This window comes from Bufo bufo, chromosome 10 (assembly GCF_905171765.1).
Source record: "Bufo bufo chromosome 10, aBufBuf1.1, whole genome shotgun sequence".
Lineage (NCBI taxonomy): Eukaryota > Metazoa > Chordata > Amphibia > Anura > Bufonidae > Bufo > Bufo bufo.
The window spans coordinates 85,061,900-85,206,078 of NC_053398.1; the positions used below are offsets into that span (position 1 = coordinate 85,061,900).

Genomic DNA, 144,179 nt, shown 5'->3' on the forward strand with positions numbered 1-144,179 from the left:
TTCATTTTGGTGTGCACTGTGCAGGGCCGGACTGGCGGATCCAGGGGGGGAGCAACGGGTCAATTTCCCCACCCTCCGAGCTGTTCAGAAGTGGGGGGTGGCGGCTGCAGGGCACAGGGAGATGAGCATTTCCATTGCGCTCATCTCTATAGTCATCTGTATTTCCGTCCTCAGGACAGCGATACAGATGCCTGTGCTAGTGCGGCGGGGCAGGGGAGGGAGAGGCGTGTCCCTTCCCTTTCCTCTGATAGGCTGCAGGCACTAGACCGGCAGTCTATGAGAGGCCGGCGCAGGCGCCGCTTGAGCCGTACAGGACGGGACACAGACTGGAAGAGGCCTGCATCGCATCGCTGACATGGAGGTAAGTATAGTTTTTTTTATTTTTTATATATGTACAATAGTTTTACAGGCACATTAGGGGGGCTCTTGTTACTGGCACATTGGGGGGGCTCTTGTTACTGGGCTGGCACATGATGGGGGCTTATTACTGGCACGTGATGGGGAGGCTCTTACTGGCACATGGGGGGACTCTTGTTACTCGCACATTGGGGGGGCTCTTGTTACTGGCACATAATGGGGGCTCTTATTACTGGCACGTGATGGGGGCTCTTATTACTGGCACGTGATGGGGGCTCTTATTACTGGCACGTGATGGGGGGCTCTTATTACTGGCACATGATGGGGGGGCTCTTATTACTGGCACATGATGGGGGGCTCTTACTGGCACATTGGGGGGGGCTCTTGTTACCGGGCTGGCACATGATGAGGGCTTATTACTGGCACGTGATTGGGGGGCTCTTACTGGCACATGGGGGGCTCTTGTTATTGGCACATTGGGGGGGGCTTTTTCTTACTGGCACATGATGGGGGGCTCATATTACTGGCACGTGATGGGGGATCTTATTACTGGCACATGATAGGGAGCTCTTACTGGCACATTGGGGGGGCTCTTGTTACCGTGCTGGCACATGATGAGGGCTTATTACTGGCACGTGATTGGGGGGCTCTTACTGGCACATGGGGGGGGCTCTTGTTACTGGCACATTGGGGGGGCTCTTGTTACTGGCACATGATGGGGGCTCATATTACTGGCACGTGATGGGGGGATCTTATTACTGGCACATGATGGGGGGGGCTCTTATTACCGGAACATGATGGGGGGCTCATATTACTGGCACGTGATGGGGGGCTCTTATTACTGGCACATGATGGGGGGGATCTTATTACTGGCTCATGATAGGGGGGCTCTTATTACTGGCACATGATGGGGGGGCTCTTATTACTGGCTCATGATGGGGGGGCTCTTATTATTGGCACATGATGGGGGGCTCTTATCTCTGGCACATGATGGGGGGCTCTTATCTCTGGCACATGATGGGGGCTGTTATTACTGGCACGTGATGGGGGGCTCTTATTACTGGCACGTGATGGGGGCTCTTATTACTGGCACATGATGGGGGGCTCTTATTACTGGCACATGATGGGGGCTCCTATTACTGGCACATGATGGGGGGGCTCTTATTACTGGCACGTGATGGGGGGCTCTTATTACTGGTATGTGATGGGGCTCTTATTACTGGCACGTGATGGGGGGCTCTTGTTACTGGCACATGATTGGGGTCACTTCTTACCGGCACATTATTGGTGGGCACTATAGGGGCATCTACTGAGGCCACAAAGAAGGGGTATTTTATATGGGGGGCTCTGTACAGTAGCATTTTATACTGGGACACATTATGGTGGGTACTATGGGGAAGGGGGGAGAAGAGTACTATGGGGTCATCTACGGGGGCACTAGGAAGAGGTATTTTATACTTGCAAATTATGGGGGATACTGAGGGCATCTACTGGGGGACTATATGGGGCATTTTATACTAGTACATTATGGGGGGCACTAGGAGGAAGGGGGGAGAGAAGCACTAGGGGGGCATTTACTGGGGGGCACTATATAGGGGTATTTTATACTGGCACATTATGGGGGCACTATGCGGACATTAGCTTAACTGGGGGCATTACGAGTTGCCCCCCAAAAAAACTGATTGAAGCAGGGGTGTTATATACCAATAATATACTTTATATATAGTGCATTTAGGTAGTGCAGCATTTGTTTGCGATTTTGCTGCGTTACCGCATCTACACAGAGTGACAAACACCATTGGAACAAATAATTTCTACTGGTGTTATTTACCAGTTGCCCCCCCAAAAATCTGATTGAAGCAGGGGTGTTATATACAGGGCTTTTTTTCTCAGAGAAAAGGTGGTGGAACTCACCCCCCCTCCCATGGCCACGCCCCTACCCACCCCTAGGACCGCCCCCTAAAACTGCCCCTTTAGAAAACAGGGATGCAAGTAAAATTTGGGGGGCTATAAAAGTCCAGCCCAGCAAAGAAACCCCCCAGATGGGGATGGCACTGTTAATGGGGGATCTGGGGATGGCACTGTTAATAGGGGATCTGGGGATGGCACTGTTATGGGGTGGAGGATCTGTGGATGGCACTGTTATGGGGGATCTGTGGATGGCATTCACAGATCCCCCATCCTATAACAGTGCCATCCACAGACCCTCCCCATCCTATAACAGTGCCATCCACAGACCCCCCTTAACAGTGCCATCCACAGACCCCCCACCCCATAACAGTGCCATCCACAGACCCCCCCACCCCATAACAGTGCCATCCACAGACCCCCCCACCCCATAACAGTGCCATCCACAGACCCCCCACCCCATAACAGTGCCATCCACAGACCCCCCCACACCATAACAGTGCCATCCACAGACCCCCCCCACCCCATAATAGTGCCATCCACAGACCCCCCCACCCCATAACAGTGCCATCCACAGACCCCCCCACCCCATAACAGTGCCATCCACAGACCCCCCCACCCCATAACAGTGCCATCCACAGACCCCCCACCCCATAACAGTGCCATCCACAGACCCCCCCACCCCATAACAGTGCCATCCACAGACCCCCCCACCCCATAACAGTGCCATCCACAGACCCCCCACCCCATAACAGTGCCATCCACAGACCCCCCATAACAGTGCCATCCACAGACCCCCCCACCCCTTAACAGTGTCATCCACAGACCCCCCATTGCCGCTCCAGTACAGTTATAAAATGTGTAATTCAATTAATAATGATTCATGCTGCCCCCTCTGTAGTATAACATTCAATATATCCTACTCACAGGGCTACTGTTATATCATAATGCAGGCCGGCCGGGCAGACGAGCGGCAGAGTGACTGACTGACGTCACGTGCCTGCGCCGCCTGCTTCATTCATAAAGTAGGCCGGGCAGGCACGTGACGTCAGTCAGTCACTCTGCCGCTCGTCTGCCCGGCCGGCCTGCATTACGATATAACAGTGGCCCTGTGAGTAGGATATATTGAATGTTATACTACAGAGGGGGCAGCATGAATCATTATTAATTGAATTACACATTTTATAACTGTACTGGAGCGGCGGGGCCGGAGCACAGTGAACGCACCGGCCCCCAGCTCCTCCTCCCAGTCCCTCCCCGCTGATACATCGCAGCCTGCGATGCTGGAGCATGGCAGGCTGCGATGTCAAAAGGTGGCGGAACGCCGTTCCGGTGCGTTCTGTCAGAAAAAAAGCCCTGGTGATATACCAATAATATACTTTCTATATAGTGCATTTAGGTACTGCAGCATTTGTTTGTGGTTTTGCTGCGTTTCAGCAACTACACAGAGTGACAAACGCTATTTGAACAAATCATTTCTACTGTTGTGATTTGCCAGTTGCCCCCCCCCCCCAAAAAACTGATTGTAGTAGGGGTGTTATATACCAATAATATACTTTCTGTATAGTGCATTTAGGTACTGCAGCATTTGTTTGCAGTTTTGCTGCGTTACTGCATCTACACAGAGTAACAAATGCTATTGGAACAAATAATTTCTACTGGTGTGATTTACCAGTTGCCCCCCAAAAAACTGATTGAAGCAGGGGTGTTATATACCAATAATATACTTTCTATATAGTGCATTTAGGTAATGCAGCATTTGTCTGCGGTTTTGCTGCGTTACCGCATTTACACAGAGTGACAAATGCTATTGGAACAAATAATTTCTACTGGTGTGATTTACCAGTCGCCCTCCCAAAAAAACTAATTGAAGCAGCGGTATTATATACCAATTATATCCTTTCTATTTAGTGCATTTGGGTATGCATTTGTTTGCGGCTTAGCTGCGTTACCTCAGCTACATAGAGTGACAAACGTCATTGGAACAAATAATTTCTGCTAGTGTAATATACCAGTTGCCCCCCAAAAAAATTGATTGAAGAAGGGGTGTCATTTACGCTAAAATCATTTGCAGTCATTTCTTGTGAAAGAGCATATTGCGGTATTTCAGCAATACAGAAAACATATAAACGCACTGCACGGTTGCATTCATTTCTGGTGAAAGAGTATAAGGGCTTATTTCATTAAAAAAATAATAATACATACGCACTGCTGGTGAAAGCGTAAAGTGGCCTATTTCAGTCCAACAAAAAAAAATACATTTTCAGTTCACTTCTGCAGTTATATCTGTTGAAAGCATATAGTGGCCTATTTGAGTCCAACAAGAAAAATATATTCTCAGGTCACTTCTGCAGTTATTTCTGGTAAAAGCTTATAGGGGCGTATTTCAGTACTACAAGAAAAATATATTCTCAGTTCACCGTTGCAGTTGTTCTGACCCTGGTTCTGATCCAATAGTCAGGCTAGGTTGATGTACTGCTCCGAATCGATATCAAATGGTAGGCATACGTACGCCGAGAGAAATCACACACAGACTGTCACAGAGAAGTCAATGCTAGATGTTCCGTTTATTAGTCTTGATACAAGGGTTTATATAGAGCAAAAGGGGAACTTTATGACTCAGCTAATTGATCTCATTGTCACATTATCTGACCAATGGTCACATATCACATGTATCATAATAGCAGAAGTCAGCAATATCAAGAAGTGTTTAGTAAGGGATTAATAAGGGAGTTGGCAGTGGCTTCAGGGGCCATTTTGTTAAGCAAACTGTTAGTTATAATACAAGCAAGTATACACTTAATATATATGATTCCACAACAGTCCCCCCTTGTAGACTTGATTGTAGACTTTCCCTAAACCTAACGAATCCACAGTGAATACCATTCGTATCCTCTTCACCGACAGTGGCGACAACCTATCCCTTGTGGATAAGCTCCCGGTTAAGCGGACTTCTGATAATACCCTGGGATTCATCTGTCCCTAATTCTCATGTCTTGGATCTTCAGTCTTGGGTGGAAGAGGTACATCAGCTGGAGAAGGCGGAGGTGTTGGAAATGGAGGAATCTTGTCTGTACCATCTACTACTGTGGTAGCCATATGTTCATAGAGGAGCAGTATGGGCTCTTCAGCGGTTTTCTTCTTCCGGGTGATGCGGTTAATACAAGAAACAACAACTTTGATCAGTATGTAGCTTACAAACAATATGAGGGCTATCTGCAATATCCCCTGAAATATTCCCATCAACCATCCACCAATTCCCTTGAACCAGTTACTGGAATTAAGGAATGAAAAAGTGTCAGACCACCATGTTGATTTATCTGTCACGTATCTCACTCATCTTTTCCAAACCTGCTTTCACTTGTAGATTACCTTTTGGATCGATATAATGGCAACATGCAGTGCCTACTATCTGACACATACCTCCATCCTTCGTAGTCAAATAGTCTAATACTAAAGTGTGTTGATTAGTGACTATGATAAGCTGATTCTGAACAATATTAGATGTGTTCAGCAGTTTCATTATCTCCCAAATCTGATCATCTAAGTAGTCAGTAGCCATTACTAGTTTGTCATACGTTTGCATAATCATAGGATAGATAAACAGGGTACTAAAGAATTTGTTGGCACCACTCATTTCCACAAGATGAGGTTTTCCATTTGGTCTAGGAATGTTGTCTGCAGCTCTTTTATATAAGGTGTGCTTGGGGATAACATTGACATTCAGGTTTCCATGGGGCAGTATAAAAGTGGCTGGCGTGAGTCTAGCAATTGTACACAAACCATTGAAATCCGGAGGAAGCCATTTATATGCCTTGTATCCACATACTATGTATATGTTTTCTGGAACAGAGACCACTGTACTATTGAACAAACGAGTGATTAGGTAGGCTAATACGACACCTTCTGCTAGTTTTTGACCTTCTTTTTGACCCTCTGTGGTGTTACTAGCTATCCCTGTTATCAGGTCACCTATACTGCGGCGGGCGCAGGCTAGGTCACCACTTGCTCCAGCATATATGCCAATGCACTGTACTGGACTGTCCGGGTTGGAATCTTTACAGCCTGATTTGTTATGGGAACTAAAAACCATACCTTGGGTCTTTATCTGTAGACAGTGACAGTGGGTCCAATTAGGAAAGCAGGATACATTGCTCCACATATAGTCATTCCAGGGCATATTGCTATACTCAGCTGAGGGTCCAGTTCTGTTTATCATTAGCCATGGGGACCCATCCCATGCTACCACCATTAGGGAGGCTTTCCTGTTGCTATCTTTAGATTTTACCTCATTTATACTAGAAAGGAAGATAGCTGATCCTGCCAAAGCTTTCAACTCTAGGAGCGTTAGGGGTACAGCTAAATAAGGCATAGCCCTAGCATTTACTGGGCCATGTGTACATATCCAACAATCTTTTAGTGAGGAGGTGGTGTCAGAGTCACCTTCCTTCAGGCTTTCATACAACACCTGATGATGTTTGACAAACTTATTGTCCCACCCGTCATCCTTTGGGGGAGGTGTGTATGCACTGATGAGTGTTAGTAGTGCTAACAGATAGAAGAAAATCATTTTATTAGCTCTGGATCTGGCGTGTTCTTTATCCTTTTGCAGTGGGAGGCGTGGATCCAGGTGGGTCTTCCTTCGAGTTTTACGGAAGTCGGAGTGGTCAGTAGTACTTGGTAGGGCCCCTCGAAGCGTGGTTCCAAAGTACCTCTGACGTGTTTCTTGACCACCACCCACTCTCCTGGTTTCAGAGTGTGGCTGCCCTCTAGAGAGTCAGGATCTGGAATGGAAGAAGAGACTTGTGCATGGATGTTAGACAACTGTTTGTTCAAAGCTATCACATACTTTGCAACAGATTCATAATGCATTTGCAATTGTTGTGGGAAGTACAGCCCCATCCGAGGTCCTGACCCAAACAATATCTCATGTGGTGTAAGTTTGTGGGGAGGTTTGGGAGTGTGCCTGACTGCAAAGAGTGCTATTGGTAAACACTGAACCCAGTTGAGCCCTGTTTCCCTAGTCATTTTCAGCATTTTTGACTTTAATACCGCGTTCAGTCTTTCGACCTTACCGCTACTTTGGGGTCTGTAGGGGGTGTGGAATGCCAGGTGTGACGCTGCCATCTTCCAGACTTCTTGGGTTAGGTTAGCAGTGAATGCTGGGCCCTGATCACTCTCAATGACCTCAGGTACCCCGTACCTACAGACAGTTTCCTGTATCAATTTCTTATCAGTAGTTGTTGCTGTCTGATTCCTGACGGGGTAGGCTTCTGGCCACCCAGAGAACATGTCTACCACTACTAACACGTATTGAAACCCTTGGCACATTGGCATCTGGATATGATCGATCTGAATCCTCTGGAAGGGGTATAAGGCTTTTGGGAGACATCTTTTGGGCGTAGGCTCAGTCCTACCGGGATTGCATTGGGCACAGATTAGACATGACTGGACATATTTCACCAGTACAGGGGTGATTCCTGGGGCTACCCATATTTTATCGATGAGCTCTTTCACTATTGTCTTAGATTGATGAGTGGGTCCATGGGCCACTGAGGCAATTATAGGATAGAGCGCTCTAGGCAAGCACACTTTCTTCCCTTGTGTCCAAAGTCTGGATTCTTCTTCAAGGGCTGACTCTTTTATCCAGGTTTCCTTTTCTGAGCGAGTGGCTTGCTTCTGCATCTGTTTCAGTAGATCCCATGATACTTCTTGTTGTTTGAGATCCTCTTGTGCCAGCATGATTTTATCTGGCTGTGCTCCTTCCTCTTCCATTACTGCCTGTTTGGCTGCTTGATCAGCCAAGGCATTTCCTTTGGCCTCTGGTGTGTCAGCACGGGTATGCGCCTTTACTTTGATTACTGCCACTTTGGTGGGCAGGAGTACTGCAGCCATTAAAGCCTCTACTGCTGAAGCATGTTTAATTGGAGTTCCTGCGGCTGTAATATAATCTCTAGCCTTCCATATTACTCCAAAATCATGAACTACTCCAAAGGCATATCTGGAGTCTGTGTAGATGTTGGCAGTGGAGTCTTTTGCTATGAGGCAGGCCTCAGTAAGGGCTATGAGTTCAGCCTCTTGCGCTGACTGGTCTGGGCGCAATTGCCTTGGACACAGCACTTCGTACTCACTAGTGACTGCCATACCTGTATGGAATTTCCCTTTGTCATCAGCATACCTTGACCCGTCCACAAACAGTGTCCAATGTGGGTTTTGCAAAGGAGTATCTTGTATTGATGGCGCTGTTCCCACTTCAGCTTTCATCATTGTAATGCAATCATGATCTGGTTCCTCATTAGGTGAGGCAGTAGATGTCCATAATTCCTCTTCCTGGAGATCCTCTTCTGCTTGTAAATCAATAAAATCCACAGAATCTCTTTCTGCAGTATACTCCTCCCTTGGGAGAGGAAGGAGTGCAGCCGGGTTGAGGATGTGGCATCTCTGAATGGTGACATTATCTGGCAGAAGCAGACTACACTGAAGCCTGAGGTGGCGTTGTGCCATGAGGTGTTTAGGTTGTGTCTGTTGAAGGATAGCCGAGATGTCATGAGGAGCCATGATGGTGAGGGGGTGTCCTAGGATAATATCAGCGGTGGCGTTCAGAAGGGAGCTAGCAGCATGAACCGCCCTGACACAGGAAGGGGTGGCTCTGGCTACAGGGTCTAGACGTTTTGAAAAGTAACCTAGAGGTCTATTACTACCCCCATGGCTTTGGGTGAGAACTCCTGTAGCATGACCCTGACGTTTCATGACATAAAGGCGGAAGGGAAGTTTATAGTTAGGAATGCCAAGAGCTGGGGCAGTGATAATGGCTTGTTTGAGAGATTTGAATGCTTCTATGGCCTCTGCAGTCATTTGAAAAGGAACAGTAGCAACACGGGGTATGCAGTTATACAGTGGGTGCATTAGAACGGATGCATCAGGGATCCATGGCCTACAGTACGAAATTAGTCCCAGAAAGGTCTGGAGTTGGTGAGGGGTATCTGGCAGTGGGATGTCTGAGACTGCTTTCTTTCTGGTATCCGTAAGATGCTTACTGCCTTGTGAGACGCAGTGGCCTAGGAAAACAACTTTGGGAAGACACAACTGTAATTTGGAGCGTGAGACTTTGCACCCAGCATCTGCCAGGAATTGATGAAGTGAGGTAGATGAGTCCAGGCAGAAAGGGTGTGAGTCAGCACAAAGGAGTAAATCATCCACATATTGTAAGAGTTCCACCTCTGGGTGATCTGCTTGCCATGGGTGTAAGATGGAAGCCATTGCTTTGCTAAAGCAGGAAGGACTATTCTGAGCTCCTTGAGGCAAAACCGTCCAGGTGTATTGTTTTTCATCATGGGTAAAAGCAAAGAGAAATTGGGAGTCATCATGCAATGGGACAGAGAAAAAGGCATTTGCCAGATCAATGACTGTGAAGATAGTGGCCGTAGGAGGAATGCTAGCAAGCAAGGTGTGGGGATTTGGAACAATTGGGGTTTCAAAGACTGTGGCCTCATTGATTGCTCTGAGGTCTTGGACCATGCGATACACAGGAGGCTGTCCTTTCTCCCTTTTCTTTTTGATTGGAGATAAGGGTGTGTTACACGGTGAAGTGGTAATTTTGATAGCCCCATTTGTAAGAAGAGCCTGTATCTGCAGGGTGATAGCATCTCTCTGGGAAATGGAGAGAGGGTATTGTGCTTTATATGGTAGTAAATTGGGATCCTTCAAGGTTACAGTGACTGGTGGGACCTTGAGACGTCCAATGTCCTGGGGACCTTTGGTCCAAAGGGTATCAGGGATGAGATGCTAAATGCTTTGCAACGTATCCCCTTGTTCGGGTAGTTCAGAGGCCTGGGCAGTTAATGCCATCATGAGGCAGGTTTCTTCAGGACACAATGCTGTACCTAGGACAACTGTACCATTTTCTTTGAATTAAATGTTGGCCCGGATTTTCTGAAGAAAATCTGAACCTAGTAAATTAAAAGGGCATGTCTGGCTTACAACAAATTGTGACATTACTCCAGTGGGTAGATGTAACTGTGGGGAACGGCCTTGGGACGTTGGAGTAATCAAGAGAGGCTTGGTAACAGGATTGTGCTGGGTGACCCCTTCTAGACCAGAGCAGGGTAAATGTATATCTGTGAGCCAAGAAGGGAGTATGGCAGTCTCGCATAACACACTGCGGGCTGCACCAGTGTCTACAAGGAATGAAAGTTCCTTCCCCGCCACATCGAGGGTGATTCGAGGGGCGTGGCCAGCAGGAGGGGCAGAGACTGCCATATATGAAGTGTCCCCTCCCAGCAACACTGGTTTGCCAATGTCCTATTGGGGTGGAGCTGGCCATGGAGGAGGAGTTCCTCTTTGACTCTGGGCTGCTGGCCACAGATGTCTGGAGCGGCAGTTCCTCTTTATGTGTCCTGGCTTGCCGCACCCATAACAGACACGAGGTGGGGGCCTTTCCTCTCTTGACTGTCATGACAGCCATAACTGCTGTGCGAGTTTTCTTGGTATTGCTCTCCAGCCCTTTTGCAACCTGTTCTAAGATTTCTAAGGTTAATGATTTCCATTCTGGGCGACAGGTAACAAGAGCTTTGTTCAGGTCTGGCTTAAGGCCATCTACAAATGATCGGGCCAGAAGTCTCAGGTGCACAGGTTCATTTAGGCCTCTTTCACACGGGCGAGTTTTCCGCGCGGGTGCAATGCGGGAGGTGAACGCATTGCACCCGCACTAAATCCGGACCCATTCATTTCTATGGGGCTGTTCAGATGAGCGGTGATTTTCACGCATCACTTATGCGTTGCATGAAAATCGCAGCATGTTCTATATTCTGCGTTTTTCACGCAACGCAGGCCCCATAGAAGTGAATGGGGTTGCGTGAAAATCGCAAGCATCCGCAAGCAAGTGCGGATGCGGTGCAATTTTCACGCACGGTTGCTAGGAGACGATCGGGATGGAGACCCGATCATTATTATTTTTCCTTATAACATGGTTATAAGGGAAAATAATAGCATTCTGAATACAGAATGCAAAGTAAAATAGCACTGGAGGGGTTAAAAAAAAATAAAAAATGATTTAACTCACCTTACTCCACTTGCTCGCGTAGCCCGGCATCTCCTTGTGTCTCCTTTGATGAAGGACCTGTGATGACGTCACTCCGGTCATCACATGGTACGTCACATGATCTTTTACCATGGTGATTCACCATGGTAAAAGATCATGTGACGTACCATGTGATGACCGGAGTGACGTCATCACAGGTCCTTCATCAAAGGAGACACAAGGAGATGCCGGGCTACGCGAGCAAGTGGAGTAAGGTGAGTTAAATAATTTTATTCATTTTTTTAACCCCTCCAGTGCTATTTTACTTTGCATTCTGTATTCAGAATGCTATTATTTTCCCTTATAACCATGTTATAAGGGAAAATAATACAATCCACAGAACACCGATCCCAAGCCCGAACTTCTGTGAAGAAGTTCGGGTTTGGGTACCAAACACGCACGATTTTTCTCACGCGAGTGCAAAACGCATTACAATGTTTTGCACTCGTGCGGAAAAATCGCGGGTGTTCCCGCAACGCACCCGAACATTTTTCCGCAACGCCCGTGTGAAACCAGCCTTAGACTGAATCCCATATCTTTATAATTCTGTCTAACTCTCTGAACAAACTTCTCTACTGACTCTGCTTTGTCCTGTACCATATCTTGCAGGGTTGTGGATTGTTCTGGTAATTTATCCTTTGCCCATTTATACAATTGTTGAATGAAAGGGTCGCCGGATTCTGGATCTCGTGTGTCAAAATTCGCTCCAGGAATCTCTGGCTGGCGTATATGATCCATTATAAGTGAAGAATATTCGCCAGTCTTATTTTCTACAATGCTTTGCAAGTCTGACCAAGTACACCCGTATGTCTGATATACTTGTGACAGTTTTCTGTAAAAAGGCATAGGGTGCGTGTCTGGGTCTGGCATGAGGTTCACTATGGTGAACAACTGCTGGGGGGTGAAGGACACATACTTAGGTGGCCCGACTGGGCGGGTGTTTAACAATGCCTCCTTTATAACTTCAAGATTACCTCGTTCTAAGGAGTGGAAATCTCTTTGCAACTGTGCAATTTGACTTTGGAAATAGTCATCCGCTCCCGGGCTAATTGGGGAAACATCAGAGAAGGACTGAAGATCCAACCTACGTACCGGAGTTGGTCCTACGTTAAGTGTATCTACATAGTCCACTGTCTGCTGTGACTCTTCCCCTGCGCCCTCTTTAGATTCCTCTTCATCCTTATCCTCCTGCTCTACGCCATCTCCTCCTACCATTATATGAGCGGGTACTATGGGTTTTCTGGGTGGTGGCATGTAGGAGCCGTCAGAATTTATAATGGGGTATATATTAGTGACTTGGGGCTTGACAGACGGGGCAGGTTTAGGGGAAATTACGAGTCCGGCTTTGGGCGTTGGCTGAGGACAAGATGGCGCCGTGGCCGGGACTGGTGGGACGTGCTGGGGAGTTAAAAGAGTGTGGTCATGTGGGCATGGAGCACCACAGGCTAAGCACGTATCACGGAAGGCAGGGAGCTGCTGACCACACTTTGTACAAAACCAACTTCCCCTTTCCTTCTCAGCGGTGCCATTATAGGGCGGTGGCTGTTCCCGCGCTAAGACTGGGCCAGGACGCTAGTAATAGCGTCCTGACTTTTCGTCAAACATTACATCTCCTTTTGTCTGTTCAAATTCTCTGCTACAGTCCAGCCACACCCTAACTGTATCTATCAACTTATCATCTTGCAATTTGCCTCTCTTTTCAGTCAACAATGTCTGCCATGTAGCAGAACACAATATACCCCCTTTTGCAATATCATAACTTTTCTCTAACTTGCTTAATCCTTTGACATGACATTTTCCTCTCCGGTCCACCACGTACTGTTCAGGTGAACAATAGCCCTTCGGGACACTTTTTTGGTTACCCATTTTGCAAAAACACGTTCTGGAGCCTTCACTTTTTGTCTCTGATAATTGGATAGCACAGACACTGACAAACGCCTTGAGCTTGAGATTTAACACACACTGGGTTATCAGCAAGCCGTCTCCTTCCCTTCTACTATTTCTTGGGGTCACACACCAGGGTTACCCCTCAATGTAGGCACTTCGGGAGACTTCTTTCTGCTGTTCTGTCAGTCTATGCCTCTCCTCATAGAGAAACCAACCATACACATAAAAATAATAAAACACAGTACATCAAGCTTTATCAATACAATGGGGTTCTTACTCTCATGCCCCTCAGGATGCCTCGCTGCCGGTGCACCCCTCCCTAGAACGAATATGGATAGACTAGGCCAAGGGACACAGATAGGTAAGATGAATATATTTTCTCACCTCTTATTACGGGCCGCGCGGTCCCGGTGTCCGTTGGCTCGTCCCTCCTGGTCCAGTCTCTGGGGGTACGCCAGCAGGAGGTCCAATCCTTCAGGCCCCACGTTGGGCGCCAAATGTTCTGACCCTGGTTCTGATCCAATACTCAGGCTAGGTTGATGTACTGCTCCGAATCGATATCAAATGGTAGGCATCATGGGCGTAGGAAGCGGGGGGGATGGGGGGGACGGATCCCCCCCAGGAAATAATGCAGGGGGACAGGTTTGGTTAAATCCCCCCCAGGCTCCAGGGTTGCCACCCGTCCGAGACTCCGATCGCATATTTAAAGCTGTCAGTCACTCACTTCTGCGGTGGCCGGGTGATCAGCTGAGCTGCGCTCCCGAGCCTCACCCCTCCCTCCTCCTCCTCCTCCCGCTCCCTCCTCCTCCAGTCTACACTACAGTCAGTGATGCGGCTGCCAGTGCCAGGCAGTGCAGCGGTTAACTCACTGTTCCTTCTCCGGACTGCTCGCTCCTCCTCTGCCTCCCAGTCCCTCCCTCCTTCTCTCTGATAAGGAAGTCAGGTCCAGACTCCACACAGGAAGTGACATCAGAGAGAGAGGCAGGGTGGGAGAATTTAAATCATTCTTCTTCTCCAGAGTAGACTCCAGTCCAGCTCCAGCAGCCTGCCCAAGTAGTGCCCAGCCCAGTGCCCACTGTGCCCTGCCTGCAGAGTGACCAAGACAGTCCTGACACCTGTCATAGTTAGACACTTCTAAAAAGGTATATAAAACATTTGAAGTGTGTAAATGTAACAGTGTTTAAACGGTTTCTACCACCAGAAATACTGTTATGTAGCTGACTGATATAGCGATGCGCTAATGTCATCACTACATAACAGTATGTTTCTAACATTAGTCCCTGCAGACATTTTTGCTAAAAAAGCACTTTTATTATATGCTAATAAGCCTCTAGGTGCTATGTGGGCGTAAAATCAGCACCTAGAGGCTCTGTCCACTCACCCATTATCCCGCCCAGGTCCCCTGTTCTGCCCGCCCCGCTCCTCTTGATTGATGTGACGGTTCGCAGCAGCGTTGACAAAATCCCGCGCCTGCGCCGTTCACTTCTGTCTTCGGCGCAGGCGCAGTGAGTGAAGGCCGCTCTCCTGATGCCGGCTTCCTCACTGTGATGTAGCCAGCGCAGGCGCAGTGAGGAATCCGGCACCAGGATCGCATCATTCACTCACTGCGCCGAAGACATAAGTGAACGGCGCAGGCGCGGGATTTTGGCAGCGATGCGGCGGACCGTGCCATCAATCAAGAGGAGCTGGGCGGGCAGACCACTGGACCTGGGCGGGATAAAGGGTGAGTAGACGGAGCCTCTAGGTGCTGATTTTACGCCCACATAGCACCTAGAGGCTCATTAGCATATAATAAAAGTGCTTTTTTAGCAAAAACCGCTGCAGGGACTAATGTTAGAAACATACTGTTATGTAGTGCTGACATTAGCGCATTACTATATCAGTCAGCTACATAACAGTATTTCTGGTGGTAGAAACCCTTTAAACAGGTTTCAGAATCTGTCAATCATCAGAAAAAACGTTACGTTATGTAGCTGACTGACATTAGCGATGGGCTGATGTCAGCAGTACATAACAGTTGTATAGTAAGGACCAGCACTCGCTCTAATAGTAATTTCAAGTAGATTTAATGGTCACATTGAGAACGATCTATCTCTTGAAGTGTCCCTGTGGACTTGTGTATGTCGGTGAGACCTCCATGAGGATGAAAGACCGTTTCTGTAAACATAAATTTACCATTAGAAAGAAAAATTTACTACTTCCCATCCCATATCATTTTGAGAAACACCGACATGCCATTTCCCAGTTGCGCTTCCAGATAATAGAGCAGATAATAGAGCACGTATCACTACCCAGGAGAGGAGGAGACAGGTGTAAAATGCTCAAAAAAAGAGAAGCCTTTTGGATTCATCGCCTCCAAACCCTAGGACCAAAGGGATTAAATCGTGATTATGATTTAAATAGTTTTCTGTAAGCCACAGTGTAAGCCTCTTTCTTTCTTTCACAGAGAACTTGACTCCAATCCATGTCATTTAGTGCTTGATCAGGGCGTAAGTTTACCACACAAAATTGTAGCACCTCTGCATTCAGTATTTTACATCATTATATAAGGTTTAGCAAAATGTGGCACTGTAAAGCATGGTGCACTGAGAATTAATTATGTTCTTTTTTTCCTTTTTTCTTCTGTATAAGTTTGCTACAGTTTCTAGCATCCAGTATGGAACATTATACTATAATAATATTATGATGATCAATAGAATGTAGCACTGCAAAGCATGGTGCCCTGTTAAACAATGATAGTTATCTGTTCATCCACTTGTTTAATCATTATCTCTGCATTGTTGTGTCCTCTGTTTACAACGTTGTCATGGTAACCTGATGTCATTTCCGGCTCCACCGCGGGCTATTTAAATTGTTTGCAACTTTTATCCATTATGTTTGACAAAGGCTCACATTAGCCGAAACGCGTCACTTATCACTTGTATGTGACCATTAAATCTACTTGAAATTACTATTAGAGCGAGTGCTGGTCCTTACTATACAACTATCTGTGGATCTTCTCCGGGACACGCGTGACGCGCACCGCATCACTGAGAGCAGAAGTGCCACTTGTATCTTCTTTTGGAGCAGTACATAACAGTGTGTTTTAGAACTCCTTGCCTGCCGCAGGCCGCCGTTCTCTTAAAATAAAGACTTATAATATGCTAATGAGCCTCTTCAGGGGCGTAACGATCGCGGTGTGACAGCGACCAGGGGTGGAGGCGGGACATGGGTGTGGCTGGAGGCGGGGGGGGGGGTCTGGACCGTCTGGTATTACTGGCACATGATTCGGGGGTCTGGTATTACTGGCACATGATTGGGGGGTCTGGTATTACTGGCACATGATTGGGGGGGTCTGGTATTAGTGGCACATGATTGGGGGGTCTGGTATTACTGGCACATGATTGGGGGGTCTGGTCTGGTATTACAATACTGCCACATGATTGGGTGGGTCTGGTATTACTGGCACATGATGGGGGGGTCTGGTATTACTGGCACATGATTGGGGGGTCTGGTATTACTGGCACATGATTGGGGGGGTCTGGTATTACTGGCACATGATTGGGGGGGGTCTGGTATTACTGGCACATGATTGGGGGGTCTGGTCTGGTCTGGTATTACAATACTGCCACATGATTGGGTGGGTCTGGTATTACTGGCACATGATGGGGGGGTCTGGTATTACTGGCACATGATTGGGGGGTCTGGTATTACTGGCACATGATTGGGGGGGTCTGGTATTACTGGCACATGATTGGGGGGGGTCTGGTATTACTGGCACATGATTGGGGGGTCTGGTCTGGTCTGGTATTATAATACTGCCACATGATTGGGTGGGTCTGGTATTACTGGCACATGATGGGGGGGTCTGGTATTACTGGCACATGATTGGGGGGGTCTGGTATTACTGGCACATGATTGGGGGGGTCTGGTATTACTGGCACATGATTGGGGGTCTGTCTGGTATTACTGGCACATGATTGGGGGGGGTCTGTTATTACTGGCACATGATGGGGGGTCTGTTATTACTGGCACATGATTGGGGGGGTTCTGTTATTACTGGCTGATGAGAGGCACTGGGGGCTGCTATGAGGCATGGCATGGGGCTCTTATTTGAGGTCTGATTGGGGGTCATTCATATTGGGGTCTGAGCTGAGGTGTGGTCTGAGGTATTATTAACATTGGGGATCTTATTGGGGCTGTTAGCTGAGGTCTGATTAACATTGGGGGTCTGATTGGTGGTCTAACCTGAGGTGTAATGAAACATATTTTTTTCTTATTGTGCCCACTTCCAGCCCGGAGCCCAGCTGCCCAGAGCACTGATCCGGAGCAGCTTGGAGAAAAAGGCCTCACAGTCCCACAGTCCTTCTGCCCGGCCAAGCCAGCCAGCACCCCTGAGTCTTCAGAACTGTAAGTGTGTGTGTGTGTGTGGGGGGGGCTTTCACACACACACACACACACTTAAAATTGCTGTCCCCCCCAGATTTTTGGGGGTTCCTACACCCATGGTAGGCATATGTACGTCGAGAGAAATCACACACAGACTGTCACAGAGAAGTCAATGCTAGATGTTCCGTTTATTAGTCTTGATACAAGGGTTTATATAGAGCAAAAGGGGAACTTTATGACTCAGCTAATTGATCTCATTGTCACATTATCTGACCAATGGTCACATATCACATGTATCATAATAGCAGAAGTCAGCAATATCAAGAAGTGTTTAGTAAGGGATTAATAAGGGAGTTGGCAGTGGCTTCAGGGGCCATTTTGTTAAGCAAACTGTTAGTTATAATACAAGCAAGTATACACTTAATATATATGATTCCACAACACGGTTATATCTGGTAAAGCCTTTACTGGCAGTAGAAAAAAATATATACATTCGCCATTCGCTGCTGCACTTATATCTTGAAAAACATTTATTGACGTATATCAGTAGAAAAATAAAAATGTATTCAGCTTTCACTGTTGCAATTATATGCGGTAAAGCCTTTAGTGGCGTATTTCTGTGCAAAAATCAAGATAAATTCAGTGGTTCAGCGGAGCCCGGAAGAGTTGCGAATTTAATCAAGATTCAAACCAACCAGGGCCCAGTCTCTTTGTCAGGGGTTCCCAGTCATCATGGAATGGAAAGGAGGGCATCCTTATTATATTTAATAAATGTAATAATAAAATGTTTAATACATTTTATAATAAAAATTGCATTTTTCCTAACACAGGAGGAGGACGACATCCTGTGGTGCACGGAGATGGTCTTCGGATTCCCACACAGACATCTCCCGAAATGAACCGCGGCTCCCAAAAGCAGCTCCTGGGAAGATCATCTGTCATCTATTCGCCCCACTTTATTTTGGAAGTGTGCAAAACCCGTGTGGGACCCCCACGCTGCAGATTGATCATGGAGACACCGAATTTTATAATATATTTGGAATACATTTCATAATAAAGTGTTTAAAAATTTTTATAATAACTTTTAATTTTTTTCTTAGGAGAGAATCGTCCAGTCTTCAGTTTATTCAACGACGTGGAGGTTGTTGCGATAGAGAAATCATTCCAAAAAATCAATTGCTCTACACCTGGAGCCGAATCCTGTGAAGATTGATGCAAGTGCGGTATTGGCTGCTCATCCAGCAAGATACTTCTGGGGGAACCTGCCTGCCAGGCTTAGGCCTCTACTAACGACAGACAATGAGAAGAAGACAAAGCTTGTTCTTTTCTGTACATTGAATGAATAATTTTTGGAGCCTGTACTCCACTGGCCTGCAGTAAAATTGATATCTAAAGACCGTCTAATATACCTTCCAGCCACATAATCACTTGATGTTTTCTGTCCGGTGAATGCCTAATGTTTGGGGCCTGTACTCCCATGGCCTAAAATAATTTTTTTCAAGGCTCTAGCATGGCACATTTTTGTGAGTTTCAATTTAAGACGCATAAAAATGGCCCCTGATTAAAATACATATTTTTGTGGGAATTTTTGCCATTGATCCCCATCTGGTATGTCACTGTCCATGTTGTGGGACGATTTGTGCACTTCTTGTAATTATTTGGTGGCTGCAAATATGAGCTGAAGGTTTTTCAGGTTCGCCTGCCATTAAAGTGAATGGGGCCCACAGCGAACTTGCGGTTCGCGAACATTTGATCGCGTTTGCGCGTTCGTGAACCGTCCCGGCCGATGTTCGTTCCATCACTAATTGTGACTGTCATGGTCTTACCTTCTTGCTGTTCTCCTTCGTTTGACATGTGCTGGCGGCCATCTTGGTTTCTGGGTTTCTTGTAGCCTTCCACCCTGCGGCTCCTCCTTCCCACTGGGAGGAGCTGGATGCCTAGCTCATATATATAGGAGGTCTGTGGCTTCAGTTCCTTGCTTGGTCCTCTTGTGTTCACATGCTTCTAAGACTGCTGCTGCTTCTGGTTCCTGATCCTGGCTTCGTCTGACTACCCTGCTGGTTCCTGATCCTGGCTTCGTCTGACTACCCTGCTGGTTCCTGATCCTGGCTTCGTCTGACTACCCTTCTGGTTCCTGACCTCTGGCTTCGCAAAGACTCTGCTCGGTTTCACCATCCGTTTGGACTTTTGCTTTACAGCTTTATTTTCAATAAAGCCTTCTTATTTTCACTTATCTCTTGTTGTACGTCTGGTTCATGGTTCCGTGACATTAGGACCAAGCCATGAATTCTGACGGTACAGGGCCATCCTCGCTACCCACGCTGGTTGCCAGACTTGATCAGCAGGATCACCTGTTGGGTCGGTTCGCTGTGGCGTTGCAAACCCTGCTTGAACGCACGGCTCATTTCGCTCCCGTTGCCGATGGGTCGGTTGTCGCTCCTGGGCTCGCTCCTACTGCCGCTCCGGTTGTTGCGCCAGAGTCTACCCCGACACCTGTTGTTGCGCCTGCGGTGTTTCGGGGTATGACCGGTTCTGCCCCTCTTCCACAGCGCTTTGGGGGAGAGCCAACTCAGTGCCGAGGTTTCCTTAACCAGGTGGGCATTTATTTCGAGTTGCTGCCACATGCCTTTCCTACTGAGAGATCAAAGGTGGGCTTCTTGATCTCGCTGCTCTCGGACAAGGCCTTGGCCTGGGCCAGCCCTTTATGGGAGAACAACAATCCGGTGGTTGCCGTGTTTTCCGGTTTTGTTGCTTCTCTTCGGAAGGTATTCGATGTGCCGGCTCGTGCTGCCTCTGCTGCGAAGCTCCTTATGTCCATCAGACAGGGTTCACGATCCGTAGCTGAATACGCCATTGAGTTTCGTACCCTGGCAGCAGAGGTGGGCTGGAATAATGAGGCTCTGGTCGCTGCTTTCTCTCATGGTCTCTCGGATGCCTTGAAGGATGAGGTTGCAGCTAAGGACCTACCAGTTGAGCTCGAGTCTCTTATTTCTTTCCTGATTTTGATTGACACCAGACTCAGGGAGAGACCTTCCTTTAAGGAGAACCTGCGGAGGTCTTCTAACAGATTGGTGCCTACGTTTGCTGTCCCACCCGTGCCTCCCTCTCCTCCCACGCCTCCTGGGGATGACTTGTCTGGGGGTGAACCCATGCAGCTGGGGTTTGCTCGCCTGTCCGAGGGGGAGAGGGCACTCCGGAGACGCGAGGGCCGATGCATGTACTGTGGTCTCGGTGGGCATTTTCGGTTGGCATGTCCGAACCGTCCGGGAAAACGCTCGTACCTGAGATCCTGTCGGGGGCAGATCTTGGGTGGAGTCTCCTCGTCCCCGGTTTCCCGTGTTGACAAACCACTGATCACTGTTGTCCTCTCCTGGGTCGGGGGCTCGGTGACGACCCAGGCGTTGGTGGACTCTGGTGCTGGTGGTTTGTTCATTGATAGTGTGTTCGCTGCCGCCAATTCCATTCCTCTGCAGGCTCGAGGTTCCCCACTGGCTCTTGAGGCGATAGACGGCAGACCCCTTCTGCCGCCACACGTGACTCATGAGACCCTTCCAGTGGGGATAGCCATTGGTGCCGTTCACAGAGAGTCGGTCTGCCTCCAGGTTATTTCGTCTCCACACTACTCGGTGGTCTTGGGGTACCCCTGGCTCCAGAAGCATAATCCGACTTTCGATTGGAGATCGGTCGAGATCCTCTCGTGGTCACCGCAGTGTGGGGCTAGTTGCATCCATGGGTCTGTCAAGTTGCTGTGTACTTCCTCGGACTCTCTGTTGCCTCCTGAATACGAGGAGTACCGGGATGTATTCGATAAGGTGCGCGCGGTTGCCCTACCTCCGCACCGCCCATACGATTGTGCCATAGAGTTACAATCTGGTGCCGTTCCTCCTCGTGGCAAAGTCTATCCACTGTCGGTAGCGGAGAATGAGGCCATGGAGGAGTACGTGAGGGAGGCGCTTTCACGCGGACACATTCGCAAATCTTCGTCCCCGGCAGGGGCTGGATTTTTCTTTGTGAAAAAGAAGGGCGGTGAGTTGAGGCCTTGCATCGATTACAGGGGTCTCAATCGCATCACGATCAAGAACGCTTACCCGATACCCTTGATTTCCGAGCTGTTCGATCGCCTTAAAGGGGCCACGGTCTTTACCAAACTCGACCTGAGGGCGGCATATAACCTGGTAAGGATCAAGGCGGGCGATGAGTGGAAGACCGCATTTAACACCAGGACCGGTCATTACGAATCCTTGGTTATGCCCTTTGGGTTGTGCAATGCGCCCGCAGTCTTTCAGGAATTCATCAATGATGTTTTCCGTGACCTGTTGCAGCAGTGTGTGGTGGTCTATTTGGATGACATCTTGGTATATTCTGAATCCATGGAGGCCCACATTCTGGATGTCAGACGAGTGTTGCAACGGTTACGAGAGAACAAGCTGTTCGGTAAGCTTGAGAAATGCGAATTTCACCGATCCCAGGTAACCTTCTTAGGTTACATCATTTCCGCTGAGGGGTTCTCCATGGATCCTGAGAAGGTTTCGGCTGTCTTACAGTGGCCCCAGCCCAGTGGTCTTCGTTCCCTGCAGCGCTTTTTGGGCTTCGCCAATTATTATCGGAAGTTCATCAGGGACTTTTCCATGCTGGCCAAGCCTCTCACGGATCTGACCAGGAAGGGCAGTAATTCCCAGGTCTGGCCGCTCGAGGCCATCCGAGCTTTTGAGGCCCTAAAGTCCGCCTTTGTGTCGGCTCCGATTCTGTCGCATCCCAACCCTGGGTTGCCCTTTGTCCTCGAGGTGGACGCGTCTGAGACGGGAGTAGGCGCCCTTCTGTCTCAGCGTAGAACACCAGAGGGTCCTCTGCTTCCTTGTGGGTTTTACTCCCGGAAACTGTCTTCCGCGGAGTGCAACTATCAGATTGGTGACAGGGAGTTATTGGCCATCGTGCAGGCCCTTAAAGAATGGAGGCACTTGCTCGAGGGTTCGGTGGTTCCGGTTCTCATCCTGACGGACCACAAGAATCTGACCTACCTTTCTGAGGCCAAGAGATTGACACCACGTCAGGCCAGATGGGCTCTGTTCTTGTCACGTTTTAATTACGTGGTCTCCTACCTACCCGGTTCCAAGAACATCAGGGCAGATGCCTTATCACGGCAGTACTCCGAGCTGTCCAGGGAGGAGTCGATTCCGACTTCGGTCATACCTCCGAATCAGATCCTGGCCGCCATTCGCACCAGCCTGACCTCTCCCCTGGGTGAGCAGATTTTGGCGGCTCAATCTGGTGCTCCCTCTGGGAGACCCAACGGCAGATGCTTTGTGCCTGAGGAGTTGCGCACTCGGTTGTTGCGAACCTACCATAACTCCAAGACCGCGGGGCATCCTGGAAAGAATCAGCTGTCCTGGGCTGTTTCACGTCTGTTCTGGTGGCCTTCCCTACGTTCCGACATCGCCGCATATGTAGCGGCATGCTCCGTTTGTGCCCAGAGTAAGTCCCCTCGGCACCTTCCGTTGGGCCTTCTGCAACCCATAGCCACCGGGGAGCGCCCATGGTCACACCTGGGGATGGATTTCATTGTGGACCTCCCTGCATCCCGAGGCCATACGGTCATTCTCATGATTGTGGATCGGTTTTCCAAAATGTGCCACTGTGTTCCTCTCAAGAAGTTACCCTCTGCACAAGAGTTGGCCACGATTTTTGCCAGGGAGGTCTTCCGGTTGCACGGTTTGCCCAAGGAGATTGTGTCGGATCGGGGGAGTCAGTTTGTGTCCAGGTTCTGGCGCGCCTTTTGCTCCCAGTTGGGGATTCATCTCTCCTTCTCCTCGGCCTACCACCCTCAGTCCAATGGGGCCGCAGAACGATCCAATCAGGCCTTGGAGCAATTCCTTCGTTGCTATGTCTCCGATCACCAAGACAATTGGGTTGACCTCCTGCCTTGGGCTGAGTTTGCCAGGAACACGGCGGTGAACTCTTCCTCTGGGACGTCTCCCTTCATGGCCAATTATGGGTTCCAACCTGCCGTGTTACCGGAGGTATTCTCTCCCCAGGATATTCCGGCTGTGGAGGATCACCTTTCCGTCCTACGTGCTTCTTGGGTACAGATCCAGAAGTCCCTTGAGGTCTCTGCGCAGCGCCAGAGACTCCAGGCTGATCGCAGACGAGCGCCTGCTCCTTCCTACCAGGTCGGAGACCGTGTATGGTTGTCCAGCCGCAACCTCAACCTTCGAGTGCCCACTCCCAAGCTGGCGCCTCGCTTTGTTGGTCCCTTCCGAGTGCTTCGCAGGGTAAACCCGGTAGCCTATGCCCTTGCGCTTCCTCCTGGCATGCGGATCTCCAACGTGTTTCATGTCTCCCTGTTGAAACCACTGGTGTGTAATCGTTTCACTTCCTCGGTTCCTCGGCCTCGTCCGCAATCGTGAGGAATATGAGGTGAGCAATATCCTGGACTCGCGCCTGGTCCGCGGTCGGTTGCAGTTTTTGGTCCATTGGCGTGGTTATGGTCCAGAGGAGCGTTCCTGGGTTCCCTCCGCAGATGTCCATGCTCCTGCCTTGCTCCGAGCCTTCCACGCACGCTTCCCTCAGAAACCGTTTTGTGCTCCGCGGAGGAGGGGCCCTTGAGGGGGAGGTACTGTCATGGTCTTACCTTCTTGCTGTTCTCCTTCGTTTGACATGTGCTGGCGGCCATCTTGGTTTCTGGGTTTCTTGTAGCCTTCCACCCTGCGGCTCCTCCTTCCCACTGGGAGGAGCTGGATGCCTAGCTCATATATATAGGAGGTCTGTGGCTTCAGTTCCTTGCTTGGTCCTCTTGTGTTCACATGCTTCTAAGACTGCTGCTGCTTCTGGTTCCTGATCCTGGCTTCGTCTGACTACCCTGCTGGTTCCTGATCCTGGCTTCGTCTGACTACCCTGCTGGTTCCTGATCCTGGCTTCGTCTGACTACCCTTCTGGTTCCTGACCTCTGGCTTCGCAAAGACTCTGCTCGGTTTCACCATCCGTTTGGACTTTTGCTTTACAGCTTTATTTTCAATAAAGCCTTCTTATTTTCACTTATCTCCTGTTGTACGTCTGGTTCATGGTTCCGTGACAGTGACTTGGTAAAACTACAAGAATACAAATGGCTTGTGTAAGTAAAATATATAGAATAGCATATACAGTAATACATTGACAGAGAAAGCATATGTCCAAAATGGCTGCCTATACATAGAACTGCATGTCTAGCTAATAGAAATAACTCCCTGAGTGACACGTATGTCTAGCTAAACATCTCTGCATAACATAAGGTCCCTGAAACAAGGTAGATCTCACTCGCCAGATATACTTGCACAAAGATGGTGGAGTTTAAGAAGGAGAACTGCATGGAACAGCTTTGCTGATGTCCTGTAGTCTGTATGTAGACTGCAGACTGGGCTTCTCCTTCCCAGAATGCCTTGCACTACTCACATTGCCTAACATCTCCCACAAAGCAATAATAAGCAATAAAAACAAGGTGCAATACATTTTTACCACCGCTAGATGGTGCTGTTACCTAACTAATGCCTACAGGAATACAGAAATTGCAGCAGAATGAATTAGAAATGAAATAGACGTGAACTAAATGAATCTCTCTCCGCGGGAGGCAGAACAGTTGTTTTGAATTAAAAAGTCATCTAAACCTTTTTTGAAGCCATTTACTGTATTTGCCTTGACCAGCTCCTGCGGCAGGCTATTCCAGAGATTCGCAGATCTTATTGTAAAGAATGCTTGTCGCCTCTTATGACTGAATCTTTTTTTCCCCAGGTGTATGGAGGGGCCCCTTGTGACTTGATGTGTATCCTTGTTTTCACTTGTTGAGAATTATTACACTGCGTACTATTTCAGGTATTATTGCAAAAACAATAAAAAGGAAAACAATTACATTTCAAAGCCCTGCACTATAATTATTTTTCTTATGAAACTAGATGTACGCTTTAAAATGACACATCACGCTGATATTGAGTTGCTAGTGCCCACTAGTATCTGATAATTTTATAACATGTAGGACACTATATAGATTATTATAGTATTACTTACTAATACTGTTGGGCTAAAGACTGGAATTCAATTTGTTTGCATTTCAGAAAATGTGCTTTTTTCAAATAAAAAAAATAGAAACAAATGTTTAATAGAATTATTCTCCTATAGAATTGTACAGATCACCTTATAATGGAACATGGTGGTGTTAAGTAATATTTGGAATACTTCTTTCCTATCCATTCCACTGCATCAAATGTATGCAATATGCAGCACCCCAGAGCAGGGGGTATCTGCAAAATTGTTCATTTCTTTATGTTATGTAATGAAATGTTATGTATTGAAAGGTATGCCATGATATATGTTCAGCATAGCTATGTATGGAAGCCAGGGTTAACCATCTTGTCTCAGCACTCGTAGGATATTTGCTGTGGGCTGGTCACACCCCTAACTTCAGTCAGTCTAGACTGGAGTTGTTCTTCTTATGACTCACCCTACAGAGAGAAATAACTAGAGAAAGTTAGAATCTGCATGGTCAAGCATAGGTCACAGCAAGGTAACCTGCTACTTAAGCTATTCAGAGTTTGTTGTTATGAGGGACACCATTAAGACACCATTCACACCTGAACATAACTTGGCCAGTCGTATCTGTAGTACCCCAGACCTGGAGGTACTACAATTGTATGTAGTCTGTATTATTATTGTATTTGTATATGTTTTGGCCATTTTTACCAGAAAGTATATGGTTGGCAAAGGTTGGCAAGGAACAGGGCTAACCAGTTCCTCCCTTCTTGGTAGAAGTGGGCTGCTCCTGCTTTCTGTCAGGAGTGGTGCTCCTGTGTAACCAGAGAAGGGAGAGAAGCACAAGTCTGAGCTTCTGCTCCTAAAGAGATTTTCCAGAGAGAACAAATAACTAATATCCTCAAGTAAATCCTTGACAGCAAATTGATCAGCTATGATCAGCATTTAAAGACACTGCTGTGAGGTGAGGGACTACAGCTATGATAAGAATTTAAAGACACTGCTGTGAGGTGAGGGACTACAGCTAATACACCTATCGACCTGACTACTACAAGGTCAGTACAACAGATTCCTTATTGGTGCCAGAGAACTGCACTTGAAATCAGCTGCTAATGAATGCATTTGGAGTTCTATGTTGTATTTAATAAAAGAGCCTTTTATACAGGGTGGGCCATTTATATGGATACACCTTAATAAAATGGGAATGGTTGGTGATATTAACTTCCTGTTTGTGGCACATTAGTATATGTGAGGGGGGAAACTTGGGTGGTGACCATGGCGGCCATTTTGAAGTCGGACATTTTGAATCCAACTTTTGTTTTTTCAATAGGATGAGGGTCATGTGACACATCAAACTTATTTCACAAGAAAAACAATGGTGTGCTTGGTTTTAACGTAACTTTATTCTTTCCTGAGTTATTTACAAGTTTCTGACCACTTATAAAATGTGTTCAATGTGCTGCCCATTGTGTTGGATTGTCAATGCAACCCTCTTCTCCCACTCTTCACACACTGATAGCAACACCGCAGGAGAAATGCTATCACAGGCTTCCAGTATCCGTAGTTTCAGGTGCTGCACATCTCGTATCTTCACAGCATAGACAATTGCCTTCAGATGACCCCAAAGATAAAAGTCTAAGGGGGTCAGATCGGGAGACCTTGGGGGCCATTCAACTGGCCCACGACGACCAATCCACTTTCCAGGAAACTGTTCATCTAGCTGGCACATTCCCTGAGTTTTTCCAGCAAGATGGTGCACCACCACATTATGGGTGTCAGGTCCGAGCATTCCTAGATGAACAGTTTCCTGGAAAGTGGATTGGTCCGCTTGTGAGATCCGTTTCAGGGCTCTCACAAGCGGCCCAAAACGGATCAGTTCAGCCCCAATGCATTCTGAATGGACCTGTGTTTGGTGTCTGTTTCGCTTTTGAGGCGGACACCAAAACGCTGCTTGCAGCATTTTGGTGTCCGCCTGACGATGCGGAGCCAAACGGATCCGTCCTGACTTACAATGTAAGTCAATGGGGATGGATCCGTTTTTCACTGACACAATATGGTGCAATTAAAAACGGATCCGTCCTGACTTACATTGAAAGTCAATGGGGGACGTATCCATTTTGACTTAGACTTTTTTTTTTTTAAGAATAATGCAAATGGATCCGTTCTGAACGGATACAAGCATTTGCATTATCGGTGCGGATCCGTCTGTGCAGATACAAGACGGATCCGCACCGAATGCAGGTGTGAAAGTAGCCTAAACCTACAGTTTACGTTATATGCATCTAAAGTATCTCTTAACAAATAGTGCACATAAACTGTACCTCTTCGTAGGTGGTATGCACCTGGATCTAGACAGATCAATCTGCCTAATATAATATTTTCATTTTAGATGCAGGTCTTCTTTTTTAATAGAGTTCCAAACCCCCTGCTTTATTCAGTCATTGAGTCTGCTTACAGACAGCTGGCTCCCTATAGTGCAGACCATACATAATTTAATTCTATGTGGGCAAGTGACGGTCTACACAGTGGGCAATAATAATATAGCTTTTTAGGGCAGGATCACTTCTGCCTATATTACAATTACCATTGATGTGCAGATTCTGTCTTGAAGGGTTGTAACTACAATTCTCTAATTATTTTTAGGTCCACTCATATCTGTTTGTCCAAGTGTTTTGGTAGCACAGAAGTCCTGGAATTGTTGTCTCCAAATTGTAAGTTCTTTTTACAATGAGAAATATTGTTCTACAGCGCTTGTCAATAACCTGGCGGCGTTACATTTTTTCTTCAATGTTTGTGAACATGCATTTTACTTGATTCTACAACCACGCCTAACAAAAAAAGCTAATATTGCTGACTCACTGTGTGTCAGTACTCCTTACAGTATAAGTAGCTAAAGCACACCTTTTCAATCACTGTCTTCACAGAGAAGAATAAAGAGCTAACATGGTTCCTGAGAGAATTCTCATTACAGGATGCAACAGAGGAATCGGATATGAACTTGTCCGGCAGCTCATAGAGCAACGATGCCCCCCTAAACAAATCTTTGCTACTGTTCGTGATCCCAGCTCTCTTCAGAATAAGGTAAACTTATATTTAAATATATTATATTTAAAAGTATAGGAACAAAAAATCCATGTAAACCAAAAAATGATAATCTAATGAATAATAATTTAAAGAGGACCTTTCATCTGTTTTACTTATAGAAGCTAAATACCTGTACTTGCGGGGTACCTCCCTGGCTGTGACGCTCTCCGATGTGATTGGATCGCGGCACAGCCAGGGAGAAGACGACGTCCATTGAGAAACCCTGGCGTCTCCTTCTCCCTGTTCCGATGCTCAGTATTTACATACTGAGCGTGAAAACTTCAGGAGGGCGCAGCGGGCATAGGAGCGATCTTTTTTAAAAAAAATGGGTACTCCGCAAGTAAAAGGTATTTAGCTCCTATAAGTAAAACAGATGAAAGGTCCTCTTTAATGATCTCATGGCCACATGAGCACTGTGGGGGCTGAACTGGAGGAGAAGGACATTGGAGCACAACCAATGTGTAGCGAAATGGGTGGTTTTTCTACACAGGTGACAGGAGAGGAGGAGCAGCTGGAGGAGCAAGAGGGAGATGAGGAAGAAGAGGCAGATGACCCAGACACACCGTGGCAGTATGCAGTGGAGATGGAGGCAGCCTGAGTCTAGAGTTGCTGATGAGCAGCTTTCTTCACCCGCATAATGAAGAAACTACTCACCAGCAGCTAGACATAGAGCAGAACCTGAAGTAGCAGGTGGTGGCATACTTGGAGTGCACCCTGCCAGCCGTCATTGAAGATCCGCTGGACTACTGGGCAGCCAAACTGGATTTGTGGCCGCAGTTGTCCCAGTTTGCCCTGGAAAAGCTGTCCTGCCCGGTCAGTAGTGTGGCATCAGAGTGGGTGTTTAGTGTGGCAGGGGCCATAAATACCACAAGGAGAACTCACCCACCAATGCCTGATGCATCAGATTAAATCATCCATGCTGCCTCATCCAAACCTTGACAAAAGAGACCGGATTCTTCTGGCTACCTGCCTCAGATACTATTCTGATACTGCCACCCGCCTGATGCCACACATTTGATCCCAAGTGCTCCTTCTTACACCCACCATCATCAGCGGATACTGATAGTGAAAACCACCTCCCCACTCTGTTACCAGGTCACTCTGTGGTCTCCTGATGCTGCTGCCACCTCCACACTATGTCATCTTGCCACTCTGTGGTCTCCTTTTGCGGCTGCCACCTCCACACTATGTCACCTTGCCACTCTGTGGTCTCCTGATGCTGCTGCTATCTCCACATTATGTCACCTTGCCACTCTGTGGCCTCCTCATGCTGCTGCTGCCACCTCCACACTCTGTCATTGTGCCACTCTGTGGTCTATTGATGCTGCTGCTACCTCCACACTATGTCACCTTCCCACTCTGTGGTTTCCTGATGCTGCTTCCACCTCCACACTATGTCGTGGGGCCACTCAGTGGACTTCTCATGCTGTTCCCACCCTCCCCACTTCATGAATGGGCCACTATTTTGCCTTTTTGGCCTGGTTGACATCATCATTTATTTGACCCTTCTTATGATCTGTCAGAAGGAAGGAAAAATGAGACACACAACGTATCCTAAGTGGTATACAAGGAGTAGTAAGCAGGTGGCTCTCTCTGATTTGACACGACAGGTGCACAGGTTCAAAGAAACACCCCCTTGATTCTAATAGGTATAATAAAGATTGGATAGAACCGGCACTCAAACCATTCGGAATACACGTGGAAATCGAATAAAAATATTTATTAAACAATAAACGTTATATCCTGTGTACACCAGGGTAAAATTCATAAAATGACATAAAACGCATATATAACATATGTGTAAACCAGAGAGATGTATATCTCTAATGCATAAAGATCTGACTGCTAGGTGCAGCAGGCTGCATCCGTGTCCCCCCTGTTGGGTAGGGCTGTTGGATCACAGTCGTCTGCGACAAAGCAAATCAGAGCTGATGGAGATTATACTTCAAATATATTCAGTAGCATGTGTCCTCATGCGATAGTGATTAACATGCTTCAGGTGTGTTCAACAATACATATTCTCATGCAGAATCTCACATAGTCCTAAATGCGTACAATTAAGATCTTATAACACCGTGTGGGATGTGAGATATAGAATGGTCTAGGATAAACTGTATTTTAAACCGAGATCAGATTGTCCATCATCTATAGCGGTCTCAGGGTCTGAATACGCTATATATACAAATTCAATTGTCCAGCACGTCTGTTATCACAGTGCTAATGCCGCTTTTCATGTAGCGGTCCGGTATATTTCCACTTATATTTGTATTACTCACTGCGTCCTGTGTAGGCTCACTCGATCAGGTCTGCGGAAGGACTTCTGCCGTGGCGTCCCACGCTTCAGCCTTTCTCCGCTGCGCTTGTATCGGGTCCGGTCTTTGCTTGGATCCCGTCTCTACTCTCGTGAGAGACCTGAGTTGGCTATTGCGCTTGCGTGAGTCTTATAACACTTCGTTGTCTTTCGTGAGTATGTGGATATATTCTCCGTCCTTTAGTACATGGCCATGTACCGCTGAGATGATTCTTTCACAGGTAATACGCCCAGACGCGTTTCGAGATATCTTATCTCTTCCTCAGTGGGTATAACCTGTGAATACTAGTCTCGTATCTTATATGCTCTCATCTCAATTGGCTAATTAATTACACCTGTTTCAAAGTTTGTGTGGGGGAATGGACACTTTGCTTTTCATTAACCTATTCTTTGCCATGTAGTGTTTCTACTTCAAAATCCTCTTTCAGTGGAAACAGTTATAATAGTATCAGATATCTTAGAATATATATATGTGCACATATGACAGCTATATAATAAATAAATAAATACACAGATTTAAGACATAAAAATAAGAATAAAAATAAGAGTGTGTCGATCCAGACACTTCTCAATGATATTACAATATAAAAATATATTATCAGACATTTGATATCCTATGGAGTAGGGAAATATCTTTCTATCAGTCTCATATTATAAATAATAATCCACCCACATATTCCAGTGTATATATCAGGTCTCTAATTTTGAGATGTAGCTATCCACAGTCATCTCATAAGGGATCCGTTACGTATCAGTGCTGTGGGTTTGTATCGATCACCATCCTCTTGAGGGCTGATTAACTCAATCTTAAAATACTATAGCAATTTTAACATTTCTCTTTCCTATATGTATCTTTTGCTATAACCTTTATTCCTTAATTTCAATATGATTTATATCTGCAACTATCCCGCAATTTTGTAGATGTTGCGTTTTAATTGCGGTTTTATTCTTTTTGCGATTTTTTCTTTGCGGTTTTTTTGGGATGCTTTTTTTTCAAGATTTTTTAAAAAATAAATAAATAAATAAAATAATTATTTTTTATTGATGTTTTTATAGGATTGTCTTATCTCCTTTCTACTTGGAGGAGTTTTTCAGTTCAATAGGTGTTATTATATTTTTACTTTTTTACTTTTATTTTTCTATTTTTCTCATTATCAAGGCCTTTATTTCATTTTTCAACTTGATAATCAATCTTTATTTTCATCTGTTCTACTATAAGAGAATTTTGCCTTACAATTTAAATAAAACCGAAGATTTCCAAATCTGAATTTAACCCCGCAGGGAGAAGGCTGCCAAAATCATAAATTCTTCTAGACTCAGCCCGTGACATCCTCATAATGTGATTACCTCCCCTCCAGTGTATGTCTACCTTTTCCAGGGCCACAAAAGAAAAACCCTTGTTTCACTTTGAAACAGGTGTAATTAATTAGCCAATTGAGATGAGAGCATATAAGATACGAGACTAGTATTCACAGGTTATACCCACTGAGGAAGAGATAAGATATCTCGAAACGCATCTGGGCGTATTACCTGTGAAAGAATCATCTCAGCGGTACATGGCCATGTACTAAAGGACGGAGAATATATCCACATACTCACGAAAGACAACGAAGTGTTATAAGACTCACGCAAGCGCAATAGCCAACTCAGGTCTCTCACGAGAGTAGAGACGGGATCCAAGCAAAGACCGGACCCGATACAAGCGCAGCGGAGAAAGGCTGAAGCGTGGGACGCCACGGCAGAAGTCCTTCCGCAGACCTGATCGAGTGAGCCTACACAGGACGCAGTGAGTAATACAAATATAAGTGGAAATATACCGGACCGCTACATGAAAAGCGGCATTAGCACTGTGATAACAGACGTGCTGGACAATTGAATTTGTATATATAGCGTATTCAGACCCTGAGACCGCTATAGATGATGGACAATCTGATCTCGGTTTAAAATACAGTTTATCCTAGACCATTCTATATCTCACATCCCACACGGTGTTATAAGATCTTAATTGTACGCATTTAGGACTATGTGAGATTCTGCATGAGAATATGTATTGTTGAACACACCTGAAGCATGTTAATCACTATCGCATGAGGACACATGCTACTGAATATATTTGAAGTATAATCTCCATCAGCTCTGATTTGCTTTGTCGCAGACGACTGTGATCCAACAGCCCTACCCAACAGGGGGGACACGGATGCAGCCTGCTGCACCTAGCAGTCAGATCTTTATGCATTAGAGATATACATCTCTCTGGTTTACACATATGTTATATATGCGTTTTATGTCATTTTATGAATTTTACCCTGGTGTACACAGGATATAACGTTTATTGTTTAATAAATATTTTTATTCAATTTCCACGTGTATTCCGAATGGTTTGAGTGCCGGTTCTATCCAATCTTTATTACACAACGTATCCTGTCTGTGTAGCAGCTGTAAGGCCTGTATGGTCCCAGCAGAATTGGCTTATGATTTGGTAGCCAAAAGCAGGAGTGGGTACAAAACACAAAACACATGCAAGTATTCCATTCACGTGTCATCTCTGTTTTGGATCCACTTCTATTATTTTTTTTCACATTAGCAATACTGATGGATTACTGACTAAATACTGACCAAGTGCAGGTGGATGCTCAACAGACAGGATCCGTTTTTGTGGGGGTTATTGTTCTGACTGATCAGAGGAAGGGCAAAATAATCAGTGATGTTAACACAAACTTACTGCTGACACCCTTTCCACTCTGTCAGGGGGTCTCTACTTGTATAAGCGTTTAATAGAACAGGTTCTGTAGACATCTATGTGGAATCAGCTGACGAGGGTGTAAAAGAAGTGCATTCTTTCACGCTATAGTAGGATCTTGGGCCTCTGCACGGTTCTTTATACTTGACGCTCACATCGACCTGTAAGGTTGAGTTCACATTTGAGATAATTGGTCAGTTTTGGCCCCGTAACTGCCCAAAAAAGTGAAGTGTGCAGTGATTCTAAGAGCAATGCCTGTCATCTGCGTGTCATACTGACTCACAGTATTGTTTCACTATCACAGCAGACTCACTATGCGTGTTGCTGCAAGTCACAGTGTTCTACACCACTATACAGGCTCTCTGCAGCCAGGAAATAGCTGTTTTTTTTAACAGGATTCGCCACAAATTAATTCGGAACGAATCAAATCTTTTAGAAATTTACTCATAGTACACCCCCCCCCCCAAACTGGTTACCACCCGTCTGTACCCTTACTGAAGGCTAATGGCAATTAATTCATAAATTCATTTAGAAATAATAAAGGAATGGCACAACATAGAATCATAAGAATAGATGCTCCAGGATTGTTGTTTCATGGGGAATGCATGAAGCTATGAAAACAGACATGTCAGGAGCGGTGAAAGGTCCTCTTTAAACTGAGTTCCATATCATATTGCTGTGATTTTGCATATTTATTTAAAATACCATAAAGGCAGAAACTTTCAGCCTCTGATTCTTAAATGGTTTATGGCTCTCTTTATAAAGCTATTTGGCGGATTTTGTTGATGCATTGCATCTAATGAAAACATTTGAGGTTAAAACAAAATAAGTAGGTAATTGGTACCTGAAAATACTGTATCAAAATATTAAAACATATGACATAGTTGCCAACAGTCAGGAATTTGCCCTTAATTTTCTAAGATAATCCTGGGAAACATGTGCTGTCCTGACTTGAAAATAGACACTCTGAGGTGTGGCTTACATTTATTTTAAAGGGTTTCTATCACTTCGTATGACATAATTAGCTCTCAGACACTAGCGATCCGCTAGTGTCTGCTCTGGCCAACCATCCTAATATAACAGCTTTTGGGGCAGCCGTTTTGCTAAAAAAAGAACTTTTATAAATATGCTAATGAGCCTCTAGGTGCTATGTAGGCGTCATTAGCACCTAGAGGCTCCGTCTACCTTCATAAACAGCCACCGCCCAGCGCGTCCCTCCAGCCCGCCCATCTCCTGCTGAATGCGATCCTCCGTGTGACGCAGCGGACGAATTCTCGCGCATGCGCCGTGTGCGGCTGTATTCGGCGCATGCGCAGTGAATGTCTGACCGCTTCCCTGCTCAGACATCTCCACTGCGCCTGCGCCGATTACGTCATAGTGCTCCAAGGAACAGGCGCAGTGGAGATGTCTGAGCAGGGAAGCGGTCAGACATTCACTGCGCATGCGCCGAATACAGCCGCGCACGGCGCATGCGCGAGAATTTGTCCGCTGCGTCACACGGAGGATCGCATTCCGGAGGACATGGGCGGGCTGGAGGGACGCGCTGGGCGGTGGCTGTTTATGAAGGTAGACGGAGCCTCTAGGTGCTAATGACGCCCACATAGCACCTAGAGGCTCATTAGCATATTTATAAAAGTTCTTTTTTTAGCAAAACGACTGCCCCAAAAGCTGTTGTATTAGGATGGTTGGCCAGAGCAGACACTAGCGGATCGCTAGTGTCTGAGAGCTAATTATGTCATACGAAGTGATAGAAACCCTTTAAGCACTTATACAGCACTGGAATATAAGGTACAATTTCTGTTCAAATATTTAACCCTCTAGCGCTGCAAAATCCTGGACACAAGTGAGCAAAAAGTCCACGCAATAAAATAGAAGAAATGGAGTGCGCTGCAGGAGAGTATACTAAAATAATAATAATAATAAAGTCCAAAAATATATTTTCTTTCTTATGTAGATCTTCGGTCAAATGGGTTCATCCATATACATCAAACATAACTGCGGTGTAGAAATCTGGAAAAATAGAAACCGCACAATGGTGTAGTACTTATAGAAAGGAGTATCACCTGGCCGCAGGTTATACTTACAAAACTCAGATGGTAATAAGCGTAGAAAACCGGCTCAGCACTTTCATCCACCCAGGAGCTGCACACCTCAGATGCCGTTCAATAAGCCACACAAACGAACAAGATCTTAGCCGCTTGTATGAAATCTTGCACAGGCACAGGTTAGATCTCAAATTGGTAGGATGTCACCACCTTTGCACTCTTCAGGGTCTCAGAGGAAGGATAGCAACCAATGGTGAAGTACGTACAGCAATGTTGGATAAAAAGGATTTATTATACTCACAAAAACAGCAAGTTTAGGAGCAATTTAAAACAAGTACAAAGTGCCCGACCCGGGTTTCGCCATGATGCTTCGTCTGGGGCGTATGTTCCTAAGTGCATGCAGCTGAATATAAGGGACCCAGGGAACCTCCCCTGTTAGGCGTCATGAGACTTTTCAAATAAAAGTTTCTTATAAAATCAATACACAACCATGTATATTTTCCTCCCCCGCACACAGACGGGTAGGAAACATAAAATATGGTCCCTAAAATAAATATAAAATAGATATATATAAAAAGATATATAAAAAAAATATATATATAAAAATATATATATATAAAAAAAACTAGTACAATCCTCTCCCTATCATGGACAAAACAGACCTAATATACCAACATACTGGATTTAAACTATACAAGCATTCACATCGCATTCTATGTTGAGTCCCTGGGGTTGAATGGTGTTTAATAAAAACATCCACTCCACCTCCCTTTTATTTAGTATTGAAATGAAATCCCCTCCCCGTACAGGGGTGCGGACCAACTCAATGCCAGTGAAAATAAGCCCCCTGGGATTTTTTTGGTGGTGAATTTTAAAGTGAAGTGAGACACTATGGGTCTCCAATCCTTTTTTGATGTTACGTATATGTTCTTGCACACGGGTCTTCAAACTACGTGTGGTTCTCCCCACATATTGGAGGCCACAAGGGCACTCCAACAGGTAAATGACACCCACATTATTGCATGACAGATTACCTTTTATTTTAAAATTGATGTCTGTTCTTTTATTGGATACTACAGAATCTACACATATTTTTCGATCTTTAAAGATGCGGTTTTTGCAGGGTATGCAAAAACCGCACCATGTAAACTTGCTCCTATGTGCGATTTGATGTTTCTTTTGGGTAGCAAAACTAGCACTATGCACTAGCTTGTTAGTAAGGTTGCTAGCTCTTTTAAAAACTAAAGGAGGTTTCTCTGGAAGATCCTTATTCAAAACAGGATCCTTCTTTAATATGTGCCAATTTTTATTAATCATCTGTTTGATATGGCCCGCTTGGTTATTGTATTGCGTTATGAACATATATCTAGAGTCTCTCTTTTTATCTTCACTATTTTTATCTAATACAATTGGATTGGTGTGCCGCTTGTCTTCTATTTCTTTTATACAGTGATCCAATAGATCTTCTTGGTATCCCTTTTCAAGAAATCTAGTCTTAATCATCTGTCCCTGCTCCCTATAATCTTCCAGTTTGGTGCAATTCTTCGAAATTCGTTGGAACTGGCTTTTAGGAATATTCCTAAGCCAGGAGGGATGATGACAACTATTCAGTTCTATGTAGGAATCGACATCTACAGTCTTGAAAAAGGTTTTGGTTTTAAGCCTATTGTCCTCAATGAAGATAACTAAATCCAAAAATCCACAGAGGTGTTGCTAATATGGCTAGTAAACTTTAAGTTGAAAGAATTCCTATTAATGTCTGTTATAAAGGACTCAAGCCCTTCTTTTTCACCTGACCAGATGAGGAGGCAATCGTCGATGTACCTGCGCCAAATAAGAAGTCGTCCCCTTCCAAGGTCGTTGTTGAGGATCGTATCTATCCTCCCTCTTTCCCACATAGTCATGAATAAATTTGCAAGGCTTGGGGCGAATTCCGCCCCCATCGCCACGCCGGAGTGTTGGAGATGAAACTGATCACTGTGTAGGAAATAGTTGTGGGTGAGGCAGAAAGTTACGCATTCCAAAACAAAACTCTTTTGTGCTGTCCCCATCTGGACATCGTTATCAAGTGCCTCTCTAACTCCTCTTATGCCTAGTTCTTGAGGTATACAGGTATATAAGGAGGAGACATCCACCGTGGCTAGCCAGATAGTACCTTGCAGTAATCCCATTTCTTCAGTCAGATTAATGACACTAGCCAAATTTTTTAAGTAGGAAGGGGCCATTATCACATGTTTTTGCAAAAAATAGTCAATATATTCTGAGACTCTACTGTTCAGGGAATCTATCCCTGAAACAATAGGTCTTCCAGGAGGATGTATAGGATCTTTATGTATTTTGGGTAGGAAATATATAACCGGTGTAACTGGATTTTTAATAGAAAGATAATCAAATTCTTTTTTGTTTAAGACATCATTCTGTAAGCCCCTCTTCAGTATAGTATCAAGTTCTTTTTTATATAAATTTAATGGGTTATTTTTAAGTACCGAATAGGTGTCTTTATCAGACAGTAGTCTATTCATTTCTAATGTATATTGCTCTACATCCATAAGAACCACCCCCCCTCCCTTATCTGCAGGTTTTATAACAATTTGGTCATTTTTTTCAAGTTTTTTTAGAGCCTCCTTTTCTTTATAGGAGAGATTATGTTTTATTGGTTTACTGTTAATATTCTCTAAACCATTTAAAAGGCTCCTTTTGAAGGCATCTATACACTCATTGTATTTGTTTTTGGGACAAAACTTCGATTTATTGCGGAGGTCAGTATGTGCGACCCCCACGGTTATTTTACTATTAATTGCCTGCGGGGGCTGGATATTGAGATAATATTTTGCCATATTCAATTTTCTGATGTATCTATGGATGTCTAAGAATAAACTGAATTTATTAACCCCATTGCTTGGAGCAAATTTTAACCCTTTTTGTAGAATGATTTTTTCCTCTTCTGAAAGGGGATATTTACTTAGGTTAAATATTCCTACTGTGTCCCTTTGCATTTTTTTCCTTTCTGGGTCTGATTCTTTTCCCCTTCTGCAACCTCTGTGTCCTCGATGTAACCTCTTTTTAGCGGTGTTCTTTTTGGAGGCAGTTCCAATATTAATTTTGTGGTCTTTTCTATTTGAGGATCCCTCTGCACCCCTCGTATGCCCTGATGGGGAAAATTTTGGCTCAAAGTTACTGCATGTTGGTCTATGTTGGATAGGTTTTCCTCTTTATTGATGGACAGACGATTAGTATCAATGACACCTTCCGTCTTCTTTTGGTTTTGTTCTTTCTGCTGTACACTCCGTGATATGTTATCACCTACATTAGAATTGCCCAAAACTACTGATTTAGCAGGGTTAATGACCTTTACAGTTTTTGAAGGGTCTTTACAATTATTTAATCTTAATTGGTCCCTCGTTGGATAGATATATGTATTGCCATTCCTATTCTGACATTATATTGTCCCCTACGATTGTACATATGTGGTGCCCCTTTTTTATACTGGTTGTGTTTATAAAATTGATGATCTTGATTAAAACGTGGTATATAATCATCCTCCCACCTCGTGGGAGCATACCAATCTTTTGGCTGCTCTTCATAAAAACTCCTATTTCTATAGAACTCGCCATTACCCATCAAAGATGGAGGATGTTGGGTATAATTCCTGATGTTACTCTTATCAATCTGTTTGCGGTTCCCATAACAATTATCAGATATATCCACATCTACATCTATCAAACCTTTCTGTTCCATATTGACCGTCGATTTCCATTTATATATTTTGTTTTTATGGTAATCTTCACAAACTTTTAAAAATTTTTTGCATTTTTTCATCTTTACTTCTGTTTCTAGTTTCTCAATATTTTTTTGGCATTGTTTCGAAAGCATAGTGTATTCACTGTTTTTTTTATGTGGTGCAAGAGACCCTTGGATTTTTTCTATATTTTCGTTAATCTTTTCGAGTTTCTGTTTTCTTTTACAAATGATAAATGTCATGAATCTAAAACTACACTCATTCATGACCAACTCCCATTCTTCTTTATCCTCCTTATTCTCTGAATTAAGTGGTAACTGCCACCTAAGACCTTCTGGGATCATTTTTTCTGAAAGATATTTTTCCAAGGACACCACATCCCACATGGTTCTAATCTCTTTGGAAAAGTCCTTTTCTAATTCAGCAAAAAGACCTTCCAAAACCAGCTTATCGTTAGCAACACCTTCTTTTGGAAAAACAGCATCTATATCACAAACCATACTGGCTCGATAATCAAAAATATCCATAATATCTAAAACAGAAAAAGCTCACTATAACAATACAGGAATATAAGGTACAATTTCTGTTCAAATATAGCGCTGCAAAATCCTGGACACAAGTGAGCAAAAAGTCCACACAATAAAATAGAAAAAATGGAGTGCGCTGCAGGAGAGTATACTAAAATAATAATAATAATAATAATAAAGTCCAAAAATATATTTTCTTTCTTATGTAGATCTTCGGTCAAATGGGTTCATCCATATACATCAAACATAACTGCGGTGTAGAAATCTGGAAAAATAGAAACCGCACAATGGTGTAGTACTTCTGGAAAGTAGTATCACCTGGCCGCAGGTTATACTTACAAAACTCAGATGGTAATAAGCGTAGAAAACCGGCTCAGCACTTTCATCCACCCAGGAGCTGCACACCTCAGATGCCGTTCAATAAGGCACACAAACGAACAAGATCTTAGCCGCTTGTATGAAATCTTGCACAGGCACAGGTTAGATCTCAAATTGGTAGGATGTCACCACCTTTGCACTCTTCAGGGTCTCAGAGGAAGGATAGCAACCAATGGTGAAGTACGTACAGCAATGTTGGATAAAAAGGATTTATTATACTCACAAAAACAGCAAGTTTAGGAGCAATTTAAAACAAGTACAAAGTGCCCGACCCGGGTTTCGCCATGATGCTTCGTCTGGGGCGTATGTTCCTAAGTGCATGCAGCTGAATATAAAGGACCCAGGGAACCTCCCCATTTAGGCGTCATGAGACTTTTCAAATAAAAGTTTCTTATAAAATCAATACACAACCATGTATATTTTCCTCCCCCGCACACAGACGGGTAGGAAACATAAAATATGGTCCCTAAAATAAATATAAAATAGATATATATAAAAAGATATATAAAAAAAAATATATATAAAAATATATATATATAAAAAAACTAGTACAATCCTCTCCCTATCATGGACAAAACAGACCTAATATACCAACATACTGGATTTAAACTATACAAGCATTCACATCGCATTCTATGTTGAGTCCCTGGGGTTGAATGGTGTTTAATAAAAACATCCACTCCACCTCCCTTTTGTTTAGTATTGAAATGAAATCCCCTCCCCATATAGGGGTGCGGACCAACTCAATGCCAGTGAAAATAAGCCCCCTGGGATTTTTTTGGTGGTGAATTTTAAAGTGAAGTGAGACACTATGGGTCTCCAATCCTTTTTTAATATTACGTATATGTTCTTGCACTCGAGTCTTCAAACTATGTGTGGTTCTCCCCACATATTGGAGGCGACACGGGCACTCCAACAGGTAAATGACACCCACATTATTGCATGACAGATTACCTTTTATTTTAAAATTGATGTCTGTTCTTTTATTGGATACTACAGAATCTACACATATTTTTCGATCTTTAAAGATGCGGTTTTTGCAGGGTATGCAAAAACCGCACCATGTAAACTTGCTCCTATGTGCAATTTGATGTTTCTTTTGGGTAGCAAAACTAGCACTATGCACTAGTTTGTTAGTAAGATTGCTAGCTCTTTTAAAAACTAAAGGAGGTTTCTCTGGAAGATCCTTATTCAAAACAGGATCATTCTTTAATATGTGCCAATTTTTATTAATCATCTGTTTGATATGACCCGCTTGGTTATTGTATTGCGTTATGAACATATATCTAGAGTCTCTCTTTTTATCTTCACTACGCTTATTACCATCTGAGTTTTGTAAGTATAACCTGCGGCCAGGTGATACTCCTTTCCAGAAGTACTACACCATTGTGAGGTTTCTATTTTTCCAGATTTCTACACCGCAGTTATGTTTGATGTATATGGATGAACCCATTTGACCGAAGATCTACATAAGAAAGAAAATATATTTTTGGACTTTATTATTATTATTATTTTAGTATACTCTCCTGCAGCGCACTCCATTACTTATACAGCACTGACATATTCTGCAGTGCTTTGCAGACATTAGCATCAAGTTGTCCCCAATGGGGCTCACAAACTAAGCTCCCTATCAATATGTCTTTGGAGTATTGGGAGGAAACTGGAGTACCCGGAAGAAACTCACACAAACACAGGGAGAACATACAAACTCCATGCAGCTGTTGTCCTTGGTCGGATTTGTACCTAGGACCCCTATACTTGTGCAGGAGGTGGAAGACAAGGGGCCCACCTTGCTTAGGGGCCCACCAGTGGATTCACCTGCACCCCTGTAGGTCAGTCCGAGTCTGCTACACTGCATAATAAGCTACATGCACTGCCTATGAACATGCTTCTCAAGGGACATAGAGTACTTTCTAAAGTTTACAAGTAATGTAATACACTGAACAAAAATATAAACGCAACACTTTCGGTTTTGCTCCTATTTTGCATGAGCTGAACTGAAAGATCTGAAACATTTTCTACATACACAAAAGACCCATTACTCTCAAATATTGTTCACAAATCTGTCTAAATCTGTGTTAGTAAGCACTTCTCCTTTGCTGAGATAATCCATCCCACCTCACAGGTGTGGCATATCAAGATGCTGATTAGACAGCATGTATATTGCACAAGTGTGCCTTAGACTGCTGTGGGAAGGCGCAAGGGTCCGTCATTGACGGAAGGTAGGTGTCACCAAGATTCCTGGCCTCAGTGAGGTAAGAGCCGGCAATTTCAGGTGTCAACGGCAGCTTGTTCTGGCTGACATGGTTTTGCTATTTAGTATAGCTATAAAGCCTGCTCTTACTGGGAGCAGCCAAAGTGCAGGGTGGGTGGCTACTCCCCACGTTCCAGGCCGGGTCTTGGTTTGGGCTATAAAACACAGGCAGCACTGTCAGGTGGTAGGATTTTACTGACAGTGAAGCTCTGTCAGTCTCTGTTTTGGGACCTGGGAGTTTGGGCCTGGGTAAAGGCCTGCTACCTTGTTGGCGTGAGAGCAGGTGGTTTCTGCTGCTATGTCCAAGGACTTCTGCATTGCTGCATGGTGTGAACAAACACCAGACTCAAGGTGACTGTTTTCCTTGAAACTGACCTCACGGTCTGTTGGATGTCGCCAAAGAGGCGTGGGAACATCAACCCACACCACACAAAAGTGTTACCTCTGGTTAGGGAGCATATGGAGGCAGCACAGTGAGCCCAGAGTAGGGTCTATAATCCGCAGGCTCGGGTCCGGAACTTTAACCCGCGTGATCGGGTGTTGGTTCTGGTACCGACTGTAGACAGTAAGTTCCTAGCTAGGTGGCAGGGGCCCTACGAGGTACTTGAAACAATTGGAGAGGTAGATTACAAGGTACACCAGCCAGGGATGCGAAAACCGGAGCAGGTGTTCCATGTGAATCTGCTCAAACCATGGAGAGATAGGGAAACCTGTACAGAAGACAGCCCACGACAAGGGTTCTTAGGGGAAGCTGTTTCAGCCCCTCTGTCTGTAGTAAGGGAAGCGGCTGCCACAGTGAAAATTGCTGACAGCCTCTCTTCTAAACAGGCTCAGGAAGCCAGGGAGTTCATTAGTCGGAACACTGATGTGTTCTCGGACCTCCCTGGACGCACGTCCATAATCCGGCATGACATTATCACTGAGCCTCAGGCAAAAGTCCGGTTAAAACCGTACCGGGTACCCGAGGCTCGGCGAAAAGCAATCGCAGAGGAAGTGCAGCTAATGCTCCAGCTAGGTGTCATTGAGGAGTCAAAAAATGAATTTGCCAGTCCGATAGTCTTAATATCCAAGCCAGATGGGATGGTTCTGTAACGACTTCCGCAAACTGAATGAGATGTCCAAGTTTGACGCATATCCCATGCCTCGAGTAGATGAGCTTATTAAGAAGTTAGGCCAAGCCGGGTATTTTTCTGTGTTGGACCTCACCAAAGGGTACTGGCAGGTACCCTTGACGGAGGCTGCCAAGGAAAAAACGTCTTTCATCACACCAGAGGGGCTGTATCAGTACAAGGTATTAACCTTTGGTCTACATGGCGCTCCCGCCATGTTTCAAAGGCTAATGGACGTTGTACTACGCCCACATCGTCGGTACGCTTCAGCGTACCTGGACAATATTGTTATCCATAGCACCGACTGGGAAAGTCACCTATCTAAAGTAGGACTAGTGGACTCCCTTAGGAAGGCTGGCTTAACCGCTAACCCAAAAAAGTGTGCGATAGGGTTAGAAGAGACCAAGTACCTGGGTTATGTAATTGGGCGCGGAATGATCAAACCTCAGGTGAACAAAACTGAGGCAATTAGGAATTGGCCCCCGACCTGTTACTACTCAGCAAGTAAAGTCGTTCCTGGGTATGGTGGGATACTATATGAGGTTTGTCCCCAATTTTAAGTACAAACTGACAATTTAGATAATGAGGGTGACCACCTGAGTCAAACAGAAGAATTGTATGGTAAGTGGTCAGAATAAAACTTAACGTTTAATTAAGATATTTAGAAAAATAGGTCCCAAGATAAGAGATATGAACAATTTATATAAATATACACAAGCGGAGCACCACGGCGGTTTACCAAACAGATGTAGATAGTGCCAAAACCGGATGGCATACACCCCCGTATCCTAAGAGAATTAAGTAATGTCATAGCCAGACCCTTATTTCTGATATTTGCAGACTCTATACTGACAGGGAATGTCCCACAGGATTGGCGCATGGCAAATGTGGTGCCAATATTCAAAAAGGGTCCAAAAACAGAGCCTGGAAACTATAGGCCGGTAAGTTTAACATCTGTTGTGGGTAAACTGTTTGAAGGTTTTCTGAGAGATGCTATGTTAGAGCATCTTATGGGAAATAAGCAAATAACGCCATATCAGCATGGCTTCGTGAGGGATCGGTCATGTCAAACTAATTTAATCAGTTTCTATGAGGAGGTAAGTACTAGACTTGACAGCGGCGAATCAATGGATGTCGTGTATCTGGACTTCTCCAAAGCATTTGACACTGTACCTCATAAAAGGTTAGTATATAAAATGAGAATGCTCGGACTCGGAGAAAACGTCTGTAAGTGGGTAAGTAACTGGCTCAATGATAGAAAACAGAGGGTGGTTATTAACGGTACATACTCAGATTGGGTCACTGTCACTAGTGGAGTACCTCAGGGGTCAGTATTGGGCCCTATTCTCTTCAATATATTTATTAATGATCTTGTAGAAGGCTTGCATAGTAAAATATCAATTTTCGCAGATGACACTAAACTGTGTAAAGTAATTAACACTGAAGAGGACAGTATACTACTACAGAGGGATCTGGATAGATTGGAGGCTTGGGCAGATAAGTGGCAGATGAGGTTTAACACTGAGAAATGTAAAGTTATGCACATGGGAAGGAATAATGCAAGTCACCCGTACATACTAAATGGTAAAACACTTGGTAACACTGACATGGAAAAGGATCTAGGAATTTTAATAAACAGCAAACTAAGCTGCAAAAAACAGTGTCAGGCAGCGGCTGCCAAGGCCAATAAGATAATGGGTTGCATCAAAAGGGGCATAGATGCCCGTGATGAGAACATATTCCTACTACTTTACAAATCACTGGTCAGACCACACATGGAGTACTGTGTACAGTTCTGGGCTCCTGTAAACAAGGCAGACATAGCAGAGCTGGAGAGGGTCCAGAGGAGGGCAACTAAAGTAATAACTGGAATGGGGCAACTACAGTACCCTGAAAGATTATCAAAATTAGGGTTATTTACGTTAGAAAAAAGACGACTGAGGGGAGATCTAATTACTATGTATAAATATATCAGGGGGCAGTACAGAGATCTATCCCATCATCTATTTATCCCCAGGACTGTGACTGTGACGAGGGGACATCCTCTGCGTTTGGAGGAAAGAAGGTTTGTACACAAACATAGAAAAGGGTTCTTTACGGTAAGAGCAGTGAGACTATGGAACTCTCTGCCTGAGGAGGTGGTGATGGTGAGTACAATAAAGGAATTCAAGAGGGGCCTGGATGTATTTCTGGAGTGTAATAATATTACAGGCTATAGCTACTAGAGAGGGGTCGTTGATCCAGGGAGTTATTCTGATTGCCTGATTGGAGTCGGGAAGGAATTTTTTATTCCCCTAAAGTGAGGAAAATTGGCTTCTACCTCACAGGGTTTTTTTTTGCCTTCCTCTGGATCAACTTGTAGGATGACAGGCCGAACTGGATGGACAAATGTCTTTTTTCGGCCTTATGTACTATGTTACTAAATATACAATAATGTAAGATGCTCGGCGGCACCAGGATAATAACCGGTTGGTCCTACCGCTCAGATGGGGTACTCCAGGATCAGCAATTGACCGGCCGGTGTTGATAGATTTTCACACCGTTGTTGACGGCAATTACGTAACGCAGGGTGGTTTGTAGAACTGGCTGGCCCTAGAAATGCCCTAGAGCCCTACACTCGCCTATGTGACCGGATGACGGTTACCCGCCACCAGTCACCTACAGGAACCTCACCCTGGAATTAATGCGCCCTAGAAAAGCCCTTGCTTACCTAGTCCCTACATGCATGTTTCGCTGGGGAGGGATGAGTAACAAGCTCATCAGGGGAAACATGGGAGCTTGGGCTGAACCTGTGCTGGGTGCACTGACAATAATGTCAAAGGTGCGCTCTGCACAGAGACAAGAAACACCACAATCCAGATATGGATCTAAGTGGGCGATTTAGCTATGAAGGGAAAGGGGAATCAAGATATGGAGCCCCTCTCCTAACAGCTCACTGAGACGCATGGGCTGATGTAGGGCCAGCCAGTTCTACAAACCACCCTGCGTTACGTAATTGCCGTCAACAACGGTGTGAAAATCTATCAACACCGGCCGGTCAATTGCTGATCCTGGAGTACCCCATCTGAGCGGTTGGACCAACCGGTTATTATCCTGGTGCCGCCGAGCATCTTACATTATTGTATATTTGGTTTTGGCACTATCTACATCTGTTTGGTAAACCGCCGTGGTGCTCCGCTTGTGTATATTTATATAAATTGTTCATATCTCTTATCTTGGGACCTATTTTTCTAAATATCTTAATTAAACGTTAAGTTTTATTCTGACCACTTACCATACAATTCTTTTGTCCCCAATTTTGCTGCAATCGCCGCACCATTGACAGGCCTTTTGAAGGGACGCAAGTCAGTGACTGTTCAGTGGAATGAACAGGCGGAAAAGGCTTTCTCCGCTTTGAAGTCTGCTCTGTGTGGGTCCCTGGTATTGGTGACACCTGACTTCTAGAGGGAATTTGTGGTACAGACCGATGCCTCTGAAGTAGGCCTCGGAGCTGTACTCTGTCTCAAGACATCAATGGGGAGCAACATCCTGTTGTTTTCCTGAGCCAAAAGCTTACCCCAGCCGAGACTAGGTACAGTATAATGGAGAGAGAGTGCCTGGCCATCAAATGGGCACTCGAGTCTCTCCGCTATTATCTGTTGGGGAGAAAGTTCCGTCTGGTGACCGACCACTCCTCTCTAAAGTGGAAGAGCAAAGCCAAAGAGAGGAATGCTCGTGTCTCAGTGGAACACAGGGCAGGCCGCTTACAGGGAAACGTGGATGCCCTGTCCCAGGTACACTGTCTGGCAAGTGTTCACCCCCTCAGGGTTGAACAAAGGGGGGAGGTTTGTAGGAAGGTGCAAGGTTCCGTCATTGACGGAAAGTATGTGTCACCTAGATTCCTGGCCTCGGTGAGGTAAGAGCCGGTAATTTCATATGTCAGCGGCAGCTAGTGCTGGCTGGCATGGTTTTGCTATTTAGTATGGCTGTAAAGCCGATCCGGGTCTGCTGTTACTGCGAGCAGCCAAAGTGCAGGGTGGGTGGCTACTCCCTACGTTCCAGGCCAGGTGTTGGTTACTCCTCTCTCACAGTGAAGCTCTGTCAGTCTCTGTGTTGGGACCTGGGAGTTTGAGCCTGGGTAAAGGCCTGCTACCTTGTTGGCGTGAGAGCAGGTGGTTTCTGCTATGTCCAAGGACTCTTGCATTGCTGCATGGTGTGAAAAAAACACCAGACTCAAGGTGACTGTTTTCCTTGAAACTGACTTTTTGTTTTGCTTATCCTTATGTGTGAACTAACACCAAACTGTTTAAGTTAAAGATGTTGTCGTTGCCTCTATACTGCATCCGCAAGTCTGTCTACCAGAGCAAATCCCCACACTGCCCACAACAAAATGTCACTCTGAAATGTGCACAGTTTTACCTTAGTGGGGGGTCAGAAAACCAGTCAGTATCTGGTGTTGCCACTATTTGCCTCACGCAGTGCAACACATCTCCGTCGCATAGAATTGATCAGGTTGTTGATTGTGACCTGTGTAATGTTGGTCCACTAATCTTCAATAGTTGGGCGAAGTTGCAGAATATTGGCAGGAACTGGAGCACACTGTCGTATATGCCGATCCAGAGCATCCCAAACATGCTCAATGGGTGACATGTCCGGTGAGTATGCTGGCCATGCAAGAAATGGGATGTTTTCAGCTTCCAGGCATTATGTACAGATCCTTGCAATATGGGGCCGTGCATTATCATGCTGCAACATGAGGTGATGGTCGTGGATGAATGGCACAACAATGGGCCTCAAGATCTCGTCACGGTATCTCTATGCATTCAAAATGCCATCAATAAAATGCACCTGTGTTCGTTGTCCATAACATACGCCTGCCCATACCATAACCCCACCGCCACCATGGGCCACTCGATCCACAACGCTGACGTCAGCAAACCGCTCACCCACACGACGCCACACACGCTGTCTGCCATCAGCCCTGAACAGTGAAAACCGGGACTCATCCGTGAACAGAACGCCTCTCCAAAGTGCCAGACGCCATCGAATGTGAGCATTTTCCCACTCAAGTCGGTTACAACTACGAACTGCAGTCAGGTCCAGACCCCGATGAGAATGACGAGCATGCAGATGAGTTTCCCTGAGACAGTTTCTGAAAGTTTGTGCAGAAATTCTTTGGTTATGCAAACCGATTGTTACTGCAGCTGTCCGGGTGGCTGGTGTCACGACCATGGTTATGGTCGTGACTCCTGAGCCGCATGCGGTTGCCTGCGGTTTGGTTTTTGTCAATCACATGGTGAGGGCGGCTGGATTGTTGCCTCACATGTGGTTGCCGCTGTCAACATGTTTGTGCTTGGCAGCTTGCTGCAATGTGCATGCGGTTGTACCTGGCAACCTGTCTTTGTAGGTGTGCCTTTTTATATGTTTGGTGTGCACGAGGTTTGTGTGTGTGCACTGATATTTTCCCTTCACTTGTGGCTGCCCGAGACAACGTGTTGTATTGTGTACATGTGGTGGCAGTGTCTCGGCCTTCTGGCTGACTCCCAGGACATGGTTGCCACGCATGTCGTTGCCTGCGGTAACAGCTGCAGTGTGATAAGTGTTTGTACACTTCCCCTGTATGTGGCTGTTTTCCCTTCCCTGGTCTAGGAAGGGTTAACTCCATTCTCTATGTGTGAACACTGGGTGTGTCTGTGTGGGTGTGGCTACTTGGGCTATTTAGCCTCTGCTGAGAGCAGTAGTCAGAGGGGTACTTCAGCCATGGTCTGCTGGAGTCATCCTCCTACTTTTATACCACCTGCCAGTGTGGGCCACCCTTGTGGTCATAAGCAAAATGTTGTTATGTGATGTTATGTTTATGTGGTGTCTATTAGTGCAGCTATGGTTCTGGCTTCCTGTGTGTTTATGTGTGCTGTGTCCTGTTATGTCTGTGTGTGGACTTCAGCACTTGTGTCCAGGGATCCAGTCAGTGTGTCTGTGGCAGGTAGGGGTGGAAGTCTTTCACTCTCCTGCCATATCCATAGTCTGTTTATGTTTATATCCCCTTGCAGCTCGGCCAGTTTTAGACTCCTGTTTCTCCGCATCCAGGAGGAACAGGTGGTCTACCCAGCTCCTAGTTCAGGGATTGGCGGAGGGTGAGTAGGGATCCGAGGTTCCTGAGCATGAGCCCTCCTACCATCAAGGTCGGCTCATGCAGCTAGGAGTCAGGGTCAGATTAGGGGTGCGTTAGGAGGTGACCTGCTCCCTAATTCTACTGTCCTGGCCGAGCAGCGACTAACATCTCGTGGCATCGCATGGCGGAGGGTTTTCCCCATCCTCAGCCGTGACAGCTGGTCTCAGACGATCATGGAGGTGAACACACTGAATGTGGAGGTCCTGGGCTGGTGTGGTTACACGTGGTCTGCGGTTGTGAGGCTGGTTGAATGTACTGCCAAGTTCTCTGAAACACCTTTGGATACAGCTTATGGTAGAGAAATGAACATTCATTGCATGGGCAACAGCTCTGGTAGACATTCCTGCAGTCACGCTCCCTCAAATGTTGCGACATCTGTGGCATTGTGCTGTGTGATCAAACTGCACATTTCAGAGTGGCCTTTTATTGTGGGCAGTCTAAGACACACCTGTGCAATATTCATGCTGTCTAATCAGCACCTTGATATGCCACACCTGTGAGGTGGGATAGATTATCTCAGCAAAGGAGAAGTGCTTACGAACACAGATTTAGACAGATTTGTGAACAATATTTGAGAGTAATGGGTCTTTTGTGTATGTAGAAAATGTTTCAGATCTTTTAGTTCAGCTTATGCAAAATGGGAGCAAAATCAAAAGTGTTGCGTTTATATTTTTGTTCAGTGTAGATGAGGAAAATTATCCAGCAGCCAGTGGCGTACATAGAGAAGTAAGGGCCCCATAGCAAGGATCAAACCAGGCCCCCACACAGGACAGAGGGGTTTCTGCCTAAACCCCTTTCAATGACCCTTGGGACATTTTTTCCACTGCCTCATTTGCTAAAAGTTGTTCATTTAGAGGGTAGAGTCCTGAGCAAGTTTTCACCCTCATTAGAAGAGGGGATGATCCCAACTGGGTCCCCACTTGCCCTAGGCCCCATAGCAGTCTCATGGTCTGCCACTATGGTAGTTACGCCCCTGCCAGCAGCAAACATTTGCTCAAGATAGAAAGGGGGAAACATAAAAAGATGTAGGACTTTCTTTTATAATTGCTTACTTTCCTATACATGCAGTGCATATGATAGCTTTGAAATGTCTCTTTAAAAAATCTATAGCTTAGGAAAACACATTACATTTGGCATAATTGATATTAGTAATATTATTCAGTGCATCCATATCCATGAATAACCAAATCTCTTTATTTTCACAGAAGCTGATTGATCTTGCTGCAAAACATCCAAAGGTAGTTCTGATAAAGTTAGGTAAGTATTACAAAGAGGTTTGCATACATTTGTATAGTATTATTGTACTATCTATATTATACACATCAATGTCTGTTTGTCTGTCTGTCCTCTATAGGCATCCAAACTCCTGAACCGTTGAACACCAAATTTGGCACACAGTTGCATCGGGTGTCTGGGAAGGTCTCAGCTCTCTAGAATGCACCGTTCTTGAGGTTTCCCCAAAAAAGTAGAAGCTTGCAGGTTCTTCACTTATATCCTAACTTACATATACATGGCCACATGACCCTTTTAAGCCAATAGAAGCTTGCAGGTCCTTCAGTTTTGACATACACACAGTTTTACACCAGATTCCCCCTAAGAACTCAGCCATTTTTCTTCACTGTTATAGGTCACTGTTAAGGGGGCATAGTGGTGTGGAGGTTACTTTTAATAGGGTGGGGCACTGCGGAGGTCACTTTTAAGGTGATGGGGCTCTGTGAACGTCAATGTTAAGGGCATATGGTGATGTGGCGGTCATTGCAAAGGGGACGTGGTGCTGTGGCAGTCACAGTTAAGATGCAGGGAACTGTAGAGGTCACTGTTAAGGGGCCAGGGTTCTGTGGAGGTCACTATTAAGGGGGTGGAGCGATGTGGAGGTCATTATTAAAGGGTGGGGATCTGTGGAGGTCACTTGAAAGGGACTGGGGTACTGTGGAGGTCATTGTTAAGGGGGCATGGTTCTGTTTATGTCACTGTTAAGGGGGTGGGATGCTGTGGAGGTCGAATTTTAGCTCATTCCTCTGTATAAAGCAGCTTCAACTTTGTTATGTTGACGGGTTTCCTCCCATGAATTGCTCCTTTTAGATTCTTCTACAATATTTCTATTGGATTAAGGTCAGGGCTTTGACTTGGATATTCTGGAACTGTAACTTTATTCCTCTTTAACCATTCTTTGGTAGAACAACATATGTGCTTATGGTCTTTTTCTGCATGTTCTTTTGACATTCAGCTCACAGAGAGATGTCCTGGCATTTTCCTTTAGAATTTTTTGGTATAATTCAGAATGTATTGTTCCATCAATGATGGCAAGCTTTCCTGGCCTAGATGCAGAAAAATTGGCCCAAACCATGATACTACCACCAAGATGTTTCACAGATGGTATGAGCTTTGTCTGCTGAAATACAGTGTTTATTTTCTCCAAACATAAAGCTTCTCATTTGAACCAAAAAGTACTATTTTGGTCTCATCCATCCATAAAACATTGTTCCAATACATTTATGGCTTGTCCAGGTGATGTTTGTCAAACTTCAGATATGCAGCAATGTTCTTTTTGAAGAGCAGTTGCTTTATCCTTGCAATATTGCATAGCCTTGTGGACTATTACAAACCTGCACTTAGCATGATCCTTGTTGGTCAGCCACTCCTGCGGAGGGTAATAATGGTCTTGAATATTGCCTATTGGTACACAATTGGTCTGTGGATTAGTGAGGCCAAACTATTTTGAGATGGTTTTGTAACCTTTTCCAGCCTGATAAGCATCAACAAATCTTATTCTGAGGTCTTCAAAAATCTCCTTTGTTCAGGCCATGATTCACTTCCATGAATGTGAACATAAGACTTTGACAGATCCTTGTTCATTAAATAAAACCGGTCACCCACTCATTGCTGGGCAGTGAGTTTCATGTTTTGGACCCACTCCCCACTCCGGACTTATAAATAATTACTGGTGCAAAATACTGACAAAATCCTCAGGCTTTGAAATGAATTATAACAGTCCCAGTGATATAAAGATACTTATGACATACGGGCCAGTACAGATAAAACACATGGGAGGAAAGCTCTAAAAAGTAATGGAAAGGAAAAGTAGAGTAGTTGCCTATAGCAACATGTTTACCTCTGCAAGCTGCATTGTAAGGTAATTCCAGTATAGTAATGAGCACTCTACGGGGCCATTTGGCAGCAAGAATACACATGCTTAAAGAGGACCTTTCACAGATTATTACACTATGAACTAAGTATACAGATATGTACAGCGGTGCCCGGGGATCTCACTGCACTTACTATTATCCCTGGGCGCCGCTCCGTTCTCCTGCTATGCCCTCCGGTATCTCTGTTCACTAAGTTATGGTAGGCGGAGTCTGCCCTTGTTCTGCTGTAGCGCTGGCCAATCGCATTGCAGAGCTCACAGCCTGGGAGAAAATAACCTCCCAGGCTGTGAGCTCTGCGCTGCGATTGGCCAGCGCTAGAGCAGAACAAGGGCAGACTCCGCCTACCATAACTTAGGGACTGGAATCTCCGCCTACTATAACTTAGTGAGCGGAGATACCGGAGGGCATAACGGGAGAACGGAGCGGCGCCCAGGGATAATAGTAAGTGCAGTGAGATCCCCGGGCGCCGCTCTACATGTCTGTATACTTAGTTCACAGTGTAATAATTGGTGAAAGGTCCTCTTTAAGGTGGTATTCTGGTTTCTGCACATACAACTATTTATTAATTGTATTGTATTGTATTTATTGTATAATGAAAGTCAAAGAAATTTTCCAATATACAGATTTAGCAAGAGCCAACATCAGTGTGTTAACGCATTAACCCGACAATATTAACAAGCCAGCACAATAAACCTGTGTGTTAAAGCACCAGAAATTACTTAAACACCTGCTACATTGTATATCTTTTTATTTTATTTTATAGTTTTCAAGATCACTGCTTGCTGTACATAATTGAGTGGGCACCTTCATGGCACAGAGGAGAGGTTAAAAAACTGTCCTGCTCATGTGATGGTCATAGAGGTGCCTGATATTAGTTGAAAGAGCTTTGCTAACTAAAAAAAACAGTACCTGTAATGACATACCTACCCATTATGCTAGCTGCAAACATCCTCAAGCAAATAGCTCCCCCAAGTGGTTAGTGCATGTAGTCAGAATAGAAAAAGAAACTTTATTATTGTAGTTATACAACAAAACTTCATTTTGGTAGCCTAGCAAGTTCCAAGCTGCTGTGTCTGTGCACACTACCATCTGAGAGATCTAAATTGCAGTATGTTTTTTTCGAGTGTGGGAGGACCCAGAGGAAATCCACTAAAACATGGAGGGAACATACAAACTTCATGCAGATGATGTCTTTGGTTGAATTTGAACCCTTGACCCCAAGGCACCAATATTAACCCCCAAGCCACCGTACTGATCAGTGGCTTTATCATAAGTGAAGGGAAGCAGGGCATTTGAAGCTAAGTTGAAGATACACTACTCAAAAATTTAGGGATATTTGGCTTGTGGGTGAAATTTCAGGATGGACTTAAAATGCACTCTAACCTTTACAGGTGAACATAATGTGGCCTTCTGTAAACTTTTGAATGCACATGTCTACATGTCCAACTGTTCAAAGTACTTTTGCACAACTTGCTGTTCGCTAACAAGGAGCTTAACGGCACAATTGGTGTTTGATCCATGAATCGCAAAATAAGTTTCCTGGTTCAATTAGAATTGGTATTTAAACAGTCCTCCTCATCATGCACATAAAGAGAGAAAACGAGGCGGCACTCATCAAAGTCGTGAATTCTTATTTTATTCAAGGCAGATACGTGTTTGCATTAAACTGGGGCAGACAAGCGTACCAAGCAAGTTTGCAGCTCGTGGCGACGGCCATTTCACGCAAGCTGCACTTCCTCAGGCCACAAACGTCAAGACGTCACTGCGTCCCGTCATATATACGCTGGTTCAGTGGGCGGAACTAAGTGCCATTCCCAATGAATCGGCTAGCTGCATACATGAACACTATAAAAATAATTACCATTTAATACAAAAATATAAACATAAAGTAAAATACATCTATAAAAATACACTGAGGTCATTTTTCTCATTTACTCCTAGAGGGCCCATAGCTTGAGAGTGTATAATCCACCTCGCTTCCTTTTTTAATACAGCAAGGTGTCTCCCCCTTGTGGCAGATAGGGAACTACTTCTATTCCTGAAAAGTTCAATACCTTTGGATTACCTCCATGTTCAGACCTGACATGCTCAATCCATCATTTGCAGCTTATTAAATAGACTACATATTTACTTTTACACGGTATCAAAGACTTTACCTTATAATGTATCCCCCCGAAACTCAAATAGTTTCTCTGGGGATTATATTTACAAAAAGCACAATTACCGTACCTGTGGTTACCTAAAGGTATGCAATCTTTTAGCCACATACTGTATTTGGATTCTCCTCTACAAAACGACTCCTGACCAGTTTATCCCTTAGTGTATGACTCCTCCTAAACACTACTAATGGTTTCATACTAGTCATCTCACCCAAGCTATCATCCCTTGACAATATTTCCCAATTATCATATATCTCTTTTCTTATAATATCCGCCATTGGGCTATATTTAAAAGAGAACACAACGTTTTTGCTCTCTTTTTTTATTTATCCCTGGTGCTCGCCCCTCCGGATTTAAATCAATCCGTTGGCTCATTGAACACTTCTATCTGATATCCCCTAGCTAACAATCGCTTCTTTAGATCTAGGGCCTGTGTTCCAAAACTCTCCTCTGTGCCATTAATCCTCTTTAATCTAACAAATTGTCCATATGGCACTGACCTTTTTACACTTTTAGGGTGATAGCTAGAATAATGTAAGAGTGAGTTAGTCGCCGTTGGTTTTCTAAAACCCTCTGTGACTAATTCCCCATCTTTTACAAATCAGTACATCCAAAAACTCTAGCTCAGTACCTCCGTACTTATGGGTGAATTTCATGTTCATCCTATTATGATTATTCAAATACTCAACAAAACCTTGAAATTGTGATTCAGTACTTCACCATACAATAAATCCATTGTCAATAAATTTAAAATACAAACTAATATGATACACGAAAGGCTTCTCTATTGAATATATGTATCTAACTTCAAATCTAGCTAAATAGATGTTTGCGAAAGTGTAGGATACAGGTGTCCCCATCGCTGTTCCGTGCTTTTGCCTGTACCACTGGTTACTAAACCTAAAAGTATTGTTTTTCAAAATCAAACTCAATGCTTCTTTTATGAACCTCCTATATTTTTCACTCTTCTATGTGACCTCTATTACTTCTATCACTGCCCTGATGCCCTCATCTTGTGGGATATAGGTATATAAACTTAAGTAAAGTAGATTTATTTAAAGCAATAAGAAAACTCAACTTAAATACGACCAAACTTAGATATCGTGTCTGGAATTGATTACAGACTTAGATCTGGAGAATGCTACAAAGGTTGATGTACCTTCTGCAGAGTTTGCAGGAGGTATTAAATCCAGGTTCTGTCCCCCCTTGCCCGCCGGCAGCAGTATTGATATCTTTTATCGTAAAGTGGTGGAGGGAGTTAAATCACTAATATATCCTAGAGTAAGTATGAATATTAGTAAGGATAAAGAGAAAACCCTTAAGTGGTTGACTGAACCAGTATCAAATATGTGGATTGGCTTCTGAGACCACTTTTAAACAGTGTACCAGCCTACCTCAGGGACACAAATGACCTCCCAGTCACTAAGTTCTCTTTTAAATATAACCCAATGGTGGATATTATAAGAAAAGCGATATATGATAATTGGGAGATATTGTCAAGGGATGATAGCTTGGGTGAGATGACTAGTATGAAACCATTAGTAGCGTTTAGGAGGAGTCATACACTAATGGATAAACTGGTCAGGAGTCGTTTTGTAGAGGAGAAACCAAATATGTGGCTAAAAGATTGCATACCTTTAAGTAACCACAGTTGCAGTAATTGTGCTTATTGTAAATATAATCCCCAGAGAAACTATTTGAGTTTCAGGGGTATACATTACAAGGTAAAGTCTTTGATAACGTGTAAAAGTAAATATGTAGTCTATTTAAAAAGCTGCAAATGTGGTAGATTTTACACAATTAGGAACCTATGTGAGAGATTTAGGCCCCTTTCACACGGGCGAGATTTCCGTGCGGGTGCAATGCGGGAGGTGAACGCATTGCACCCGCACTGAATACCGACCCATTCATTTCTATGGGGCTGTTCAGATGAGCAGTGATTTTCACGCATCACTTATGCGTTGCGTGAAAATCGCAGCATGCTCTATATTGTGCGTTTATCACGCAACGCAGGCCCCATAGAAGTGAATGGGACTGAGTGAAAATTGCAAGCATCCGCAAGCAAGTGCGGATTCGGTGCGATTTTCACGCACGGTTGCTAGGAGACGATCGGGATGGAGACCCGATCATTATTATTTTCCCTTATAACATGGCCTTACACTTTTACTGATATAAAGTGACAAAAAATGTTTTCTTAGCACATTTTTTTTTTTTTTGACGGTGTTCATCTGAGGGGTTAGGTCATGTGATATTTTTATAGATCCGTTCGATACGGAAACAGCGATATCTAATATGTCCCTATTTTTAACATTTTTTTTAACTTTATTATTATTATTTTTTACTTGAAACTTTTAATTTTTTTGTAAAACTTTATTTTTTTCACTTTATTTTTTGTCCCACTCTGGGACTTTTGGGGATCTGATCCCCTTTACAATGCATTACAAAACTTCTGTATTGTAATGCTTTGGCTGTAAGTCTATTACTCACTGTAATAGACTTACAGCTTCCTGCCTGTGAGATACAGGGGCTGGATCTCACAGGCTGTCACGGAAGGCAGCCACGATGCCTAAGGAAGGCATCGGGCTGCCTCCCTGCCATCCGGTACCTCGCCACAGCAGCGCAGGGACCCGATGGACACCCCGCAGGATACCGCATATGCCACGGTCAGCGCTGACCATGGCAATGCAATGGTTAATGTGCCAGCATCAGTGTTTTTACTGATGCCGCTGCATACAGCAGGGGTCCGGCTATGACTGCCGCTGATCGGGTGGGAGCAGCTCCTGCTTCTGTCCCACATTTCTGCGCCGTACATGTATGGCGCTGTTATCCTATGGGTTTAGGGCTCAATCACACGACCGTATGAACGGGTCCGCACCCATTCTGCAAAATTTATTTATCCATTCATTTCAATGGGGCCGCAAAAGATGCTGTCCGCATCCGTACTTCGATTCCGCGGCCCCGCAAAAAAGATAGAGCATGTCCTATTCTTGTCCGCAATTGCGGACAATTATAGGCTTTTTTCAGATTGGTTGCTATGGGCAACTAAGCCAGTTCAACTTTACACCAGTTTGATAAATGACCCCAAAAGTACATTACAAAATTATATACATACACATAATGTACAAATATACTTTAACTGCATAAACTGAAAAGCAAGGGCTTCTCCAGGAATGATTAAAAATGGCCTCCAGCAACCCATCCTAGAATGTGATGGGTTGCCTTCACTCGTAGAGCTGCTTAAATAGATAGTAATGATGCAATCCTGTGTGCAATATGATGTCATGACTGAGCAGTCTGACAGGAATGGCGAGTAGGATTACATCTCTCCTCCTCATCCCTGTCAAGCTGCTCATCCATGATGACATTTCACACATGGGATTTCAACATTGTTTATTTTAGATCAGGGTTTCTTCTGTAGAGTAGATAGATGTGGAGCCACCATACATGAAATATGCCATTAGGCTTAGACAGGGCCGGCGCAACCATATAGGCGAACTAGGCGTTCGCCTAGGGCGCCGGCCTGCTGGGGGCGCCCTGGTGGGCTCCCCCTGACTGGGGCTGCAGCCCTGGGCGAGCGACTCTTGAGCCGCCCCCTGCGCCGTTACAGGGGGGTCAGGAGGTGGAGGTCCTTCTTAAATATGGCAGAGCAGGCATCTGCTTACCCTGATGGCAGGTGCCTGCTCTGCCAGTAAATTACCGGAGGAGAGGAGGCGGGCGGCAAGGGAGGCTGTTCTAGCAACTCCCCACTCCTCCCTAGTGCGCCCTCTCTGATGCCGGAATATGACGCCATTCCGGCCCCGGCATACTAAACGGCGCGCTGGAGGACTGAGGAGCTGCACCACACTGGACCCCAGGGAGGTGAGTGTTTAAGTGTTTGACTGAATGAGTGTCTGCCTGTGTATTTATGTCAGTGAGTGAGTGTATGTATGTCTGTCTTTCTGTCAGTAAATGTATGTGTGTCTGTCATTGAGTGTCTGTGTGTGTATGTCAGTGAGTGAGTGTATGTCAGTGAGTGTGGATGTCTGTCGGTCAGTAAGTGTCTGTGTGTTTGTCAATGAGTATGTCTATGTTTGACAGTGAGTATATGTGTGTTTGTCTGCCAGTGAGTGAGTGTATGTCAGTGAGTGTGGATTTCTGTCGGTCAGTAAGTGTCTGTGTGTTTGTCAATGAGTATGTCTATGTTTGACAGTGAGTATATGTGTGTTTGTCTGCCAGTGAGTGAGTGTCTGTCAGTGAGTATGTCTGTCAGTGAGTTTCTGTGTGTGTGTTTCAGTGGGTAGGTGTATGTCTGTCAGTGAGTGTATGTGTGTCTGTCAGTGAGTATGTCTGTCAGTGAGTTTCTGTGTACGACATTCAGTAAGTGTCTGAGTGCGTGTCTGTCTGTCAGTGTGTGTGTGTGTCTGTCAGTGAGTGAGTGACATGAGGGGGTGGCAAAATGGATCTTTGCCTAGGGCGGCAAAAATCCTAGCATTGGCCCTGGGCTTAGAAGTCTGATAGCAAAGCTCAGCAATGTAAAGTTAAGACAGGCACCAGCACCGAAGTGCAGCGTACGGCGAGTACCATCTCCCTCAGCCCCCTAAGTAAGTGGAGGAAACCCATGCTAGCCAAGTATTTTGCGGATAGGATGCAGACTCATTCATTTCAATGGATCCGCTATCAGGATCCGTATATGTCTGTTCCGTAGCCCCGCCAAAAAAATAGAACATGTCCTATTCTTGTCCATTTTAGGCATTGTTACAATGGATCCGCAAAAAAACACGAATGGCATATGGATGTCATCCGTTAGTTTTTTTTGCGGATCCACAATTTGCGGACCGCAAAACACATACGGTCGTGTGCATGTAGCCTTAAGAAAAGGAACTAATAAAATAATGGTAGTAATATAATTGTAGCCTTCTTCTAATTATTGTTCCAATTTTGCTTTGTTTTTATAGAAACCACAGATGAGAATAGCATCAAACAGGCTGTAAAGGAGGTGGAAAAACATCTAAATGGAGCTGGTCTTAACTTACTGATCAACAACGCAGGTGTCATGCCAGAGAGCAATCTTGAGACTGCAGACGCAGCTGACTTCATGAGTGTTTACAACATAAATGTAGTTGGTCCATTTCTGCTGGCAAAGGTAAGAAAATAATAGCTCGTTTTTGTGAGATATTACTGTTTTCTGTCCACAGTAGGCAGAGGCATACAATAATTAGAATCCAAATAGATATCTTTAGTGCCTTCTGAGAAGGAGGTATATCAATAAAATAGGGCGAAGAACGTGACCTAAAAATCCCTAATAATTATAGGCAGGTGGGGTGGCACTAACCAAGTGCTCAAACAAACAGTGACATGTGAACCCACCATGTGTATAGTGTAGCCAAAGGGATATGAAAATGTGTCTCAATATCAAACCACCTCCTTGAACCTGGAAGGCTATCCAGGTACAACTATGGAGAGGTATGATAGGAATCACATACAAGCTAATCACCAACAGCTGAAGCTATAGTGGTAGCATGAGAGCCAGGAGACAAGAGTGTACTTGTGTGCTAGACACTACAATGTCCCAGCGCTCGCAGACAAGCTGTGGTGATTAAATTGGGAAGAACAGGGTTGGGTGCAGATCAGGGTGCCCTGGTGATACGGCGTCCTGATACACTGTGTCAAGCATGGATCACCTCTGTGCTGTATGAATCAGGTTGTAGCAACACAGCCAAAGGTATCCTGCAGGATCGCACCCAATCCTACTTCCCAAGAGAACTGTCATCTAGCTCATGCTATCGCAGTAATACTGGCTCAACGCGTTTCCTCTATGTAAGAATCATCAGGAGCAAAAATAACCTGCCTATCTAAGCTGAGCTATCTCATTCATTCAGAGCAACAGCATGACAGCGTATCCGGCGCTAGTACGGCCGTGAGACAGCTGCCGAAAGCGCTCTGATTTAAGGAGGAAAACCCTCCCCCATTGATGGCGCAGGGATCGCATGTCACGTGCCAATCATGTGTGGAAGGGGCGGGGTGCCTATAAACCTCCCACATCACGCTGGCTAGACCAAAGTAAGCGATGCCTGCATCTAGGTATAGTGTATATGTATAGAGGAATACTTGGCAAAACATTTAATAATGCTGGATGGAATATCGAGAAGGGATATGTGAAGGAAACGACGAAAATCAGCAGCAACCGCCTATGTAGATGTCTTCATCCATACGGAGCACACTACCAGCTGAAACTGGAAAAGGGGGGGGCGCCCGTTTTTTAGGCGACTATTCAATGAAACTGAGGTATGATATATGGTCATTCAGACCGTTAGGGCGAAGGGTCCCCAATTTAAAGGTCCATTGCGCCTCTTTTTGAAGGACCCTCTGATCCAGGTTGCCCCCTCTAGGAGAAGGTCTGACAATCTCTATCCCCTGAAAACAGATAGACCCAATATCCCCCGAGTGACAGGTGTTGACATGATGGGACACAGGAGTGTCCACGTTCTTTTTGATATCATTAATATACTCCCCTATACGACGGCGAAACCCACGAATCGTTTTCCCCACCTATTGGAGCCCACAGACGCATGTGGCCAGATAAACCACACCAGAGGATCTGCAGTTAATAAACGTACGGATGGTATATGTTTTCGCAGTAACTGTACTGCTAAACTCAGAACCCCTTTTGATAGAATCACAAGCTATGCAACCGCCACAGCGAAACGTCCCTTTAGGGGGGGTCTCCTAGCCATGTAGAAGAGACTGGAGACTGAAAATGGCTGTGGCAGAGACAATCCTTAAGATTGCAGCCCCTCTGAAATGTAATTGCAGGTGTGGAGCCCATAAGGTGACCCACGTCAGGGTCCATCTGTAGAATCCCCCAGTGGCAAGTATGCCACGAGGGTATCCACGATTGATGAACCCGTCAGTCAAATCACCAGCTTTTATCTGAAAATCTGAGAGGGAGGAGCAATTACGACGCATACGGAGGAATTGGCCCTTGGGTATTCCTTTCTTCAAAGGATATGGATGACAACTGTCCCAGTGTAATAGGGTATTTGTTGCCGTACTTTTCCGGTATAAACTGGTATGAATTTTGCCATCCTCCGTTTTGAAGATGGTGAGGTCGAGGAATGTTATTTGTGTTGCATTGATCTCTGAGGTGAAAAACAGACCACACTTGTTTACATTCAGGACCCTCACAAATTCATCGAACTCCTGAACGGTCCCATTCCAGAAGATCAGTACATCATCGATGTACCTAACCCACATCGTGATGTGACCTGCCCAACCCACCATCTCGTCGCCAAAAACAACCTGCCTCTCCCACCAGCCCAGGTATAGGTTGGCATAAGACGGGGCACAGGGACTGCCCATGGCCACACCCCTAAGCTGGTGGTAGAAGCGGCGATTGAATAAAAACACATTGTGATGTAGGATGAACTCCAGCAGACTGATGACAAATTGGTTATGTGATGCAAATTCCCTTCCGCGCTCATTCAAGAAATACTGAACAGCCCTACAATCCTCCATTTTTTAGGTCACGTTCTTCCCCATATTTTATTGATATACCAATAAAAGTTACATTTTAGCGTATCCCACACCTTCCGTGATTCATATTTATTCGGGACGCTTTACTTTATCACCTATTGATTTCCGTGAATTCTTCTGAGAAGGAGACAAACTCGGTCTCTCTTAATACCAAAATGAGACATCCGATTATGATGCTAGGTTCTTCCACGCAGGAAGATGGCCGTGGCAAATGGATGAGGTATGTATTTTTCTTTTTAACCCTGAATAACCCCTGAAAGGTTGTTTCCGTTTTTTGCGAACCTATTGAAGTGATTAGTTCCGCTTAGGGGCCACAAAAAAAATAGAATGGACAAGGGGAAAAAATAAGTTTGTGCGAATGATCTCTTAATGTCAGATGCCGCGATCAGTGATGAATGCGGTATCTGAGGGGGTTCAATGACAGGGGAAGCATGATCGCCATTCCCCGTAATTGCACCCGCCACATACAATGGAATGTGTTTCGTGACTTCACTCATCTCTAATTACAACCAGGCCTGGTCATTGACTCTACCACCATATATCCGCTGGCCTCTACATTCGCCCTTCTGCTTTGCACCCTGCCAACCATTAACCATCTAGGGCACCCTTCATAACACCAGGCAGGAGCTCCCACAAAGTCCAGGGTGTGCTCCAAGGTGTGCCCTGACCACTACACAACCCCAGGGAGTGCTGGATTGAGGACAGCCACAGTGAACTACTACCAATCCCATCCTCTCCACCTCCCTCCACGGGTCCCTGCACAAACAGTTTGAGTCTTAGTCGTTTGTATAAGAACAACATGGGGGTCATTTATTAGGTGTATTTCTGGCTCAGTTTGTGGCACAAATCTCCTTTTCACCACAATCTGCCACTTTTCCCAACTCACGCCAGGTCTAAAAAAGTGGGCTCGGTGTGAGTGAGAAATGGGGTGGAACTGAAGGCCTATCTCATTTACCATTTTCTACACCTGTTTTAGGACCCTTTCACAAGAGCTAGTTTTCCACACAGGTGCAATGCATGACGTGAACGCATAGCGCCCGCACTGAATCCTGACCCATTCATTTCAATGGGTCTGTGTACATGTTTCTTTTTTTTTTTTTACGCATCAGTTCTGCGTTGCGTGAAAAACGCAGCATGTTCTATATTCTGTGTTTTTCATGCAGCCCTGGCCCCATAGAAATGAATGTGGCTGCAGTAAAAACGCATTGTATCCGGAAGCAAGTGCGGATGCAATGCGTTTTTCACTGATGGTTGCTAAGAGATGTTGTTTGTAAACCACGTGCGTCAAAAACGCATCAAAACGCATTGCACCTGCGCGGAAAAAACTGAACAATTGAACGCAATCGCAGACAAAACTGACTGAACTTTCACTGAACGCACCCTGAACGCATCCGGAGCCAATCGGTGAGGCTCGTGTGAAAGAGGCCTAAGGCGTCGAAAAGGGTTTAAAGGGACTCTGTCACCACTTTCTAACCCCCCCTTTTAAAAGTATTGTTATCTCCATGGCACCCCTGTGATTACAAAGGTGTTGTTAGAAGATAAATTCGCCGTCTCCTTTTGATAAAAAGAGCTTTTATCTAACCTGTCAATCTTCTTGATAAGGTGCCCAGGGCGTTTCTGTTGGTCTCAAGCTGCCGCCCGCCGCCGCCGCTGTTGGTGCCCAGCTCCTCCCCTGATGCTTTCAGCGCCGCCTGAATATAATGAAATACGCCTCCGGCTCTCGCTCAGTGCCCCCTCCTTTTAAAAGATCCCGCGCGTGCGCACAGGCCTGTGCCTGATGCGCCCGTGCGGACATTTACAATCAGCCTCATTGAGCGAAGTGCGCATGCGCGCACTTCGCTCAACCTCCTCATCAGACGAGCACTGCAGCCGGCCGGCTGCAGTGCTCGTCTGATGAGGAGGTTGAGCGAAGTGCGCGCATGCGCACTTCGCTCAATGAGGCTGATTGTAAATGTCCGCACGGGCGCATCAGGCACAGGCCTGTGCGCACGCGCGGGATCTTTTAAAAGGAGGGGGCACTGAGCGAGAGCCGGAGGCGTATTTCATTATATTCAGGCGGCGCTGAAAGCATCAGGGGAGGAGCTGGGCACCAACAGCGGCGGCGGCGGGCGGCAGCTTGAGACCAACAGAAACGCCCTGGGCACCTTATCAAGAAGATTGACAGGTTAGATAAAAGCTCTTTTTATCAAAAGGAGACGGCGAATTTATCTTCTAACAACACCTTTGTAATCACAGGGGCGCCATGGAGATAACAATACTTTTAAAAGGGGGGGTTAGAAAGTGGTGACAGAGTCCCTTTAAATGTAAGACAGCTAGGAAGATATCTTACATTTAGAAGCGGCGGTGGATCCGCTTAAATAATGTGGAGGCCAACGTCTCTACATAACTCCTAACCAATTATAGGGAGAAAATGGGGCCAGAAGTAGTATATCAGACTAATTACAGTCCTGATCAAAAGTTTAAGACCACTTGAAAAATGGCAAAAAAATCATATTTAGCATGGCTGGATCTTAATAAGGTTCCAAGTAGAGCTTCAACATGCAACAAGAAGAAATGAGAGTGAGACAAAACATTTTTTGAAAGAAAATGTTCACAGAATGGGGTGGCTCTACCAATCCGTAGGATAGAAAGGTGCTCACTATCTAAGTGTTAACTCCAAAAACACCAAGAGATTAGTAAATTGTAAAAATAAATAATAAAGAATAAATAAAGCAATCAATATCTGGAGGACTGCTCAAAGCAAATTACTTTATTACTACTACTATAACAGTTCTCAATTATTAAAAGATTTAAAATGTCATACAAGATACGTAAATTGTACAGAAATTAAATAACAAAAGGATAAAACATCACAAATGACGATAAGATAAAAAATCACTTGAGGTATAAATGTGTATGTCAGACAGCTTGTAGGTGCTTTCTGAATTTCTGATTAGTCCACCACAGAAAAATTGGTTATCAGCACTATATAGGCTGTTTGTTGGTAATTCTCTGAGATTTTTGATAGTCACCAATTCTTCAGTTAGTAAAATAATAAGCGATTCTTGATGTTATAACGCAATGTTAGACTTTACGAAAGAGTCATATTATTCTTATAACACAGTTCTGAAATTTGTCAAATTGTAGAAATACGGGAATTATTAGCTCTGGGTGGCGTCCCACCTATTATCGAGCTGCCTTATTCCCTTACCTCCAACCTCTGAGTGCGGCTTTTTCCTTTTGGTCGCCGTTCCTTCAGCGTCCCACGTGTTCAGATTTTCCTTAGCTTCAATTTAGATGAAGAGTGGAACTGTGTCATTCCAAGAAGCTATCAGGCATAAGTCTTTATGTAGGACTAATCAGTCACTTGAGAGGTTAAAACGGAGGTAGAGCTGTAAGTGTCCTTGCGTAAATTTTTTTTAATTTCTGTACAATTTACGCATCTTGTATGACATTTTAAATCTTTTAATAATTGAAAACTGTTATAGTAGTAGTAATAAAGTAATTTGCTTTGAGCAGTCCTCCAGATATTGAGTGCCATATCTTTATTTATTTTTACAAAACATTTTTTGAGCATTCAATTAATTGAAAATAACGATTAAACTGAAACAGGCTGTTTTTCAGCTGATCCAAATTTTAGGACCACATGCCTTTAAAAGGCCAAATCTGTGCAAAGATGAGGATTCATTGTCCTTTTCTGTCAGGTAGTCACACGTTGTGATGGCAAAGGCAAAAAAACTCTCCCTTTTTGAACGTGGTCGGGTTGTTGAACTGCATAAGCAGGGTCTCTCACAGTGCACCATCGCTGCTGAGGTGGGACGCAGTAAGACAGTCATTTGGAATTTCTTAAATGATCCTGAGGGTTATGGAACAAAAAAGTCAAGTGGAAGACCCAAAAAAATTTCATCAGCACTGAGCCGGAGGATCTAATTGGCTGTCCGTCAAGACACTGGACGATCCTTGACCCAAATTAAGGAGTGTTGTTATACACGTCCTAAATGTGAACTCGATATAGAGATCTACCCGTACTGAGGGATATACCCATGCATGTAGTAACAGGTAGGCCATCCTGCGATATTCATGTTTTATAATGCATATTCTTTGAACATGGTGACACTTGACATGTGGAAAATCTTTTTGGGAGTAGTAGCAGCATAGGTCAGGTGATTCTGGCACCCTTATCTGTTGTTTTAGTTTTATCATTACCATTATATTATTAAATATTGTGTATATGAATTTTTATGCAATAAAGTGGATATATTTTTGACTATAGTGGGTATGTTTTTGTTGTTTGTGAGTGAGCAACATTATAGGTATATGTTCTTGTTAATATACATACCCTGATTTGTTGTTGTATTGAGGCCTGTTTAGGTTTTGTGCTATTGTTGTATCTGGCAGAAATATATGTTATTAGAGCAACCTGCGCTAAATTGCGTGCAATTGTTAGAGACCCAAAAGTCCTTTTAAGGACTATTGTTGTATCTGGCAGCAATATATATTTTTAGCGCAACCTGCGCTAAATAGCTTGCAATTGTTTGGCCGCTGCAGACAGCGACATTATCTGCGCTGCATCTCCTGTGTAACGTGTGCTCAGCCTAAAAATATCTGACATCCAGTGTACTTTTTCCGTAGACGATGTCCGCTGCGGAAAGTTTCATTACCTGCGCTACATCTCCTCTATAACGTTTGCGCATCCTAAAAATATCTGTGACATCCAGTGTACTTTTTCCGTAGACGCTGCGGACAGTGACATTACCTGTGCTACATCTCCTGTATAACGTGTGCGCATACAAAAAATATCTCTGAGAACCAGTGTACTTTTTCCGTAGACTGTGTCCGTCGCAGACAGTTACATTACCTGCGCTACATCTCCTGTATAATTTTTGCGCATCATAAATATCAGTGACATTCAGTCAAATTTTTTCACTGCTGGTGGCAGCGACATTACCTGCGCAACATCTCCTGTATAACGTTTGCACATCCTAAATATCAGTGACATTCAGTCTAATTTATTTGCGTATACACTTACAAAACCTGCGCTACTGTACATGTGACATACTTGTCACACTTGGTTCCTTGTAATTTTTTGCAGCCCTTTTCGCTTTATGAGTGTAGGAGTCCCACTACCTGAACAATTGTACCACAATGTGAATGAGGCCCTCCTTTATGTGATATACAGGTTGTATCCGAGTGCCTCTTCCTTGTAATTTTTGGCAGCACTTGCACTTTATATACAAGTAAATATACAGGAAAGAATGAAACCCAGCATATACAGGAAACAGGGATGAAACCCAGCATCTGGTGATGTCTATGCGTTCCAGACTTCAGGCTGTAATTGACTGCAAAGGATTTGCAACCAAGTATTAAAAAGTGAAAGTTTGATTTATGATTATTATTATGTCCCATTACTTTTGGTCATTTAACAAGTGGGAGGCACATATGCAAACTGTTGTAATTCCTACACCGTTCACCTGATTTGGATGTAAATACCCTCAAATTAAGGCCTAGTTCACACGAACGTTTTTTTTGTGGGTGTACGGGACGTTTTTTTGTGTTCCGTATACGGTCCGTATACGGAACCATTCATTTCAATGGTTCCGCAAAAAAAACGGAATGTGTTCCGTATGCATTCCGTTTCCGTTCCGTTGAAAGATAGAACATGTCCTATATTTGGCCGCAAATCACGTTCCGTTGCTCCATTAAAGTCAATGGGTCCGCAAAAAAAACGGAACACATACGGAAATGCTTCCGTATGTCTTCCGTATCCGTTCCGTTTTTTCTGAACCATCTATTGAAAATGTTATGCCCAGCCCAATTTTTTCTATGTAATTACTGTATACTGTATATGCCATACGGAAAAACGGAACGGAAAAACGGAAAGGAAACGGAAACACAACGGAACTCAAAAACGCAACAATGGATCCTTGAAAAACGGAACGCAAAAAACTATAAAAGCCATACGGTCGTGTGAACTAGGCCTAAAGCTGACAGTCTGCAGTTAAAGCACATCTTGTTTGTTTCATTTCAAATCCATTGTGGTGGTGTATAGAGCCAAAAATGTTAGAATGGTGTCGATGTCCCAATATTTATGGACCAGACTGTATATGGGGATGAATGATCACAGTAACGGTCATTCATCCCCATACAGCAGAAATCGTTGGTACATGTTAGTTTATCTAATGAGCCGGCAATGATCTGGAATGAGCTTTTGTGTGAAGGTTCATTCCCGATCATTGCCTGCTCTATTGGACCATGTAAAAACGTTCCTAGTTCCCCTAAGGCTCTGTTTACACTTGTGGCATTTCTTTTCTGTTAGATTTTAGTTAGCTCTCTGCACTATTCTTTACAGCATAAAAAAATTTAACCAAAAAATTGGAACAGAGCAAGCTCACGGTAAGGCCTCATGCACACGACTGTTGTGTGCATCCGCGGCCGTTGTTCCGTTTTCCGTTTTGCAGCCGCATCCGTGATCCGTGTTTCCTGTCCGTCAAAAAAATATGACCTGTCCTATTTTTTGGATGGACAACGGTGAAAAAACACGGATGCACACAAGATTGCCATCCGCGTACGGCCTCATGCACACGACAGTATTTTTTCACGGTCCGCAAAACGGGGTTCTGTTGGTCCGTGATCCGTGACCGTTTTTTCGTCCGTGGGTCTTCCTTGATTTTTGGAGGATCCACGGACATGAAAAAAAAGTTTTGGTGTCCTCCTGGCCGTGCAGAGCCAAACGGATCCGTCCTGACTTACAATGCAAGTCAATGTGGACGGATCCGTCTGACGTTGGCACAATAAGGTGCAATTGCAAGCGGATTTCAATGTAAAGTCAGGAGTTAATATACCATCGGATCTGAGTTTTCTCCAATCCGATGGTATATTTTAACTTGAAGCGTCCCCATCACCATGGGAACGACTCTATGTTAGAATATACTGTCGGATATAAGTTAGATCGTGAAACTCAGATCCGACAGTATATTCTAACACAGAGGCGTTCCCATGGTGATGGGGACGCTTCAAGTTAGAATATACTAAGAACTGTGTACATGACAGCCCCCTGCTACCTGGCAGCACCCGATCTCTTACAGGGGGCTGTGATCTGCACAATTAACCCCTCAGGTGCTGCACCTGAGGGGGGTTAATTGTGCGTATCATAGTCCCCTGTAAGAGATCAGGACCTGCCAGGCAGCAGGGGGCAGACCCTCCTCGGCCCCCCTCCCTCCCTCTATTGTATTAATTTCATTAGTGGCCAGTGTGCGGCCCGAACCGGCCCTCCTCCCTCCCTCTATTGTATTATTTTCATTGGTGGCACAGTGTGCGGCCCCCCCTCCCTCCTTCTATTGTATTATTTTCATTGGTGGCACAGTGTGCGGCCTCCCCCCCTCCCCCCGATCATTGGTGGCAGCGGAGAGTTCCGATTGGAGTTCCAATTTAATCACTGGGGCTCCGATCGGTAACCATGGCAACCAGGACCCTCCGCTGCCACCAATGATGGGGGGGGGGGGGAGAGGGGAGGCCGCACACTGTGCCACCAATGAAAATAATACAATAGAGGGAGGGAGGGTGGGCCGGGGGGGCCGCAGACTGTGCCACCAATGAAAATAATACAATAGAGGGAGGGAGGGGGGGCCGCACTGGCCACCAATGAAATTAAAACTGGGGAGGGAGGGGCAGCACCTGAGGGGTTAATTGTGCGGATCACAGCCCCCTGTAAGAGATCGGGTGCTGCCAGGCAGCAGGGGGCAGTCATGTGCACAGTTCGTAGTATATTCTAACTAGAAGCGTCCCCATCACTATGGGAATGCCTCTGTGTTAGAATATACTGTCGGATATGAGTTTTCATGAAGTGAAAACTCAGCTCTGAAAAAGCTTTTATACAGACGGATCTTCGGATCCGTCTGTATAAAAGTAACCTACGGCCACAGATCACGGACGCGGATGCCAATCTTGTGTGCATCCGTGTTCTTTCACGGACCCATTGACTTGAATGGGTCTGTGAACCGTTGTCCGTCAAAAAAATAGTCTTGGTAACCACGGGCGAGTCTAGAGTACCCCTCGGTCAGGAGGGGAACATAGAGACAAAAAAAGGGGTATGGGGGGGCGCACAATAGGGTAGTATGTTCAATACAAACTTAATTGTTTGCTCACCTTATTAGGTTGTGCAATAATAGACACAACTCTATTGTAGGTATGTAAGCAAAAGAGAGACTTTCCGGATCCGTGGATGCAGCCGCAGAAGAGGTATCTTTGGGATCGGAGGCCCAATCCCCCAAAGGATTCTTGTAGAGAAAAAGGTTTCTGATCAGGCGCGAACACACAGGCTCCAATCCGAAAAAAAAAAAAAACGCCAAAAAACTGCTCTCACGTAACCCGTTTTGTGACGTTTTTTTTTCCTCTTTATATACCTGTATTTACCATTAGTTATTGTGACTACTGTTAACCTGATGAAGGGGACATTTTGAGCCCCGAAACGCGTTGTTCTATACATTTTATGCAATTAAAGAAGATTCACTTATAAGAGACGGATTGGAGCCTGTGTGTTTGCGCCTGATCAGAAACCTTTTTCTCGTCAAAAAAATAGGACAGGTCATATTTTTTTGACGGACAGGAAACACGGATCACGGATGCGGCTGCAAAACGGTGCATTTTCCGATTTTTCTACGGACCCATTGAAAGTCAATGGGTCTGCGAAAAAAAAGGAAAACGGCACAACGGCCACGGATGCACACAACGGTCATGTGCATGAGGCCTACGTCATCCTTGTCCGTAGGCTACTTTCACACAGACGGATCCGCTGATCCGTCTGCATAAAAGCTTTTTAGATCTGATTTTTCACTTTGTGAAAACTCAGATCCGACAGTATATCCTAACACAGAGGCGTTCCCATGGTGATGGGGACGCTTCAGGTTAGAATATACTAAAAGAACTGTGTACATGACTGCCCCCTTCTGCCTGGCAGGTGCTGCCAGGCAGCAGGGGGCAGGCCCCCCTCCCTCCCCCCCTGTATTTATCTCATTGGTGGCCAGTGCGGCCCCCCTCCCTCCCCTGTATTTAACTTATTGGTGGCCAGTGCGGCCGACCCCCCCCCTCCCTCCCTCCCTTGTATTTAACACATTGGTGGCCAGAGCGGCCGGCCCCCCCTTCCCTCTCTTGTATTTAACACATTGGTGGCCAGTGCGGCCGGCCCCCCCTCCCTCCCTTGTATTTAACACATTGGTGGCCAGTGCGGCTGGCCCCCCCTCCCTCCCTTGTATTTAACACATTGGTGGCCAGTGCGGCACCTGAGGGGTTAATTGTGCGGATCACAGCCCCCTGTAAGAGATCGGGTGCTGCCAGGCAGCAGGGGGCAGTCATGTACAAAGTTCTTAGTATATTCTAACTTGAAGCATCCCCATCACTATGGGAACGCCTCTGTGTTAGAATATACTGTCGGATCTGAGTTTCACGATCTAACTAAAAACCGATGGTGTATTCTAACATAGAGGCGTTCCCATGGTGATGGGGACACTTCAAGTTAAAATATACCATCGGATTGGAGAAAACTCCGATCCAATGGTATAATAGGGACTCCTGACTTTACATTGAAAGTCAATGCGGGACGGATCCGTTTGCAATTGCACCATATTGTGTCAACGTCAAACGGATCCGTCCCCATTGACTTGCATTGTAAGTCAGAACCGATCCGTTTGGCTCCGCACGGCCAGGCGGACACCAAAACGACTTTTTTTTCATGTCCGTGGATCCTCCAAAAATCAAGGAAGACCCACGGACGAAAAAACGGTCACGGATCACGGACCAACGGAAATCCGTTTTGCGGACCGCAAAAAAAAAACGTCCGTGTGCATGAGGCCTAAGGCTGCTTTCACACATCAGTGATCGATCAATGATTTTCATCAGTAATTTTCGGCCAAAACCAAGAGTGTGTCATAAACACAGAACAGGTGCTAAATAAATCCTTCCTTTATACCTTATCTTTGTATAGGATTCATTCCTGATTTTGTTTCATGATCACTGATAGAAATCACTGATTAAAGCCTGACCAAATACTGACTGTGAATAGGATTTGTCAGGATCTGAAAATGAACCCATCTGAAAAAATAGTCATGACATCAGTGTGAACAGTTAACTGTGATGGGGTACACTGCTGCAACTGTTTGTTTATTGCGCCATGAGCGGGGGCAGATTTTGTGCATCATAGGCTCGGGGCTATTCTTCCAACTTGGGCCCCCTCCCTTTATTTTCCCCTGACCATCCCAAAATGTCACTTCACAGATAACACAATGATACCTCTCAGAGTACAGATAATATAGTAGATGTTACCTGCAGTCCTATGTAACACCACAGATAACACAGTGATAACTGAGTACAGATAATGTAGTATATGTCACCTGCAGTCCTATGTAACACCACAGATAACACAGTGATAACTGAGTACAGATAATGTAGCATATGTCACCTGCAGTCCTTTGTAACACCACAGATAACACAATGATAACTCTATAAGTATAGATAATGTAGTAGATGTCACCTGCAGTCCTATGTAACACTACATACTGTATAACACAATGATAACTCTCTAAGTATAGATAATGTACTAGATGTTACCTCCAGTTCTATGTAACACCACAGATAACACAATGATAACTCTCTTAGTACAGATAATGTAGTAGATGTTGCCTGCAGTCCTATGGAGCACCACATTTTAGCTCTCTGAGTATATGCTGCATTGTGGAAAGCATGGAAGTTGGGCCTGCAGCGGTGAGCAGACCTACAGAGGGGCACTACATAAGCGTAGTGGCCACACAGCTTAGAGGCAGTGCATTGTATAATGTGGGCATTTTGGGCGGTAATGGGCCACACAAGGATGTTGTGCCCAGGGCTGTCCCTCTAAACGCTCCTATTGTGATCCACCATTGGCTGTGTCAAGCTAAGCAGTACTACTGTACATCAGAACAATAAAATGTGCCTCTGTTTATACTGTACACATATTTATGTATGTTACTTGTCTCCTTACATTTTAAATACAGAACCAGGATAAACCTCTTTAAAGGCGTTACCCCATCATAATGATCACTGTTAAATTCCCACCGTTTAGGATAAAATTCATCCCCACTTTCCTCATTGTTGTCATTCGGTCTCCCCTGGTTATGGCCACCGTTCTTCTCCGGAATCCCGGTGGCCGCGCTTGCGCAGAAGACTCCTTCTTTTCTCCCGACCGGGCCGCTCGCTGTCCAGAACGCACACGCTGCCGCGCATGCGCGATGATGACTTCTTCCTGGCCAGGATAGTACAGAGCCGCAAACGGGTTCAGTCCAGCGCGTGGCTCGGCCGGGGCAAGACTTCAATCAAGATGAAGCCCGCCCCCAGCCAGAATCCAGGAAGTGAATGGCGCGCTGGCAGCAGGTAAGTATGAAAAGGCGAAGTGGGATAACCCCTTTAATGACTTGAATTCTGACCATAGTATTATTACTACAATATAATTCTTAAGTTAGGAAAAGGTGATATCAAGTCAAGGCATAAAATTGTAAAACATAGTGCAATTTGGATTTTTTCAGGAATTGCTGCCATTTTTAGAAAAGGCTGCAGCAGAACATAAGGGGAAGCCATTTAGCTGCAACAAGTCTGCCATAATAAATATATCCACGCTGCTGGGATCCATTGAGAGAACACCAGACATCTTCAGTGCATACCCAGTGCTTTCCTATCGATGCAGTAAGGTAGGCTACATGCTGTAAAATACAAAAACATTTGTCATTGTTTTGTTCGTTACAACTCCAATTATATTACACTGTATTATCATGTCAACATTCAATTAAATTATGTCTCTCATAATATTGATTTACATATCTCTTCAGTAAATTAGATATTCTTAGAATACTGACAACAAACAAAACGGTCCTCTGACCAAGAAATCCCTTTCGGGGTACTAACTATATATGTATCTAAAACTATCTTTTATTATATTCACTTAAAACTGCTATTATAGAAAAAATAATGTGTATAATTAATATAATTAAAACTATCAGGACTAAGCAGAGGGTATCAGTTTTAACACCAGTATATGGTAGTACTAAGATATGTGTTTTTTGTTGTGACACTGGGTTTGATAATAACAATTATTATTATGTGATATCAACACCCTCACATGTAGCCTTGTGTGTGTAGTGAACTGTGTATGTGATCAATCCGCTCAGTGCTTGAAATCACAATTCACATAGCATATGTGAATGAGCAGAGTGTACAATCAGTGCGCAAGTAATAGCACACATAGCGGTGAATACCGCAGTAGCATTATACTGTGAGTCTCTCACATTGCAAGTCTAAACAGGCTGCAAATGTCAATACATTAAAAGGCTACATGTGGCGGTGTTGATATCACATAATAATAATACACTGTTCGTCCCTTGAAAACAGTGTTTATTAACAACATAGTGCTATAAAATAAAGCACTGAACGGACGACTGTTAAACTAACATAGTAGTGGATTATAAATGTGTAGGTGATCAATATCGCTGTTGAATCACACTGCTAATAACCACCCCCAGAACATATTGTTGCTGTTATCAGCAACACATTGCACCGCAATACCATATAGGGTGCAAAAAGTGAATATACAAAAAGGTTATATATGGAGGTGTTGATATTATAATAATAAAAAAAAAAAACGACACACCACTCCGTTTTCAACAAGCAGTAATTATTATCAAACCCAGTGTCACAACAAAAAACACATATCTTAGTACTACCATATACTGGCGTTAAAACTGATACCCTCTGCTTAGTCCTGATAGTTTTAGTTATACACATTTTTTTATTTTCTATAATAGCAGTTTTAAGTGAATATAATAAAAGATGTAATTTTAGATGCATATATAGTTAGGACCCCTGAAGGGATTTCTTGGTCAGAGGACCGTTTGGTTTGTTGTCAGTAACTATCCCGAGGGTCCTAGCAAGGGCTCAAGTGTGTGTTTATTCTTAGAATACCAACCCAGGTTGCAATCTTTAGCTGTCAACTTCTCAGAATTGCTTTCAGCAGAGTACTCCCATAAACAGTGCCATCAAGAGAGAGGCCCTATAAACAATACCACCCAGAGTACCCCTATTAACATTGACAGCCATAAACTGTGTCAAATTGTCTCTATTTTAACATTACCCATCAGAGAATTCCCCTTATTATCAGTAATAAAATATTGTGCCTTTGACTTGCAACAAGCTGACAAACTGTACAGCCAAGTGGAGCTCCTCAGGGTAATCAACAATCTTTTAGTTTGTGTCATAAAGCATTAAAAAAAAAACAGATGCTACATCTGAACATAAACATTCTGCACTGAAGAACGTCAAACAGCAATGCCCAGAAGAAGCTATGTGTGGGCAAAGCCCTAGGTTAGGCTGGACTTGAGGATCAACAAGTTGGTAAGGGTAGCCATATCGTCTGCATCCAGCACATCATCTCTGCTGTATTCAATTGTTTGTTCAATTAGACTGGCTTCTGGTGAGACAGACTTGAGTATACATGCCAACATGCAGCATATAGCCAGATCCCCTTTAGGCAGAAAAATCAAGACATTTATGAAAATGAAATCACTAAAATACTAATGTACTACTTAGTGCTAGGAGCAGTAGAGCCGTGATTTATTGAGGGAGTTAGGGTACGGCCACACAGTCAGGTTTCCTGATACAGTTTTGGAAACAGAAGCGTATCAAATACGGATAGAAAGTATGAAGGACAAATATAACCTCCCCTTTTTTTAATTCTTGTTTGAACTCCTGGTTTTTGCTTCCAAAACTGTATCAGGAAACCGGACCATTTGGCTATACCCTAAGGCCCCTTTCACACGAGCGAGTATTCGGCGCGGGTGCAATGCGTGATGCGAACGCACTGCGGCTGCACGGAATCCGGACCCATTCCTTTCAATGGGGCTGTGTACATGTGCGTTGGTTTTCACGCATCACTTGTGCGTTGCGTTAAAATCGCAGAATGTTCTATATTCTGCGATTTTTCACTCAACGCTGGCCCCATAGAAGTGAATAAAGCTGCGTGAAAATCTCATCGCATCCGCAAGCAAGTGCTAAGAGATGTTGTTTGTAAACATTCCGTTTTTACCACGAGCATGCAAAACGCATAAAATCACATTGCACCTGCTCAATAAAAACTGAACAACTAAACGCGATCGCAAACAAAACTGAATGGACTTACTTGCGAAATCGCACAGTTTTCAATGAACGTATTCGCAACCTAATCCGGACACGCTCGTTTGCAAGGGGCCTATGGGTGGCTGGACATGATGCGGATTCAGTTCTATGTGCAAGATAATGCACCTGGGACGTAAAAACCCAAGAGCAGAATATAAAATCAGTGATACAGTCCTAACCTCAGTATCTGAGGAAAGGGATTTAGGGGTCATTATTTCAGAAGACTTAAAGGTAGGCAGACAATGTCATAGAGCAGCAGGAAATGCTAGCAGAATGCTTGGGTGTATAGGGAGAGGCATTACTAGTAGAAAGAGGGAGGTGCTCATGCCTCTCTACAGAGCACTAGTGAGACCTCATTTGGAGTATTGTGCTCAGTACTGGAGACCATATCTCCAGAAGGATATTGATACTTTGGAGAGAGTTCAGAGAAGAGCTACTAAACTGGTACATGGATTGCAGGATAAAACTTACCAGGAAAGATTAAAGGACCTTAACATGTATAGCTTGGAAGAAAGACGAGACAGAGGGGATATGATAGAAACTTTTAAATACATAAAGGGAATCAACAAGGTAAAAGAGGAGAGAATATTTAAAAGAAGAAAAACTGCTACAAGAAGACATAGTTTTAAATTAGAGGGGCAAAGGTTTAAAAGCAATATCAGGAAGTATTACTTTACTGAGAGAGTAGTGGATGCATGGAATAGCCTTCCTGCAGAAGTGGTAGCTGCAAATACAGTGGAGGAGTTTAAGCATGCATGGGATAGGCATAAGGCTATCCTTCATATAAGATAGGGCCAGGGGCTATCCATAGTACTCAGTATATTGGGCAGACTAGATGGCCCAAATGGTTCTTATCTGCCGACACATTCTATGTTTCTATGTTTCTATGTATTATTTTTTTGCATGGATTTCGTGCTTAAAAACCAGAGCTTAAAACAGTACCAACAAAGTGAATGAGATTTGACAAATCTCGTGTACACTTTTCTTTTTTTCCTAGGTGTGGAAATTGACCTGTTGTGCGGATTTTGAAATCCGCAGCATGTCAATTGTTCTTGCGATTCTGCAACTTCTGTAGAGTGGTTTTCCCCATAGACTTCAATGGGGTTAACATAGACAGAAAATCGGCACAAAAATCGGCACCAAAAACAGCATCAATAGCCTAAGGTCACCTTCACATGAGTGCAGAAGAATGCACATAAGATCTTCACATATTTCCGTGTGGATTTAAGTGCATTTCTGCACCATAACCACACCAAAATCTGCAATTTCTAATACCGGTTTGTGGTGTGGATTTTCCATTGAAAAGGATGAAACCCAAACCTAAAACCACAAACATCCAGACACTCTACTAAACCCTGAAGCTACTGTCTAGTTCTGCTGCTGACATGGGAACCGTCCTGGGACCCTCTGGCTGGAAAATAGAACAGCTCACTTGCAGATGCTTCCTCCTTTTTTTAACGGGATCCCTGTCATAAATGCTTCCTCTCCTATCGTGGTTGCTTAAAAGAGGACCTTTCACCTGGAAAAACATTGTGAACTAAGTATACAGACATGGAGAGCGGCGCCCGGGGATCTCACTGCACTTACTATTATCCCCGGGCGCCGCTCCGTTCTCCCGTTATAGGCTCCGGTACCTTTGCTTTTTAAGTTATAGTAGGCGGTGTCTTCCCTTGTCCTGTGGGCGTCTCCTTCTCCTAGGCTGCAGCGCTGGCCAATCGCAGCGCACAGCTCACAGCTCACAGCCTGGGAGAAAAAAAACTCCCAGGCTGTGAGCTGTGCGCTGCGATTGGCCAACGCTGCAGCCTAGGAGGGGGAGACGCCCACAGGACAAGGGCAGACACCGCCTACTATAACTTAAAAAGCAAAGGTACCGGAGCCTATAACGGGAGAACGGAGCGGCGCCCGGGGATAATAGTAAGTGCAGTGAGATCCCCAGGCGCCGCTCTCCATGTCTGTATACTTAGTTCACAATGTTTTTCCAGGTGAAAGGTCCTCTTTAATAATGCTCCAGTGAATGAGGCTGTCTGACGTGGAACTATACCGAGCAGGCAATTGCATTTTTTTCAGAAAATTCAATGTGTGACTGAATCGATTGCACAAATCAAAACTGCTCCAATTACCCTGGAAATTGGTATATGGCATTCTGTGGTCTCCTAGGATTTTTTTCTTGTTTATTTATTTTTATATTTTTTTTCTGATTTTTGCTCTTTCTCTCCTCTCCTCATCCTTTTACTCTCTTTAATAGAAAATGATGTGCATTCTAAGGGTCCATTCACACGTCCGTAACGTGTTTTGCGCATCCACGGATCCGCGGATCTGCAAAACACCGACACGGCATTGTGCATTCCGCATTTTGCGGACCGCACATTGCCGGCACTAATAGAATATGCCTATTCTTGTCCGCATCGAGCTGCCCCATAGAAATGAATGGGTCCGCAATTCCGTTCCGCAAAATGCGGAACGAAATTGCGGACGTGTGAATGGACCTTAAAAGTCTTCAGACCCTTTCACTTTTTTCACATTTTGTTATGTTGCGGCCCGTGCTAAGATAAAAACAATTCAAGCTTTTCCCCATCATTCTGCACTCAATACACCATAATGACAATCTTTGAAAATGAAAATCTTTGCTAATTTATTGAAAATAAATTATTTTAATATAGCTTTGACATAAATATTCAGACCTTTTAGTCAGTACTTATGGTACTTTCACACTAGCGTTTTCTTTTCCGGTATTAAGTTCCGTCCTAGGGGCTCAATACCGGAAAAAAACTGATCAGTTTTATCCTAATGCATTCTGAAAGGAGAGCAATCCGTTCAGGATGCATCAGGTGCATCAGTTCAGTCCCTCTTACGTTTTTTGGCCAGAGAAAATAACGCAGCATGCTACATTTTTCTCTCCGGCCAAAAATCCATTAATTTCCATTGAAATGTATTAGTGCCGGATTGGGCATAAAAATTGCCGCATTGACGGATCTGTTCTTCTGGTCCGCGCATGCGGATCCGGTATTTCAATGCATTTGTCAGACGGATCTGTATCCGGATCTGTCTGATAAATGCCATCCGTTTGCGGGAATCCTCTGCCGCAAGTGTGAAAGTACCCTTAGTTAAAGCACCTTTCACAGCAATTCCGTCCTCCAGTCTTCTTAGGCATGATGCCACAACATTTGCACACCTGCATTTTGGGATTTTCTGTCACTATTTTCTGCAGATCCTTTCAAGCTGTCAGGTTGCATGGGGACCATCAGTGGACAGCCATTTCAGGTCTTTTCAGAGATATTCGATTGGGTTCTTGTCAGGACTAGTGTTGATCGCGAATATTCTAATCGCAAATTTTTATCGCAAATAATAGCAATTCTTGAACATCTAGCATATACTTCTATATCTTCGTCATCGTGAATATTCTAGATTTCTTTTTATCAGTACCTATGATCCCTTTGCGAATATATGACGGAAATTCACGAAATATCGCGAATTTGAATATTGCCCCTGCTGCTCATTACTGGTCAGGACTCTGGCTGGGCCATCCAAAGATATTCACAAAGTGATTCCTAAGCCACTCCATTGATGCCTTGGCTGTTTGCTTAGGGTCATTGTCTATTGTCTTATTGGAAAGTGAACATTTCACCCACTCTGAGGTCCAGGGCACTCTGGATCAGGCTATCATTAAGAATATCTTTGTACTTTGCTCCATTCCACTTTCCCTGCAGCTGCTGAAAAACATCCCCACGGCATAATTCCAAGTTTTATTCTAGGGGTGATATTCGGCAGAGTGTCGGCTTCAATCTTGGTTTCATCAGACCAGAGAATCTTGTGTCTTGCTGCCTGAGAGTCCTTTAGGTGTTTTTTTTTTTTTACAAATTCCAGGAGGGCTTTCATGTCTTTTACTGAGGAGCAGGGGCGTTGCTAGGGTCTCAAAAGATCTGGGGCCCAAGCCCCAATGCATATGGCCCAATAATGCCCCTACAGTGCCCCCAATATTTATATTGTCTACTACTGTTATAATGCTCGCCCTGAAGTGCCTCCAGTATTTATATTCCTCAGTTAAGTGTCCTCAGAAATTATAATTCCTCAGCCCCTCCACCATACAATCCCATGTAAATAACATTATTTCCTTCCCTTCGCCATAGAGTCCCATGTAGATACCATCACACCATCTCACCAGCCCCCTCCAATATACAGTCCCGTGTAAATAAAATCCCTCTCTATCTACAGCCCTCTCGAAAATACAGTCCCATGTCAATAATATTACACCATCTCTCTTTCCCCCTCCAATATACAGTCCCACGTAAATAACATCACCTCCTCCCCAGCCACCTTCAACATATAGTCCCATGTAAAGAACATCACCCCCTCCCGAGCCACCGTCAATATACAGTCCTATCACCCCCTTAATATTCTGTCCCATGTAAATAACATCACTCCGCCCGACACCTTCAACATACAGTCCCATGTAAATAAAATCACCCCCTCCCCAGCCACCTCCAACATGCAGTCCCATGTAAATAGCATTACCCCTCAACATTTAGTCCCATGTAAATAATATCACTCCCTCCCACAGCTGCCTTCAACATATAGTCCCATGTAAATAACATCACTGTGCTCCAGCCACCTCTAACATGCATTCACATGTAAATAACATCACCCCCTTAACTTTCAGTCCTATGTAAATAACATCACTCCACCCCACTCATAACTTCCCTCCCTTCAGCCCTAACATACAGTCCCAGTGAAATAACTACAACTCCCAGCATTTCTCTGCCTCTCCCTTCACTATCCTCTCCTCATGTAGCAGACCTCACCACAGCTTCTTCCCAGGAATTCTCTTCGCTGCTGTGCCATTCTCTCTTGCACTAGTCACATGATGGTGACATCATCACAGGTCCTTTTCAGCTACTGCATTAAGAACTGATCACTTGGACTGTGATGTCATCATTGGTCCTTCATAGGAAAAAATGCGTATAGCAGCACAACGAAAAATTAAAGTCTTATCTTGTGGTGGTGCCAGCCGTGTTGGGAGCCAGTCAGAAGTTCCCCCTTGGATGCGTCATATAGAAGAAACCTCAGCACTCTCCTGTCTTCAATTCAGTGGAATTTATTTCACCAGCAAAAAAAATACGACGTTTCGACCGTAAAGGTCTTTCTCAAGCAACATACAGAGTGAATAGTAACAAACATATATACCCATTCAATCCCTCCCAGTAAGTCACATGTCCCAATTAAACATGTAAATGAAGTGAAAATTACACCAATATAGTGGATCCTCTTTTTATCCACCCACCTGTGATTAAAACCAATAATATATTCCTCCTCTCTATCCACACAGTGACAAAATCATATACCATTAACATGGTGTTTACTCACAAAGATCATTGCAAAGTCTGGCTGGCACATCATGGTGGGGACTTGCCTCTTCTTCCTGTGTAGTGTGAAAAGGCGCGCTTCCCAGCGTCTCCATGTCAGAGCTGCGCATGTGTCATGAACACGTGCAGATTCATGGAAGACGTGAGCTGTCTAGTGCTCCTGCAGGGTCAGTGCGCCTGCGCATCCAGTACAGAGCCGGCTACAGACAGCGGGACTACCACGTTGAAAGCATCAAAGTAACGTATACCCCATTGCTGCCGCACAGTGTGTGTGTTTATATGCCAACATGTTTTCACGGTTCAGGGTCAGGGGGGAGCCTATAGTGGCCCAGATGATTTCCACGGTGCGTTTTTCCATTACCTCTTTCGTACCTCTGCCATGTGATGGATAGCCTTCTCTTGATAAATGGCCCTTGTTAACATAATACTGTAGAGTCCATGTTATCCACAGTTGAACAATGGGCTGTATGAATGGGATGACCTCAACAGAGACGTTACACTGGTATTTAAAGGGGTGAATTTGGGAACGGAGGACCCCCTAGTCCTATTGAGTGAATCAAGAGACTGTGTCGTGGGTGGTGGCGACTCTTCCACATTAATGGGGGATGCACCCCCAGCCCCATTGAACATCGAGGGCCCTGAGAGGGTGGAGACCTCCCCCGCATGGTATCTGGGAGAGCGTACCCCGCTCAGAGACCTTGAGCGCAAATGTTTTTTTGGGACGACCCCAACCCTTCTTTGTTGAAAAAGATTGGGGGTATGGGGACTCCCAAATAGCTGACTGAGCCCTCAAAAGTGGCATTATGACTGGACCTATATTCCTGCCGTTGAATGAGAGAGGACTGTTGCGTAGCCCTGGCAATATGGATACAGAAATAGCGGTGGAATACATGCTGCTGAACTCTGTCTTTATTTTTACCACTGTGGAGCCCCCTTTTGTCAATAAACCACAATCAGAGTGAATTTGCATATTTGCAGTAGAATGGCATTTTTGAGCCTATTTAATATGGCCATATAAATGGACACTCTCTGTGGTAGTAATTGAGGCTAAGGATAGCCCAGTACAAAATAGACAATCAGTAGGGGTTAAAACTCTAATAGGTAGACCTGACAGGGTTAATATTGAATACTGAAACACTGTTCACATGGCAGAGACAATGCACTGTATACACTTAGAAGCATAGAAGTGGTAGTAATTGAGGTCAAGGATTGCCCAGTACAAAATAGACAATCAGTAGGTAGACCTGACAGGGTTAATTCTGAACACCGAAGCACTGTGTACATAGCAGAGACAATCACTACACATGGACAGCACTGAATACACTTGGAAGTGCTGGATCTCAGCCCCGGAGTCTCGCTGTGGCGCGCCTGCCTGATTTGAATACAGGCGTCACCATAGCAGCAGGAGGAACACAACAGCAGAGAGAGCCGGCTCTGTACTGGATGCGCAGGCGCACTGACCCTGCAGGAGCACTAGACAGCTCACGTCTTCCATGAATCTGCACGTGTTCATGACACATGCGCAGCTCTGACATGGAGACGCTGGGAAGCGCGCCTTTTCACACTACACAGGAAGAAGAGGCAAGTCCCCTCCATGATGTGCCAGCCAGACTTTGCAATGATCTTTGTGAGTAAACACCATGTTAATGGTATATGATTTTGTCACTGTGTGGATAGAGAGGAGGAATATATTATTGGTTTTAATCACAGGTGGGTGGATGAAAAGAGGATCCACTATATTGGTGTAATTTTCACTTCATTTACATGTTTAATTGGGACATGTGACTTACTGGGAGGGATTGAATGGGTATATATGTCTGTTACTATTCACTCTGTATGTTGCTTGAGAAAGACCTTTACGGTCGAAACGTCGTATCATTGGTCCTTCAGCTCTTGCAGGGCATTAGATTCAATTGTATTGCCGTCCTGAGGATGGAAATACAGTTGTATATATCTGGCAGGCACTACATTCGGGGCCTGGGACAAAACATCAGGGGCCCAGGCCCGGAATGGTTTAACCTAGAACGCCACTGCTGAGGAGAGACTTATTTCTGATGGGATGGAACATGAGGCAGACAGTGGCACTGGTGTTATGGTACCAGTGATAGATAGCCACTGCCATCAATGTCCGATCTATTAGCTATATGAAACTATGAAACACACAACTCTAAGTGACCAGTCCCTCACTCTCTATGCTTTGTCTTTCGCTGCCTCACTCTCTCTGCCTCACAACCAAAACATATGTATTCAGAACACAAGCTGTGCACAGAATGGACTTTCTTCCTTCTGAACAAAAGGAGCTGTCTGATTCCTGCCCACTGATCCGCTGATCAGGCTGTCTGTCGACCTCTGAGCCAATCAGGGGAAGCTGTCCCCCCCAGGGTCATGTGATCTTCCATCTTCTTCCTTCCTGTAATTTTTATCACCAATTTTCACAGTAAAATGGTATTGGCGCCTTTCCCTTAGTGTGAACATCCACACGCTTTAGCGCTTTTCTCCTACTTTTCTGCCTGTTTTGACCAGTGGCATTGTGAGATTGTGGAAAAGCTCTGCCTATATAATGTTTATGCTTAAATTGTATTGGAGCTGTCATTTGGCATTCCAGGCACTAGAGGCCACTGTTTTGCAGTCAGCACTCTCTGGGATCTGCATATGCAAAGCAGATGATGACTCATGCAAGCTGCTTCTGTGTGAAGCAGGAAGTGTTAATCCGACATGGTGAAAGGATTGTGCTGTGAGGGACTGAATCCGATTCCATCCTGGCTTGCGGATGTCCGGCAGTGAATGGACACTCAAAGGAAGGAGATTAGCAGTTGCCCCCTTACTGGATCCAGCTCTTTCAAAGAGAGGTTGTCCCAGGAAGACCATTTCCAGTGTGTGGACAAGAAGCCTTATCATAAAGCAAGGCCGCACGGTTGCTGAGAGCTTGGTGGCCATCCCGGGTAAGCAGCATCCTAGGGCCCAGAACGGACGCAGGTCAGTACACCCGTTTACTCCTTGCTTTATACTAGTGGTGCCTGAAGCAACAGAGACTAAGCCTAGGCCTGAAATTAGATAGATAGGGTTGTGTGATTGCCAGTCTGCACAGAACTGTTCTGCGGCACAGTATTGACTTTGCAGGCTCTGCTGTGTCCGCCATCGGCTAGGCCTGTCCAGTGGGAAGGGACAGTGACTGTGGGTCTGGGATATAGCATTTTCGGTGCATGTTTGTATTGCTGCGGTTATATTACTGTTATAGTAAACTTTCTGTTTTCGCATAAATAGCTGGTGTCTGTGTCGTTTTCCCTGTTCCGTGACTTCGCTGTACCCTGGGGGTCCCTCCCCGTTTAACCTTCTTACAGCATTAGTCTGAAGCAGGTCGGTTGGCCGAAACATCACTGACTAATGTAAACAGCTGCTTATAAATAAAACTCATCATCAAGCTACAAATACCTTTTGTGCTGGAGTTTCTTTATTACATGGCGATGGGGTTGGAACCCTACTTTCAGCACTCGGGCAGTGTGCGACAAGGTTTCTTAAGTATCTTGACCAGTGGCATGCCTAAGGTGTTTGTCACTCAGGATGGGTCCTTTCTCTGGCACCCCCCCCCCACCAATAAAAATGGTGCTACCTCACAGTAGAATAGAATTGCCTTCATTGTACAATCTTCACAGTAATTATGTCCAGACATGTGCCCTCTAATAATATCTAAATTGTGCCCCCTCACAGTATTTATGCCCATATTTTGCCACATCATGGTAGTTATGTCCACACTGTGCCCCTGTACAGTATTTATGCCCTCATTATACAACCTATACAATTATGCCCACATTGTGCCCCTTAAAGTACTTATTCCTTCATTGTACCCCCTTCACAGTAGCTATGTACCCCCTTCACTAGTAATGCTCTATCTTTGTCCCCTTCACAGTTGTAATGCCCTCTTTGTGCCCTATGACAGTAGTCATTCCCCCTCTGTGCCACCTTCACAGTAGTAATGAACTCTTTGCCCATTCACAGTAATAATGTCCATTGTGCCCCCTTCACAGTAGTAAAAGCCACACTAAACACCCACTGTGATGCCACACTACTGGCCTGGCACGAAAGCTTGTCCAGTGAAAACTCGACCAGTTGCAGATACAAATCAAGTTTGGCTACCCAGTAGTTCAGGGGATCTTGAATCTGGGGAGGCAGGGTGCAGGCTAAGTATGCCACCACCTGCTAGTTCAGGATTTTCTTCATGTCCTGCTGCTGCTAGTGGGTGCTTTCTTCAGTAGGTGGGTGAAGAAAAGTGCTCATTAGAGACTCCAGACTTAAGTTGCTGCTGATTCAGCTGGTGCTGCTCCTGCCTCCCTATCTCGCTCCACCAGTCATGGCAGTAGCATGCGTGAATGTCCTCCTCCTCCGCCAGTTCAGCCCCCACAGGGCTCAGGTGGCCATGAGATGTATGCACCATGTCTTCTGTCTCCTGGCCAGCCAGATTTATCAGCAACTGCTCCAGGACGTGAAGAAGTGGAATAATGTCATTCATCCCATAGTCCTGGCGACTGACAAGTAAAGTGGCCTCTTCAGGAAAGCGTGACCGTTATGGCGTGAGGACGCTTGGCACTGCAGCTCCTACAAATTCCTGCCTATATCCTGGCCATCCGGCGCTTCCTCACTGCTAGTGGCGCTTAGCCTGACCTTCAGTTACGGTGGCCTCTGCCCAGAGCTGTTGGGCCCCGTTTCACCCTCCGGTCCGTTCCCTAATGGTTGTTGCGGGCTCTCCCCTGGACTCTGCTCTGTGAGCGCATGGTGCCCTGCCTTTGACCTGCCGCCTACCTCCGCTGGCTCCCGCGAAGCAGCGGTACGAAGAGGAGCGGTGAGAAGGCTCTCCAGATCTTGTTGCCTCCCTGGTCTACATCATCTGGGGCTGTGGTGGCTACATACGGCCCCACCATCTTGAATCCCCTGATGGAGGGGACATGGAAAGTGAAGGGACTCACTGCTGCCTCACTGGGCCCTAAGGACATCTGGACTTCTTCTTGAGAGGTGGGGTGAGTGCTATCCCCTGGGAACCCCTGACAGAAATAGTGAAGCAACGCAGGTGGTCCCCCTAACACCAGGTACCAGCATTTTGATATACCAGCACCTCTACTACCTCCCCCACCCCCAAGGCTCTGGTTGATGTCATGAGCCAAACAGAGGAGATGGGAGAAGGTAGCTCTCCTGACCAAGTGGAGGTGGATTTGAGTAAAATAATGACTCTTATTACAAACTGCCAGTCTGCACTTACAGCTAAAGTAGACTACCTTCAAGCAGATCTCACCTGCCTCCGCCACGATATTGATAAGATACGAGAAAGAACCACAGAGTCCACAGAGTTGGAGAGACACTTGGGAGCGGTGGAAGATGTGGCACATTTGGGGGAAAATCACGTGCAAACCCTCCAGCAGCAGGTGAAAATATTACAGGAAAGGGAGGAGGACGTTGAAAACCGCAATAGATGTAATAACATTCGCATTCTGGGCCTCCCAGAGATATCCGAGGGCCAAGGACCTGAGGACTTTGCGGAACAACTCGTTAAACAATATCTGGTGCCTATCACATTGTCCTCTGGCTTTGTGGTCGAGCGGGCTCACAGAATCGCCACTAAGCCCTTAGCACCTGGGGCTCCTGCTTGCCCATTTATTCTGAAAGTTCTGAATTATCACGACAGAGATACCATACTAGCTGCAGCTCGCAGCTAGAGATCAAGTTTGATAACATAAGAATCTCATTTTACCCAGATTTCACATCAGAGGTCCAAAGGCTGAGGCTACAGTTCCCAGCGGTGAGAGCACGACTGCGGGAGAAGGGCATCAAGTACGCCATGCTGTATCCTTCGCATGTCAGAGTCCAGGATGGGGATTTCACAAGATTCTTCTCTACACCTGAGGAGGCGTCTGACTGGCTGCATAGGATAGGCTAAGCTCCTGCTGGCACCCATCTGAAAAGTGTATTCCTTACGGATGGCCGCGGTATCTGAGAGGAGCTTCTGCAGGACTGGACACCCTTGTTAGTCCTTGGGATTCGTACACTACCAAGGATTTGGTGACTTTCCATGTTCTATTTGTCTCCCTGTGTGTTAAGGGAAGGTTAGCGTATCGTCCCGTTATGGTTTGGGATGCTAGGCTCAGATAAGTTGGGGGTCTGGGCAGGGAAGGGGGGTTTCCTAGTACAGAATTGGGGAAGATTGTTTTATTTGTTGCTGTTCTGTGTCTCGTGGTGTGCATGTGTATGTGACTGGCCTGGCAATTCCGTAGTCCTCCCATGTCGTCTTAACGGGTTTCTCTTTTGGAATGGCCACCTCTAGGTTTGTCTCCTGGAATGTCCGGGGGCTTAATGACGAAGTGAAATGCTCCCTTGTTTTTAATTACCTGAAGGGCTACAGCCCAGATGTGGTAATTCTACAGGAGACCCACCTGAGGGGGCAAAAAGTGTTAGCTCTGAACAGGGGCGTACACAGAAATCACTGGGCCCCATAGCAAGAGTCTGAATTGGGCCCCCAACTCCGCCCACTACCCACCCCTGGCCCATCCCACCTCCTGGCTCCTCCCCTGCCACCCCCCCATTTGCCAATATTTTTTTTTATACATGATCTACTGAAACCGTTAGAAACCTATAAGAAATAGGTGCTGAATTCAGGTGCCTATAGCGCTTTATAATCCGTACTCTCTCTGTATGGGAGTAAGGATCTCCCTGGGGTGCAGTGAGCCATGTACAGCACACATCACTGCTCTTGCCTGTCTGCTTTGGTAAAGCTGGGCATAAATGGGCGATGTCAGGCTTTAGCAGAGTGGGCACAGGGCGCCATATGTATGCGAGCACAGCTGAACGACTGCAGGGCAGGAGCCCGCATATATATCATTCCTCCTGGCTGTGCCCACTGCGCTAAAGCCTGACACAGCCCATCCCCAACATCTTAACCCCTTTGTTACCAGCACCTTTCTTTCATCACTTCTCTCACCCCCAAAAATTTAATAAAATGTGATTAAAAAGTCACACACACTCCAAAATGGTATCAATAAAAAGTACAATAAAAATTAGCCCCCACACAGCTCAGTAGATCATATAACTCTAAAAAAGTTATGGGGGTCAGAATATGGTGATGTAAAAAAGTTAAGTAGAACAAATTTGTTCACACCGGGTTTTCTCCGCTGTGGATAGGGTTCCCACCCCAGAGTGTAGTTTAACAAAAATCACAGCAGTGAGAGGTATTCTTTGATTGCAATTTATTTTTGCAGGTAATATGCGACATTCATGTGAACGCGTTTTCGGCTGTATTAGCCTTCATCAGACACTATAGAACAGAGAATATCAGTGTCATATACATATATACACAAAGCATATACATAAACTTATGTAATACACCGTAGGTGACAATAAATCAAAAGGTACATAAAAGGTAAAATAAAAGGAAAAAAGAACAAACAAGCACAATAAAGCATTATTGTGCTTGTTTGTTCTTTTTTCCTTTTATTTTACCTTTTATGTACCTTTTGATTTATTGTCACCTACGGTGTATTACATAAGTTTATGTATATGCTTTGTGTATATATGTATATGACACTGATATTCTCTGTTCTATAGTGTCTGATGAAGGCTAATACAGCCGAAAACGCGTTCACATGAATGTCGCATATTACCTGCAAAAATAAATTGCAATCAAAGAATACCTCTCACTGCTGTGATGTAAAAAAGTTAATATTTTTTTTTATCAAAGTGTTAATGTATTTTTACACTATTTAGACATAAAAAACCTATACATATGTGGTCTCATTGTAATCGTACTGACCTAGAAAGGGAATGCCGTAGGAACAAAACCCATAAAAAGGTGGAAAAATTGTGTTTTTTTTTTTCTTCAAATTCCACCCCATTTGAATTTTTTTTGCCCGTTTCACACTACATTGTATGCCATATTAAAGTACAACTTCTCCCACAAAAAAAACCCTTTAGACATCTATGTGAATGGAAAAATAACAAAGTTATGGCTCAAGGAAGATAGGGAAGAAAAAAATAAAATGCAAAAATGAAAAAAACTCCGGTATCTTAAGGGTTAAAGGGGCTATCTAACTCCTATTATGCCTCCCAAAACGCCCAGGCACCGCATACAGTTAATACTTATGCCTAATGGTGGGGTGCAGAAAATAGCAGGCTGCGTCGGAAATGAGCCTCCCTAGCGTCACCCACGATGCTAGGGAGGCTCGTTCCCATTGTGGCCTGCTATTGGCTGCTCCCCCCTATGTCGCTGGATGTATTGATCTGCTTGACGGGAGGGAGGCAGTGGCCGCTGTGTGGGCATCAGGAGCAATGCAGGTGCTGGGGAATGAGGTAAGTAAGGTGCCTGGCCCCGGGCATTTTAGGGGGCATTATAGGGGTTTGATTGCTGCTAATGCTAAGTGTGCACATAGCCACCAATCATATTCTCCCCCCGCCCCTGCAAAGTGAGTGATGTGCTGGGGGGGCCCTGTAGGATCATAGAGGACTCAGGAGGACAGTGTTCTTCCCCCCTCTTCTCCCCGGGGAGTGAGGGGGGGAAGGAGTAGGAGGAAAGCACACTGTCCTCCTGAGTCCTCTATGATCCTACAGGGCCCCCTTCCCCTCCAAACCCCACTGCTGGCTGCTGCCCTCCCCCCATCAAGAATAACCATATTCAACCAATACCACATTTGAGCTTTATATTAAGTCTGCTGCTGTCCTCTACTGTGGCACACTTCTGTGTTCACTGACCAGTCCTTCAGTATGGGCCAGGGGTGGGGGGCACTCACTGGCTGATGACTGTCTTGAGGGCGGGCGGCAGATGGCGGGCAGCATGTGAGTGCAGAGGATAACTCTGCCATGCCAGGTGCACGCCTCTATTAGGGTGACCAGACGTATGGTTTTTAGACTCCTGGTCCGGCCAGAAGTCCTCCTTTTTTGCGGTTTTCGGCAACTCTAGACTCGACGAGTACGGGGCACTTTAAGGATCACTCACATCACGGCGTAAAACGCACTGACAACAGTCGCACGTCCGGCAGCGCCTGCATCGCACCAGTCAATTCTGGTTTGTGCAGGTGCGGCCACGCAGGAAGTGGAGGAACAGACTATGAGGAGCGCAGCTGCGCTGAAGTACTCACTGGTCTGTGCTGTGGGTCGTCGAGGATTGCTCAAAGGGGGAAGGGCAGGCGCTGGTAATTTTGAAAGGGGTTAATAATAACTACTGTGTGGGTCCTGGGAACAGCTGAAAGGGGGAAATAAATAAGTGTGAAGAGGGGACTGAAAGGGGTTAATACTGTGAATGAGGGACTGCTGAAAAGGGTTTATGTGAAGGCCCTTCACAGTATTTATTAAACCCTTTCAGCAGTTCCCCATTCACAGTATTTATTAACCTCTTTCAGCAATACCCCGAGGGGTTAATAAATACTGTGAATGAAGGACTGCGGAAAAGGGTTTATGTGAAGGCCCTTCACAGTATTTATTAACCCCTTTCAGCAGTTCCCCATTCACAGTATTTATTAACCCCTTTTAGCAGTTCCCCATTCACAGTATTTATTAACCCCTTTCAGCAATACCCCGAGGGGTTAATAAATACTGTGAATGAGGGACTGCGGAAAAGGGTTTATGTGAAGGCCCTTCACAGTATTTATTAACCCCTCGGGGGACTGCTGAAAAGGGTTAATAAATACTGTGAATGGGGTACTGCTGAAAGGGGTTAATAACTACTACTGTGAAGGCGGGACTGGCTGGCTCCACACCCGCCGACCCTCCAGGACACCCATGGTCCCTCCACAAGTTCTTACCTCTCCTCCACCCGGTTCCCGACAGGCGATGGGGGCATGGCTTCACGGAGGTGGGCGTGGTTTATAGGTTTTGGGGGCATGGCCGGCGAGGTCAGTGAAGCCAATGGCCATCCTAGTCTCTATGTGTGCCTGGCTGCGCTGCTCCTGCTGCCTGATACACTGGCCAATCAGCAGCAGGATCCTTGTCTGGGAGGGAGCCGCAGCCTGAACAATGGGTGGGGTTGAAGCTGGAGGGAGAAGTTCAAGAACGCTGCCTCAAACTATGAATAAACTGTCACTGTCTTGTGCAGAGTAGGGGGCGGAGCATTCCATGCGCTCTGGGCCCCTCTTTGCCACGGGCCCCATAGCAACGGCGTGGTCTGCCTATATTGGCAGTACGCCACTGGCTCTGAAGAGGTCGTGGGTGGGGTCTGCTTATCATGCAGTATATAGCAACTACACTAGGGGAGTCTCGGTGCTCATATCTAAAGTGCTCTCTTTCAGTTACGCTCAGTGCAGCTGGATATCTCGAGTGGGTGTTTAGCGCAGTGGGAGGCATAGTTACTCCAAAGAGAACTCGCCTTTCAAAACAAAATTTTCACACGCCAGTGCCTGTTGCATCAGACTAGATCATTCTGGCAGTAATGTTCTGACTGCAGTGTGCTGCCACACCAGAACATTGTGAAATATGGCCTGTTACTTTTGGCCATGTGCTTCAGCCACTATTCTGATGCTGCCACCCACCTGCTGCCACTATCTTGTGCTGCTACTGCCACTGCTGTTGCCCCCCCACTCTGTGACTGAGCCACTATGTTGACTCCTCATGCTGTTGCCACAGTCGCCACTGTTCTGGGGCCACTAGTGTCTCTGTTTGGCCTTGTTGATATTACAATTTATTTTACCCTTCTGATCAGTCAGAAGAACTGAAAAATGGAAAACACTACGGATCCTGTCTTTGGAGCATCTATAAGGCCTCGATCCCATGGTCAGTATTTTGCATCAGGATTTCATCATGATTTTGAAGCCAAAAGTAGGAGTGGGTCCAAACCACAGAAGACATGCAAATATTTCCATCACATGTCATCTCTATTTTAGACCTCTCCAAAGGGGATGCTCAAAAGGCAGGATCAGTTTTTTTGGGTTGTTCTTCTGATGGATCAGAAGAAGGGAAAAAAATGGGGCCACTACTTGCATCAGTGGCTAACAAAATAGGCTATCTATCTATCAATCTACATTGGAAACAACACATGGTGTAAAATGAAACTGCTCTTTCCCACTATAGTAGAATCAGTGGCTAACAGAACAGGTTATTTATCAATTAATGTGGACACCCCACAAACGGTGAAATGAGACAGCTCTTTCCTACTATATTAGAATATTGGGCCACTGCATGGTTAAGTACTTTATACCTGACTCTAACATTGACCTATAAGGCTGAGTTCACACTCAAATTATTTGGTCCGTTAATTCCAGCAGTTACTGCATGGTGAGACAAATTCAGGAGCCAATCCTACTCACAGATAAGGTATCATGAAAAGATCTGTACCTGTTTTGCATTTTTGATCCGTAACTGACCATTAAGTGAAGCTTGAACTGAGCCTAATAGTGATGCACAATCATTTTACAGCTAAGACAAGTGATTCAAAAGCATGTGTTTGCATCACCACAACATGGATTAAAAGAACCTTTTCATTGTTCGTGACAAATTTATTCAGAATAAAGCTTTTACTACTTTCCTAAGGAGCCCTATTACAGGGCTCCATAAGAAATACTATGCAGCAGCCTCCTGTCGTTCACAAAGACAGGAGCTGCTGCACATAAGCTCCGGCTCCTCTGATCGCCACACGGGGGAGCCGGTGCATAACCAAAAGCGCGCGCTTTCGGTTTCCAGCGCGCTCAGATGCCGTGGTCAGAATTTACCACGGCATCTGAGGGGTTAAATTTCCACGATCGACATTACTGCCGGTTGCGGACATGAGCCGCGGGTGTCTGCTATAAGAAGCAGGAGGCCACCCACGGCTATGGCGTCTGCGATCGGGCGCCATGTTTAAAGACCAGACCAATGACGTACATGTACGTCATCAGGCGTGAAGGGGTTAAATAAATATTTTCTAAGGGGAAAGAAAGGGTTCTGCTCATTTTCTAAAGTAGCTGACGGAATACAACTAGTGGAGGAAACGGTTAATGCTCAGGTGGAATACTTGGTTAGGAGAGATTCAGATTATTCATGGTGATGAGAGGCTTTTTGATGTTTGGGTCTGATGTGTTGATCTATTGAGTGCAATGTTGTTCATATGACCTGTCAAGTGCACTAATAAAACACAATATTTGTCATATTCCAGCTGCCTGCTGGCTGAGGACATGGAGAAGAGATTCTCTACTCCTCTTAGTTGAGAAAACACACATAATGCTTTCAAAAATAGAAGTGCTAATAGTTTATTTTTATCAAGTAACAATATGCAAAGTCAATGATCAAAAAATAAATCTAATTGAAATCCATTTTGGTGTGACCTCCCATTGCCCTTGAAATAGCATCAATTCTTCTAGGTACACTTGTGGATGTAGACTTGCTCAAATCCTTCTATCTTGTAATGTAATGTAATATTACACAATGTTGTGAACTGGGCTTTGTGGGAAGAATATCATCACTTCCAGGACTCTTACTCTTACGCTAACGTTCACTGGGGTCATTGTCTTGCTGTAGAATACATTTTGAGCCAATCAGATGCCTCCCTGATGTTATTGAATGATAAATAATCATTGAGGATACCATCAATCCTGGCCAAATCCCCAATTTGCTAAAGTGTAACCCCATACTTGCAAGGAACCTCCACCATGCTTCACTGTTGCCCGCAGACTTTCATTATTGTACAACTCTCCAACTCTTCAGTAAACAAACTGCTTTCTGTTAGACTTTAACTTATCAGTCCATAACACCTGCTCCCATTTGTTTGCACTCCAGTTCCTATGTTTTCAAGGCCTTGTTTCCACATCTAAAGGTATAGCTTTTTGGCCACAAATCTTACATGATGACCACATTGTGGCAGGCGCAGCATTATGAAGTGTCTTTTGCACTGTGGCATTAGAAGAATTTTGTTATCTCTGACTTTTAACTAGACTATCTATTACTCTATAATTCCTCTAGCGGCGTTCTATGTAAACCGTAGCTTTAAAGAGCACACCAAATGCTTGAAAAAACTTCTTTATTAACTTCAACCTTTCTTCATATAGAACACTGCAGCCTCCGCAGCAGATAGTCCATGTACAAAACACGTGTTGAATAAAGTATAATAAAATGGCGGTATGCATATGATGGTGGTTCAACTGTTCAATCTTGTCATTCAACATAAAATGGTGGATATATTTCTCTCTTGAGTATCTGTACTCTCACTTTAAGTTATTTAAGCACTTTATGATCTCTCTGAGAGGTATATCTGAGGTTAACTAATAGTTCACTTGCTGAATTTGGTCGCAATTTTCAATATGCAGTTAGCAATAACTATTTGCAGATTGGTTGAGTATGATCTGGTTTGGTTGTATGCAATTTGGATTGCAATATGGAATTTGGATTGTGAACTTTGTAGTTTGCAATTGTATGGTATTTGGAATTTGTATGGTAGAATTTTAAGTAAACATACAGTTCAGTTCAGTATACAGTTCCAATCACTATATTAACAATAGGAACTTATATAACTGTTTTAAATACCTATTTTGGCCTCTCTGCTTCCATAAAACCCAGCTCTTAGTGGAGTGTGTGTCTGTTCAGCTCCTCTCTCTGGTGAATAATGATTTGAGCAGCTTCTGCTAGGGGAATTTCCCACACAAGCTGTGTGTGAGGCTAGCTGTAATTAGTTAACACTCCTGGGCTGTGTGAGGCTAGCTGTGATTGGTCAAAACTCCTGCCCAGCAACAGCAGTTTAACTCTATGCTTTCTGTTGTTTCTGCTGTGTCATTGAGCTTACCTCACATCCATATAATGAATCTTAAAGGCATATTATCTTTTCTGCTTCTGTGAACACAATATATGACAGTTATATGACATCCAAACATGAAGTCACTGTAAAAAACTCAGCTTTTGTCTTTAACACACAAACATAGGAACTGTATCACGGTTATTGGCAGGTCTAGCTGTATAAACATATAAGCTATGTTAGCAACCTAGGACAGGTCTTAGCTGGCCAGCTACACTCCCACCAAAATTACCTATAATTCTATGTCCTTAGTGGTAGGACTTGAACATGAATTTGAGGAATGTTCCATCCGGTTCTCAACTTCCATGTTTTTTTTATCACTCTCAAGTAAAACAACTAACTTCTGTATAGGACCTTCCAACTTGAGTGGAGTAGCGAGACATTTTCCCATAAACAGGGCACAGTGTATCTTTTCTTCTCCTATCACTCTGATGTAGGAGCACTAACCATAACCATGGCTACTGGCATCTGAAAAGTGATGAAGTTCTATTTTCTTGTACTTTCTGAAATCATGAGGTAAAAAACATCAGGGTATCCAAACTTCTCTCAAGTTTTGCAAGTCTCATATCCAACTCTCCCACCTTGGCCTCAAATTTTCAGGTCTGGGCTCATCCCATCCCAACTTCTGTTTGCATAATTCTTGTAGTATTTATTTTGCTCTGAGGATTACTGGGGCCAAGAATCCCAATGGATCATATATAGAAGCCACTGCGGAAAGAATGCTGCGTCTAGTTGCAACTTTCCCTTCAATAGATACAAAAAATAACTTGTCATTCTCTACATTCCATCCAATCTACATTCTTCATTGTTGCTGCACGTTCAGAGTCACTGATGGATTCCAGTACCTCTCTGTTGTTTGAGATAAATTTGTGAAGAAGCAGGTTTCCTCTTGCGCATAACTCTTGGCTTTCTTTCACTAGTTTGATTGCAGATTCTCTGGACTCTTGAATTATGAGATCATCATCTACATAAAAGTTTTTCTTCAGAAAATTTGCTGCTGATGGGCAATACTTTTCATTCTGATTGGCCAGGTACTTCATACCATAATTGGCGCAACCTGGAGACGATGCTGCTCCAAATAAGGCACAAGGGTCTGTCATTGACGGAAGGTTCGTGTCACTGAGGTTCCTGGCCTCGGTGAGATAGGAACCAGTAATTTTGTGTGTCAGCGGCAGCTAGTGCTCGCACCGTTTTACTTAGTGTGGCTGTCCAGGCCAGGTTTTGGGCTGGGTTTAATAACCCAGCCAGCAGCTCAGTTGGGTGTGGTATGATCCTCCAAGTGATACTGGAGCCGTGAAGCTCCATGATTTGGGAGCTGAGGAGACCTCCCATGCTGCAAGGCTGAGAGCCGAATGAGAGCAGCCTGCTGTGGACTGCCAGGTGATTTGTGGATTTGCTGTGTGAAGTAACACCAAGACCCTGTAAAGTATTGTTTTTCCTTTTCTGCTTTTTTTTGGTGTGAATAAACACTGAACTTTTGTTTTTAAACCGTGGTCTTGCCTCTGTATTGCGTCCGCTTACCCTGCCTACCAGAGCAAATCCCTACATTTCATTCTGTATTCTGCTGGCTCTGAATCTGTATCTCCGTCCTCCCACCATAGGAACCTCAGGAAATCTCTATCTTCATTCTTCACATGAAACTGGTGGAACATCTTTTCAACGTCACACATGACTGCTATGGGATACTTTCTGAATCTACAGAGTACTCCAGGCAGAGTGTTTGTAAGATCTGATCCTTTTAGTAGATGATCGTTCAATTCAACACTATCGTACTTTGCTGAGCAATCAGATACCACTGTAATCTTATCAGGTTTTTTTTGAGTGGTAGACACCTTGATGTGGGATGTACCACACTTCTCCTTCTTTAGGCTGATTATTAACTTTCTCTGCATGTCCTTCTTCAAGGATACCTTCCATGAATTTCAAATCATCATTCTTCAGTTTGGGATCTCTTACCATCCTTTTCTTCAAACATTTGTTAGGGCAAGATTTCTGTATTTGGCAGATAAGGTCATTCTCTATAAGGTAAGGGCATTTCAAGATGACCTTGTTGATTTTGCTGAATACTTTCTTCTAGTGTGTATACGAACTTTATGTCTTCTTGGGATACACTCTTTTCTTTAGAACTTATGCCTGCAAAGTCAGATTCAAGGATCTTGATTACTTTTGCTGGACTTACAGTTGGTAACTCTTGGACAGATATTCGATGACACAATCCTGTCACCTGTCTTGAGTTTGCGATCTGCTGTTTTCCTCCAACAACACCCCATCCTAGATCAGTTTGAACAGTGTAGGGTTCACCCTTTCCTCCTGTGATTAGCTTTCGTGGTACCAAGGCTTCAGGACAATTGTAGCCTATCAACAGTCCAACACCAAACTCCTTAAGCAGGGACATTTCATAAGATATGACAGATACTGTAGGTGCTCCCATTCATTGGCTGTTTCACAGGTAGGTATGCGATCTCAATCTAGAGGTATATCGTCTTTTGTATAATCTAGAGGTAGATCTAATGTGAAGTTTTGAATGAAGTCCTTTAACTCTCAGTCCTTTGAACCTTTGACTGTTCATTAATGTGTCTCTCCCCGTTATTGTGGTGAGTTTGAGCTTCACTGGTTCTGTAGCCACTTGTAATTTCTTGCAGATTTCTTGATCAATGAAGGTGACGTCACTCTGGGCATCCAGTAGCGTATACATTCTTGTTTCTCCTTTTAGGATTTGAAATGCACACTGGTACAACCATTGATATGCTGTTGCTTTCTCCTTTCCTCCCTCTGCAAGAGAATACAGATACTTTATTTTCTTCCTCAATATCTTTAGGTATTGAGGATTTCTCTTTCTTTGGACGTTCTTCATGTAGTGGTGTAGGATGGCATCCTTTGCAAACGCTGCATGTGGCCTTTTTCTTACACTCCTTAGTAACATGGTCTTTTTTTTTTTTTAATTTATGTTTTTATTAGTTTTTCAACAAAGAACAGAGGGTAACAGGGTACCAAGGTTGAGGCACGCAGGCCTTTCCGGAGTCACAAATGAGTACATTGCATTATTACTTAGCATTACACCATAAGTTTAAATTGCATATTCAAGACACCAAAAAGCCTCATTTTGTCAGGCTGTGTGACCTTATACTGGAGAATGAATAACCTAATATTAGATTAATTCACCAAGCTTTAAGTCGATGTTTGCATTTGTGTTGGTGCATGTGGGGATCAAGTCGGCCAGGGCTCAATTTCCGTTGTGAGAGGGGGAGGGAAAAGGACTAATTTTTATGTATACTAGCTTATTTCTCTGAGTTAATTCCTGTCTCCCATTGCCACTAGTGTAAAGGTTTCCTACAGGGGACTCAGTCACTGTAAAGGTAATAAACCTAAGTCATGTTGTGGGGTGTCATTGAGCAAGGTTACTAAATACTTTTACTTTTGTGGGTTTCTGTAGGCTGACCAGAGAAGCCATTTTTTCAGAAATGTGCTATGTGATCGCATCTCCCATGAAGATAATTCTTCAAACCTGTGAATTTGATCTATTTTTTGGATCCAATCTTCTGTAGTTGGGATGTGGGGTTGAAGCCAGTGCTTGGGGAGCAGAAGGCGCGCTGCAATCAACATTTGGGTAAACACATAAGGTGGCTTCACCTTTTGATCAGCTGAAGGAAGGGATAGGAGAGCCAGTTGTGGTGAAATTTGGATAGAGGTCCCACATATCTTGTTTGATTGTGCGAATATCTCTATCCACCATTTGTGGATGGTAGGGCAAGTCCACCATATATGCAAGAAGGTACCTCTTCCCCCATGACACCTCCAGCATACGTCCGAAGCGGATGCGGAGTATAGTGATGTTTTGTCTGGTGTTTTATACCATCTGGTAAGAATCTTGTAATTATTCTCTTGGATCCGGACGCAGCGGGAGGCCCCATGGGGAGAGCTCAGGATTTTGGGGAGACTGTGAAACGGGATCACTATATTGAGATCTCTTTCCCACCCAAAGATGAATGATGGCTTAGCAAGTATAGGTGGCGAGCGGAGTTTGCTATGTATCATCGAGATGAGTTTCTTAGGTGGGGAAGGAGTTGATATGATTGATTCAAACCACACTATGGGGCGATGTAGGTCACCTATATTTATGTGTTGTTTTAAGTAAGCTCTGATGTATATAATGGTAAAGGTGTCACATGGGTGTGGATTTAGAAGGGCGTTCATTGATTGATGGTCTAACCAATCCCCCGTAGGTAGTGCCAGGTTCCCCACTTGCAATACTGAGGACTTGAGCCCTTGGGAGGTGGCGGATCTTAAGGTAGGGGGAGCTGTATCAATAATGTCCTTTACTGTCAGAAGAGGGGAGGGAAAAGGGACAGAGCCATGTGAGGACAAAAACCATTTCCAGACCTCTAGCGCTGCTTTTATTAATGGGTAATGAGCAAATTGGCCTGGAATAATCGTTTGGGAACCAAGGAGTAGTGCTCTAGGGGGGCTCTTTAAAATATCTACTTCTGCTTCCACCCAAAGCGATTGAGGGGAGGGTCGCAACCAGGCCACTACTCGAACAAGGAGGATAGCCCTGCCATAGTTTTCTGGGTTTGGCAAGCCAATCCCTCCTTCATGTCTAGGTCTAGTGAGCAGAGAATAAGACAACCTAGCCTTTTTGTTATTCCAAATAAAGGATCTAAACTTTTTGGCTATTTGCTCATAGTAATGTCTGGGGACCGTAATGGGTAGTACCTGTTGCATGTAGGTTAGTCGAGGGAGGATTAGAGATGCCAGAAGGTTTTTGCGCCCGAACCAAGAGAGAGTTGGGTTGGCTTGCGCCAGTTTGTCTATGGATTCAAATAAGGATTTCCTTAGAGGAGTATAGTTGAGGGAAAAGAGATCATGTATGTTAGGGCTGAGTTTTACTCCTAAGTATGTGATAGTATTTGAGGACCAGTTAAAGGGTGAATCTACCATCAACTGATTCTTTGTAGATTGGGGTACTCCCATACAAAGGACTAGTGATTTACCCGCGTTGATTTTAAAGTCTGAAACTATACTGAAGCTATTCAAGTGGGATTGAATACGTGGAAGGGAAACTTTAGGGTTGTTCGTCATTATAAGGACGTCATCCGCAAATGCTGCAACTTTTTGCTCCCTGCCTCCCAAACATAGACCTGAAATCTCTCCGTCTCTTCTTATGTTAGCAAGGAGAGGCTCTAGTGCCAATATAAATAAGAGGGGTGAAAGGGGGCAGCCTTGTCTTGTCCCATTGCTTATCAAGAAAGGGGCGGATAGGCTTCCGTTAATTTGTACTCTTGCTGACGCCTGCTCATACATGGCGAATGTTGCCTCTATGAAGGGACCAGGCAGGCCGAATCTCTGAAGAGTAAGTTTTAGGTATTGCCAATTTACCCTATCAAATGCCTTCTCCGCGTCTGTACTCAGAAGGAGTAAAGGGGAGGAAAGTCTCTTGGCATGACAGATGACATTTATCACTCTGGATGTGTTATCTTTGCCCTCTCTTGCGCGGATAAAGCCTACCTGGTCCCCATGTATAAGAGTGGGTAGAAGAGAGGCTAGTCTATTTGCTAACATCTTAGCTAAGAGCTTGAGATCTATGTTTAGGAGGGATATGGGCCTATAGCTGGAGCATTGTTTAGGATCTTTCCCTTCTTTTGGTATGAGGGTAATGTGTGCCATAGTCATGTCTCTTGATAATGGGCAACCCAACAGGGATTGGTTACAAACCCTCAAAAGGCGGGGGAGGAGAATTCCTTGAAAGGCTTTATAATATGTGAGAGGGAGACCATCTGGACCTGGGCTCTTTCCAGTTGGCATTTGTAGCATTGCGTTTTTGAGTTCTAGATTGGTAAAAGGGGCTTCTAGTTTAGATTTTTGTTCTGGTGAGAGATAGGGTATTTTGGATGAGTCCAGGAAGCTTCCTATAACTGAAGTTCTTTTGTCAATAGGTTCTGTGGGTGGTAGGTTATACAGGTTACTATAGTAGTCCCGAAATTGCGCAGCAATCTGGGCTATAGAAAAAATCGATTTACCATCCGATGATGATAATTGGTGAACATAATTGGAAGACCTCCTTCCCTTGATCCTGTTCATCAAGAATTTTGTGGCCTTATCTCCATGAGCAAAGAACTTGTGTTGCATGCTCATAAAGTACTTTGCTGTTTTAGCTGATAAGAGAGATTTGAGTTTCGCTCTATATTCAGAAAGTTCTTTTAGCTGTGAGTTTAAGGGGGAAGATTTGTGGCAAGACTCGAGACTCTGTATTTTTTTGAGGACCTCATCTATTGCTTTCTCTTGCGATTTCTTTTTGAAAGAACCCATACTAATGAAGTGGCCCCTAATAACTGGTTTATGGGCATCCCACAAGGTATTGATAGAGGTATCTGCACTGTCGTTCAGTGAGAAATAATCCGCTAGGTGTTTGGAAGCTTGATCTATCAGCTTTTGGGAGTCCAATAGAGTTTCATTTAGACGCCAATTGAAACATGTAGGGTTTTTGGAGGGAGCTAGAATCTTAATAAATATAGGGGAGTGGTCTGATAGATGAATAGATCCTATTGATGCTGCGCTACAAAGGTGGAGGTGTTCCTTAGATATGAACAAGTAGTCCAGCCGGTGGTATGTGTCATGGGCTGAAGAGTAGAAGGAGTAATCTAGTGCGTTAGGATGGAAGGAGCGCCATGAGTCGACTAGGTGAAGGTCCCACAAGTTTTTCCTGATGAATTTAAGGGATTTGCCTGAGTGGGAAGATTTGTGTGATGATATATCTAACTGAGGGAATAGGGCCACATTTAGGTCTCCTCCCATTATCACGATCCCTTCTTTGAAAGGGTTAACAATTGGGACAATATTTGCGATCCACTGAGGTTGATTGGTGTTAGGACCGTATATGTTGATGAAAGTATATATTTGTTGGCCAATAAAGCCCTTAATCAGCATATACCTCCCTTCTGGGTCCAAAATTTGATCTGTTAGCTTAAATGGGATCTTTTTGTGGAAGCCTATGCTAACCCCACATGAAGCGGAGGAATTGCCCCCGCAATGGAACCATTCTGAGTAATAGGAGAACTGCATGTTGGGGTAACGATTGAACCTGTAATGTGTCTCCTGGAGGAACACCACTTCAGCCTTCGCTTTCCTCAAAATGGCAAAAACCTGACTCCTTTTAGAAGGGGAGTGAAAGCCTTTGACATTGTAGGAAGCAATGTGTAAGTTAGCCATACTGTGAGATGTAGGTGTAGGTACCTCTATGCTGGTGGTGTCTCCTCCAGGAGAGCAACAGATTGTCAAGCGTTCTCTTTTCTGGATATGCAGCAAATGTCAGTGTACCACTGTGACCATGTGTAGTGGGTAGAAGCGTCTCATACCTTGGGGAAGAAACAGAATAAGAATATAGAACATAACAAGAAAAAACAAACAATAAAGAACTAAGCATACATGTATATGCTACACTCATTAGGGGGAAATGTGGTCTTGTGACCGATAAAGAGGTCATATAACACCTCAGCTAGTGCTATAAAATTATCAGGGATGGAGCGTCTTCCAGAAAGTTGGGTAAGAATAAACAATTAAGCAGCTTCACCTATATTAACATTTTAGTAGACATATATTCCGGGACCTACTCAGGAGAGAAAAAGTAAGAGAATAGTAATATACAGTCCCGTTCCTACTGAAATGGATTCCTATGTCCTGAGTTAAGGATCTTGGGAGGAGCTTCTTGGTGTGAACTGTAAACCTCTCTTTCTGGATCTGGAGTTCTTCGGGGTGCGTGGGACCTCAAAAGGAACTATTTTGGGCAATTCTGGAAGATCTCTCAGGTCTTGATAGAGTTCCCAGTTCTCAATTGGTAATGGGTCGATATTTAAGATGTCGTAGGTAGCAAACAGGTCAGTGAAGGAAGTGATGAAAACTTTTTTTCCAGAAACGGAGAATGAGAGTCCGAATGGGTAAGACCACCGATATAAGATTTTGTGAGACCTGAGCCAGTCGGTCAATGGCTTCAGTGCACGTCGTTTCCTCAAGGTAGAGGGGGCCAAATCTTGGTATATTTCAAGTTTGGAGTCTTCATACGATAAATCTGTTGCGTTGCGTGCTGCCTCCAAGATGGCGGATTTGACCGGAAAATTCAGAAACTTGCAAATAATGTCTCTGGGTGGGTCAGAGGGCTTGGGTTTCGGGCGGAGAGCCCTGTGCGCCCTTTCTATAATCACATCTTGTGGGAAGTCAGGCCCCAAAAGAGAGCTGCAGATAGTAAGGACAGTAGTCGGAATGTCACCTGGTAATATCGTTTCCGGTATCCCACGAATCCTTAGGTTATTGCGGCGCCCTCTATTTTCTTGATCTTCGATCATGTTATGGAGCCCGTTTAGGTAAGTAGAGCATCTGTTTAGGGCATCTGTCGTAGCGGCTTGGTGGTTTAGTGACGCCGCCTGGAGAGACTCCACGGATTCAACTCTATCTCCGATGTGCTTTAACTCCTGCCTGAACGCCGAGATTTCCGTGAGAATGGGTTCCATGACCCTGCTCAGGGCTCGATCCAGGTATTTTCTGGTGAGGGGAAGGTCATTACTGGCCTGCGGTTCCTCCGCTTCACTTTCTCCTTCCGAGAGAGCCGGGGCACGTTTCTGGGCTTTTGCCTGTAGTGTCGGCGCCATCTTGGCTTCTCTCTGTGCGACCGTTGCGGCAGCTTTTTTAAGGAATTTCTCCATTTCTCCAGGAGGAATTTGATTTTTAGATATGGTGGAGTGTTCACCTTGCTTTTGGTTACCAATTTTAACCATTCTCGCCCGAAGAAGCTGCTGGTAGCTGGTGTTATGCTCAGACCTCTTAGGAGAGCTGTGAACTATGCAGCCATCTCCGTCTGGCGCTAGCTCCGCCCCCCGTAACATGGTCTTTTCTTAGACATCCGAAACACAGTTGGTTATCCAGTACAAATTTTCTCTTTTCTTCTGGGGACTTCTCCTTCAATTGTTGGCACTTGTGTATGGAGTGGTTCTCTCCATAGAACATACATTTGAAGGTAGTCTGAAGATTTGTCGGTTCTGTCTCTCTACTGATCCCAGTATTGACTTTGGACTTGGTCTCGTAGGTATCTGGACCTTTAGCTGCTGTGATGGTTGCAAAGCTAGTTGCTCTTTCACGTCTTATCTCTCTTGCAGGCCTTTCTTCTAAGGATTTTAAGATGTACAATGCTGTTACTGGATTACATGCTATCCGTGCTTCCTCATTGATGAACTCAGAGAACTCTTTAAAACTTGGGAAGTTCTTACCTAGATCTAACTGTTTAGTCATATAGTGATTCCATCTAGAAGCCACTTCTTTGGGTAGCTTAGTTAGAATCCTATGGTTTTTTAGATAGTAGTTCAGTACTTCGAGTCCTTGAACATGTGGGGTGGCATTGCTGCATGCTTGCAGGAAGTCTCCATACTTTTGGAGTCTGAAGTGTTCTTTAGGACCTATTTTAGGCCAGTTATTCAGTTTCTCTCTAAAAGCTCTTTGTACTAAGAAAGGATGACCATATCTTGCATTAAATTTTTCCCAAGCTTGCTTGTAGGCTTCTTCGTCTTTTCTATAGAAGTCACCTTCAAGAACTTCTTTTGCCTCCCCACCAACATATCTCTAAAGGTAGAATAACTTGTCAACTGGACTGAAGCAATGATGCTCAATGATCATTTCAAAACTTGCCTTCCACTCTATGAACTTCAGTACGTCTCCTGAAAATACAGTGGGTTCCAGAACGGGAAGTCTAGTTAGGACTGTTCTCTGTTGTCTTGCTGGGACAATAAATGTAACATTTTCTTGACCATTGTAGTGACATCTAGAGATAGAATCACCCGGTTCTATTTTCTCACTTAGTTCTGAATTAGGCAAGTCCCTTTCTTAAACTTTTCCGGTAGAGATAGAGGGTAAATTCACACACCTTTTTCCTAACACTGGACTAGGTCTCTCTTTGTCTTTCTGAGCAGGGATGGAAGGATAATGACTTATTTCCTCACTAAATGCTGGAGATTTCCTTTCATTCTCCTGGGCGTATGGAGGAAAATAGGGGTCTGCTTCTTCACTTAGTACAGATTTGAACCTGAGACTACTCTGATTCATATCCTCTTTGTATACTCTGAGTCTGGCTTCTATGATCTTAACTTCTTTCTGCCTTTCCAGACTTTTCATCTGTTGGCGCTGTGCCTCGATTTCAGCTTCCTTTTCAGCCACCAGTTGGCGCTGCGCCTCGATGGCAGCTTCCTTCTCAATTTCTGCTCTCTTGACAGGAAGTTATTCAGCTAATTCCTTTCTTTTGGCTGAAGTACTTGACTCTGATACGGGAGCGGCACTTCTGCTAGCGAAGGAAGTCCCACTTGTAATTGTGGTTCCACCTAAGGACCTAGCATAGTCTCTCATAAAGAGCTTGTTTATTCTCCTTCTTGCTTTACCTTCATCATAGTTTTCTGCAGATAATTCTCTCATAAACTTAACTAAATCTTTAGTGACCACAGTACATGTGTCCATGTTCATTACAATGTCCTGGCAAGGTGTGGTAAGTGACCGCAGGTTGACATATGCTGCCATAAGCTCTGATTCAGATTTTTCTACTGTCTCTACCATATCAGTCAAGTTCCCTGTTATACTTTCTTGTTTTAACTTTCTATGAATGCCTTTAATGTATAATTACCACTTCTCATACATTCTGGCAAACTTTTTTCCTTTTAATGCTGCTTTATGCTCCAAATTTTCCAGCGTCTTTGGGGTCAGTTTTCTGGCACGTGATGAATGTCTTAGTTCATCTGTTTGGGCTATATTTGTTTGAGGCAACACTAATGCTGCATCAGACTCTTCTAACTCAGACAGGTTCTCTTGATCTCCCCCTCTACTCTATCTATCTTTGCATCCTCTAACAGTGGCATAGTAATATCAGGTTCAGACATTTTACTTTAAATGCTATAACAATCAATGCGAATATTAAAGAACCTTTCACTTTAAATGCAATACTGACAAATGCAGAAATAAATGACTTTCACTTTAAATGTAATAGCAATAGATGCAGGCAATAAATGATTTTCACTTAAAATACTTTAGAGTCCGTGTAATACAAACTGTCCTTTGTTTTACTTTATTCCTAAACACGAAAATGTCTCTTTATGCCAAAGCCTATATGCAATGATAAGTAATAAAGGAAAGCTCTGACCTTATTCTGAAGAGCAGGATACTGTGATCTGTAGGTTTTTGGAACAAATGTCAGTCTTAACGGAGACTTGTCTTTTCTTGATGTGATGCGATGCTCTGTGCTGACTTGCGATGATCTGTGCTGACTTGCGATAATCTGTGCTTAGTTATGCTGTTTTGCGATGCGCTGGCTTGGATACGCTGACTTGCAATGTGCTGGCTTGGATACACTGCTGCAGGTTTTGGGCCTAGTGGAGGGAACTGGCTGGCTGCAGTACGTGATCTCTTCATGGATAGCGGTGCGGGCAATCTAGCTCTGGACTTTGATCTCCCACCATGCGTCTCTTTCTCTCTCTAGGGATCGCAGGAGGGTTGGCGCTCTTTCTCTGGCTATTTTGCCTTTGCCGTTCTGCCACTTTATGAGTCGGCTGTAGTTTGCCTTTTGCGCTGTGGCATTAGAAGAATTTTGATATCTCTGACTTTTAGTCTAACCAGACTGTCTATTACTCTATAATTCCTTTAGCACCGTTCTATGGAAACAGTAGGTTTAGAGAGCACACCAAATGCTTGAAATAACTTTTTTATTACCTTCAACTTTTCTTCATATATAACACTGCCGCCTCCGCAGCAGATAGTCCATGTACAAAACACCTGTTGAATAAAGTATCATAAAATGGTGGTATGTATGATGGTGGTTCAACTATTCAATCTTGTCATTCAACATAAAATGGTGGATATATTTCTCTCTTGAGTATATGTACTCTCACTTTAAGTTATTTAAGCACTTTATGATCTCTCTGAGAGGTATATCTGAGGTTAAACAATAGTTTACATGCTGAATTTGGTGCAATTTGCAATATGCAGTTAGCAGTAACTATTTGCAGATTGGTTGAGTATGATCTGGTATGGTTGTATGCAATTTGGATTGCAATATGGAATTTGAATTTGGATTGTGAACTTTGTAGTTTGCAATTGTATGGTATTTTGAATTTGTATGGTAGAACTGTAAGTAAACATACATATAACCAGTTCAGTATACAGTTCTAATCACTAAAATAACAATAGGAACTTATAGAACAGTTTAAAATACCTATTTTGGCCTCTCTGCTTCCATAAAACACAGCTCTTAGTGGAGTGTGTGTCTGTTCAGCTCCTGTCTCTGGTGAATAATAATTCGAGCAGCTCCTTCTAGGGGAATTTCCCAAATAAGCTGTGTGTGAGGCTGGCTGTAATTTGTCAAAACTCCTGGGTTGTGTGAGGCTAGCTGTGATTGGTCAAAACTCCTGCCCAGCAACAACAGTTTAACTCTATGCTTTCTGTTGTTTATGCTGTGTCATTGAGCTTACCTCACATCCATATAATGAATCTTAAAGGCATATTATCTTTTCTGCTTCTGTGAACACAATATATAACAGTTATATGACATCTAAACATGAAGTCACTGTAAATAACTCTGCTTTTGTCTTTAACACACAAACATAGGAATTGTATTAAGGTTATTGGCAGCCTATGGCAGGTCTTAGCTGGCCAGCTACACACATCTTGCCAGACGTCTCCAAACATTGCATGAGTGTACCTATGTTCCTCTGGTTGCTGCCAGTTCTGAGCTGATGGCACTGCTGAATATTTTCTGATTTCTAAGGGAAGCAAGCATGATGTGTATTTCATCTGCTGCACTGAGCTCAATTGGCTGAGCACTTCATCTATGATTCTCAGCATTGCCTGTTTTTTGTGCTTCTTCAATAGAGCTTCAACAGCACATGTTTTGAATCTTTGCCTGGGAGAGAACTTGCTGATGCAGTATAAATACCTTGTGTCTTGCTGCTGTGCTCAGTCTTGCCTTGATTTTTGGCCTATATCTATATATATATATATATATATATATTGTAAGGGATTACTACTTTCATGGGGTCACAATCACAGACTTCCTTCATGGACACCAGGAGTCAGGTCCAAACTTGTACTTTATTGTGGCACATCACAAACAAAAATAATACAAAATAAAGGCCTGCCCGTCTAGGCATTACCTAATACACATCAGTTTTCCCTGACTCACCTATAAGCACCGCTTATATACAGTGTCTCAGGCTCCAAGCTTTATCAGGACTGCTCATCAAACACAGTCCACACTGGAAGAGATCAGGCTTCACTAAGCCACACGGTCTCAGCCCACCTGGCTGTGACCATACAAGCCTCCCAGGCTTCCCTCCTCTGTAGGATCACTTCCTCTTCCCAGACTGACACACTGGAAGGTGCTTTATGCCAGCCTGATAATCGCAGACCTCATCCTCTCTTGACCAAGGGAACACCTGTCCTGAAAGGGTGTGGATTGTGGGTCCTATCTGCCAATCCAACTAAAATCTAGCCCAGAAAATACCAAAAAGAACCTTGTCACAGCAACCTACATGCTGATAAGACTATTGCACCCTGGATTTTAGCTATCCCACCCTGCTGAGGTATCTGAGTGGGATATACTCACCTTCCCGCACTGTCCACCAGAGCGAATCCCCACTATACTGTGTATATGTATATATATATATATATAATATCAAATACAGAAAAGGTAAATTTGCTGCTCTCTATTAACTCATATTAGGGTACTTTCACACTAGGGGACAAAACTAAACTGAACAGAACGGAATGCTCCAAAATGCATTTCGTTCCATTTAGTTGCGTTCCCAGACCGGAGAGCAAACTGCAACATGCAGATGGTTGTATTATCAGTAACAGAAGCATTTTTACTGGACCATGCCGGATCCAGCAAAAACGCTAGTGTGAAAATACCCTTAAAGGGTTTCTACCACCACATTTTGACCTAATTAGCTGTCTGACACTAGCGATCTGCTAGTGTCTGCTGTACCTAACCATGCTATTGTAATACTTTTCTCTGCAGCGGTTACCCTAAAAAACAAACTTTTATTGCTATGCAAATGAGCCTCTAGGTGCTATGGGGGCGTCTTTTCAGCACCTAGAGGCTCCGTCTACTCACCATATCTGCCGCCCAGCTCGTCTCTCCAGCCCTCCCATCTCCTCTAGATTGACAGCCTCCATCGCGGCCGAATTCTCGCGCCTGCGCCGTGTGCGTCTGTATTCGGCGCAGGCGCAGTGACTGTCAGACCGCTCCCTACACCGGCATCTCCACTGCGCCTGTGCATCTCCACTGCGCCTGCGCATCTCCACTGCTTGAGGCCGGGCGTTGTCTGTTCCTGGGAGCACTCTGACGTCATCGGCGCAGGCGCAGTGGAGATGCCGGCGCAGGGAGCTGTCCAACAGTCACTGCGCCTGCGCCGAATACAGATGCACAAGGCGCAGGCGCGAGAATTCGGCCGCGATGGATGCGATGGAGGCTGTCAATCTAGAGGAGATGGGAGGGCTGGAGGGACTAGCTGGGCGGCAGACATGGTGAGTAGACGGAGCCTCTAGGTGCTGAAAAGACGCCCCCATAGCACCTAGAGGCTCATTTGCATAGCAATAAAAGTTCATTTTTTAGGGTAACCGCTGCAGAGAAAGGTATTACAATAGCATGGTTAGGTACAGCAGACACTAGCAGATCGCTAGTGTCAGACAGCTAATTAGGTCAAAATGTGGTGGTAGAAACCCTTTAACTGTATTCTCCAAAACACATACACCTTGTTGAGGGCCATGGCCATGTTGCAGTGCGACTTTAAATGGCTATGTTCTCAGGCAAGAACATTTTTTGCAAATCCCCCTCCCAGGTGTTTTACAATCTGTGAAATTTAGAGGTAATGCTGCATATTTAATCTGTGAACATTGTCTTACCTTACCTGTATGATTATACATTTTTATTGTTTGTGTTAAACTTGTGAGTAATTCAATCCTTTTTATATTTTGACAATTGTCATTTTTTCTTTGTAGGCTGCTCTTAATATGCTCACGCGTTGCCAGTCTTTGGGTTACAAGAAAGATGGTATTTTGTGCACTGCTATCCATCCTGGATGGGTTCAAACTGACCTCGGGGGCCCTAATGTGAGTAGAATAGTTAGAATTAGTATGTAACGTTAATATTATATTGAAAACACTTTTATATTATATATTGATTATAATATAATATACAGTACAGACCAAAAGTTTGGACACACCTTCTCATTCAAAGAGTTTTCTTTATTTTCATGACTATGAAGGCATCAAAACTATGAATTAACACATGTGGAATTATATACATAACAAACAAGTGTGAAACAACTGAAAATATGTCATATTCTAGGTTCTTCAAAGTAGCCACCTTTTGCTTTGATTACTACTTTGCACACTCTTGGCATTCTCTTGATGAGCTTCAAGAGGTAGTCCCCTGTCTTCCAACAGTCTTGAAGGAGTTCCCAGAGATGCTTAGCACTTGTTGGCCCTTTTGCCTTCACTCTGCGGTCCAGCTCACCCCAAACCTTCTCGATTGGGTTCAGGTCCGATGACTGTGGAGGCCAGGTCATCTGGCGCAGCACCCCATCACTCTCCTTCATGGTCAAATAGCCCTTACTTTCAAAGTTTTCCCAATTTTTCGGCTGACTGACTGACCTTCATTTCTTAAAGTAATGATGGCCACTCGTTTTTCTTTACTTAGCTGCTTTTTTCTTGCCATAATACAAATTCTAACAGTCTATTCAGTAGGACTATCAGCTGTTTATCCACCTGACTTCTCCTCAACGCAACTGATGGTCCCAACCCCATTTATAAGGCAAGAAATCCCACTTATTAAACCTGACAGGGCACACCTGTGAGGTGAAAACCATTTCAGGGGACTACCTCTTGAAGCTCATCAAGAGAATGCCAAGAGTGTGCAAAGCAGTAATCAAAGCAAAAGGTGGCTACTTTGAAGAACCTAGAATATGACATATTTTCAGTTGTTTCACACTTGTTTGTTATGAATATAATTCCACATGTGTTAATTCATAGTTTTGATGCCTTCAGTGTGAATCTACAATTTTCATAGTCATGAAAATAAAGAAAACTCTTTGAATGAGAAGGTGTGTCCAAACTTTTGGTCTGTACTGTATATATATATATATATATATATATATATATATATTACACTGCCTGTCCAAAAAAAAAAGTCGCCACCTGGATTTAACTAAGCAAATAGGAGTGCGCCTCCTATTGGATAATTACTGCATGGGCGATTATCTTTCAGCTGGCAACAAGTTATTTCACCCCAACTGGTGCAATGAGTTGCTTCTCATTTCTTAAACAACCATGTCGAAAGACACATTTCGTGGTTGTGGAAAAGATGTTAGTCTGTTTGAGAAGGGTCAAATCATTGGCATGCATCAAGCAGAGAAAACATCTAAGGAGATTGCAGAAACTACTAAAATTGAGTTAAAAACTGTCCAAAGCATTATTAAATACTGGAAGGATAGTGGGGACCCATTGTATTCCAGGAAGAAATGTGGCTGGAAACAATCCTGAATGATCGTGATTGGCGATCACTTAAACATTTGGTTAAATCAAATCGAAGAAAAACAACAGTAGAACTCAGGGCTATGTTAAATAGTGAAAGTAAGAGCATTTCCACACACAATGCGAAGGCAACTCAAGGGATTGGGACTGAACAGCTGTGTAGCCATAAGAAAACCACTAATCAGTGAGGCAAACCAGAGAAAAAGGCTTCAATTTGCTAGGGAGCATAAAGATTGGACTCTGGAACAATGGAAGAAGGTCATGTGTTCTGATGAGTCCAGATTTACCCTGTTCCAGAGTGATGGGTGCATCAGGGTAAGAAGAGAGGCAGATGAAGTGATGCACCTATTATGCCTAGTGCCTACTGTACAAGCCTGTGGGGGCAGTGCTATGATATGGGGCTGCTGCAGTTGGTCAGGTCTAGGTTCAGCAGCAGTATGTGCTCCAAGAATGAGGTCAGCTGACTACCTGAACATACAGAATGACCAGGTTATTCCATCAATGGATTTTTTCTTCCCTGATGGCACGGGCATATTCCAAGATGACAATGCCAGGATTCATCGGGCTCAAATTGTGAAAGAGTGGTTCAGGGAGTATGAGACACCATTTTCACACATGGATTGGCCACCACAGAGTCCAGACCTTAACCCCATTGAGAATCTTTTTTTGTCTTTTTTGGTGGCGACTTTTTTTTTTGCACAGGCAGTGTATAATATATATAAATCAATTATATAGATTATTTTTTTTTTTTTACCTTGATAATGCCATTTCAGTATATTTGTATGTCTGTTTAGACCTGTTAGACACTTATCCCCTATCCTGTGTTCTTTGTGGGAAAAACCATATAAAGAACAAAAAATACTACCCATTGAAAAACCCCTACTTTTTGTACATTACAATTCTAATAAAATATTTCTACAAAAACTGTGCTATTATCTTGGTATCCCTAAGGACTGTTAAACCACCACATGCGCAATATTGCTAAAAAGTGGCTCGTGTGTGAAACTGTTGTGAATAACATATTAAGAAAGACATGGACTAAAAAAATCTGCACACTCATTTCATGTATGCCCAGCCTTTCAATTATAGTAATTTATGGTCCTAATTGCGCCAGTTAATTATTGTACCTGGCTTTTTTCTTAGGCTCCTCTCACAGTTGAGCAGAGTGTCTGTGGAATTCTTAAGGTTCTGGGAAGCCTTTCGGAGAAGCATTCTGGAATGCACATGGACTGGGAGGGAAATGTAATCCCTTGGTAAAATGTTTCACAACATATTGTTAAATGCTCCTTTTATTATGTGCAGGATCTTTACCTCTGTCACTGTACTGTAATTTTTAATTCCAATAAAATCTGGCATTATTTTAAAACAGAACGAAGTCTAGAGTGACACTTGATTTATGATGTGCGATTATAGAAATAAGGAAGGGTAAACACATCTACAGCTTTAGAAATATTTCCAAATCTTAAACTATCATGCTGGGATAAGCTCAGAGCATCCACTCCATGTGTATAATGACAGAGAAGAAAATAAATGTGCAAAACGGACTTGGTTATTTACAAATGTGATATTATAAAGTGAAGTTTTATTTTTGCTTTACTTTTACTAAATTGTCATAAAAGAAAAAAGATTAGGTGACTTTATAACATGTTAAAATATTTTTCGATTTTCCAATCTGTTGTTCCCTCTGTTCTCTTGTGTTTGGACAGGTTAAGGGTACTAGAGTTAGTGTGATCCGGCAGGCAGTTCCGTCGTCAGAGCTGCCTGCCGGATCCGCCGATCAGTGTGACAACTGACAGCATTTGTAGACGGATCCGGGTGCGGATCCGTCTACAAATGCATTGCAAGAACGGATCCGTCTCTCCGCTTGTCATGCAGATGGACAAATCCCTCTGGCAGTCTTTTTCACAGTTTTCCCAGTCTGCGCAGGCGCAGACCGGAAGGACGGATCCGTCCTTCAGTTGTTTTGCAATGCCGGATCCGGCACTAATGCAAGTCAATGGGAATTATTGCCGGATCCGGCATTCTGGCGACTGATCAGGCATTTTGGACTGACAAATTACTGCAGCATGCTGCGGTATTATGTCTGGCCAAAACGCCTGACAGTGACTGAACGGAAGGCATACTGATGCAAACTGAATGGATTTCTATTCATTCAGAATGTATTGGGATATACCTGATCAGTTCTTTTCCGGCATAGAGCCCTTTTGACGGAACTCTATGCCGGAAAAGAATAACGCAAGTGTGAAAGTACCCTAAGTCGAGGTAATATTAGGCGCTGAAATTTAGCTGACAGTCTGTACTGTCCAAAACATGCAGTCTTTCAAGAGGTACATCTGGCAGAGTCAGTTCAGTCCACAAGTACAGGGTACAGTTCATAAACAAAATGCTACAGTTTTAATGCTTGTGGTGGCTTTTGACAGACTCACTTTCAAGACTAGAGGACCGCTGGGACTGCTGAATACTCTCTAATACTGTACCTGCAGGAATTGATTTATTATCTCTTTGATAAGACTCCCTCTGCACTGTCCCTCTCTGGTGTGGTTGCTCCATCTTCTGCACCTTTCTCCTATGGTTAGCACTCCTTTTTTCAGAGATTTCTGAGTTTGGTTATCTAATCTAAGCAAACAACTTCAATTGGTTTTCAATGGCTTTTGTCTCAAGATAATGAAATGAGTTAAGAAATTTGAGTTAACAGTGGGAGTGCTAACCATGGTACATCTGTAGGTGACACTTCTTCCAACCTATTTTGTATTCCCTCAGCTAACACAGGCACTCTTCTTATCCAGGTACACCTCCTAATGATATCACTCCTTCAGACTGTAGCCTCCAGGAATCCCATCTCCCAGAGGCTAATGACTACATTTAAGCTACTTGTTGGCAAACTACCATTCTGCTTTAGCATTACTTAGGCCCCTTGCAGACGAGCGTGTTCGGATTAGGTCCGGATGTGTTGCGGATGTTTTCAGGGAAAACTGCGCGATTTCGCAAACAAGTTCATTCAGTTTTGTTTGCGATCGCGTTTAGTTTTTATCGCGCGGGTGCAATGCGCTTTGATGTGTTTTGCACACACATGATAAAAAACTGAATGCTTACAAACAACATCTCTTAGCAACCATCCGTGAAAAACGCATTGCATCCGCACTGTGGATTTTCACGCAGCTCCATTCACTTCTATGGGGCCAGTGTTGCGTAAAAATCGCAGAATATAGAACATGCTATGATTTTCAGGCAATGCATAAGTGATGCATGAAAACCAACGCACATGTACACAGCCCCATTGAAAGGAATGGGTACGGATTCCGTGCAGGCGCAATGCTTTTGCATCACACCATGCGGAATACTGCCCTGATGAAAGGGGTCTTAGCAATTTCTTGATTAAAGGGGTTGTCCACATTTATGAAATTTCCCTAGGATATGCAATGAATGTCACATACTGTAGGTGCAGATACGATGACTGGGACCCTTTCCTATTTCCAGAACAGGGCACCTGAAGTGAAGGGACTAAAGAGGATGCCGCACATCCTTAGTCTGCTCTTCTTCACGTTGAAGGCCCCATTCTGGAATAAAATACAGTTCAACTACACAATTTACATAAACCCCTTTCTCTCTATGAGTCTGACATACAAAGAAGGGCAGTGCAGAACACAACATACCTGCTTAAATCTGGTTATTGTTCATAACCTTTGAGGAGAAAACAGCTGAATCAACATTAACAGTTCTGGTAGTGTTGTGACTAGAGTTGAGCGGACACCTGGATGTTCGGGTTCGGCAGGTTCGGACAAACTTGAAAAAAAAGTTTGGGTTCAGGACCCGAACTTGACCCCGAACCCCATTGAAGTCAATGGGGACTACAAACTTTTGGGCACTAAAATGGCTCTAAAATAGTCCTGGAAAGGACTAGAGGGCTGTAAAAGGCATCAAAATGTGCTTAAGAGCATGACAACTGTTCTGCAAACAAATGTGGATAGGGAAATGACTTAAAATAACATAAAATACAGAAAAATTAAAAATAACAATCTGGATCTAGGAGTAGGAGGTTGAGGATACGGTGGATGGGTGGATGTGGCAGTGTAGGTTGATGTGGCAATGTAGGTATGTAGGTGGAAGCGGCGGTGAAGGAGGAATAGGTAGCCAACACTGATTTGTGTTATTTTTAAATTGGGGTATCCCCCAAAATATTGGGACATATAACAAAATAAAACAAAGAATAAGTGCACTTGATTACAAGAATGGATGGTTGAGGCTGGTATAAATGTCTATTCTGCACAAGGTACGGACAAGTCCTGTGGGATCCATGCCTGGTTCATTTTAATAAACGTAAGCTTGTCCACATTGGCTGCGGCCTGGGATAATGCTCTCTGCCGTACTAAACACACGTTCACACTATACACTGGCTGCAGGGCAGGTCAGCACCTCCAAGGCTGACATAGCTTTTCCACATTTTGGCCATGCTATCCCTGCCTTCTCAGGTGCTGGTGGTGTTCCAGCTGTGTTGGAGACCTTTTCCTCTGCCTTTGCCTTGTGCTTCCACTGTGCCCCCGCTGTCAGGTGGTAATGCCATCATCAGCGTGCGCTTGTAGTCGCGCATCTTCCGATCAGTAACAGATGTTTTCACTAAATTTTGTTCCCTGTCAGCAATGCAGAGCAGGGGTTCATTCACGGCAAAAGGGGGTTCATATCACCCAGCAATACAACAGAGGATTTTAAGAGATTTAGGCCCCTGTCACCCAGGCACAGCAGGGGTTCATTCACGGCAAAAGGGGAATCATGTCACCCAGCAATACAACAGGCGATTTTGATAGATTTAGGCCCCTGTCACCCAGGCACAGCAGGGGTTTATTCACGGCAAAAGGGGGTTCACGTCACCCAGCAATACAACAGAGGATTTTGAGAGATTTAGGCCCATGTCACCCAAGCCCAGCAGGGGTTCATTCACGGCAAAAGGGGGTTCTTGTCACCCAGCAATACAACAGAGGACTGTGGACAGGCGGCTGCAGGGCAGGCCAGCACCTCCAAGGCATACAGGGCAAGCTCTGGCCATGTGGACAATTTGGAGACCCAGAAGTTGAATGGGGCAGAACCATCAGTCAGTACGTGTAGTCGTGTGCACAGGTACTGTTCCATCATGTTGTTCAAATGCTGCCTCCTGCTAACACGCTGCATATCAGCAGTTGGGGCCGGTTGTTGCGGCGAGGTGACAAAGCTTTTCCGCATGTCGGCCATGCTAACCCTGCCTTCTGAGGTGCTGGCACTGACACAGCTGCGTTGGCTACCTCTTCCTCCTCCCCTGCCTTTGCCTTGTGCTTCCACTTGTCCCCCAGCGTCAGTCGGGAATGCTCTCAGGAGCGCGTCTACCAGCGTACGCCTGTAGTCGCGCATCTTCCGATCACGCTCCAGTGAGGGAAATAAGGATGGCACATTGTCTTTGTAACGGGGATCCAGCAGGGTGGCCACCCAGTAGTCAGCACACGTTAAAATGTGGGCAACTCTGCAGTCGTTGCGCAGGCACTGCAACATGTAGTCGCAGATGTGTGCCAGGCTGCCCAGAGGTAAGGACAAGCTGTACTCTGTGAAAGGCGTATCATCTGCGTCCTCCGTATCCCCCCAGCCACGCACCAGTGATGGGTCCAAGCTGTGTTAGATGCCACCCCGCTGTGAACATGCTTCATCCCCATCCTCCTCCTCCTCCTCCTCCTCCAGTAGTGGGCCCTGGCTGGCCAAATTTGTACCTGGCCTCTGCTGTTGCAAAAATCCTCTTTCTGAGCCACTTCTAAAAGACTGGCCTGAAAGTGTTAGAGATGACCCCTCTTCCTCCTCCTCGTCCTGGGCCACATCCTCTTCCATCATCGCACTAAGTGTTTTCTCAAGGAGACCTAGAAGTGGTATTGTAACGCTGATAACGGCGTCATCGCCACTGGCCATGTTGGTGGAGTACTCGAAACAGCGCAACAGGGCACACAGGTCTCGCATGGAGGCCCAGTCATTGGTGGTGAAGTGGTGCTGTTCGGCAGTGCGACTCACCCGTGCGTGCTGCAGCTGAAACTCCACTATGGCCTGCTGCTGCTCACACAGTCTCTCCAGCATGTGCAAGGTCGAGTTCCACCTGGTGGGCATGTCGCATATGAGGCGGTGAGCCGGAAGGCCGAAGTTACGCTATAGAGCAGACAGCTAGAACGCCGGAAGCAGGCACAGACGGCCCGCACTTTATGCAGCAGCTCAGACATAACGGGGTAGTTGTGAATGAATTTCTGCACCACCAAATTCAGCACATGCACCAGGCAAGGGATGTGCGTCAAACCGGCTAGTCCCAGAGCTGCAACGAGATTTCGCCCATTATCGCACAACACCAGACCGGGCTTGAGGCTCACTGGCAGCAACCACTCGTCGGTCTGTTGTTCTATACCCCACCACAATTCCTGCGCGGTGTGGAGCCTGTCCCCCAAACACATTAGGTTCGGAACGGCCTGCTGACGGTTAACCCTGGCTGTGCTGAAGTTGGTGGTGAAGGTCTGTTGCTGACCGGATGAGGAGGTGGAAGAAGAGGAGGAGGAAGCCGAGTAGGAAGAGGAGGCAACAGGAGGCAAAGAATGATGCCCTGCCATCCTTGGCGGCGGAAGGACGTGCGCCAAACAGCTCTCCGCCTGGGGCCCAGCCGCCACTACATTTACCCAGTGTGCAGTTAGGGAGATATAGCGTCCCTGGCCGTGCTTACTGGTCCACGTATCTGTGGTTAGGTGGACCTTGCCACAGATGGCGTTGCGCAGTGCACACTTGATTTTATCCGATACTTGGTTGTGCAGGGAGGGCACGGCTCTCCTGGAGAAGTAGTGGCGGCTGGGAACGACGTACTGTGGGACAGCAAGCGACATGAGCTGTTTGAAGCTGTCCGTCTCCACCAGCCTGAATGACAGCATTTCAAAGGCCAGTAGTTTAGAAATGCTGGTATTCAGGGCCAGGGATCGAGGGTGGCTAGGTGGGAATTTACGCTTTCTCTCAAAGGTTTGTGAGATGGAGAGCTGAACGCTTCCGTGTGACATGGTGGAGATGCTTGGTGAGGGAGGTAGTGTTGTTGGTGGCACATCCTCTGTTTGCTGGGCGGCAGGTGCCAACATTCCTCCAGAGGCGGAGGAAGAGGCCGAGGCAGCAGCAGAAGAGGGAGCAGGAGGGGCCTGAGCCCTTTCTTGGTTTTGAAGGTGCTTACTCCACTGCAGCCCCGTCTCGCATGTAGATGCCTGGTCATGCAGGCTGTGCTAAGGTTCAGAACGTTAATGCCTCGCTTCAGGCTCTGATGGCACAGCGTGCAAACCACTCGGGTCTTGTCGTCAGCACATTGTGTGAAGAAGTGCCATGCCAGGGAACTTCTTGAAGCTGCCTTTGGTGTGCTCGGTCCCTGTTGGCAGTGGCCAGTAGCAGGCGAACTGTTTTGGTGAGGGCTGCTCTGCTTTTGCATCCTGCTCCCGCTTTTGCTATGCTGTTGGCTCGGTCTCACCACTGCCTCTTCCTCCAAACTCTGAAAGTCAGTGGCACGACCTTCATTCCATGTGGGGTCTAGGACCTCATCGTCCCCTGCATCGTCTTCCACCCAGTCTTCCTCCCTGACCTCCTTTTCGATCTGCACACTGCAGAAAGACGCAGCAGTTGGCACCTGTGTTTCGTCATCATCAGAGACGTGCTGTGGTGGTATTCCCATGTCCTCATCAGGAAACATAAGTGGTTGTGCGTCAGTGCATTCTATGTCTTCCACCCCTGGGGAAGGGCTAGGTGGATGTCCTTGAGAAACCCTGCCAGCAGAGTGCTGCATGACTTGAGGCTCAGACAGGTTCCCCGATATGCACGGGGGTGATGTGAGAGACTGATGGGCATGGGTTTCAGGCGCCACCTGTGCGCTTTCTGCAGAAGACTGGGTGGGAGATAATGTGAACGTGCTGGATCCACTGTCGACCACCCAATTGACTAGCGCCTGTACTTGCTCAGGCCTTACCATCCTTAGAACGGCATTAGACCCGACCAAATATCGCTGTAGATTCTGCCGGCTACTGGGACCTGAAGTAGTAGGTTCAGTAGGACGTGTAGCTGTGGCAGAACGGCCACGTCCTCTCCCTGCACCAGAGGCTCCACCAACACCACCACCATGACCATGACTGCGTCCCTTATTAGATGTTTGCCTCATAGTTAGCGTTCACAAAGCAAAGTAAAAAGTGGTTAAGTCTGTTAAAAATAATTAACCGCCAATGAAAACCCTGATGTAGGGTATTGCACTTAATTATTTTTTTAACTCTATATGACAGCGGTATTTGTGGCCCAAATGTGACAGTCACCTATGCACGTGTAATCACAGATGTGCAGTATATGAAAAAAAGGTTTTTTTTTCACCACAGTATCATAATAGCCATATTTGTGGCCTAAATGTGACAGTCACCTATGCACGTGTAATCACAGATGTGCAGTATATGAAAAAAAGGTTTTTTTTTCACCACAGTATCATAATAGCCATATTTGTGGCCTAAATGTGACTGTCACCTATGCAAGTGTAATCACAGATGTGCAGTATATCAGAGGAATTTTTCACCACAGTATCCTAAAAGCCTTATTTGTGGCCTAAATGTTACAGTCACCTATACAAGTGTAATCACAGATGTGCAATATATAAAAAAAAAAGTTTTTTTTTCACCACAGTATCCTAAAAGCTTTATTTGTGGCCTAAATGTGACAGTCACCTATACAAGTGTAATCACAGATGTCCAGTATATGAAAAAAAAAGTTATTTTTTCACCACAGTATCCTAAAAGCCTTATTTGTGGCCTAAATGTTAGTCACCTATGCAAGTATAATCACAGATGTGCAGTATATCAGAGGGATTTTTCACCACAGTATCCTAAAAGCCCTATTTGTGGCCTAAATGTGACAGTCACCTATGCACGTGTAATCACAGATGTGCAGTATATGAAAAAAAGGTTTCTTTTAACAACAGTAACCTAATAGCTGTATTTGTGGCCTAAATGTGACAGTGACTTATGCAAGTGTAATCCCAGATGTGCAGTATATCAGAGGGATTTTTCACCACAGTATCCTAAAAGCCTTATTTGTGGCCTAAATGTGACAGTCACCTATGCACATGTAATCCCAGATGTACACTATATCAGAGGCTTTTTTCACCCCAGTAACCAAAAAGCCGTATTTATGGCCTAAATGTGACAGTCACTTATGCACGTGTAATCCCAGATGTGCAATATATTAGAGGCTTTTTTCACCCCAGTAACCAAAAAGCCGTATTTATGGCCTAAATGTGACAGTCACTTATGCACGTGTAATCCCAGATGTGCAGTATATCAGAGGCTTTTTTCACCCCAGTATGCCAAAGCCGTATTTATGGCCTAAATGTGACAGTCACTTATGCACGTGTAATAACAGATGTGCAGTATATCAGAGGCTTTTTTCACCCAAGTATGCCAAAGCCGTATTTATGACCTAAATGTGACAGTCACTTATGCATGTGTAATCCCAGATGTGCAGTATATCAGAGGCTTTTTTCACACCAGTATGCCAAAGCCGTATTTATGGCCTAAATGTCACAGTCACTTATGCACGTGTAATCCCAGATGTGCAATATATTAGAGGCTTTTTTCACTCCAGTAACCAAAAAGCCGTATTTCTGGCCTAAATGTGACAGTCACTTATGCAAGTCTAATCCTAGATGTGCAGTATATCAGAGGCTTTTTTCACCCCAGTAACCAAAAAGCCGTATTTCTGGCCTAAATGTGACAGTCACTTATGCTTGTCTAATCCCAGATGTGCAGTATATTAGAGTTTTTTTTTACCCCAGTAACCAAAAAGCTGTATTTCTGGCCTAAATGTGACAGTCACTTATGCTTGTGGTCTTATTTGTGGCCTAAATGTGGCAGTCACCTATGCAAGTGTAATCCCAGATGTGCAATATATGAAAAAAAGGTTTTTTTTTCACCACAGTATCCTAAAAGCCTTATTTGTGGCCTAAATGTGACAGTCACCTATGCACATGTAATCACAGATGTCCAGTATATGAAAAAAAGTTTTTTTTTTAACAACAGTAACCTAATAGCCGTATTTACGGCCTAAATGTGACAGTCACTTATGCAAGTGTAATCCCAGATGTGCACTATATCAGAGGGTTTTTTCACCCCAGTATCCTATAAGCCTTATTTATGGCCTAAATGTGACAGTCACTTATGCATGTCTAATCCCAGATGTGCAGTATATTAGAGGGTTTTTTCACCCCAGTAACCAAAAAGCCATATTTCTGGCCTAAATGTAACAGTCACTTATGCACGTGTAATCCCAGATGTGCAGTTTATCAGAGGCTTTTTTCACCCCAGTATGCTAAAGCCGTATTTATGGCCTAAATGTGACAGTCACTTATGCACGTGTATTCCCAGATGTGCACTATATTTAACAGATGTATTTTTTTAACCCCAGTAAGCAAAAAGCTGTATTTCTGGACTTGCAGACATGCAGATAGCCTGTGCTGGTGCACTATCGTTGCATAAAATGGCTGCCGATCATGTATTGATATTGACTAACTGAAGAAAAAAAGTTCGTTTTCAGCAGTAGTTGGCTCATGGCAGGCTTAAAAAAATTGTGCACTGCACCCACAAAACACTTTTGCTGTAGATCGCTGAGTACAAAAAACAGTTCTTGATAAGATTTCTCCCCGATCTCTCCCTCACAGCAGCTGCAGCCTCTCCCTACACTAATCCGAGCAGAGTGACGGGCGGCGCTACGTGACTCCAGCTTAAATAGAGGCTGGGTCACATGCTGCAGTTGGCCAATCACAGCCATGCCCATAGTAGGCATGGCTGTGATGGCCTTTTGGGGCAAGTAGTATGACGCTTGTTGATTTGCTGCTGTGCAGCCTTTCAAAAAGCGCCATAAAAATCACCGAACCCGAACTTTTACGTAAATGTTCGGGTGCTGAAAACCCTGAAGTTCGGGTTCGCTCAACTCTAGTTGTGACTCATTACCCAGGATAAAGTGTGAAGCTCATGAAACAATATGGTTAAGGTTGTCTATTGACCAGTACTTCATCTTGATAGCTTTAAGACAATTTTCAACTCCACTGTTGAGGCATGGATAAAGCTTCCAAGTTTATTTCTAGTCTGAATACTTGCAATTATGCACGAACAGTAGGTGAAAATCATGTTTTTTTGCCAGGGTTCAACAGAAGATATGCAGCGAGCCCTTGAGTAGCAGGAGCAGAAGATGGGAGTGGTGGGGGCTCTGACTATAGGATGTGTCACAGTGACTTCCCTCAGGCCTTTGCTCCCTGGGCCGGTGCAGTGGATGGAGGGCACACCATTTCTTCCCTTGGGGCACTCCTGGTTGCTGGCTGTCTAACTAACTTGGGCTTCCTCTCTCCATTTTCCCCTGATATCCCACTTCCATGTGCTGCTCAATAGTTATTTTGTTTCTGTATGAAGAGGCTGCGGCGTTCTGTGAGTGCTGCAGCTTCTTCCTAGACCATATGACATCATGTTCATCAGTCACATGGCCTAGTCTCATCAAAGTGAATAGGGCTGAGCTGCAATACTAAGCACAGCTGCTATCAAATGGACAGCGCTGTGCTTGGTAAGCAGCAAGCAGGCTGCGGAGCTCACTGGAGCACCATGATCTCTGATCGGCAGGGCTGCAGGGAGTTGTACCCTGCCAATCTAATATTGATGATCTATCCTGAGGATGGGCCATCAATATGTAAATTTTGGAGAAACTTATGTTATCTGCAGTTTTTCATAGGACTACAGGGAACATGTACTACAATATCTGTACTCAGAGAGCTATCACTGTGTTATCTGTAGTGTTATACAGAACTACAGAGAACATCTACCACATTACTCAGAGTCTGAGTATAAATATGGTAGTAGATGCCACTTGCAGTCCTATGTAACACCACAGATAGCACATTGATAACTATCTGGGTACATATAATGTAGTACATGTTCCCTGCAGTCCTATGTAAAACCCCAGATAACACAGTAATATCCCTATGGGTACAGGCCCAGATGAAACAGCAATACCTCTCTGGGTACAGATAATATAGTAGATGTTCCCTGCAGTATTATGTAACACTGCAGATACCACAGCATTGCAGGGAACATCTCTGGGTACAGATGTAGCAGATGTTACCTGCATTCTGTCGCGGCTGCCTCCTCCTTTTCCGGCTAGGATGCAGTGGCGGCAAGAGGAAGGATGCTGGGACTGTCAGCAGCTTAGAGCAGGCATTTAATAGAAACTGGGTGGCTGCACATCTTAAAGGGAACCTGTCACTTCTCAAAACCATCCCAGCAGTACCTGCATGTAGCCAGCAGTGTGTTTCTGATGATACCTTTCTTCCTGAAGGCAGATGCAGCAAAAGTACTGAAAACGTTGTTTTATCCCCTGCCCGGTGCGCATCTCCACACATACTTGAAGTCAAGGGGACAGCGGCCTCCTTGCTTCAAGTCACGGTAACCACGACCCCTTCCCTGCCCCTTCGCTGTGACTGACAGCGCTTATGCAGAGAGTTCGGCAAAGCCAGCCAAACTGCCAGCTGTCAGTCACAGCGAAGGGGCAGGAAGGGGTCGTGGTTGACAACTTGACTTGAAGCACGTATGGAGAAGCGCGCCGGGCAGGGGATAAAACAACGTTTTCAGTACTTTTGCTGCATCTGCCTTCAGGAAGAAACACACTGCTGGCTACACGCAGCTACTGCTGGCGGCTTGGGATGGTTTTGGGAGGTGACAGGTTCCCTTTAAGGAGACAGTGCAGCTCTTAACACTGCTGAATTCATAAGGTATTCATATGGGCCTGGGGCTTCTGTCCCAAATGCCGCTATTATAATCCGCTATTGGTTGCTGGGGTTCCTGCCTAATGGTATTTTGGGGTGCCCTTGATGTTAAGTGTTGGTTGCAAGGCGTGAGAAGCAAGCAATGGCCAGTATGTGGTGATGTAGGAGTCGGTAAACCAGGTCAGAATAAACATTTATCTTTAATTCAATGCAAAATAAGAGCTGTAGTACACCCAACAAGAAAAGATAGCATTATCTGTACATATTGCATGTGCAAGTCTTATCCCAGGTAGCAATGTATGGGTTTTGACAATGCTGGAAGTTATAGCCCTCTGTATACAATATCTTGCTAAAGTCTCTTTCAGTCGATTTTCTGGCTGGCGACTGTACTCTTGTAATTATGCCTGTAATACACATTGTGGCATACAGGTTAAATGATGTGACTGGCCAAGTCGTTCCTCAAGTGTGTAGGGTGTCTTAGCAGTAATGCCTCCATTTAAGCAAAAAAATGTCCGGGTTCAGCTCTTTTATTTACTGTGACACACTGCCGGACAGAGGCTTCTGCCCAGCAGTGTGTTCGGTGACGTCACTGGCTCTGATAGGCGGGCTTTAGCGTTGCCTAAGTCGTTTTACAGGCTAGGGAAGAACTAAAGCCCACCTATCAGTGCCAATTAAGTCACCGGGCTCACTGCTGGACGGAAGCCTCCGCCTGGTAGCCCAAAGGAGAGCCCGTTACGTCACCGTAACTACACAAAATGCCCTTGCCCTGCGTGATTTAGCGCAGGGCAAAGAAGAGCATCCAAGCGTGAAATTCTGGGTATGTCCGGGTTCAGCTCTGAACCCGGACAACCCCTTTAACCCCTTAAGGGACGCATGACGTACCGGTACGGCATGTTTCCCGAGTCCTCATGGCTTTAAATTGCGATTCCGGCGCCGCGGGGGTTAATCGGAACGGGATGCCGGCTGAAATCATTCAGCCGGCATCCTGTAACAATGCAGGGGGGGTGTCATTTGACCCCCCCGGAATCGGCGATCGCAGAAAACCGCAGGTCAATTCAGACCTGCGGTTTTCTGCGTTTCCGGTCCATTCGGGTCTCCGGTGACCCGATGAACCGGAAAAAGACTGCGATCGTTGGCGTGATTACACACCACCAATCACAGTCTGTGCATTTGGAAAGGCGGTGCTGGCCCTGGTGCTGAACACTGCTGTCCAGGGTGCTGATTGGTGCAGGGGAGAGAGGCGCGAGATTCAAACTTCCTGCGCTCCTCTCTCCCCTCCTCTTCGGCAGCACCGTCCAGCACCAGCTCCGGAGTCCCCCGAATCGCCATCCATCACCCTCCTGCACCCATCGCCCTCCAGGTAGGTTAGGGTCAGTGAGGGAGAGGCACCGTTAGGCAGGGATAGAAGGGAAAAGTAAAAAAAAAAAAAAAGAACTTTTTATTCTAAACTTTCTTTGTTCCATCTTTCAGACCCCAGACCCCCCCTGCCACTTGCCCCCCACCACCAGCCCCCAGATTGCCTCCGACTCCGAGAGCCCCGGTGAGGATGAGGATGACCCCACGTTCCTTTTATCATCCGCATCCTCCTCCTCATCATCTGATGACGATGAGCCCCCAAGGTGGCGGAGACGCCGCCAGGCGGAGCCAGGGGCCCCACTTGCTAGGGATCCAGTGGCCCACCCTAGTGCGAGCCGCCCTGGGGTTCGTACTGGTTTCCCGGCCCACCAAATAAGCCCACCGGAGCCCCCTGCCGATGAACTTAGCTGGTGTCCCCCAGTGGACTTTGAGCCCGAGATTCCGGATTTTGCTGGAAATCCTGGAATCCAGATTCCCACAGTGGGGTTTACTGAAATTGACATTTTTTTTTTTCTTTCAGTAACCCACTGGTAAATCTGATGGTGGAGCAGACGAATCTGTACGCCCAACAGTTCGTCGCTCAAAACCCGGGCTCATTTTTGGCTAGACCCGGTGGCTGGACGCCGGTCAGTGCAGCCGAGATGAGGACATTTTGGGGCCTCGTGCTGCATATGGGTCTAGTTAAAAAACCCAGTGTCAGGCAATACTGGAGTGGGGACGTCCTATACCAGACCCCACTGTACAGTATGGTCATGACACGTCCCCGGTTTGAGGCCATCCGGAAATGTCTGCATGTCCCCCCCGAGGTGATCCTGCCTATGACCGGCTGTATAAGACACGGCCGGTCATCGATCACTTTGGGGCCACATTTCAGCAGGCCTACGTACCTGGAAGGGAGGTCGCGGTTGATGAGTCTCTCGTTGCGTTCAAGGGGAGAATCAGTTTCCGCCAATACATTCCCACAAAGCGGGCGAGGTATGGCGTGAAGCTATACAAAATTTGTGAGAGTACCTCAGGGTACACTTACAATTTTCGTGTGTACAAGGGGCGAGATTCCCATATTCAACCCCCAGAATGTCCCCCCACTCTGGGTGTTAGCGGGAAACTCGTGTGGGACCTTATGTACCCACTGCTGGATAAGGGTTACCACTTGTACGTGGATAACTTTTATACCAGCATTCCCTTGTTCAGGTCCCTTGCCGCCAGATCCACGTTCGCTTGTGGGACCGTGTGGAAAAATCCACGCGGCCTCCCTGCGTACCCCCTCCAGGTACCTATCCCCAGGGGTGAGACCCGTGCCCTTACCAGTGGAAACCTGTTGCTGGTCAGGTATAAGGACAAGAGGGATGTCCTTATGCTGTCCACAATCCACGGTAACAGCACCACCCCTGTCCCTGTGCGAGGTACCGCGGCAACGGTCCTCAAGCCCGATTGTATCGTCGACTACAATCGGTATATGGGAGGAGTTGATCTCTCTGATCAAGTCCACACGCCATATAATGCCATGCGCAAAACCCGGGCATGGTACAAAAAAGTTGCGGTCTACTTGGTACAGGTTGCCATGTACAACTCTTTTGTACTATCCCGAAGCGCTGGCAGCACAGGGACATTCCTCCAATTCTATGAGGCAGTCCTCAAGGACCTGATCTTTTCGGACCGGGAAAGAGCAGGCCGGAGTACCTCTGGAACTGGAGGCGCCCGGATCGTCCCTGGCCAACACTTTCCAGGTGTGGTCCCCCATACTGGAAAGAAGGGACGAACCCAAAAAAGATGCAGAGGGTGTCACAAGAGGGGGATACCGAAGGACACCACCACTCAATGTGACACTTGCCCCGATCATTCGGGCCTCTGCGTTATCGATTGCTTCAGGGAGTATCACACTTCCATGGAGTACTAAATTTTTATAATCCCCAACAGTCCACTAGAGAACATAAAAAACTATGACTCTCAGACTTTGGAGACACGGAAATAATTTTTTTATCCCCAAAAAATATTAGTTTTAGTGCAGGCATCCTCAAACTGCGGCCCTCCAGATGTTGTAAAACTATAACTCCCAGCATGCCCAGACAACCTACAGCCATCAGCAGGCATTGGTGGGAATTGTAGTTTTACAACATCTGGAGGGCCGCAGTTTTAGGATGCCTGCTTAGTGTCTCCAAAGTCTGAGAACCATACATATTGGGCATTGTCGCGTGCATAAAAGTCGTCGCTATAAAATTAACTTTTGACCAAACGCCTCGGATGAACGGTGTTAAAAATATAAAATAAAAACGGTGCCAAAACACCCATTTTTGGGCAAAATTTCCATTTGAATCCTTTTTGCCGGTAATAAATCAAGGGTTAACAGCCAAACAAAACTAAATATTTATTGCCCCGATTGTGTAGTTTTCAGAAACACCCCATATGTGGTCGTAAATGGCTATATAGCCGCACGACAGGGCATAGAACGAAGGGAACTCCATACTGTTTCTGGAAGGCAGATTTTGATGGACAGTTTTTTTTTTGACACCATGTCCCATTAGAAGCCCCCCTTGATGTAGCCTAGACTAGAAACTCCAAAAAAGTGACCCCATCTAAGAAACTACACCCCTCAAGGTATTCAAAAGTTACTTTACAAACTATGTTAATCCTTTAGGTGTTCCACAAAACTAAATAGCGAATGTAGAAACAATTTTTGAATTTAATTTTTTTGTTACATTGCCTCAAAAAAGAGTAATATAGAGCAACCAAAAATCATATTTACCCCTAAAATAGTCCCAAAACAACAACCACCTTATCCCGTAGTTTCCTAGATGGGGTCACTTTTATGGAGTTTCTACTCTAGGGGTGCATCAGGGGGCTTGAAAGGGTACATGGTGTAAATAAACCAGTCCAGCAAAATCTGCCTTCCAAAAACCATATGACGTTCCCCTTCTTCTATGTCCAGCCGTTTAGCCAAATAGTAGTTTACGACCACATATGGGGTGTTTCTGCAAGCTACAAAATCAGGGCAACCCATTTTGAGTTTTGTTTGGCTGTTAACCCATTTTTTCCAGTAATAAAGTAAGGGTTAAAATGGAAAATTTTCCAAAAAATAGAAATTTCAAAATTGTTTCTCCAACTGCCATTAACTCTTGTGGAACACCTAAAGGGTTAACAAAGTTTGTAAACCCAGTTTTGAATACCTTGAGGGGTGTACTTTCTTAGATGGAGTCACTTTTTTGAAATTTCTATTCTAGGGGTGCAACAGGGGGCTTCAAATGGGACATGGTATAAACAAAACCAGTCCTGCAAAATCTGCCTTCCAAAACTCATATGGTGTTCCCCTCCTTCTATGTGCTCCCGTTCGGCCAAACAGCAGTTTACGACCACATATGGGGTGTTTCTGCAAACTAAAGAATCAGGGCAACCCATTTTGAGTTTTGTTTGGCAGTCAACCCTTGTTTTACTCCTGGAAAAAATTGATTATATTGGAAAATTTTCAAATAAATAGAAATTTCGAAATTGTTTCTCCATCTGCCATTAACTCTTGTGGAACACCTAAAGGGTTAACAAAGTTTGTAAACCCAGTTTTGAATACCTTGAGGGGTGTAGTTTCTAGAATGGGGTCATTTTTGGGAGGTTTCTATTATCTAAGCCTCACAATATGACTTCAAACCTGAACTGGTCCATAAAAAGTTTATAAAATTTGCTTCTAAACTTCTAAGCCTTGTAACATCCCCAAAAAATAAAATATCATTCCCAAAATGCTACAAACATGAAGTAGACATATGGGGAATGTAAAGTCATCACAATTTTTGGGGGTATTACTATGTATTACAGAAGTAGAGAAACTGAAACTTTGATTTGATAATTTTTCAAAATTTTTGGTAAAAATTGTATTTTTTTTATGCAAAAAAATTAACTTTTTTTACCCAATTTTAGCAGTGTCATGAAGTACAATATGTGACGAAAAAACTATCTCAGAACGGCCTGGGTAAGTCAAAGCATTTTAAAGTTATGAGCACTTAAAGTGACACTGGTCAGATTTGCAAAAAAACTTAAGGTGAAATAGGGCTGAGTCCTTAAGGGGTTAAGTGAACCACCACATTTGTTGATCAGAGTTAAACTTTACATAGCAGCAGTGGAAAACTTGCATACTTGGCGAGAAGTCCCACAACGACACTGACCAGACCCCATCCGAGAAATATAATATATATTTATATACACTGAACAAAAATATAAACGCAACACTTTCGGTTTTGCTCCCATTTAGCATGAGCTGAACTCAAAGATCTGAAACATTTTCTACATACACAAAAGACCCATTATTCTCAAATATTGTTTACAAATCTGTGTATATCTGTGTTAGTGAGCACTTCTCCTTTGTCAAGATAATCTATCTCACCTCATAGGGGTGGCATATCAAGGTGCTGATTAGACAGCATGAATATTGCACTGGTGTGCCTTAGACTGCCCACAATAAAAGGCAACTGAAATGTGCACAGTTTAGCCTTACTGGGGGGGCGGGGGGAGTCAGAAATCCAGTCAGTATCTGGTGTTGCCACTATTTGCCTCACGCAGTGCAACACATCTCCGTCGCATAGAGTTGATCAGGTTGTTAATTGTGGCCTGTGGAATGTTGGTCTACTCCTCTTCAATAGTTGTGCAAAGTTTCAGAATATTGCCAGGAACTGGAACACGCTGTCGTATACGCCGATCCAGAGCATCCCAAACATGCTCAATGGGCGACATGTCCGGCGAGTATGCTGGCCATGAAAGAACTGGGATGTTTTCAGCTTCCAGGAATTGTGTACAGATCCTTGAAATATGGGGCCATGCATTATTATGCTGCAACATGAGGTGATGGTCGTGGATGAATGGCACAGCAATGGGCCTCAGGATCTCGTCACGGTATCTGTGCTTTTAAAATGCCATCAATAAAATGCACCTGTGTTCGTTGTCCATAACATACGCCTTCCCATACCATAACCCCACTGCCACCATGGGTCACTCAATCCACAATGTTGACGTCAGCAAACCGCTCACCCACACGACGCCACACACGCTGTCTGCCATCTGCCCTGAATAGTGAAAACCGGGACTCATCCATGAACAGAACGCCTCTCCAATGTGCCAGACGCCGTTGAATGTGAGCATTTGCCCACTCAAGTCGGTTTACGACGACGAACTGCAGTCAGGTCCAGACCCCGATGAGGACGACGAGCATGCAGATGAGCTTCCCCGAGACGGTTTCTGACAGTTTGTGCAGAAATTCTTTGGTTATGCAAACCGATTGTTGCTGCAGCTGTCTGGGTGTCTGGTCTCAGACGATCATGGAGGTGAACATGCTGGATATGGAGGTCTTGGGCTGGTGTGGTTACACGTGGTCTGAGGTTGTGAGGCTGGTTGGATGTACTGCCAAATTCTCTGAAATGCCTTTGGAGACAGCTTATGGTAGAGAAATAAACATTCATTGCATGGGCAACAGCTCTGGTAGACATTCCTGCAGTCAGCATGCCAATTGCACGCTCCCTCAAACGTTGCGACATCTGTGGCATTGTGTGGTGTGATCAAACTGCACATTTCAGAGTGGGCTTTTAATATGGGCAGTCTAAAGCACACCTGGGCAATATTCATGCTGTCTAATCAGCACCTTGATATGCCACACCTGTGAGGTGGGATGGATTATCTCGGCAAAGGAGAAGTGCTCACTAACACTGATTTAGACAGATTTGTGAACAATATTTGAAAGTAATGGGTCTTTTGTGTATGTAGAAAGTTCAGCTCATGTAAAATGGGAGCAAAACCGAGTGTTGCGTTTATATTTTTGTTCAGTGTATATATTCTGGCCAGTTGTTTTTTCCCCACAGGATCCGGTGATACCAACTCACGTGCTTCAGTAGAGCCCTGGGATCTGTGTTTGGGCACCCATGGCATATGATAATCCTGCAGATTAGTGATGAGCGAACTTGTTACGGTTCGGTTTGATTCAAGTTCTCCAAAATTTTAAAAAAGTGTGGTTCATGCAAAACCAGAATATTTGGGAAAATATCTCTTTCCATACATTCTCCCCCTTCCTCCACCCTAAGCTCTTGAATGCAATGTCAGCAATAGTAAATCATGTCAGAGTGACATACATATCTATGGGTAAACACACTTTTGACCTTTTTAACAAAAAGCGCGTTTAAAATCACACTGCACCATCACATTTGTTATGCTTTTTCATATTCCAAAGCTTCCAAAAACTGTCCTTTATTGGAGACAGACGGTGTTTACACACGGTGTTATGGGATAAAAATAAAAAACAGTGGCTTGTTGGGGAACTGTGTCCAAAAATTAGGTTCTGACGGGGTCAAAATGCCTGCCCATACAACAATCCCAACTGTTAATTGTCAGAAGAAAAAGTTCCTTGTGTTGTTATCAGGAGCAGCAACAGTGCAGTGAGGATGCGAAAAGAGTAGGATAATAAGCGGCATGTGGCCTCAATAGTAGTGGAAGCAGCATTGCATGGAACATATAAGCCATATGACACATGTTGGCAGGAATGCAGCAGTATAATGTGAGCAGCAGCAAACTTACGGAACATGATTGTAGGCAGGCAGCAGCGGCATGATGGCGGCAGTAGCATGATGAAGCCAACAGTAGCAGCAGCTGTACGGAACATGATGTCAGGCATGCAGCACCGACATGATGGCAGCAGCAGCATGACGGAGGCAGCAGCAGCTAAACTGAACATGTGGGTAAGCAGTCAAGCAGGCAGCAGCAGTGGAATGATGGAGTAAGCATCAGCAGCCGTATAAAACATGTTGGTAGGCAGGCAGCAGCAGTTGCATGATGATGGAAGCAGCATGATTGAGCCAGCAACAGCAGCCATACGGAACATGATGCATGAAACAGGCAATATGATGGTAGGCAGGAGGGCAGGCAGACAGCAACAGCAGCAAATGATGCACTGTCAGCAAGGGTAGGCATCTGCTGCTAGCTGTGTACACAGCGTTTCCTGATAATACCGTAATTTGTCCAACATTTCGGAGGGAGAACTACATTCCCCCATTTTGCTTTGATATTGAGGATCTAAAAGCATGGTGACACGGCTTCGGTGTTCTGCATGTGACACGTTTGCCGTGACACTTTCGCTGCGCATGCTGGTTGCCTGTGGCAACATGTTGTATGCATGCGTGTGTGTTTTACCTTTATTGCGGTTTCCCTTTCCATTCTGGTGTGTATGGGGTTAAGGTGTGTGTAAGGCGGAGCTGGGTGTGCTCTCTTGTCTCTTTATATATTGTTGCTGTGAGACTGAGATCAGTTGGATGCCTGCCTTTGTTGGAGTAGGAGCTTGCTCCTATCTCTATGTTATCTGAGGGCCATCCTAGTTGTAATTGATGTCTCCTGGGATGTCATTCCCTTGTCTTCCCTTTGTCTCTTTGCCTTGCCTTTACTCACTTGTTGTCTGTGAGTTTGGTGTGTTATTTTCAAGGTGATATTTGTATGTCATTTTGTGTTCCATGTCTGGTTGGTGTGGTGTTTGTGATCAGCATGGTTGTTTGACATTTTCCCTGTTTGTCTCATTGTCTGTTGTGTCCTCTGGAATGGGGTCTCATGGTTCCCCAGAGGGGGCACCAAAAGTCAAGTCTGTGAGCTGTTGCTGGAGTGCTGGTTCCTGTGTGTCAGTACGTACTGCATATGTTTGGCGTTTGGATTCCAGTGAGTTTGTATAGGTTCTAGTTTATCTCAGTGTGTTCTTCTTTGGTGCCTTCCAGCAGCTGCGGCAGGTAAGTCACCAAGTATTCCGTTGTTCTTGGTTCAGTGGTTTCTTGCCACTGGATACTTACCTGCCGTTCCACTTGGCTTCCTCTCCTTGCTGTTTGGCCTGCAGAAACTCCTGCTCTTCAGTGTCTTAGAAGAGCAGGTCATCTCTGACCCTGACCTTACTCATCCAAAGATTGCTAGGGTCAGTAGGGCCCAGGTTACGGAGTATGAGCCCCTCTTCTCATACAGTTAGGAAGTCAGGGATAGGATAAGGGATGTGCTAGGAGGTGTCCCATTCCCTTATACATGGCTTCTGGCCTGGTGGCATCCTATTTATCTCTGACATTGTACGGTGGTAGGGTTTCCCCCATTCCCCACTGTGACACATCCAGTAATCAGGCGGCTTGATGTAAATGATACTTAACGGTTATAGTGTAGAAAGAGTGGCACTGCACTTGGTCAAAGCATGTCCCTTTTATATTGACATAATCGTCACCGGGGTACTTAGCGGGGGTATATATGAGACATCACTGCTGTCGATGGTGCTCTGCCCAACATGTAACCAGGCAGTTACTGCTTCAATAAACTTGCACATACAAAAGACAACGAGCGGCACTCACCAATGCTTGCAGAAAAGTTTCCTTTATTCCTGGTAGAGAGCAGGCAACATACAAGCGTGCACCAACTGGGTTAGGGGACGGCCGTTTTGCACCTCAGTGCTTCGTCTGGCCCGCTTACGGCAAGCATTGGTGAGTGCCGCCCGTTGTCTTTTGTATGTGCAAGTAATGTAAATGATACGCATGTTATGGTAGTAAGCAGCAAGCCATTTCTTTCCAACTCCACCCCTCACTGAGACAATTGGGTGTCATGGCCATTATCACCATCATAATCATCATACTCTTGCTCCTCCAACTCCTCCTCCTACAGTGGCAGCACCTCATCCTGCTCCATGGAAGTTTCTCCTTGTGAGCCCCCAACAGCTCCAGGGCAGAGAACAAGATGCATTAGCTGTTCTTTTTCCTGCTGCATGAGCGTCTGTTCTAAGATACACATGAGCAAAAATGGCAAATGAAAAGAAGGTGCTCATGAGGCAAGTATGTCAAGTTTATAAGACTCTGATAGGTTTAGAACTGTTCACCTGCAAAGAGGCACAACACTAGTAGATGCATAATGTCTGATATGATGGGTCGATGCTGCCAGTGCCTGCAAACATCCCCTCATGCGGATGCCAGAAAGGGAATTGGACGATTAGACCTTAAAGGCCTAACTTAGAAGAGACATCTAATGGTGTAGTGACATAACCATTGGGTGGATGAAGAAATTTCTTTATTGGGCAGCTTAAAAATTTAAAACTTCAAGTAGACAGCATGCTTTGGAGCTCTAGGGCTATTTTTTTTGAGGCTGATAAGGACAGGAGCACAGTCACACAATCATCTGTGAGTAACCCCTGCAAACGGACTGCAGCTCAACATTACTGCTCTCCTGTACTTATCAGACTTGAAAAAGGAGCCCTAGAGGTTTGAAATGCATTGACTACATGACGTTTGAAGTCCAATGAAGAAACCTTTTCATCTACCCAATAGTCGTGTCACTGCCCTGTTAGATGCCGTTTCTGGATCAGGCATTTATGGTCTAATCATCCAGTACCCTTTCTTAAGATACATATGATAAGGATGAGGGACAACTGTAGCATGAATGGCATGAGCTGCCACTACCCAACATGGAAAGAACACATGCTCAATGCTGAATTGGCCTGGTGCATGACAAAATCGTTCTCGGCTTTGTGCTGCTAAAGCATGAGCACTGTTGAATTACAGCGAGCTGGAACGTCTCAGATTAACCACCTCCGGACCGCCGAACGCATCGACGCGTCCTGGAGGTGGTTGATTCATTCCTCCTGGACGTATATACGCGTCCTCTCGCGAGACGCGAGATTTCCTGTGAACGCGCGCACACAGGCGCGTGCGTTCACAGGATCGGAAGGTAAGTGAGTGGATCTCCAGCCTGCCAGCGGCGATCGTTCGCTGGCAGGCTGGAGATGTGATTTTTTTAACCCCTAACAGGTATATTAGACGCTGTTTTGATAACAGCGTCTAATATACCTGCTACCTGGTCCTCTGGTGGTCCCTTTTGCTTGGATCGACCACCAGAGGACACAGGTAGCTCAGTAATATGTAGCACCAAACACCACACTACACTACCCCCCCCCCCTGTCACTTATTAACCCCTGATCACCCCTGATCACCCCAAATAGACTCCCTGATCACCCCCCTGTCATTGATCACCCCCCTGTAAAGCTCCATTCAGATGTCCGTATGTTTTTTACGGATCCACGGATACATGGATCGGATCCGCAAAACACATACGGACATCTGAATGCAGCCTTACAGGGGGGTGATCAATGACAGGGGGGTGATCACCCCATATAGACTCCCTGATCACCCCCTGTCATTGCTCACCCCCCTGTAAGGCTGCATTCAGATGTCCGTATGTTTTTTACAGACCCACGGATACATGGATCGGATCCGCAAAACACATATGGACATCTGAAAGCAGCCTTACAGGGGGGTGATCAATGACAGGGGGGTGATCACCCCATATAGACTCCCTGATCACCCCCCTGTCATTGATCACCCCCCTGTCATTGATCACCCCCCTGTCATTGCTCACCCCCCTGTAAGGCTGCATTCAGGTGTCCGTATGTTTTTTACGGATCCACGGATACATGGATCGGATCCGCAAAACACATACGGACATCTGAATGCAGCCTTACAGGGGGGTGATCAATGACAGGGGGGTGATCACCCCATATAGACTCCCTGATAACCCCCCTGTCATTGATCACCCCCCTGTCATTGCTCACCCCCCTGTAAGGCTGCATTCAGATGTCCGTATGTTTTTTACGGATCCACGGATACATGGATCGGATCCGCAAAACACATACGGACATCTGAATGCAGCCTTACAGGGGGGTGATCAATGACAGGGGGGTGATCACCCCATATAGACTCCCTGATCACCCCCTGTCATTGCTCACCCCCCTGTAAGGCTGCATTCAGATGTCCGTATGTTTTTTACAGACCCACGGATACATGGATCGGATCCGCAAAACACATATGGACATCTGAATGCAGCCTTACAGGGGGGTGATCAATGACAGGGGGGTGATCACCCCATATAGACTCCCTGATCACCCCCCTGTCATTGATCACCCCCCTGTCATTGATCACCCCCCTGTCATTGCTCACCCCCCTGTAAGGCTGCATTCAGGTGTCCGTATGTTTTTTACGGATCCACGGATACATGGATCGGATCCGCAAAACACATACGGACATCTGAATGCAGCCTTACAGGGGGGTGATCAATGACAGGGGGGTGATCACCCCATATAGACTCCCTGATAACCCCCCTGTCATTGATCACCCCCCTGTCATTGCTCACCCCCCTGTAAGGCTGCATTCAGATGTCCGTATGTTTTTTACGGATCCACGGATACATGGATCGGATCCGCAAAACACATACGGACATCTGAATGCAGCCTTACTGGGGGGTGATCAATGACAGGGGGGTGATCACCCCATATAGACTCCCTGATCACCCCCCTGTCATTGATCAACCCCCTGTCATTGCTCACCCCCCTGTAAGGCTGCATTCAGATGTCCGTATCTCACATGAACTCACCATACCCCTCACGGAATCCAAATGCGTAAAAATTTTTATACATTTATATTCCAGACTTCTTCTCACGCTTTAGGGCCCCTATAATGCCAGGGCAGTATAAATACCCCACATGTGACCCCATTTCGGAAAGAAGACACCCCAAGGTATTCCGTGAGGGGCATATTGAGTCCATGATAGATTGAAATTTTTGTCCCAAGTTAGCGGAAAGGGAGACTTTGTGAGAAAAAAAAATATATATCAATTTCCGCTAACTTGTGCCAAAAAATAATAATTTCTATGAACTCGCCATGCCCCTCATTGAATACCTTGGGGTGTCTTCTTTCCAAAATGGGGTCACATGTGGGGTATTTATACTGCCCTGGCATTTTAGGGGCCCTAAAGCGTGAGAAGAAGTCTGGGATCCAAATGTCTAAAAATGCCCTCATAAAAGGAATGTGGGCCCCTTTGCGCATCTAGGCTGCAAAAAAGTGTCACACATCTGGTATCGCCGTACTCAGGAGAAGTTGGGCAATGTGTTTTGGGGTGTAATTTTACATATACCTATGCTGGGTGAGAGAAATATCTCGGTCAAATGCCAACTTTGTATAAAAAAAATGGGAAAAGTTGTCTTTTAGAGAGATATTTCTCTCACCCAGCATGGGTATATTTAAAATGACACCCCAAAACACTTGCCCAACTTCTCCTGAGTACGGCGATACCAGATGTGTGACACTTTTTTGCAGCCTAAGTGGGCAAAGGGGCCCACATTCCAAAGAGCACCTTTTGGATTTCACAGGGCATTTTTTACACATTTTGATTTCAAACTACTTCTCACACATTAGGGCCCCTAAAATGCCAGGGCAGTATAACTACCCCACAAGTGACCCCATTTTGAAAAGAAGACACCCCAAGGTATTTTGTGATGGGCATAGTGATTTCATGGACGTTTTTATTTTTTGTCACAAGTTAGTGGAATATGAGACTTTGTAAGAATTTTTTTTTGAAAAAAATCATCATTTTCCGCTAACTTGTGACAAAAAATTAAAAATTCTAGGAACTCGCCATGCCCCTCACGGAATACCTTGGGGTGTCTTCTTTCCAAAATGGGGTCACTTGTGGGGTAGTTATACTGCCCTGGCATTTTAGGGGCCCTAATGCGTGAGAAGTAGTTTGAAATCAAAATGTGTAAAAAATGCCCTGTGAAATCCGAAAGGTGCTCTTTGGAATGTGGGCCCATTTACCCACCTAGGCTGCAAAAATCTGTCACACATCTAGTATTGCCGTACTCAGAAGAAGTAGGGCAATGTGTTTTGGGGTGTCTTTTTACATATACCCATGCTGGGTGAGAGAAATATCTCGGCAAAAGACAACTTTTCCCATTTTTTTTATACAAAGTTGGCATTTGACCAAGATATTTATCTCACCCAGCATGGGTATATGTAAAATGACACCCCAAAACACATTCCCCAACTTCTCCTGAGTACGGCGATACCACATGTGTGACACTTTTTTGCAGCCTAGACGCGAAAAGGGGCCCAAATTCCTTTTAGGAGGGCATTTTTAGACATTTGGATTCCAGACTTCTTCTCACGCTTTAGGGCCCCTAAAATGCCAGGGCAGTATAAATACCCCACATGTGACCCCATTTTGGAAAGAAGACACCCCAAGGTATTCAATGAGGGGCATGGCGAGTTCATAGAAATTTATTTTTTTTGCCACAAGTTAGCGGAAATTGATTTTTTTAGTTTTTTCTCACAAAGTCTCTCTTTCCGCTAACTTGGTACAAAAATTTCAATCTTTCATGGACTCAATATGCCCCTCAGCGAATACCTTGGGGTGTCTTCTTTCCAAAAGGGGGTCATTTGTGGGGTGTTTGTACTACCCTGGCATTTGAGGGTCTCCGCAATCATTACATGTATGGCCAGCATTAGGAGTTTCTGCTATTCTCCTTATATTGAGCATACGGGTAATGAGATTTTTTTTTTTTCGTTCAGCCTCTGGGCTGAAATAAAAAATGAACGGCACAGATTTCTTCATTCGCATCGATCAATGTGGATGAAAAAATCTCTGCCAAAAAAAAAAAAAAGGAGGGGAAAGGCGTCTGCCAGGACATAGGAGCTCCGCCCAACATCCATACCCACTTAGCTCGTATGCCCTGGCAAACCAGATTTCTCCATTCACATGAATTGATGTGGATGAATAAATCATTGCCAGGATTTATTTATATTTTTTTTATATACAAAGTGTTTGCCAAAGCATATGAACACCGCCGCCCCCTCAGCTCATATGCCTCGACCAGTGGCGTACCGCCAATATAGGCAGACCACGCCGTTGCTATGGGGCCCGAGGCACAGGGGGGCCCGGAGCACATGGAAGGCCCCGCCCCCTCCATCTACTCTGCACAGCAGCGGCACATGTGTTATCTCCCTCCCGCCCCCCCCCCCTTTCGATGATCTGGGCTGCGGGCGTGCTGCATTTCACACTGGCCAATCAGCATTTCGCAGCACAAAGATCCTGCTGCTGATTGGCCAGTGTGTTTCGCTGGCAGGCGCCGCCCAACTTTTCAAGTACACAGAGAGGCGCCGCGTGCACCAGGCGTAGCATCCTCTCTGCGCTTATGTCATCAGCCAGCGCCAGTGGCAGTGAGTGCAGCCCCCCCCCCCCAGACCACAGCTAGTGACTACTTCCCCAGCAGCCGTAGAACAGCCTGGGGCGGGCCAGAGCGGCGGCAATCGGAGAGAGACTGGGAGGATCGATGGCAACTGCACAGAAGAGCAGGTAAAGGCTGAGACAGGGGCTGCTGGGAGTGAAATGTGGGGCAGGAGGGGGACGGAGCCTAGGAGCGGACAGTACTCCGGCCATGTAGGCTGTGCTGTACAGCATCTGTATACACTGACCCTGCACCCTGTATACAGGGTGCAGTGTCAGTGTATACAGTTATATGGAGTACAGCACTGTGTATACGGGGAGCAGGGTCAGTGTATTCAATATAAACAGGGTGCAGTGTCAGTGTATACAGTTTTATGGGGCACCCCGTATACACTGCTGTACCCCATATACCTGTATACATGGATCCTACACCCCGTATTCACTGCTGTACCCCATATACCGTATACATAGATCCTGCACCCGTATACCCCGCTTTAAAGGGGTAGTCTGGTTGTTTGAAGTTATCCCCTATCCAATGGAAAAAAAGGGCGTGGCGGGGAGGAGCCAGGGCAGTTAGTGGGATGGGCAAAAGGTGGTAGTGGGCGGGGTTGGGGGCCCTATTCAGACTCTTGCTATGGGGCCCAATGATTTCTATGTACGCCCCTGGCCTCGGCAAACGTATCTTTTACTGCAGAGGAGAAATCTCGTCTTGCAGCGCCGCATACACCGACTTTTGTGTAATCTGACAGCAGCGCAATGCTTCTGTCAGAATGCACATCAGTGCTGCAGCTAGTCGATCGGTTGGTCCACCTGGAAGGTAAAAAAAACAAAACAAAAAAGAAAAAAAACAGGCCGCAACGCAATAAATTTATTAACTTTATAATAACATTTGAACGGAACATATAAACTTTATTTAACTTTTTGAACAGAACGTTAACTTTTTTGCTTACCGGTGATTTTTTTTTGTTTTACCTTTATAGGACAAACCTCTCCTTCCCCATGGGACAATGTGCAAAGCACAAATCGCCCAAAGATGTGGCGAAGTACATTATGCACTTTGTCCCAGGTGAAAGGAGAGGTTTGCAGCAGCTGTGAGTGAAAGGGCCCTAATAGCCCTGTCTGCCTGTCCTGTGAGATGCAATCCCTATACTAAGTGTACCTGTGTGGGGTACTTCCGGAAACACTCCCCTAAGCATAGGGCAGGGTGGTCAGGGCAGTCAGGACAGAAATAGCGGGTGTCACGCCTTATTCCACTCCTGCTACAGACACAACATCTTTTTCGGGGTGACGGTTGGGTTGAGGTACCAGCAACGACATTGGGGAAATGTCGCTCGTGTAGACGCTCACCACACTGGTGGATGGGGTCACGGAACCTCCTGGATACAGGAGGTTCGCGATGATCTCTTCCTGAAATTTGAGGAAGGATCCTGTTCTCCCAGCCTTACTGTAGAGAACAAAACTATTATATGCAGCCAATTGAATCAAATATACAGACACCTTCTTATACCAGCGTCTGGTGCGTCGGGAAACTAAATAAGGAACCAACATCTGGTCATTGAAGTCCACCCCTCCCATGAGCGCATTATAGTCGTGGACTGAGAGGGGCTTTTCTATGACACTGGTTGCCCGTTCTATTTGTATTGTCTGCGTGAATGGAGGAGAGCATGTAAACGTCACGCTTGTCTCTCCATTTCACCGCGGGCAGTTCTTTGTTACACAAGGCAGCCCTCTCCCCCCTTGCAAGACGGGTGGTAACGAGCCATTGGGGGAAGCCCCGGCGACTAGGTCGCGCGGTGCCACAGCAGCCAATCTGTTCTAGGAACAAATGCCTGAAGAGGGGCACACTTGTGTAAAAATTGTCCACATAAAGATGGTACCCCTTGCCAAATAAGGGTGACACCAAGTCCCAGACTGTCTTCCCACTGCTCCCCAGGTAGTCAGGGCAACCGACCGGCTCCAGGGTCTGATCTTTACCCTCATAGATCCGAAATTTGTGGGTATAGCCTGTGGCCCTTTCACAGAGCTTATACAATTTGACCCCATACCGGGCACGCTTGCTTGGGATGTATTGTTTGAAGCCAAGGCGCCCCGTAAAATGTATAAGGGACTCGTCTACGCAGATGTTTTGCTCAGGGGTATACAAATCTGCAAATTTGTTGTTGAAGTGGTCTATGAGGGGCCGAATTTTGTGGAGCCGGTCAAAAGCTGGGTGGCCTCTGGGACGGGAGGTGGTGTTGTCGCTAAAGTGCAGGAAACGCAGGATGGCCTCAAATCGTGCCCTGGACATAGCAGCAGAGAACATGGGCATGTGATGAATTGGGTTTGTGGACCAATATGATCGCAATTCATGCTTTTTGGTTAGACCCATGTTGAGGAGAAGGCCCAGAAAAAAATTTCATTCGGAAACTTGGACTGGTTTCCACCGGAAAGGCTGGGCATAATAGCTTCCTGGGTTGGCGGCTATAAATTGAGTGGCATACCGATTTGTTTCTGCCACGACTATGTCCAAGAGCTCCGCAGTCAAGAACAGCTCAAAAAATCCCAGTGCCGAACCGATCTGAGCTGTCTCAACCCGAACTCCAGACTGGGCGGTGAAAGGGGGAACTACAGGTGCGGCTGAAAATGGGGACTGTCAATCAGGGTTTGCCAGCACCTCAGGGACTCTAGGGGCTCCACGGGCCTGTCTGTGCGGTGGCTGCGACGGGGTAACTATTGCACGTGCCACCGTACCAGCTTCAACTGCCCTTCTGGTGCTCGCCACTTCACCATGTTGTACGGCAGTGCTGGTACTAGGTCCAGGGTGGGCTGCGCTGCTGGTGTATGCCTCACCACGTAATCCGACAGGCCAGCCCCACTCTGCTGCCCTTGAAGCGGATCCTGCGCAACCTGTGGTCTAGCAACAAGGGGCCGGGTACGCCTGGTGCTATCAGGGACCTCAACCTCCTCGTCCGAACTTTGGGTCAGACTGCCACTGCTTTCTACAGGTTCATATTCTGACCCGCTAGATTCGTCAGATGAGGGTTCCCATTCCTCATCCGACTGGGTCAGAAGCCTGTAGGCCTCTTCAGAAGAATACCCCCTGTTTGACATTTGGACTACTAAATTTAGGGGGTATTCCCTGAGACTACCCAAGAAAAAAAGCAAGCCTGTCTCACAAATGGGAGGCTAGCGAAGTACCGGAGGCCGCTGCGATTGATAAAAAATATCAAAACTGATTTTTTTTTTATCGCCGCAGCGCTTGTAAAGTGATTGTGCAGTGATAAAAAAAATAAAAAATGTTGTCACTGCGGCGGGGCGGGCGTGGGTGAACGCACGTGTGTGCGACCGATCAGGCCTGATCGGGCAAACACTGCATTTTGGGTGGAGGGCGAACTAAGGTGAAAACTAATACTATTATAGATCTGACTGTGATCAGTTTTGATCACTTACAGATACTATAAAAGTACAAATGCT

General features: G+C 45.0%; 1 protein-coding gene across 1 annotated transcript; it reads left to right on the forward strand.

Moving 5' to 3' along the window:
- The first annotated feature begins 28,486 nt into the window (after positions 1–28,486).
- Positions 28,487–113,926, forward strand: LOC120980312 (C-factor-like). Its single transcript, XM_040409342.1, has 6 exons — positions 28,487–28,675; positions 51,138–51,189; positions 60,172–60,359; positions 74,281–74,442; positions 111,023–111,133; positions 113,699–113,926. The coding sequence occupies exons 1-6, from the start codon at positions 28,538–28,540 to the stop codon at positions 113,810–113,812; spliced, it is 765 nt and encodes a 254-aa protein (XP_040265276.1). The 5' UTR covers positions 28,487–28,537; the 3' UTR covers positions 113,813–113,926.
- Positions 113,927–144,179: the final 30,253 nt, after the last annotated feature.

Bases quoted from the DNA above. Each gene is read 5' to 3' on its own strand.
- LOC120980312 (XM_040409342.1), top strand. From the start codon at position 28,538: ATGGTTCCTGAGAGAATTCTCATTACAGGATGCAACAGAGGAATCGGA. The intron at 28,676-51,137 runs GTAAACTTATAT...TTATTTTCACAG, and splicing joins CCAGCTCTCTTCAGAATAAG to AAGCTGATTGATCTTGCTGC. The intron at 111,134-113,698 runs GTGAGTAGAATA...CTTTTTTCTTAG, and splicing joins CTGACCTCGGGGGCCCTAAT to GCTCCTCTCACAGTTGAGCA.